Here is a 112453-nt window from a genome sequence, read left to right as displayed (position 1 = left end):
TTACACTTTAATCACTATGAGATGAGAAAAAAACTCACAGTTTAAAAAAATTGATTGCAGATGGCAGCACTACGCATAACAAGAATAACACAGAAACAAACTTCACGGAAGGTTCACAATACGTACACACAGATGCCAACATGTACCAATTCGTTAGAAGTTCCGCAGAGGAATATGGACGAGGTGCATGTCTGGTTAAGTAGTCCAATGCCTGAGCATGTGAAGCATGTGGAAAAACAAAAATTTCTGATTCGCCTCTGCTTTTCTAACACGGGTTTTGGCCGCTGTGGTGGTCGAGTGGGACTCGTATCGCGAGGTCCCGGCTTTCTGATGATAATTAATACTGAGAGTTAGAAAATTTTAAAAACAGCAATACTTTTGAAGTTCTCAATGCTCAAAATATCCAAGTTTAACAGATTATGTCCTCTGAAATTCACTAATAAACTTAAAAGTATCTCATAATTCTAAATACCGCAGTACAGATTTCAGTGTCCAGCTCTCTTTAATGAATTTTTTTCCGTAATTTAATCGTTTTTCTATGTTCAGTTGCTATTTTATCGAAATGGTCTGTGGGCACGCGGAAAAAAGCTCTGAGGGTCACATCTGGCCCGCGGGATATGGGATGCAGGCCTCCGTCCTAAATAATTTCATGAAACTCTTTGAGAAATTGAGACTTTATACCGGGTAAACTGAAAAACAATTTGAATCAGCCTGTATAACTGAGCTCTATAGGCTTTTTAGCGGACGGGGACACACATCTAAAAATCATATCTCTATGGTCACTCTCTTCTTTTTATATGGCTCTGGTTTTGGGGGTAAGCTTGTGTCCTCAAAACAGATTTTCTTTCCTGCATTTGAAAGTAATACTGTTTATCCACGAATAAGGAAAAAAAAATGATTTGAGAACTTCAAATTTTAATACAAATTTAAAGTAATCTCCCGTTTAGAATATACATGCAAAGTTTCTAGAAGATTGCTCAAAAATTGTATCTCTGTATTAGTAGAATTTATAAATATAAATACACAAATACAAACACAAAGGCCCGAACAGACAAAATGCCCAACGAGGTGACGGCGTCTTAATCCAAGCATGGATAGCTTCTCGATTCATCCCACAATGTTTATCGTACTTTCCTTTTTAAACGTGTCAATTGTGTTGATTGTGTCAATCGCGACCCCCGGAAGTAAGCTATTCCATTTATTAACAATCCTATTGGAGGGAAAAACTTCCCGCGACACCACAACCTGCAATTGTCCCTTACTATACGATACTGGTGTTCCCTCGTCGAAGCAGTTGATTGACGGTGTGTTAATAACTTATGGTCCATATTATCCATTCCGTTGAAAATTTCAAACACCTTGATCACACCTGCGCTCTTCCAATGTTAACATATTCGAGAAATCGAGTCTTGCTTCGTAGCTCAAGCTAAGCTTTGTGGGCCGCCAACAAGGACACTCGTAGCTCTTCTCTGCACCCTGTCGACCAAGTCCATGTCCCTCTGTAGGTATAGTCTCCAAAACCTGACGGCGTACTCCAATCCAGGACGAACTAAGTCTCGGAAAAATGGAAGAATCACTTTAGGAGAACGCGAACAGACCTTTTTAAGAATGAAACCGAGCATTCTATTCTATTTTTTGACCCCCGCTGAACAATGCTCAGAACACCTAAGGGTCGTATTCACCGACATGGTTTAAACTGTAGTCACAATTTTTGGATAAGAGATCAACATATGGTTAAACACCTGAATTTAACCAATCCGTCTCGATCTCTTATAAAAAAATTGTGTGACTATAGTTTAAACCATGTCGGTGAATACCGTCCTAAGCCGCTCATCAATTAGAATCCCCAAATCGGTGATCCTATAGATACATCCAGAATAATAACACCATCCAACCTGTGAGTGAAACGTGGGTTGTTCGAACCAAAAATGACCAGAGTGATAGTCAGTGTTACTGTATATATCGTATAAATATGGGGAAAATATCCAAGAATCTCATGCCATACTTTACACGTTTTCGTGACATTAGTTGACGTGTGAAGCAATTATTTTTCTCGCAAAAAAACTTGACAAACAACAACTGGAAAATAAGAAAGCATGAAAATATTTCGTTGGTTGTAAGTTCCCGCTTTTTTCGTTCATGCCGATGCACTCGACGATGGTAAACAGGATAATTTATTTTGGAGCAGGTGCGATACATTTTTAACATACGTACGAGTGGTAAATCGCTGTGGTTCATAGTAATGAAGTCACGACCGATTCTTACACGATAATGAGCGTTTCAGTGTCCTATTCAAAACAATCCACCGACTTACGATAGAGTGATAGAGTGAAGTCACTTGAATGTCTTGGAAAACTTTATGCTTAAATACTTAACACACATCAATGAATTTTTTATGCGTATAAAAGACATGTACGAGTCTCATACATATAGAAAACATGCGCACAGCACAAGTTTCCATCATAGGCGGCTACAGAGGGAGGGGGACAACCCCCTGTTCACCAAAACATTAATTTGTATTATAGGCATGAGGGTGGCCCATTCACTATAGATGCCCTCGCTCGAAGAGACTGAGCCGCTTATGATTTTTCATGCGTATAAAAAGATGTGTACAGCACAAAGTTTTCATGTGTATAAAAAAATGAATACAGCACAAGTTTTCGTGTGCTTAAAAAGATGTGTAGAATTCAACAGATATGTGCAAGTTTTCATGTGCGTAATGAGATATGCACAGTTCAACAGATGGGTACAAGATCTAATGCGTGTAACTTTTACCGTATTTAAGATCCTAATTTTACACACCGTATTTTTTTTTTTTTGAATGAAATAGAAGCACAAGTGATTACACAAATATTTTTCTCTTAAAATACATTTTTGTAAGTTTCGATTTACAGACAGACAGACAGACATGACCGCTGACCGCCCAGAGAGACCATCTTGGGATGGTTTGCGCTCTTTCCGAAAGGGATGGATGGTCTCGGAGAGGCTTCGATTTACAGCAGTCCTTTAATTAATAGAAGGCGAAAGATAGGTACTTATATACGATAGAAACTTATACGGTGAAAGATAGGTACTTATGGGTACTATTACGATTAATAACTCGCAGTCGAGAGAGGCCACAGCAATATTCTACTACAAAACTGGGCTGGAAGAGATCTCGGCAACGGGATAAGTCTGGCGTTCATTCAGCAGCTGTTTATTTTCCCGCCCTTATAAACAATTATCAAAATTTGTCGTAAAAACTGCGTTTTTTTTAAATTTAAAATTAGCGATATCCCGTTATTGGGATCACAATTTCTCGTATATTTCCTTGTTGAGATATGATAATTCTAAATACGAAGTTCTAGTTTTGTATTTGAACCTATGATCAACATCAATTACAACAATTGAATAATTTTTCATATTGTTAGAATTGAATTTCCAAGTTTGTCCGCGTGCCGCCGGTCCGCGGCGTGTGCGGAAAATTCATCGCCAATAATTCACCACGCAATTCACCGACACGACAATTCACCACCACGAAAATTCATCGACAACTCATAGATAAAGTGATATAGTGGGTGAATGGATGAGCAGGTGAGTGATCACACAAGTGAGTAAGCAAATGTGTGAGTGAGCGAGTAAATGACTAGACAGATGACCAATGGGCATATGAGCGAGTGAGTGAGCAGATGAATGAATGAGAAAATGAGCGAGTTACTCACTCATACGGTCACTCACACGGTCATTCATATTGTCACTCACCTACTCAATGAGTGAGTTACTCACTCGATCACTACTTACCCTTGATCACCCACACTGTCACTCATTCAACCGCTCATACACTCGGTAATTAATACGATCACCCACTCGGCCACTTTCTTGGTCATTCATACGGTCACTCATGCGGTTATACTTTCACCTACTTACTCGGTCATTCACTCACTCACTAGCTTTTTCGTAGCTCATTCATCAGCTCATATTCAATCCATCTCTCGCTCAAATATACACTCATTTGCTTAATCAATCGATCATTCACTCATTAGTGATGAGCATTGAATTGATATTTTCAGTGGATTCTACCAGCGGTGAATTTTTTCATCGGCGAATTGTTGTCGATGAATTTTCGGCGGTGAATTTTTCGTAAATCGGTTTGCGTACGGACAGGTAAAGAAACGATGATGTATTTCTGTGTGGTAATTAGCTAGAAGTCCCGTTTTTGTCACAAGGAATTATGGCCAGCAAAGTGCATTTAAAATAGCGAATCGCACAGATCTTTTCCTAAAACCTTTACCTTCAACCAAAAGCCATGAAGGAAAGAGATCGAATGAATTAATGTATATATATGCCAGGGGGGGGCATGGAAATCGAACACATGCCGAGACGAATTGTTTCTGGACCCCCTTATAACAAAACCTTCCGAACCCGTAATTTTTCCATTATCTGATCATTATCTCTAATTAACACCCGATAAGGGTGTGCCCTATTGATTGATTGTCCTGTCAGCGAAAAATATTAGCTCTTTTCACCCAGAAAATTATTCTTTTCCTTAAAATATGTTGATGGGTTTTTAGAGAGGTTTGCGGACGAAAACAACGCACAAAAGAAAGACGTGGGAGGAAATCGACAAGAACTCAATAGTACGGTATGCATATACGCACTTACGTATTTCTTTGTGTTAGGTGTGGTTCCATTTGATTAAATAGTTGTAATAGTGCCAAAATCTCTCTCTCTCTTGCGACCATTTTATTCGACACGACTTCTACGTAATTTGTGCCAACTACTCAGATCAGAAACTTGAATTAATCTTTTGAGTGCATTTTTTATTACAGGTTTCAATATATACGAGGGCCATTCTGAAAGTGTTCAGCAGAACTCTATTACAGTAATTCCCAAAGATTTTGAAGCGTGACCCCCCCCCCTCCGCCCACCCTTGGACAAAAAATTCATCGGCTACCCCCTACATAGGGTGACCATATGTCCCGTTTTTCCAGGGCTTTCATTATTTCTACTGTTAATAAAATCACTTTAATTTCCGTAATTTATAATGAATACAATCAAATTGTTTTTCGATATATTTAGTTGGCGGAACTGTTTTATTATGAGATTTCAAACTACCCAAATGATTTTTAGCTTTGAACAATGAAGACGGTGTCAGCAATAGAGCCGCAAGTTAGGACGGAATGCGTACTTTGCGCATCGTAATGGTCCGCAGAATGGATAACTTGGCAACAAAACTCAGAGTCACCATTGGCATACGCAGGTCCAATGCAAATATATTTTCGATTTACTTTTGAAGAAAAAAAACAATTTTCAGTTGATTTGTTATATTATTTTGAATATTCTCAATATTTGGATAATGGTGGCGCAGCTTTCCTTGCTTTATTATACAAAATTATTTTCCAATCACAGTAGTACCTTCTATTATAGCAAGAGTACCCGGTGTACTCCTCACAATATTTTTGAACCCTCTGTCCTTCTTCCCGATATTTTTAAGCCCTCCCATATCTTTCAATACCCACATCATTCATCAAAAGAGCTTCATAAACGACACACTAGCGTTGATAAATATTAACGCTTAATATATATAAGTTTTCCCTATACATCCCCATATTACTTACATTTTGTTTTTAATTTTCAAAAATATATAAAAATACTATGAAATCGGACGATTCTTTCTAAATCCCCCAGTAAAAATATTGGCTTGTTCATGTTGAATTTGGTACATGCATATTACATATATGCATGGCTCTGACGTTTCGATTTTTGAATTAAATGTGGGGGTACTTGGAACCTGCTCCCCCAAAAAGCTGAGGATTCTCCTCCCACAGCTCCGACGCTACTGCAAAAACTGTTATGGGCATTTTGTACTCAGCTGGTGATCATATGACCAGTAATTCACGTGACATTTTCGTATTTTCATGTATTTTTTGCTGTTCCGACTTCTTTTTTGTAAAAATGTCCGGTTTTGTAATATATTATGGTAATTATGCAAAAATGGAAATGTTCGTCTCGCACATTTGAATCAAATTTTTTTCTGTGAAATACATTTCAACTCACTGCGATTTGCAATAGACATTTATTTTCAGTCCATTGGAAATGTTTTCCAGCTATTTCAGCCATAATTCCATCTTTTGGCTACTTTTATTTTTGGCGGGAATTGGTGATTTTCCGTATTTTTCAACCGTATTTATTATTTCTACTTATCGTATGCGAGATGAAATATGGTCAGCTTATTCTTCACTTATATCCGGGAACGAAATCAAATCTGTATTCATTCTACACGACGTTTCATACGGACTATCCACAGGAGGTTCTAGGAAAAAAAAGCTTTTTTATTTATTTGCAATATTTCTCTTTAATAATGAGGTACCCCCTTAAGGGACCCTTCATTCGAGTAGTAATAATTCTTGATAGTGTTTAAGGTCTCGCCCATTATTTGCTCGCCTAAGACATTCCGAAATTATGGTGGATGCCCATGTTTAATTCAACTCGTCTCGACACACAAATTTGGGTGGAGTCGGAAGTATTGGGGTTGCCATTAAAGTGAAATTATGATGGACACACATTTTTCCACCAAACATGTCGTCACAATAACAATCTGTTTCAGTATAAACAAGGGAAAAAAAATGGAATCACGTGCGTGTTCGAAATATTATGCTGTTCCGTGAATTAGAATATCCAATTACTTGGGGGGGGGGGGGGGAGGTGATCTTATGTCCCGTATTTTTCAAAAATTTCGGCCGTCTCGACAGTCTTTCAAAATGAAAATTTCCTGTTAGATTAGAGATTACTTTTCGGCCGCGTCGTTTTTTTTTTAAGTTAGTCTTCAACGTTTCCTCAGTGCTAGTGATAACATCAGTAGAACAACAAAAACCAAGTTGAATTAAAATTTTCGGTGGTGTATCTGTTACTGCCAAAGTCCGAAATTGGCCAGTACGCGTACTAGCCAATTTCGTTGCATAGTGACCCGGTCAATGTCCGAAATTCGAGCTTTGGCTGGCCAGTTCGCGTGTTGCTGTCGTGGTCGAGTGCGCGAGGATCCGAAACCAACCATGATCCACGTTCTGTCCCCCCCCCCCCATAGGAGATTAACTGATCAACCAGAGGGTTTGGGCCATGGCGGAAGATTGATGTGACGCACGGAGCACTAATCACCAAAAGATCACTAGTGAGCAAAAAGCCACAAAATTGAGGTTAAATTGGGCCATCGCGAAGACCCGGGTTTGAATCCCACCCCCGTCACAGTGGTGGCCGACTGAAGTCGATTTTCTGAGGTTCCCAACTTCGAGCAACAAATGCTGGCTGATCTCCCCGTTAAATTGACTCGCCACAGAGAGGAACAGGCCGATACAATTATTCAATATATATATATATATATATATGATTTGGCTAGGGATATTGTTACTTAAGCCGATCATATTTCCACAAGGAAAAATACGGGAAATTGCTGAATATCGCCAAAAATTCCACTAAAGGTAAGAAAAGCTGCCGACGATTGCTGAAACCACCTAACTATCTCCAGTGGTTGGGGGGGGGGGGGGTGTGGGACTGAAGCACTTACTAAACAGCCTACGCATGTGCGTGTCCGTGTTGTGAACCTGACAAAAAGTTTGTTTCTGTGCAATGCTTGTCAAATTGAAATAAATCAATGGTTAAATGATATTTAAACTAGAGCATAGTTTTTGACCATGTTTAAAGGTATAGGACTTCGTAAATTTAGAAATTAATTGAAGAAGAAATTATCCATTTTTACGATGTATTCGGTTATGGCGAAACGAATAAATAAAATCACAAGACACACAAAGTAAAAGTTTTCGCAAACAAATTCAAAGTGGTTTTACGTGATTGCATTACGCTTATTTCCTCTTCAAACTCTGCCCAAGATACAGAAAAATAGTCCCTTTTTTTCCATTTCCTCGTAAAATTAGTTTCATTGTAAAAGGAATAGTAAAATATTGAATAGAACAGGAAAAGGTGTAAATCAAATTGCACGTGGGCGTCTTTTCTTTGAACGTCTATGTTTATATCCACTTAAGTCAGATCTCTTCAGACTTTACGATGCCTTCTGTTAAGTAAATCGACGTCCCACGTTCTAATTCCGATCTCTACGTTTTATTTATCTACAAACGGACGGTGTCCGGCTCTACTACCAACTACGCAAAGATTGGGACGTCTTTGGGAAGCCCGAATACTTTTGGGGGCCCTTTTAACATCTGCAAAAGTTTCTTTCAGCAGTAAAGAGCGGGAAGTAAAACAAAAAAAAAAACAATTTATAAATATAAATATTTTCGATGATTTGTGGAGACACGGGGCCCAAATATTTGTGAGGGCATCGAAGATTCCAATGTTTTGTCTTATAACCGAGGTGTCGTTACAAACGAGGGTGACGTTTTCAAGACCTTTTTCACGAAAAATATAATCAGGGGCATTCAAATACTTTGCATAAAGTTTTTATTTCTTTAGGATTGGGGTGACCAATTTGATCGAGAAAAATACGGTAAATTGGGGTAATATCAATACGGGATTCTTGCCAAACATGTGTTGCTGAATGTCAACGAAATTACCGAACAATATTTATGAATAACCTTTCGTGAGATAAAAAAAAAAATGATACAGCAAGTCTGCTAAAACGTATTTCACGGATGAAAATAATTAAATTCGCAAATATCTTAAATAAATATCTATAGTAATATTCATTATAATACAATTAATAAATCATGCAAAATACCTTGATTCCTGGTTCTAGTAAAAATTGGAAGCAAACTCCGTAGAAAAAAACGGGATATTTTTTAATAATAGACGGGAAGGGCAAAACACGGGAATGGTTTGTATGTCAATGAGCAGGTCGGTGTGTCAAAGAAGCAATAAATCTTTTTTATCAACGTTAGGTGCAAATAGTACAACAGACGAACATTCCCTGCATGTGAACAGCTCTAGTCTGAAGAATTTTTTGGGGAAATCGTCATTGAAACGGGAACAAAAGTGACGAAAAATTCAACGGTATATCCGTGGTGTTTGCTTTTTATCGACGCTATAAGCAAGGTTCATAAACATTATTTGCTAGTGGAATCGGTCCAGGCCACCAATTATCGAAGTTAAAGTCGACATGTCAATTCAACCGAGATCATCATAACCGTTATAACCGAATTTGACTGTATATGAAAAGTCATAATCAATGAAATTTCTCATGGGTATTTGAGACAACGGGGATCAAATATTTTTGGGGCCCTTTTAACCTTTAACAAATATTCTGGTAGTGAGAAACGGATTCAAAAAATGTGAAAAATCATAATAAAAAATGAAATTATTCAATGATTTGGAGAGCCGTGGCCCCGATATTTTTTGGGCCTCTTTTAAATGAAAATTGTTATTAAAGTGAAATACGAAAAATTCATTGTGTATGAAAATATTCATAGTTAATGGAGACACGGGACCGAAAAATACTTTTGTAGCTCTCTCAAATGTTCTTTTGGTGGTTCTGCTAGATTCTGAAAGTAATCACATTTTCGACAATTTCTCTCTCTCTTTCTCTCACGCACGCACGCACAGTGCAGCACTCCTTAACCGCTTGTCATGGCTCCATTCCCATCTTGATGTACTTAGTGTCCCTTATGCAAGATTGAAAGTGTAGCAAGATGTATGTTCCTTGACTTTTTTGTACACAGCGTGATTAAGAAAAAATCCCTCGATCGATTTCAAAATGATCCTACGCTTGAAATCGACCAGTAACAAAAAATTGTTCACGAAACCTACACACATTTTCCCCCATATATTCACCTATTCTGTGTTCTATCGAATTATCATTCTGCGTTTTTAATTTTTAAGAAATACACAGTTTTGAAATCGGATGATTCTCTCTCCAAGTCACCCTGTAAAAGTATTAACTTGATATCGTCCGCCGCTGCCTGAAGCACGAATATAAAAATTTTCCTTTTTTTTTTATGAGCTGTTTGGATACCTTGCTTCGCTATCTATAAATTGTGCCTGAAACGCGAATGTGCATCCCTATTGAAACACACGTTACAAAACATTTTAGGAAAATAACTTCCACAGAGTAACATGGGTAGAGTAAACATTCAAACATTTCCCACGTTCTTCTTTTTGCAAGCACATTGCACATTCGTGATTTTGGTATGACGTAGCCGATATATTGATTATTGTACAAGTAGAATTTGATAAAATTACATTGAAGATGCATGGTAATTAGCTCAGCTGAATAAAAGTATTCTTTGGTTTTGACATATTTTGCAATAAAAAGGAATTTCTCATTTGGAAAGTTTTTATTGGGGAATCTCTGGTGACCCCCAGTTCATTGACGCGACCCCTCAGGAACCTACGGTTTGGAGGAATATAGGAGGAGTGTATGTGGTTTAGTAGCCGCCAGCGAAATAACTTCATTTTTGTGAGTATTTGGTCGCATTGAGCATATTTTTCATGTTTAAAATGTCTTGGAAAATGTCCACACCGATTGTAGAGTGTAACTGTACATTCATTATTTTAGCATGTAAAGATAACCACACGTTTTTCAACCTTGAAATAAAAATGGTTCATTTGCAAGAATTTATGAGCTCGTTATATAGAAGAGTTTCCCCTATATCGGATAAAATGGAGCAAAAAGACCTGAAATATTCCAAAAAATCATGGCTGATTCTATGTCACTTACCATAAATTTTCAGTAGGAAAATGAAGGGTTGTGATTGCGCAGCTGCGAGGAAAAGACTCTAATGAATCTCTGAAAACGAATGCTTATTATTCGGAGACTCATCATTCATTTCAAACAGGACATTTTAGGTGAAAAAGCTACAGGGATATTCAGTATATAAGCTCATAGTCGAGTGTCTATACAGCAGATCTTTGGATCAACAAGATGGCTTCAATTATGAAGTTCTTGGCTACTTCCATGGTGCTTTTCTTGATTTTTGTCCATATTACTGAAGGTGAGAATGTGATTTTAGTTTCTTTTCCACATTTTATGTAATGGCTGTGAATTCTACACATGCCTGGTTTAACTAAGTTTTACCACTTTTTAGTAAACTGAGAAAAAAATATATACGCAATGGAACTTCGGTTAACGAGCAATTCGCATACCGAGCAAAAATTGGGCTTTTTTTTATTTATTTTCACGGTATCACAACGGAGCTGATGGGTTTTTGCTTTTGCCCACACACGTCTTATGGAATTTAGGGTAATATTATCCCCTACGGTCTCGGTAAGCGTGCCTCAGTTGGAAATTTAACACACGTGCGAGTGTGAATATTTACGATACGAGACTAGGATGCAGCATGGCAGCGATGCGTATGCGCACCTGAAGTGTTCTTTTTAATTCCGCTTGGAAAAAAAACTGTGGATTGATTGCATTATTGAACTAGCATTGGGGCTAGCTCATGAACGAGTGCTACTACTTATTGAAGAGATTTTGTATTTGGGGAAGACCATGGACTGAAGGTGAATGAGGATGTCATTCAGAAACTAGTAGTGAAAAATGTCTAGAAGTTGACGGTAGATGAAGTGATGGATCTCTTTTGCAAGCACCAGCAGGAGTTTATGGACGGTATCTCATCTGAGGAAGAGAGAGACGTCCCTGACATAAAATGAGATTAGAGAGATGTGTAGAATGTGGGAATCTTGCAAAACTCTGTAGAAAAGAAACCACCCAAATAAGGCTGTAGCAATGTGCAAGCAATGAATCTCTCCAACGAATACTGCAATTTACCATTTCCCAGAAATCCTGAAAAAGCGGCAAAAGCAAGTGTTATTGGATAAGGTTCTTTCTGAAAGTCACGCAAAAAGAATAAGTTTGCAAGCAACAGTGAGTCTGTAAATCGTCCTAAACGGTAGTCCTCCTCTCTCTCTTGTCGTTTAGAGTAATTTATTTGTAAACATTATCGTATTAATTTATACAAAAATTGCCACGTTTTCAAGACAAATAAATTCAATTGGTCGACGCGTTTCGGCTCTTCAATGGAGAGCCGTCATCAGGACCTCGTGGTCAGAATTCAAAACGAATCGACCAATTGAATTTATTTGTCTTGAAAACGTGGCAATTTTTGTATAAATTAAAACCAGGCAAAGTTTCTCATTTTTGTGATAATTATCGTATTATATGTTTATTTATGAAGTTATGTATATTATGTAAATATTTTACTGCATTAATTGTATAATTATTATTGCGTTTAATTATTGGTCGGATGTTTTTCTTATTAGACATTTTTTCGTGAATGAATAATCGTGAAACGAATTATATCCGAGTTTCTAGTATTTCCAACGGGGAAGTTCGATTCGAATAACGAGCGCGTTGTTGGAACGAATTAAGCTCGTTAACCGAAGTTCCACTGTATATAGGAAGTTCGGTTTATTATTATACTTACTGGAATTTCTAAATTGGCTACTCAGTTTTCAAATACAGATAGCGGAGTCTGTAGCTGAGCTGCATGACAAAATTCTCGAATAACTCCGACTATGGGTCGAAGGAATTACAAATGTTTCACGATATTTTTGTGAATTTTTAAGGCGGAATTATTGTTTTAAGTGATCTTGCTGTGGCCCCCTGCATAGAGGAGACTGAATATTGACCCGGCCAGTCCGCAAAGTGGTCGGTGATCTCTGGCCAAAGTCCGATAGCAAACGACATGATTCGGAATCATCGTTAAGTTGGCGTATTTTTTCGTGACAATTATGTCCACGTTAGTTATGCCAACCCATGAAACAACAGTCACTATGCGGTAATAAGTTTTTATCTCCAAAATTTGCCAGAAAAAACTATATGTTTATATAATTATTTTTATAATAATTTTTTTAAAATTATTTTTATATATATTTTTTATTTTATATACATAGTTTTTCTCGCAAATTTCACTTCGTCACGCGGAGCTAATCCAATACAGCTGTCATATACAGACATGTATCCCACGTTGGCGATTGAAAAAAGAGATTTGGCTCCTACCGGGCCGTTTTACATCAACACATCGAGCTTTAACCAGGGATCTCCAGCCAGTTCGCGAAATTACCGGCCAAAGTCCAAATCATTTCTGCAGTTCTGACTTTGGCAAAAAACTCTTTGCTGATTCGTGAACTGGCTGGCCCCATCGTGAATCGGCAGCACTTCGTGCTTTGGCAGTAACATATATAAAGAAGGACCATATATATGATCCGTATTACGAGACATTACCGTAATTTTGGCCTTCCAGATATTTAAAAAAATATATTTCTTTTATACAGTTATAGGTTTTATTTTAAAATAATATATTTTTTAATCACTTTACGATCAAGGACGTAATATTGCGTCCAAACGCCAGTGGAATAAATTTAAAGCAGTTCTCTCTGTTTTTTTCCCTCTGTTCTCATCACCGCGAAGCTTTGTTGCAACCTTACGAAAAAAAGTGACGGTGAAAAGAGAGACCTACTTCGTACCTACTCTATTATCTGTAAGTATTACAGATAAGAGAGGTGGGGGAAGATATAATTATCTCTATCTCTCTCTTATATACACTTATATATTATACTGTTTTCCTTTCACATTTGTTTTTTTTTCTTACTTTTCTACTTTTTCTTTCCTTCCTTTTTATAAAAATGAATGCAATAGAGGAGGAATCTTTCAACATGACAAAAAACACGTAAGATGAATATTCACAATTCATAATTAGAATCTTAATCATCGTAATATAATAAATAACTTGGGAAAATAGTTTTAATCCTTGATTTCTCAGTAAAGATGAATAATTCAAGTAGGTGTTACGGAAAACACGGGGAAAAACTGGATATTTTTACAAAAATGTCAGGGTGGACAAAAGTATGAGAAAGTACAACAGTTGGTACAACAACTTTGCTTATCTTGAAAAATGTTTCCAGCGATAATTGGGGATGTACCATATGGATCCAGATTTCCTGCATTGTTATGATGGATGGTAAACATTTTATTACGGATATTTTCTACTTCCCTGTCGTGGGCCGGATGAAATCACTTAGCCGATCGCATTTGACCCGCGGGACGGAGTTTGTGTACCCTTGATCTACAGTAGCAAATAGACAGTTGCCACTATTACAAAACTAAATCATTGTACATGAAGTAAGCAGTTTAAAGACACCTTGAATGTTTTTCATTCATAATTACCTTGAATATAGTTACTCTTTATCTTGATTCTGTACCAAATTTAACGCGTGTGTATTTTGAAACGATGTCATGACTTATTACTGTCGTTGCTTTTTTTTTTAGGGAATGAAGAGATGGTGATGAGAAGGGCCATCAATAAACGTTCGACGGATTCGTCTGAAGAGGAAGAAGGTGAACCCATCGGTCACTTTTCTTCATCTCCAGGACAACCTGGGAAATTCACTCCCGCAAAATAGCTCCAGAAGGAAATGCCGTTGCGGTCCTACTCTTCACGGAAGCAGATCGAAATTATTTTTTAAAGCAATAATTGTAAACAAATATTGTTATTAAACATATATTGTTTGTAATTTGTGTTAATTGCATTTTTAATTGGGTTGCTGTATTTTTGAAACATATGACAACCATATTTTTATGGGCATCTTTTTATCAGCCACCTCGTTGGGCATTTTGCCTGTTGTGGCGTTGTATTTGTATTTGTATTTGTATTTGTATAAGCGAACAATGCTCTCAAAATATTTTAATCTTGAACACGGTAATAAAATGAAAATGCATGTAGACAAAAAAATGATTTCTGGTTTTATTTTTGAGTGAAGGAAATAACAAAAGATGACGGACAAAAACACGACTATCACTTCATTCAACTGGGACAACCTTTCGAGCCCACGGGTCAGAGGATGCGGTATTTCTAAGGAGAGATACGGTGAAGGATTGTTCAGAGCACTAGATGACAGCAGTGTACTATTAGCGAGTGGCCGTCGTCTTGGGTGGCTGCGCGCGCAACTGAGTAGGCGGGCTCGTGCCATTTCCCGCACATATAATGTTTTAATAAAATTCATATATTGTTAATAGTAATATCGTAATTGTTCTTTTATTATCGATGGTTCGTTAATAAGTTGTGAAGTTTTACCTTGAACTAATCCTGAAAGTCACACACAAGATCGTGAACAGGGAGGGTGACCATATAACCTGAATTCTACAGGAAAATCCTGTAATTTCGTCCGTCCCAACTTTCTTATGAGGCTTTTTTGGATCACGTGATATTTCCCTTTTTTTTTTAGGGACATACAAGATAACCAATATGGCGACTTCCTGTGTGCGATTCATGAAAGAAACAAATCTAAATTAAAGAAACATAGAAATGAATTGTTTTTTCTTCTTTTTAATAGGAGTTAGAAATTTCGATTTTTTTTTTAACTTCAAGTTATCGATCTGCCTGTTTTTCCTTCAAAAAATGCTTGATTAAAGCTGCGGAATTTCTTCAATCTAATTTATATGGGCCCGTAATTAATTTCAAAACATCCTGAACTATATAGATTGATGCAACTGGATAATATAAGACAATACGGAGACATTAATTCTCATTTTCCCGCTTGAGAAGATATAGTTAAAAATTTGAAATCAATGTTATTGCATGAATATCCACCTCAAAAGTGGGTCTGGCTCATTATTTTGTATTTAATTTTCTAGGCTTTGTATCTCTAAGCGAGCTCAATATTTCGGAAACCAAAGATTAAATTCAATTTTCAAAATTATTGACGTGGCCCCACTAAATTTCCTCATTTCTACGCTAAAATCGGCAATTTTAACATTGATCTCTATGGGGATCATCCAATGTATGTCCCGCAGGAGTGATGATGATTATGACGTCTATTCGAAAAGCCTCATAAAATGTCCCGTTTTCCCTCTTATTTTCAACAAAGCTTACTTGAATTTTTCAAATCAAGAATCAAGATTAATAATTTTGAAATTGTTTCTTTAATAATTATGAGATTATTTCTTAAATAACTAAGACCAAGTTCCCAGTTCTAAATTATTCCGTCCAAGACAATGAGAACACAGCAATTAAATTAAAATAGGAACAGAATTTGCTTTCAAATTTAGATATCCAGCAGCATTACATAGTTAGCCCCACAACAATAAGTTATTCAATCATTACACTTCACTCATAGTTAGAAAAACTGGTGGCAGATGGCAGCACTACACATAACAAGCATTACACAGAAACAAACTTCACGTAACAAAGTTTCACTACACGTACACGCACATTCCCGCATGCATCGATTCGTTAGAGGTTCCGCCGAGGAATATGGACGAGGTACATGTGTGGTTTAGTAGCAAAAATGAAACTAAACAAACTCGCAATAAATAATTAAAAAATAAAACAGCTGTAAATAATGAACAGCCCTAAATAATAAAATAATCTGAACAAAAAAGTAAAACCCAACAAGAGTAAAGTTCTTCCTAATTTGGGTGTACATGGATATTTTAATCCAATATTCAATTATATACGAACTCGCCAACGACACAATAAGTCGCCAAAACATTTTTATTTTTTTCATCTTCAATATTTCGGTGAATACCGCATGTAGGAAAGGAAATTTTTTAAGTGACTTTTTAGATCATGATTCACGGCAAACCTCCATTCTATAACCATACCACGCATTTTCGACACCATATTGGCGCTTCTTGGCTCGTTTCTTTCCTCTCGCCTTGTTTCAAAAAAAAAAAAAATTTATGGACCAAAGAAAATATTTAACGCTAAACAGGAGGCACGAATTTGTGAAAGAAAATTCACCAAGACAAGAAAAAAAAAGCTCTAAGTGATATAGTTATAACGGAAGAGAGTAACTATGTGATTCACATTTCGCCAATTGTGAATTTTGTGTGACACACAAGGTCAGAATTAAGAGAACTTGAGTTTTCTGATCATTAAATAATGAAAAAGGTGTTTTTTCCCCATGAATTTCCCTTTTCTTTTCACCTGTAGTAAATATTTTTAGTGGTGTGACGGACAAGGCCTTTTGAGGAACGAGATTGTCTTTGATTACGATCTTTCCCGTTGCGCGATGTTCTTCCCACATGTCGTAAGAACTACTCTCTCGGAGACATAACCTACATCTAAAAATGTTTTTATATGTCCCAGAATACTTTATGAAGCCCATCTTTGTGATAGAAATTTGTGTGACATGCATCTTTTACGTCCGCGTGGGAAGAACAAGAATAAATTCTCGCATATGGACTGCTGCGTAAGAGGGGTGTCCAGTAGGTATCCACTCTGATATAATTTCTAAGCAACTATGAGGTATAAACTGAAATTACCTGTGTAAGTCCCAAAAGGCGGATTTATGGTTTTGCCGCCCTTTTTTTCATTCCAATATAATTTCCATGACCACCCATTCCTATATTCGCTGTCCTAGGCTATAGCCAGCTCACTCTTGTAAATATGCCTCGGCGTGTGATTAGTTCACAGCCATTGCAACACTCACAAGACCGCAGGCCATTTGGTAAGAAATTCAAACTGGTGGGCCACTTTGAAGAAAGTCCATTAGCGTGCTGGAATCATAATCATTGACGAAAAAACAATAGGCCATAGCACACGAGTGAACTTTATTTTTCTTTTTACTGTTGGTCAAATTCCACCCCCCCCCCCAGTTAACGTGTTAAAAAGAAGTCTCGAGACCGCACAGTGGTGGTCAACTGAAAATGGTGTTAAAAATTCGAGCCGGCTTTCCCTTAAAACAAAGGAGTCTCAGCATATTGCTCAATTCATCGACAACATAAATATATAGAGCAATGGTTCTTAAAATTTTTTCCATCCCGCTAGTGTCAGTTTTTCAATGAAATATAATATCAGCCATTATAATGTTATTTCGGAATTAGATTGAAAAATAGATGACAAATAAACACCAGATTCGATATTTTAAAATGTTGTTCAATATTAGTAATAGAAAGTACGAATTTTTTTAGCAATTTTTGAAGGGGTTATTCTTCAATTTCTTCATTTTGGATTTCAAGGGGTAGGTGTTGCTTTTGGGTGCTAAGTATAAATGAAATTTTTATGTAAAATATTTTTATTCGGTTTAGGATTAATTAAAATTTGATTTGGTCTTCTGAGACACGGGCGCTCTGTGCCTGCTCCCCCCCCCCCATTTACGCCTCCGCATTCATTATTGTTAGTGATGAAAATAATTCGCAATGTTATCACCGTCCTGCCTTTTCAAACACACAAATTGCTCATAAAGCTTTCCACATTACCGAAATAATCGGTGAAGAAAAAATGGAACACATGTTTCATTCAAATTATGAATAGATTGGAATTAATTCGCAGAAAAAAACTAATTTTGGCCCCCAAGCCGATGAAAAATTTAAAAAAATAACAATAATTCGGTGAGAAATCTCTAAAATATCGAAAGAAAATACCCTTTCTATGCTATATTAACCAATTTCTGACAATTTAAATGCTTTTTGAAGGGTGGTAACTCAAAATTTCTCGGGAGAAAATTCCCTCCCCCCACCACCACCCAATGTTTTTGTGTCCTCTTCAAGGGTCGATTCTGCGTACGTTCCTGAATGAATGAATGTAAGTAGTTCTCCGCTGTTGGAACAAGAATAGCTGGAATAATATGATCACAAATTCGATTTAACACCTTGTAAGTGATTAACTTTAATTTGATAATTTATTTTTGCTTTGCCGGGGGCACTGCGGGTCTCTGCCATAAAGCATGAAGGAGGGGGAGAGAGAGAGCTGGAATTTATTTCTCATATCTACTCTGGGTACAGTAAACTCACCTTCGGGGGAAGAAGTTCAGTTAAATATAAATAAATAAATAAATAATTAAGTTAATGTATAATCAACAGTTTTTTTAGACGCTAAATTAATGATATTTATAATTAATAATTAACCTGTTGGATGAATCTGGAATATTGAAAATCCCTTCAGATCACAAAATGGATACGTGTCAAATGTATGGTTGGTATCGTATTTACCCCTCTCTCTTTTTGATGAGTTTTTACCGGCGGAAACACCAAATATAGTAGTATAATGATTTTAAAACTGTTTATTATTATATTACAATATTTTTGATTAAGTTCTCCTTAACTAATAAATAAAACTTGTGGTAAATATCGCCACATTACGTAAGCAATTTTTTTAGCCATTTTTGACCCCCCTTGTCAGCAAATTTCGTCATCAGCTCTGCCCCTCTGAATCCTAACGCATATTGGTGGGATCAGAGACGTACACAGGGGGGGGGGGAATAGGGGGCTCGTGCCCCCCTAGAAGATCAAGAATTTATTTTTTTAAAGCAAAAAATAATTTTTTTAATTGAAATTTTCGGAAGTTCGAAATTACTTTTATATGTTATTATAATAAATTTCTGTTAATTTCAAAGTTATTTGAAGCCTATGAACTCAAAATTTATCTTTAATAAATTAATTGCGACCCACCCTCTAAGCCATATAATGATGAATCGCATAAAGTCCCTTGGTCCACGGACGAAATATGACCCTGGGGGTTATCTAATGCGGCCTGCCCTCATCAAACCTAATTTTGTAAAAATGAACTAAGCGGCACATTTACAAATCGCTTAAGTGTCCCGTGGTACAATTCCAGAACACTTAAGCGATCCGTGACACATTTAGAGATAGATCCCTTGCGTGACATGTGGCGTAGTTTTAGAGCACTTAAGTGACCCCAGTGCGGTTCTACATCACTTAAGTTACCCGCGGCATGTTCTCAGATTGTTTAAGTGATCCACGGCATGTAATTACGGATCACTTGAGCGATGCGTGGCACAGTTCCAGAGCACTTAAGTAGCCCGGACACATGTCCAGATTATTTGGATCCGCGAAACATTTAGAGATCACTAAAGTGGCTCTGTAGGGCTTACTTCAAGTGCCCACAAAACTATGGAAAGGTTTTTCTCGTTTTTGGCGCACTGAGTGAGACGCCATTAAAAATTTCATATTTTCATAGAGGGTGGTTGTTGACGTAATCATTATCCAAACCCCCCTTCCCCCATCGATACTGACTTAATACTTGAATAGCCCCCTTAGAAAACTGAGAAAGGAGGAGGCCTGTGTGCGCATCCTGTGACGTCACTTATCCTAATTTTCATAACAGAAAGAGAGACAGAGAGGAGAGAGAGAAGAGAAGATGCCGGCCCATTCCTACCAATAAAACCCTCCACAACAATAATTTTTCCGACAAATATTTTCCAGAACTGCCAGGAACAGAAAAAATTCTGGAAATTTCGACAGTTATTGGTGAATGCGTGCGAAAAAAAAAACAACTACAAAACATACTCATATCAATTGAGAATCACCCCGATCATGCCCCTCACCCCATAAATCCGCGTCTAGCAAGGAACATAGAGGTTATGCTGCGCCCAACAATGATTATTAAGCGATATAACACTTGTGGTAGAATTTGCGTTACCAGGTTGCACCATGAGAAGGCCTATCACATTACTACACCCTGCCCCCTAGTCACGACTCACGAGCACACGAGAATGACGACGTTTAGATGGATGGCACATTGGGGGTTTTGGAGGTAGGGCAGTGATGGTAACTTCTTCCAGCGAAATTTCCCTCAAAAAATTCCCTTTAAACTAAATTTTTCCCCCACGCACTCAGAAAAATGTGATGCCATCTAGCGGGGAAAATACATAGTCAAGTATTTTACAGTAGAAAAGTATTAATTTCTTAATTTTTTACAAAAATTCTTTTGTTTGTTGAACTCTCAAAATTTCCCACAAATGCTAAGAAATTTCCCACTTGAGCAAATTTTAGCCAATTTTTCCTAAGAAATGGGAAATTTCCCACGAGTTACCATCACTGGGGTAGGGTAATTACGAGGTTCGAAACCTGAGAAAGGAGGACGTCTGCGTGTACCCCGGGGCTAGAAAGCACTTAATTCTAATTTTTCACAATAGATGACGCCACTGTTCCGACTGACAAACCGGCCACAACAATAATTTTTCCCAACTCTAAAAAATTTCCCACAAAAAAAAGGAAAAAATAATTTCGTAAACCTGAAGAGAGGTGGACAAAAGGGGCGATTTTTCCGAAACGTAGGAGAACGCTTGAAATGACGTCAAAAAAGGACATATTCTCTTTAAGGAGAAAGGTTGGAATCCTCCGAATGCCAAGATGACAATATTTGCTGCCATCTATTTTTGTTTAAAAAATAATAATTGCCATATTTCTTTTAAGGTTCTAAAACACGATAATAGATGACACCACATGCAATCAAGTAATTTTCCCCCTCTGTGTTGCTATTACAGTACAACTTCGGTTAATGAGCGTTTCGGTTAGCGAGCAATTCGCGTAACGAGCAAAAATTTTGGAAAAAAAAATTGATTCGATTTACGAACGATGACGCATCGCGAACAAAAATTGCGCTTTGTTATTTATTTTCACGTTTTCACAGCTAAGCTCACTCTTTCGAGTTCTAAAATCGTTTCTATTTTTGAATCATAAATTCGATAATTGCAATGCAGATTGTAAACCAGAACCTAAGGACTCAGGGTGCTTGGGCCCCCCCCCTCCTCCCCACTAAACTTTGTAAGAGGGCTTAGCCTTATCCCCCCCCTCCAAGAATTAATGGATATACAATGTAATTGTGTAACATTAAATGCATGTACCCCAACCGGACGATCATGAATCTCGTACACGTGGGACGTCCAGTAACAACGCCTAAAGATAAAAAATCCAACAGAAACGCAATTAATAGAAAGTCTCGTCTGTCACATAGTTATTATTTTAAGAGTGCCTATCATAATAAATATGGGTTGGCAGCCTACAAGACCATTATTAATAAGAAAATTATTGTCTAAAAGTGGGAGAGAAAACTCTTATTTGTGATTGGAAAATTCAATATAATTTCTTTAATGTTTGGAAAGCATTCTCGTGCCACTTCTTGTACCATGGCGTTCCACATCATGCGGCCCTTATTCCATGCCTGTTCGAGCCCATGCGTTAAGAGTGAGCCAAGTTTCACCAAAGTCACTTAATTGCTTTGGGCTTTCAAACGTCCTAACCCTTTAATTATCAGGGAAGAGATATCTCGGCCCTGTGTGAAATGGAATAATACATACATTCGAGCTGTCTTTTCATTCCTTCTTGGCAACCCTTGTAAAAGTAAAAATTGCCTTTTTATTTCTTTACCTCATCGCATATTATATTTTTATCTTTTCTCTCTCACTACCGTTTAATGATTAAAATCTAAATCAATAGTACAACCTGTATAAAGAAAGGGTAGAGAAAGTAAAATAATGGAAACCTGCTCTCCTTTTATCTTCTTTTCTTCATTTTACGTGGGAACAATGATACCAGTTTTGAGATTTATCTCTGTTAGTTCAACTACACGTTGTCCACATTTGTTGCCAAAAGCCTGTGGTAGTGGGGTTTTTTTTTCGGATCTGAATATACTGTAGATTTGTTTCAAGATTTTTCTTGAATTTTGGAGCAGGTGTAGGTCTGTTGAACCATAACCCTCCCCCACATTAGAACTGATTTTCATGATAATGGTAATATAACGATTCTGGCATAATATTTGGCGATTTCGCTGATGTCTGGAAAAGTGCTCCATCAACAAATATCGATGCCTGGTAATGATAAGGGTGACTTCTGTAATCTTGAGATCGTCCGTATTTTACGGGACAGAACATTTATTCCCGCATTATCCGGCTTTTCAGAGGGGCGATGCCCCCTCCCCTCTGCGCCTGATTTGCGCATGGGTAGGGTGGCCAAATGTCCCGATATTTGATCAATAAATGTATTGTGCCTTAAGGGGAGTTCGTAAATGTCCGAATTACCAAAAAATTCAAATAAACCAAGTTCTACTGCATTCTGTTCATACTCTGGCTCACAGGACGGTAATCTAAAATTTAGAGTCTAAATAATAAAAATTATGAGAGCAATGGGACCGATTTAGCATATTTATGAATACGAAATGGCGATTACGCATAATAAACGGCAAATGTTACGAATTTAGTGCGATTTATCATGTTCACCTACGACGTGTGGGCATTATAAATAATCACCAGTAAATGTGATAAATTTCGGGACTTACTTACCGAACGGGACTTAAACCAAACTTACCAAAATGGTCGGCGATTATGCATAAAAGCTAGTTATTACACACAACAACCGGATTACCGTGACACAAGCACCGAAAACTGTGTAATTGGTAGAAAATAAGGGTGTCACGACAGTTCCGTGCCGACGATTCAGTGTAGTGATTTTGTATTTCCGTAAATAACAATATTCCCTTCCCACTTCTTTTAGACTTGTATGTACTGCTCTAATTTAATTTCAGTTATTTATTTATTTTTATTATTTATTTATTCAATATTGGTTGGCCGAGGCCCATACAAGGGAATGCGGTGATGAAGTTAGACAGAGATGATTGATGTCACAAAGAAAATCTGAAATTGTTTCACAATCAATAATGTTTGGGGGGAGGTTGTTCCAGTCGGTTATTGTTCGAGGAAAGAAACGAAATTCGAAACAATCTGCGGATGCAAAGATGGGTTTCAATTTTTGTGAATGGTTAATTCTTTTTGAAAAGTATGAAGCCGGAGTTAGAAGGTTCGAGGTGTCGATATGAAAATGACCGCGGAGAATTTTAAAAAGGAAGGATAACCGAGAGATATATTTACGGGTAAAAAGCGGTTTATTGAGTTGGCGCTTGAGCTCAGTGACGGAGGCAGAGAATGACCAACAGTTAAGAATGAAGCGGGCGGCTTTATTTTGAATAGATTCTAATTTTCCTATATTGCAGAGAGTATAGGGGGTCCCAGTTTTCACAGACATATGAGAGTAGAGGAAGGATGTTGGTTTGGAAGCAGAGATGTCTGAGGTGACGGGTGGGGTTTTTGAGGTTCCGTCGTAGAAAAAAGAGTTTTTGGAGACACTTATGAAAGAGGTAATCAACATGGAGATTCCAATGGAGGTCGGCAGAAATAATTACACCCAGATATTTATAACTAGAAATTTCGGTGATCAAGGAGTTATCGATAGTGTAAGAAAAAACGAGGGGTAGTCATTTGCGAGTAATTCTCATAAAAACTGTTTTTGAGGAATGAAGGGGTAATTGCCAGGACGAGCACCCATTGAGAGACAATGTTGAGGTTATTTTGGAGAAATGCTTGGTCAGATTCGTTGTGCACCGTGTGGTAGATGACGCAATCATCTGCAAAGAGTCTAATATGACAATTGATGGAGTTTGGGAGATCGTTAATGTAAATCAAAAACAATAATGGCGAGAGGACCGAACCCTGGGGTTCTTCTCTTTCTGCAGAGCCGTTATCAATTTCCAAACATTGGGATGATGGACTTCAATAGTGCTACTGAACGAATTATGCCTCAATATTATTACTGGATTTTGCGAGGTCGTCAATAGTGGCGTCGAACTGATTCCATAGTTATACAGCAGATTTTGGACCCCTCCTACGATTTCTTCGTGTTATAGCCTTCCGATCCGGGTGTCTTCGAAATAATTTACTATACTCCGGTGTCTTCGAAATTCACAATATTCATTTCTGAGCATCTTAAAAGTACGTATGCTATTCCTAAGTTTGTAAAAAAGTAGGAAGGGAATTGTTATTTACAAAACACAATCACTTGCGATGAATCTTCGGTGTTGAATTGTCATAGATTCGAAAATAAGATTTTCTCCTGAAAAAAACAACACATTGTACACACACACACACGACACTGATTCATTTCTCAAGATGATAATCTTGATAATAATCAAGAGATATGAGGAAGAAAACTTCGTTTTTTAGTTGGGATGATCTATATTGACGTTCTAATTCCGATTTCTTTCTTAAGAGAAAACGATCAATGAAAAATTTTTCCTATCATAAATACGCGGTCGTGGCTCTAGTTCCATCAAGTCACAGCTCATCACCGTAAAAGTCACTCGCCTTCGTCCATTAAATTCTCATCCCAGAGATGACACAAAAACAAGTTTCGATATTGCCAGTGTTACCATTTCCGCTGTATCGGAAGTCATCCTGTAAAGCCATTATATTCCTTTCATGCTACATTAATTCGACACGGTGAGGAAAAATTCGGATACAAAAAATGTAGGATGATTGATGTGTGACCCTTCTGGTGACCCGCTAGTGTGTGTGTGTGTCATAGGCCATGCGCACTAATGTATTACACGACAATACAATAGACATATCTATTACATCACTCTTTATCTCTAGCGTATTATGACCGCTGACTAATAATGCATTTTTAATTCACGTTGTACATCATTAGGAACATGATTATATCACTTATAATACGGTAGAAAGAAAATTAAAAAGCTATTAAATTTCGAGAGAATTGTAGTATTGGAAGATAGAAGAGGAGATAGATGATATTCCCTGACGCAGTTATCGTGTTATCTTCCATACGAGTTTTATCTGATTAATCTAATGAATTATCTTTTATTCCTCCATGGAAATTTCATTTAACTCTGGAGGTTAACTAATAGATTTTTATTAATGCATTATTATTCACTACTCCCATGCTGGGGATTTTGACATGATCTATGTCACAGATTTCTAACTGGTGTTCCGCGGAACCCTGCGTTTCCAAACGAAACTTTCAGAGGTTCCGCGATATAAACATTTTATTTTCATTGGTTTTAAAAGTTTTACACTGTTAAATATTTTGTGCATATCAGTATAAATATATTGGAGATATATTAATGTTTTTGTTTGAGTTCCGTCGAACAATCTCTTAAATCAAGGGTTACGGGGAACAGTCACATAACAATCAAGAATTCTGTGCTAAAATCTCGTAACCATCTAGGATTCCGTGGAACAGTCTCGTAACCATCTAGGATTCCGTGGTACAGTACTACCATGGGTTCTGTTGAACAATCTCATAACCCTCTAGGGTCCCGTGGAACTATATCATCAATGGTTCTGTGGAACAGTCTCTTAACCATCTAGGGTTCCGTGGAGAAGTATCACCAAGGATTCTATGAAAAGGTATCGCCGAGGGTTTCGTAGAACAGTATCACCAAGGGTTCTGTGGAACAGTGTCTTGATCATAAAGTGCTCTGTGGAACTGCCTAGTAACTACCAAGAGTCCCGTGTAACAGTATCACCAAGGATTCCATGAAACAGTATCACAGAGGGTTCTATTGAACAGTCTCATAACCTTCTAGGGTTTTGTGTATTACTAAAAGTTTCGTGGAACAGGATCACCAAGGGTTCTTTGGAAAAGTCTCTTAACCATCTAGTGTACCGTGGAACGGTATCACCAAGGATCCCGTGGAACAGTATCACCAAGGGATCAGTGGAAGAGCATCACCAAGGGGGTTCTGTTGAACAGTCTCGTAACCCTCTAGGGGTCTTGTGGAACAGTATCATCAAGGGTTCTGTGAAACAGTCTCGTAACCATCAAAAGCTCTGGGAAAAAGTATTTTCAACGACTGTGTGGAACAGCACCACCAAGGGTGCCGTGGAACAGTTTGATAACCATAAAGAGTTCCACGCGCGCTGACTAAAACCTTAGAAACCCCTGATCTATGTTATTAATTTTGATGCCGAGATGTACCCAGGCCAGTCCCTTACCAGACACGGGGGCCTGGTGCGAAAATAATTGCGAGGAACCCCGATTTGTTACTTCGGTGAGAGATGGGAAAATTCAGAATAAATGGAAGAAATAATTCCAGAGTTGGCGAAGGCTCAGAATAAAGAAAAAGAAATAATTATAAAATTGATAAAAAGTTTCAGAATAAATGAAATAAATAATTAACTTAAATAAAAAGCAATATCAGCTAAGTAGGAGCTTCAGAACGTCACTTCGCCTACCCACTCCCTAATGATGTTACGACGGCCCTGTAACGAGTGCCATTTTTAAAATGGGCCGATTTTAAAAGTAGTAAAGTGGACATTTTTTAAACGCATGCTTTTGAAATTTTACATACGCCAGGCCGATAGGCTGTGATTTTTGGCGGGCCTTACACCGTGATTTTTTTCGTGTTCCCTCTAAAGTAAGTTTACAGTGTGAGAGAATTAAAAAAAAATAAATAGGACTTATCTGGGCCCTCAGGGCTGAAGCATTGTCAGTCTTCCTTTCCCCACCTTTTGCGGGGGACATGCCATAAATTCATCGCTAAAAATGCTACAATGCATTTAAAGCGACTTAAAAATATCCCTCGTATAAAATGACAGTGAGTGATGAGCCTAATCCACGAATTCGACACCTTAGGCCATTTGTATCGATTTACCCGTGACCTAATCGAACAGCATTTCAAGATTCAATCTCCCTAAAATGATTTTATAGTTCACTTTCGGCCTAACCTCGGGGTTTAAATAAAGGTCAATTGCCCTTCCGAGTTAGTCTACCTCCCGGAAGAGATGCCTAACTCCATCTTGGCCTAGTATATATGTAATAATATATTTCAAGATTTAAATTTAAAGAAACATTTCTTCGTCTTTTGAACGGGAATCGTAAAGTTGGAAGGGCCTAGTTAATTAAGATACCAGGCCAATCACAAAATAATTTCACTTTCAACATCATACCCATAGTAATAAAAAGAATCCGTATATAATAATGCTCATGCCTTTCTTGAAATCGTGTCAAGGAAATTTAGCGCATGTTATTAAGTATTTCAAAATGGCTTCCATACCCACCATTTTTGGTCGATCCAAACTTGGGTCACAGTGGCTTTTGAGATGGGTCGTTCAAATCAAATAACCACCCGGGGATCTTAAGCTATGGGCAGGGCCGTCTCAAGAGCATCATGGGCCCTCGGGCCAAGTGATGTTTTTGAGGCCCTGTCTGGAAAATTCTCGAAAATTTCAACCACTTCTCATTTTTGCGAGGCCCTTCTCCTCTTGGGGCCCCCGGGCCGTGCCCGGGTGGGCCCATGCGTAAAGACGGGACTGGCTATGGGTTCACCACTTCTGATTCATAGGGCTTCTGAGAAGGGTCTTACGAATCTACTTACAACCAAGGGTGTGCAATGGGACACAAGGGTTTTAAAGAGGAATGTGTCACGACCATGCTCCCCCTCCCCCCCCCCCGGATCCTGGAGCAGAGCTACTAGGCTGGGATTTTTGGCGGCCCCCTCAGACAGACTTTTCACGGGTTCTTCTATCAGGGCCGTAACGTACCTTCTTGGAGCCCTGGGGTAGACTCTTTCTTATGGCCCTCTCCCCGAAGGAGTTATTACTATGCAAAATAGTGTACATTTTTTATTTTTTGTGGAGCATAAATTTGGCTCGGGGTTCTCAGGCAGTGTCCCGGCTGCCCAAGCCTAGTTACGGGCATGCCTTCTCTAGTGAATTTATAGCGTAACGTAAAAAAGGGTGGTAATTATCTCAAACCCAAGGGCTGCCAACCCTTGTGTGTGAGGACATTTTTTTTCTTTCAAACCGAGCGTAACTCCGGTCTGTCGCCATGTACAATTTACTACCTAGTGAGTTGTGCCGGGAGGGTAAAAAGTGCAAGTGTGTATACCTAACAGGCTGAGTGTGTACCTAGCGTTGAGTTTCCAGTGCTGCATCTATATTTCAGAAGTGAAGTGAGTGAAGTGTAATGATTGAATATTTGTACCGTTTGTGGGGCTGTTGCTCTCTGTTACGAGACTTTTCAAAGGGGAGGTCGGCTCGAAGTTGGGAACAGCAGAAAACCAACTTCAGCCGACCACCACTGTGGTGACGGGGGAGGGGGGGTTCGAACCCGACGAGTCCGTCACTATGACCACTCTACCACCATGGCGGCACTTTATGGAGCCATGGTTATGACCCATACATGATTCACAGGGGCGTCCGAGGAGCGTCGTAAAAATTCACTTGCGGCCAGGAATTCTTGAGCTATCGGTCACGGGCCAAACCTCTAATCGTTAAGGGCTTTCGAGATGTGTAGTACAAACCCACTTACAGCCAGGGAAATCTTAAGCTGAGCAGGACGACCAAAACATGATTCGCAGAGGCTTCCAACGTGGGTCGTACAAATCCACTTACATCCAGGAAATCTTGAGCTATCGGTCACGGGTCAAACAGGAATTCACGGGTGCTTCTAAGATGGGGTCGTTCAAATCAACTAACATCTAGGGTTTCGGTGGGGAGGGGTGTGTGTGGGCGGGGTGCATGTGTGGTGTGGCGGTGGTGGTGGTAGGGCCTCCAAAAAATGGCTCGGGGATCCATGATGTTCTTAGTTCAGCCACCTCGTTGGGCAATTTGCCTGTTGTGGCGTTGTATTTGTATTTGTATTCAAGTTTCCCAACCTTTTCTGTCACATCGCCCCCTTCTTCAGAAATTTTTTTATAACATCGCCCCCAACGCAATCTAACCCATATAACCCTATGTTGTACCCGTAGCTCCTACCACGTTGGGAATCATTGGTCTAGAGGCTCTTGAGTTATGCATCCCACCCCTTCTGATTCGCTGGGGCTTCCGAGAAGGGTCATACGAATCTCCGAGGATGATGTCACTACTGTCCGCTATCCATGCGAAGGTTTTTTAATAGCTGGCTGAAGCGAAGATATGTTCAGGAAAGAGAGAAATGCAACTGCCTTCTTGCGGGGAATCGAACCCACGTCCTTTCATTTTCCGGGTGAACGCCCCAAGTCGCCATCTGGTGGCGCTCTAAGCCGCCTTCTCGGATAAGTCGATATCCGGCGGCAGTGTCAGCAATTGTGAGCTTTGCCCCGAGTTAGGTCACAATCTCCTACATAACCTATAATGTTATATAGGTCGTGGTCAGGTTCGACCGTCCATGTACGGTCCCGTTCAGTGCACACCAGCTCCAAGGAAAGATTGAGGTATCCGTTGCCTTCGTAAACTAGGGCGTGCACTCGGAAAGTTAAAGGACGTGGGTTCGATTCCACGCAGGGGCACACAGTTGAATTTTTCTCTCTTTCCTATCTTCGCATTAGCCAGCTGTTATAAACCTTCTTACCAATTTACTTAAAACCAGGGGTTTTTGAGCTATTACTATTAAACTGCACATGCACCTCGTCCATATTCCTCTATGGGAAAAAAAGGTTTGAAATTTTTTTGAGCTACGGTCACGACCCAATCCCATACATAAATATATCCCATCCCATAATATTTCAAGATTTAAATGTAAAGTAACATTTCTTCGTCTTTTCATAAATCGGAATCGTAAAGTCGGAAGGGCCTAGTTAATAGAGATTCCCGGCCAAGACACAAAGTTCATTTTCAACACCATACCTATAGCAATAAAAGAGAATCCGTACATAATATACTGATCCCATCCTTGAAATCATGTCAAGGAAATTCAGCGCATGTTACGAGATATTGCAAAATGCCTGCCATACCCATCATTTTGGTTGGGGAAAAGAAATAAAATGAGAAATTGAGTGGGAGGCCCGATTGGGGTGTGAAAGTTAAACGTCCATTTTATGGCAGTGTCATCGCCTCAATCTTGTTGGTCTTGATGACTGACCTCATGACCCATAACTATACTCATCTTGGTGGTTTTTGATGATAATAAAGAGAATCTACAAATATTCATCTTCCCTCTTCCAGCCTAATGCCAATACCTACTGAAACAAATGCCTGCGGTAATCTATATATATAATATGACTTTCTTTTTAACGATCAGGTTCTCAGGTGCTGGTTTCGAAAGAGAAACCAACTTCCCGGAGAGATAAATCATACGTATACGAAACACCACCCGAAGGTATATTTTAGGTTATTATTTTTTTCTCTCGAAAAATTGGGCAATTGTTTTTTCTGTATTATGTATAAGAAAATGACTTACATCATGCTCTGGTAATAATGACTGACATGGCTCTAGGAAAGGGGGGGGGCGGGTTCTTAACCTTTTGCATTCCAACAAGATGACGGCTATGTCTATGAACCAAAATAGAATAATTCAGTATACAGAGTGCCCAAAAAATCTTTACCCACGCAATTTTTAACTAACCATTAGTCTTGGAAAGATACTTTCAATTTGAAAAAATATTTCTATGACGTAAACAATTCTGTGGTGTTTGGTCAGGCCCGCCATTTAGGGGGAGCAGGGGGGGTGAGTGGCAACGGCTTTTGAAAATACACTAAAAATGGTGTATGTATATATATATATATATATATATATATATATATATATATATACACTGCTGGCCACCCAAATTGCAACACCAAGAAAGACAAGAGATATCGCAACAATATTTATTTTGTAGATAACATGTTGACCAAGCATCAAATGATTAAATTTATGTGAAGTGTGGTTCCTGCCAAAATCATTAGCCAGAGTAGCCGCCATTGTTGGAGATCACCGCTGCCACACGCCTCGGCATTGATTCAAAGAGACTTTGGATGTGTTCTTGGGGTACAGCAGACCAAGCAGCTTCCACGCGTTGCCAAAGTTGATCTTGTGTGGCAGCTGGGGATGTAATCTGGGTCAATCGTTGAGCAACCATGGACCACGTGTTTTCTATCGGCGAAAGATCCGGAGAGCGAGCTGGCCAGGGAAGCAATTCAATCTGGCGATTGACGAAGAACCTTTGGACAATGCGTGCCACGTGTGGTCGCGCATTATCCTGTTGAAATATGGCTGTGGGCAAGCCCTGAAGGTAAGGAAGGACAAATGGCTCCAACACCTCGGAGATGTAGCGCTGGCTTTTTAAAGTACCGGCAATGCGTACTAGAGGAGTGCGAGAGTGATATCCAATACCGCCCCATACCATAATACCCGGTGCAGGACCAGTGTGGCGGTGCATAACGCAGCTGTTCAGCATCCTCTCTCCACGGTGTCTCCAGACTCGAATCCGACCATCGTGGTGTTGCAGACAGAAGCGTGACTCGTCAGTAAAGACAGTTTCATTCCATTGTGCCGTCCACATCCTTCTTTCATCGCACCATTGATGGCGGAGACGTCTGTGGTTCTGCGTCAAGGGTAGACGAAGCAATGGACGTCTTGCGGACAGACCACTCTGCTGTAAACGGCGTCGAATGGTACGCGCAGACACTGGATGATGCGGTACAGACTGAATGTGCTGTGGTTCGTGATGTGGCTGAGCGATCCGTCACTGCCATACGCACAATACGCCTGTCATCACGTGAAGTGGTGCACTGAGGTGGATGCGATCGAACACGTCGGTCCGTCGTACCCTCCTGCAACCAACGATCACATATCCGCATTACAGTTGTTTGGTTTCGTCCAACACGACTACCGATTTCCCTGAAAGATAATCCACAATCTCGGTAGGCCACTATCCTTCCTCTGTCGAACTCGGATCAAAAGATGATCGCTGTTTTCTACGAGGCATAATTGATCGTTTTTTTGAAAAAACCACAAGAAAAACACAATTGCCGTACTTCAAATCGTCGAAATCTCCAAGCCTTAAATAGCGCTTTGAAGTGGCGCCACAGGCGCGCGTGATGTGCGTCTGCGCTGAAATTCTAATCATTTGCATATCTCACCTCCGCTAATGCATGTTGTAAATTTCATATTATTTGCATGCTTCCTTCAGGGTGTTGCATTTACGGTGGCCAGCAGTGTACATACATTGAATACATGTGCTTTGCCCCCCACCCCCGGAAAAAGTTGAAATGACGGCCCTGTGTTTGGTCAGAACATGATATCTCCAAAAAGTAGCTTTTTGATTAAAAGTAAGTCTAGCTAATTATAACTAATTGGAAGTGGCATGAATGCACAAATACGTGCGTACGGCTTAACATGCTGATGTATGATATTTTCATTTGTATTTGCGTGTATGCCTTATTTTTGATTTTTAAATGACAATGAAAATGCTTATATATCTTAAAAATGTGATTTTGGAGTTATCATGTTCTGACCAAATACCACAGAATTTAGATATGGCATTTATTTTACAGGGAGTAATGCAATGTATCGAGATACAAATTTTTGTATACGGACCCCCCCCCCCTCCCCATGTCCTCAGACTTCCAATTAAAATATATTTTTTCACCCTCTCTCTACATAGACCAATTAAAAAAATATCCACGTTTGTATGCGCAATATTTGATGAGATACAGCTAACTGAAAGTTGAGGAGATAGAAAATTTTCAAATACTGAGCAAGTATGCTTCTCGTTCTGAACCAGGTATGAGTACCAGTGAGAATAGCTATAAATGCGGAAAACAAGTTTTACCCGCATTTAACGCTGTTCTTTCCCAAATTTTTCTCCCACTTTTCGAATTCGAATATAAATACAAATACAAATACAAATACAACGCCACAACAGGCAAAATGCCCAACGAGGTGGCTGATAAAAAGATGCCCATAAAAATATGGTTGTCATATGTTTCAAAAATACAGCAACCCAATTAAAAATGCAATTAACATGTAATATCTATGAATATTGCACTTAGAAACATGGAAATTTTTTTTTTTTGATGGTATCAGGAGAGACAGGGCAACAACTTTGTAACTGGGTTCTTGAGCACGCTGGGACCGTATAAAAATTTAGATTTTTTTATTTTGTGAAACTCTATTTTCCACTCTGGTTCAAAACTGGTACAGGGTGATTTTTGAGCATTTTATAAACTGGAATCATATCTCTACGACGGACGATTGATGAGATAAGGGCTGCATTAGCACTTACAGGACACCCTGTATAAAATGTAGAACAATATAAAAACGACACGTTACATGTTTTTTTCTCATCCTAGTTGATGCCCCCCCCCCCCGTATTTTCTCCGAAATTTGAAGTTCGTATGTCATTAATTAGCACATTGGCACATACAAAGATGGTCCCTATTTCTAAGTCAGGGTCGTGGCAAGGCCATCTCAATGGTGTCATGAATTTTTCAGATCACATACCATTTTAGATGCCCTCTCTCTCCGTATACTTAGATTTTCAAATAAATTAATAGTAGAAAAATAAAATAATTAAGGCCGATTTCTGGGCCTTTGCCTCTTTTTTTTGTAGGGCTGCGGGCATTCAAAAAAAGTATCGTCGAAGGCCGACAAATGCCTGAGCCAAGCTCAGATAGCACCAATGTATCTGGGACAATAATTTTTTTTGTGGGTGTGCGCTCTTCATTTTTGGTGTAGCATCATGAATACAGAACCCCGAATTCACAGCAATTTTTCCATATTTTTTGGATACTTGGTGCCTAAAGTTACCTTGTACAACACCAATGATGTATGGGCAAGTTAGCACCGTCGTTAGTTACACGGAGGGAAGACCACACGGAATCGGTACTTATGGAGGCCGACAATTATACGAGGCCATGGCCGTATCCTGATACGTTAATGGAATTCTCCGCTTGTCTCTTGTAGAACTCCAGATAAAGATAATGGTGGCACGAGATAATAAATTCTAGTTTTGATTGAGAAATGACGACGAGGATGCAACAAAATTTATTAGTTCTTTTTTCCCTGTTCCTAAAAAAAAACCTCTTGAAACTGCTATTTTTGTTTCTGGTTTTTACACTATTTCTGAGAAGAAACAGTGTTATTTGTAATTTTTCTTTTATTGTGTGATCGGTTTTATTTTTAAGTGTTATAGGAAAAATAGAAACTGTAACATAACACATTTTTCTCTTATCAGAAATTTAAGTGAAAAATAACAATGATGATAATGGTTCCAGACATTATTGTTATCTCGTTCTAGATCTTGTGTTATCTAAGATTCTAAGATGGCATGTTTAACGTCCTATAAAAAAAAATCTATAAATATCATAAATTATGAATATTTATATATTATCTAAATTTTTTAAGAATCTCTTTTGAATCTCAAAAAATTGTTTTCAAAAAATCAACAATGGATTGATGGATGTGGAATGGATTGTCCTCTCGGTCAACAATAGGTTTTAAGGTTTTAACCAATGATTGATCGTCAATGTCTTTTCAATTTTTTTTTTCGATAGTAGTTTTCAGTAATGAAAAAAAAATGTCACCGGATGGACACTAGATGGTGATCATTTTGTGTCATGCACGTGTATGACCGAGACTAGGCCCGGTGCAGAAAGTATAGTGGATCCCGCCTGTAACTAGCGTTCCCACTGAGAATGTTTTTCCGCTTAGCATGACTTCTACATTCGTGATCCCAACCCGTTTTCTCGCTCACAACGTTTCTTACGATTTTTTTTTTTTTTTTTTTGAAAAAGCGGAATCCACTGTAATAGAGTTGCCAAACTCGCAAAATTCACTGTTTTTCTGAGCGAATATCCATTTTGGTACCCCTTCCGTCTAAACACATGAGCTCACCGTAGAAGGCTCTTTTTGCATATAAGAGGGGCCTCTAATAACCTTGCATAGAACTGGACATCTAATGCCAGACTTGTATGGGAGCCCCAGGATGTTGCTCTGCCGGGGGGTCCATGATACGGATAAGATTTCTTTTGAACTTTCATGATTTTGGATACATTGTTGCAAAAAAAACAAAAGTGGCCCACACAAAATACGCTTAAGGTCTGATGAGGCACAACCTTTACCGCTGTGGGACAGTAGAGTAGTATAGACTAACATATTGCCTCCAAAGGAGAAGTTGAAATGTACAAAGTGGTGATAAAATAAGCTGGTCTATTCAGAGCATTCTGCAACGTTAAATAAGGGTTGCAAACATGGGCCCACCCACAAAAATACGCCGGGTTATTGCTCAAAAGTGGGTTTTTGAAAAATATCATTTGTTAGTCCACAAAAATCTCTCATACATTTATCCCTAAAACCCCTTTACCTTTTTTAGCCTTACTATTATTTTTTAAATAAAAATTAATGGTATATAACTAAATGGAATTTATTTGCATGGGAGAATAGATTGTTATCCTAACGTATACAATACTAAAAAAATTGTTTGTCAGCAAACATATCTCTCTTACTTTTTAATCTTTAGAAATAAACTTACATACCTTTCTGGCCTTCGAACAGGGATCTCCAACGTATGGCCCGTGGAAGCCACATTTGGAGCTTTTTCGTGTGGCCCGCTGATCATTTCCAGAAAATAGTTGAAAACATTGAAAAATTCAAGAATTTATTAAAGAAAAAATTCCGGAATTAATGAAAGAAATTATTTTAGAATTGGTGAAAGAAAAATAAAACATAAATTAATGAGAGAAATTATTTCCTAATTTTTCTGTGATAGAAACTATTTCACAATCAATAAAAGCATAATTGCATGATTATTGAAACAAATGATTTCAAGATACTGTATATATACAAAGAAAGTCTTCAGTTATTTTTGTCCCTGTTTAACTCGGGGCTCCTCAATTAAGATGTCGCTAAATTACATGAATTGGTGGCTCGCAGGCGTCGTGGTAAGTATCAATTCGGCCTGTCGTGTATGAAAGGTTGAAGACCTTTGCATCAGAGTTTTTCTTTCTTTTCCAAATAGAAACATATCAGCTGATTACAATTTCTTTGCATGGAAGAATAGAACGTTATCCTAATGTATGGAAGTACAGGCCCACCTACAAAAAGTGAGTCTACGGAAAGTTATTCTCCCAAAAGTGTTAACTATTAAATTTGTTTAGCAAAACAACAAAATCTCTTTAGCCCTTGTTTTATACATACTCTATATGGTTTGTTAGTCAACCCCATATAGAAATTAATATAGTGAAAATCTTATATAAAGCTTTTTGCATAAAGATTAAGACATCATAATAATCATCAGCATCGCTTTGAAGAATTTTATAACATCTCATTACACTTCAATCACTTCACTTCTGAAATATAGATGGCAGTACTCAAAAAAAAAATCAGACACAACACCAGATACGCACTTAGACTGTTAGGGACGCACACTCACATTACTCGGTAGTAAATTGCCCATGGCGATAGACCAGAGTTGTGTTGGAAAAAAGAAAGAAAAGAATGCGCGTCATTTGAAGCAAAAGCACCGGATGACTGACTCAGAAATCAATGTTAAAAAGTGACTATTTGACGGTGGGGGGAAATTTAGAAATCTGGAATTTTTTAGCAACGTCAGTAATTTTAAAAAAGTGAGTTGAATCCATTGATCTCAAAATCTTGAACTCCCTTGGAGAAGCCGCGAAAATTAATTACGAAATTATATGCTGGACCTATTTATAAACTAGATAACCATACAATAACATTCCCACTTCAACTTGCCAGCTTCTTCCTCTTCTTTATTGCCCACAAGTCTTTTCCACATTTCTTTCGGAATCCCAGGCTGCGGTCTCCGGCCCTTATGTGCCACTGGGCGCACGTGCAATTTTTCTCTCTAGTCATTGGATTCAGTCACCCATTTTTGTCAAATGGCTTGTTTGTTGCATTGGTTGATGGCTGTCTTCCTGGGGAGAACGACGCGAGTAATTCGAAACTTGCGAGCACGGGGCAAGGGGAGCCACCACTATAAATCTTTGCTAACTTTTCCGACACAACTCTGCCTCTTTTGAGGGAACGGAAGTAAGGTGCTTTGCATCAGTCCGGGGTTGTGAGCGGTTCTATCTATCTATCATAAAATAACATTAGTTTCAACACATCGCGTAACTACGATTCTTTATCTTTTACCAAGTATGAAAATAAAAGCATATGTTTGTATTTTTTAATATTTAACTATCAATTCATATAGATTTTATACAAATACAAGGCCACAACAGGCAAAGTACTGAGAATTAGAATTAGCACTTGGAAACAGGGATTTTTTTTAAAATTGGTATCAGGAGAGACAGGGCAACAACTTTTCAATTGGGTTTTTGGGTATAGAGTGTCCATATAGAGAGTTTTTATTTTAATTTTATTTTAATAATTATACAACCCCTTGCAGCATGAATGACATAGCTGGAATTCCTGACTTCGCTGATTTTATATCCCACAAGAATGACTTTGATATCTGTCACCGTTTTCTTGCTATCCCGTTTTGAAGACCGTCAGTCGATTGTGGGACACTCTGTACCAGCTGAATACAATTTCTTTGCATGGGAGAAGAGAATGTTATTCACCCCCTAACGCAGTAGTACTTAACCGAGGGTGCGCGTATCCCTAAAGCAGTTTTGGGGGTGCGAGAGGGGGGAAAAAAAACGAAACATGTTGACTGATTATTCATGGAAATTGAAATTTTTCAATTTCTCAAAAAATATGAATCATACCAATATATTGACGTAATTCATCTTTCTTGGCTTCTGCTTGCAGAAATATGTCACGCAAAATTTGCGTCGTAGAAGTTTTTTTTTTTCTCGATTAGAGCGATCGTACTTGTTTTTCATTTTGGTTGAGAAAAAAATACCATTATTTACCTAAACTATTTCTAGTTTGTTTGCATTGGCATCTCTTGTTATTAGAATGTTATGATTAGATTTGATACTGTCGTGAACATGACTCAGGAAAAACGTCAAAAAATTCAGGTCAAGTGTCAAAGAAACATTAATTTCTAGTTTTTGCGGCTGGAATCAATAAGAACTATTCAATGAATTTTTGCTTTTTCAAATCTAAAAAAATGTTTAAAAAAATAGTAACTTCATTTTCAATTTCGTTTTCGAATTAATTTTCAAAAAAAAAAAAAATAATAATAATAATAAATAAAATGAAATAAAGCCAAAATTGAATATTAGAGTAGTAGTGAAATGTGCGTTTCTGGGCCGTATAAGCTTCTATGGGAGACGTCGCATTTTTCTCTACTACTGTCACATTTAACTACTACCACTCTCCCATAGAAGCTTCTATGGCCCAGAAACGCACATATGCGTACGCACATATATAGAAATGCACATACACCGCGAGACAATTACTCGGTTTTCTCTAAAGACCTTTCTTTTATAAAGAAAGAAATGCACATTTCACTACTACTTATTAGCCACAGCCGAAAAGGGCATTAAATAAAAGTGAAAGAATTCATAGATATTAATTAATGGATAGTTAATGTAATTAATTACAGAAAAAAAAATGAATTTGTAACAGATTAAAAACGTATCCAAAGGGGTACGGGAAAGTAAGTCGCATTGCAATGGTGGTGCAGGACGGCAAAAAGGTTAGAACCACTGTTCTAACGTATACAAAGTGCAGGCCCTCTTACAAAAACCCAGAGTTTTTGCTAAAAATCCTTTGTTTGCCGGCAAACCCCACTTATATAGCCTTAAGCAAAACACCACTTCCTTTTTTCAGCCTTCGCGTTTTTTTTAAAATAGAAATTGACTGTATTGTACACTGACGGAATGCAATAGTTCAAGTTGCAAAATACAGAAAAGCCCAGAAACGTTTGAAAGAAATTATGATTAACACATTTTAAAAGTAGCTCAATCTAACTAATACTGATTTCATACTAAATTTTAATTAGCATGATATTAATACAATATTAAATAGCAAGTACGCATCTAACTTTATGTATACAAACAATTTTTATATTGATCACTTAAAATGTAACATTGTAAGCAGCATATTCACAAAACCCGGGTTTTTGCTATAGTCCTGCTTTAAATACTATAATAATTTGATCAATACCGAAATTCATTGTCCAAATATAATACTGCAAAAAATAAAATTAGTTGAAAAATCACCTGTTGGAGGGCGTTTTTATATAATATTCCCCATGCTCTGTTTGTCAATCGGCGGTATCCTTGTGATGGCAATCTCAACATGCAGTATTTGTATACATATAAGTCGCATGTGTTCACTTATTTCCATTTTCACTCTAAGTTTCAGTGAGCAATATTTGCAAATGTCAAAAAGTGATTGCATAAGCCAAACCATGCAAATTTCAATGCACGCCCGTCTTATATATTACACGATATATTTTTATACTATCACAATTTTTCCTCACACCACATCCATGACAGAATGTCTAACACGCCATGATGGATTATTGCGTCAAATATTTGTTGATATTTCAACGGGGAAGAAAACATTAAAAATAGAAAATTGTAATGAATCATTTACGTGGCAAAAGTCAAACTATGGCACCCAACCATTTTTTTCTACTATCAATTACTATTATCCTCTCCAACGCTAGCTTATCCTTAAAAGGAAATATACAAGAAATATACATTTAGTTTCATTTTTTTTCCTCTTAAACAAACGCTTTGTTTCATGCCTTAAAAAATGGATGAATATCGTCCCATTTTTCAAGAAAATAGTAATAAACGATTTTTTTTCTCGGAGAGAAAACGTAAATTTGTTCTTAACCAGTCAGTAGATGCGTGACTCAAATACTTGATAATCGTTAAAATAATAGCTATAAAACAAAACTGAAGTGCAATATCGTGGAAATAGGTGAAAAGGCCAATATTTCCCATCAAACTGGTTATGTCAACATTAAAAACACTTCTTGATATACTTACATTATACTCATCTATACACAGGGTGCGACTATAGTCCGTAAACTTATGAAGATTGAGCAAATTTATGATACGGAAGTGCTTTTTAAACCAAAAGATGTTATACTCTGTCCTTAAAAGATAAACGATTTTATAAATGTGAAATACAATTCAAGTGTAATAATAGTTGAAAAATTGTTATTACTTTTATTGCGGTTGAAATGGGATCCGTGTGAAGATATTTCAAATAAATCAATTTTATAATTATTTCTATGTGATAAATATGCAAAGTATAGAAATATAAGAGTAGTATACATTAAAACTATAAAAATTATAAATATTTAAAATCTAAATATCTAAATATCTAAATACCTAAGAATCTGAAATCCAAATATTTTAAAATCTGAAATCCAATTATTACAATCTTAGGTTTTCTGAACATTGTTCAGCGGTGGTGAAAAAATCGAATAGAATGCTTGGTCTCATTTTCAAAAAGGTCTCTTCGCGTTCTCCTAAAGTCATTCTTCCGCTTTTTCGAGGCTTAGTTCGTCCTGAACTGGAGTATGCTGTAAGGTTTTGGAGACCATGCCTACAGAGGGACATAGACATGGTTGAAGGGGCGCAGAGAAGAGCTACGTGTGTCCTTATTGGCACACGGGGCTTGAGTTAAGACAGACTTCATTTTTTGAATATGTTTACATTGGATGAACGCAGGTGTCGAGGAGATATGATCGAAGTGTTCAAAATTTTCAATGGGATGGATAGGATGGACCATGAACTTTTAGTACACCGCCAATCGACTGCTTTTACAAGGGGACACCAGTATCGATTGGTGAGGGACAATGCAAGGTTATGGTGTCGCAGGGAATTTTTCTCCAATAGGGTTGTTAATAAATGGAATAGCTTACCCCCAGAGGTAATAAATTGTAACACAATTGACACGTTTAAAAAGAAATACGATAAACATGTTGGGATGAATCGAGAAGCTATCCATTCTTAGAATAAGACAACCATAAGTATTCTTTATGGGCATCGTATAATATTTTATCATGTGTATATATTGTTTATATTTTTTTAAAATTGCATTTTTAATTGGGTTGCTGTATTTTTGAAATATATGACATCCATATCTTTATGGGCATCTTTTTCTCAGCCACCTCGTTGGGCATTTTGCCTGTTGTGGCGTTGTATTTGTATATTTGTATATTTGCATTTTAAAATCTGAAATCTAAATATCTTAAAATCTGTAATCGAAATATCTTAAAATCTGGATATTTAATATCTATAGGCCTATACTGTACTTGAAAAAAAATCTAAGTATATAAAAAATTATAAATACCCAAAAAATAAAAGAAACGGAAACAAAAGTAAAGAATAATTTGCCGTTATATCCGATGTTACGACGTTATAAAGTAAGGTTCAATTAACATTATTCTCTATTGGAATCAGTCCCCTGACCGCCAATTATTGACGTTACAGCAGAGGTGCCGTTACGACCAAGGTCGTTATAACCGAATTTTACTGTAATTTTGTTTTCCTTAACCTTACGAGAGTTAAACAGGTATGTCAATTAGTATTCCCGAATATTAAATCTTAAAACTTATTTATAGAAATCCTTTAGCTCTAATTTTTTCTTAAATCCATTTACATGATAGCTTCTTCATGTCTTTACGCCACTGTAGATCACGATCAGCATACTACATTATCGTGCCAATAATCACTATTTGGTCTTAACCTTCATAAAAAGTAATTTGGATGTAAAAAAAAAAGCTTCCTTTAATCGAATTCGTGAATGATATTTTCAGCATACGCCATTGAGTTCAGATAATGATCGATGTACTATTTTTTTTTCTTAACTATTAATTCATCACCTATTAATATTGGGTCACCCGATAGACAAAAGACAAAATTCATTCGAAAAATAATAATTTTCTCGGGGGCTATAGCCTACATTAACCTGTCCACTAATAGCTTCCTCTTCGTGGCATAGCCCTTTGACCCGCCATCTTTCCTCGTATTAGAATGAAAATTTTCGCTTTTCCACCGTATTTTCCATCATGTGCATTTCAAGATTGTGTGCATGTGTTTGCAGTCTATAAATTAATTATGTTTAATTAAAAAAAACTCAATTTTTGTTTTCTTGAGGTGTTATTACCGATTCGTTTCGAAGTTCGATTAACACGAAATACAATGATAAAAAAAGTATTGAGGACGAATTTACTGAGTAAATCCGGGAAATAGAGAGTTTTTAGAATCCTTTCTTTGAGATTTATTTCCTCTTCTTATATATTGCTATTTACGCTATTCGTAAGCCATAATAAAGAAAAATAGTAATTATTTATAGTACTTATTGCGAATGTTGATTTAGTTGTAACAAGACTGAATTATTTCATTGAGGAGATTATTGTTCGATGGCTATTCTAATCATCCTTTGTGATGTTAACTGAAAATTGATTGATGTTGAAGATGTCGGAAGTTCGATCATGCTACAGCTGTAGGTAATCGGAAGTTCTTAGTGAATGGTGATTATGATTACTTAATTTCTTTTAGGAAAGCTTGGGGGAAAAAAAGGATTATGTAAAATTGAGAATCCTCAAAAATTTCAGTTTTTTCAAAATTGTGATATAAATTAATATGATTTTAACTTAAAAGTATATACGGGGGATTAATTAATTCCCGCTTGCCGCATTTTACCATAGACTGTATGATCAACAGTTCGCCTCTTGGACCTAGAGGCATACTTCCACTTGGAAAAATTATCCAATTAACGTGTAAAACTCAGATATACGTCATTCATGTTGATAGGGGTTATATAATTATTAGAATAAAAATATTGACTTTTCATGCGAACATCCCGTCCTCAAAGATCTAATTAGAAAGTTGTTGCCCTGATTTTCCTGAGGCCATCAAAGAAAATTTCGCGTTTCTAAGTGCAACATTAACTGAGATACTTGAATTCGAAAAATTGGGAAAGAACAGCAAAAACTAACGGACAACGCTTCTTATCCTTGTTTATGCGGTTTTTTCCCAACTTTCCTCGGCTTTTTAAATCAAATATCTCGGTGAATATTGAACTTGGGAACGGGGAATTTTCTTTGTTAAAATCCCTAGGTCAAATCTCGATAAGTCGAATGCTGATAAAAAAAATTCGAGTTATCGATAGTTGGACTCCTCGGAAATTCCGATTTCCAGGAGGTGAAAAAAGATTTTTAAATGAGAATATATTGGAGGGCAAAAAACGTGGACATACGTATTACGAGCATAGACTAATACATAATATTTGTATAAATTAAAATTAGGCATAAAGACAAAGCAAGATTGTTCTCTGTAGAAAAATTCAGTAATTTTTGATTGCCTATCGTTTCATTCACGTTTGAGGAGAATTTGGAACGAATTATGTCGCTCTTTTTTTGGTTATTGATACAGTATTCAGAGTATTCATACAGTATTCATATTTCTTAATTTTCAACTTCGAACTTTTTTTAGAGATTCGGATACCTTCCCATTTCATCGATAATTTGTTCTCTTTTGTTCCAAATCTATCGTTTGATCATTTTTGTTGCACCATGGTCATTTTCTGCACAGAGTAACTAATAATTGGGGAACCTATAATTTATTGCCGATTCCGAACGGCAGCGTTCGACAATATTGGTGCGCTAACCCCTCGGTGTGGGGCTCCCTGCGGTGGCAATCTTTTCTTATGGTCATGTTGTCGCCGTTCTTTAAAATCTTAAAGCCTTCTACTTTCATTTCGAAATTTTTTAAAAATCTACGCACAATGAAAAAATTTACTCATATTCGAACACTGAATCAACCGTCAACAGGGCGGAAGCGAAATTTATTTATTTATTTATTTAATTAAAACACAAAGCAACAGGTTGAAACCCAATTACAGCTTACAGTAAAATAATAAAATACACAAAAATTACACCAAGTACAAAAGTTTATACAAAGATATACACAACGCAATCACAACAAATAATCTCCTAAAGTCGGTAACAGACGAATGAAAAATATCTAGATGTCGAGGAAGATCATTATAAAATTCAGAAAATACGTTTACAGCGCAGTATTTACCAATATTAGTATTGAATGACTTGACGGCAACTAAGCAATTATATCTTGTATTGTTGGCATTAAAGGGCCCCTTAATATTAAAACATATTTCGGTTAACAATAGATAAACAATCAATATTGTTATTCAACAGTTTCTTGAAAAAATAATAATAACGAGCAAGAGTAATCTCTGCGTTTTTGTAAACTAATAACATTGAAACTGTTGCGTAGATGAGTAGCAGATAAAATATTGTTACTTTATATGCACCATATTATGTAAATAGCTTAGAAAATTGTTTTGAATAATTTCAAGACTCAAAATATGAGTCTTGAAATGTGAAATGGGTTCCAAATAATCGAGCATATTCCAGTTTAGATCTTATAAGGGCATTAAAAAGGGATATTAAAGTATTAATATCGTTGAGAAATCTCTTATCTTCAGAAAACCAAGTTTTTTATATGATTCAAAACAAAGATTTCTAATATGATCGGTAAAATTAATATTGGTACTACAGCGGAATCCCGTTATAACGAACACCAAGTGACCGGAGAAATCACTTCGTTATAAAGGAATTTCAGTTTTTTTCCATTGTTTCTATGTAAACTTATCTGGGGGATTAGAAACGTGTTCGTTAAAACGAGATTTTTGCTATATCGGTATTCGTTAAAACGGGATTCGACTGTATAAAAATAACACCCAAATCGGTTACAGAGTTTCTTCTAAGCAATTGGCTACTATTAATACCATAGCACTGGATTCTTTTTGTGAGTGAATGAAAGCACAAAACATTTAACAATATTGAGATTAAGTTCCTTAATTAAACACCATTCATGAAGGAAAGACAACTAATTTTGTAGGCTATAACATACATCAATACAAACAATACTTTTAAAAGTCTTGAAATCATCAGTGAAGAGAAGACAACTTTTTAAAAATGTGAAAAGTTCACTGATAAAAATGATAACGGGCCAAGGATAGATCCCTGAGGTACACCAGAACTAGCAACAAAACCTTGGCTTAAATTTGATTTATAGGATACATAAAACACACTCTATTGGATAAGTAGGAAATAAACCAGTTCTCTAAACCAGCGTTAAAACCGATTTTTCTAATTTTGTTAATAAGAATTTCATAATCTACATGATCAAAAGCTTTTGCAAAATCGGTGTAAATGACATCAAGTTGACATTTGTAATGTATGGCGTCTTAATACAGGCATTAAGACTCAGGAGATTAGTGACTGTAGACCATTGGCAAAACCATGTTGATTCGCAGAAATACAGGACTTGATGTGATTGAAAATTCGATTCAAAGATTTTAGCGAACGGAGATAAAATAATAACAGGTCTACAGTTCTCGGCACAAGAAATGGCGATTTCAATGCAACCAGACATGCAACAAAATATTAGCAAGCTCATAAATGACCAAGTTCATTGTCACTGGTGTGTATCAAAAAAAACTGCAGTAGAAGGGGAGGGACAGAAAGAAGCTACTCTATTTATATACGCCGCACCTTTAAATCCTCAATGGGAGGAGTCCCCTTCCCTACGGCTCCAATGGTCATTTGTTCGTATGACTTTGAAAGATACCTCTCATTCTCTCTTAACCTCTTCACACCTGAGCCAAAACTGACCATCAAAAAAAATTTTTTTTAAATTGGTTTTTGTTTATTGATGTCAAATCACCCTTTAAAAAGATTTTTTAATAAATTGATTAATTTAATAATGAATTGATTTTGGTCGATATCTTTACTATCTTTACTAGGATCATTTCAGTTAGGTGTACATGCGTGTACCCCAGCTCTTATCTTGGAAAAAGAAGCATTAAAAACCGTTTTGCAACCGTTAAAAATGAGGTGTGTACCTCTGGAGCGAAGAGAATAAAAGCAGAAGCGCTCTTTTCTCGAAGCAACCATGAAAACAGTGCTTATTCCAGTATGTTCCAAAATTGTAATAATTACATTTGTATGTATAGTATGTTAAATTGTTGTTAAAATTGATGACAAACCTCCAAACCTCCTCGAAACATATGAATTCCCGAAAATGAACATTAAAACTTTTTTTTGAATAATTTTATTTCATAAAACATTATTTCCGGAATATTTTATTCACCATTCGAATGTAGAGTAGGTCGTCGATAACGCCATGTCGAAATATATAGGTGCTATTATTCTTCTCCTGTACCTGCGGGGGGCGAATGGACATCTCGCGTATATCCCTATATCCGCAAAATAATTTTCATCATGTACCTCATGCGCATGGGACGTATAAACATAGTCAAATACGTATACAAAATATTTATTAGCCGCTAATCCAGACAGAATAATAATAAAAAAAGAAGATCAAAATGGCTTTTCATATGTGACGATGAGATTTATTTCGTAATAAAAAAGGGCCCCCACATAATGTAAGGGTTCCGTCGTCTTTTTCGGTTAACACATGGCCAATGTCCAATGGAGAAAGCTTGGACAAGAGTGTGAATAGTTTTCCCCTTTGGCCTCATTGAACAGTTCCCTCTTCCATCATGTTGCCTTTTTTTTTTATTACTATTTCGATTCTCTTCACTTTCTAGATCATGGAAGTATATATAAAAAACCAGTCGAAAGATGGTTTCATGTCTTCCTTTCGAAACTTTCTACGTTTCTTTTCCTTATTTAAAAGAAAGCAAAAGTGAAGAAGAAGAAGATGATGATGATCATAAGATGAGGGACAAGGAAAAGAGGTTGGATGCCTAAATAAAAAGTACAAGTGGTCCAGAGAACACTTGAGTGAGTGCGATTCTTCTCGAGGAGGAGAAAGTGTCTGGTGTTTATTGAAAGTTTGGACATAGTGTGATTTCCTACAGGTAAGGGTACTTTTGATTTGCTTTCCTTTCTATTTCGGCCGACCTTAGCCATACGGGGATCTTTTAGCGAAAATAATATCTGGGTCCCTTCGGAGGTAGAGATTTCTTAACGGGTCCTGGAATTATTAGTCTTCCATCTTCTGAAGTTATTTCTGTTCTCAATTTCCGAATTTCCATTTATTTTGGAAATTCTTTCTTTACAGAAATTTCACCCAATTATAGAAAATATTTTTCTATTAAATTCTCAATTACTTCTTTCACGAGTTCTGAATTCGCATTACCTCTGGAATTATTACTTTAACGTGATCTGAATTCGTGTAAGTTCTGGAATTATTTCTTTCCGTTGTTCTGAATTCATATTAGTTTTAGTAATACTTCTTTCCCGAATTCTGAATTCAAATCAGATCTAGTTCTGGAATTACTGTTGTTTTTTTAAATTTTTCATTACTTTCAAATATTCTTCAATTCAGAATTTTCATCAATTCTTGTGTTAATTTAAATTTTTATTGTGGGAATTACATCTAATTGTGCGTTCATATTTTTGCATAAATATATTTCGGCGTTCCTGTGCACGCTCTTTTTGGATGCCGACCTTCTTACGAAAAATATATACAGTAGAACCTCATTATAATGGACTAATAGGGGATAAAGGCTGTCCGTTCTAATGAAAGTCCGGTTTATACCAAATAATTCTTACAGTGATGTAATGCAAAACAAGATGTTACCATATCAATGAAAGTACAGTAGTTAGCTATATAAAAAAGTGTTTGTTATATATCAAATAAAAGATAGCCTTCAACATAGGTTGAATTGAAAAAGATGTATACACTGCATTAATCTTAATTTTTTTGGTGATGAGTCATATGCAGCGCATTCATGTTTACGTAAGACAAAACAACGATCGATGTTTAATCTCTTGCTTGGAAATGAAAAGCTCATCAGATAAACAAGCAACCTTTCTTATATTAATACAATTTTTTTAACTGTCCATTATAAGCGACGTCTATTATAATGGGTTCCGCTGTGATGAGGTTCTACTGCATCTGGTTTGAAAATAATGAATTGAAATTAAATATAGACAAAACTAAAATTATGCTATTATTTGGTTCATGTACCATTCCTGTTGCCACTTATTTCTTTGTATTATGTACAGGGAGAAAAATCGCTTTATCTTGAAATAATTCATGAACCATTTATCCTAGAAGTATACTTCCAATTGAAAAAAGCATCCAAATAACGTGTAAACTTCAGATACATCATTCGTACTGCATTGAATATTGAAGGACCAGACACACCCTGCTTCCCATCTCAAGGTGATATCGAAGCGTTCCCGAAAGATGGATGCATCCGGAATTTTATTAAATGAGTATATGTATATATATCTATATAAATCTGTATAACAGAATAACAAGTCCGATTACAGCAGTATAAATCAACGAAATAATTATGATGAATCGTGGTCTAAGAATCGAAGTCTAGATTGATATTGTAGCGTATTTGGCATGTCTTGACTCGATAATAACCAAAGTGCCGTTGGTGGCGATCCATCCGCGTGCATTGGATTGGCACAAGTTGTAGTCGTGTAGGCCGTACAACGACCCAATCGATGCCATGTTTGCATCACATGGAGTCCTGGTCCAAGTCAGCCACGGACACCCTGTGTGTTTTAGCTCATTCTCGGCGCACATTTCTGTTCCATAAGTATCCTACATCATAATTCTCCTGGGTGCGAATAGGAGAGAATTTCATTCATCATTCCCGAAGCTACATCGGCTGACTAGCTTGATTATGGGTGACATTGATTCACCACGTTTACATGTTAAGTGTTTATTGTTTCTCCAATAAAAGTTCGCCATATCAGTTTCGCGAATTTCCAGTACCTCTACGTGGCCGCAAGTTGTAGACTCTCCCTGGTATCAGCTTTACTGGTCTGGAAGGCTGAAACTCAGTAGTCCCCCCCCCCTTTTCTTATCGTGCAGAAAATATAGGTTACTGAAATTATAAATACAAATGCAAGACCACAACAGGCAAAATGCCCAACGAGGTGGCTGCGAAAAAGATGCCCATAACAAGTGTAGATGTCATATATTACTAAAATGCAGCAACCCAATTAAAAATGCAATCACAAAAACTACAAACAATATATATAATATATATACAATTTACATAAAATGTATTTCTTGGTTGTCTTATTCTAAGTATGGATAGCCTCTCGATTTACCCCAACATGTTTCTCGCATTTCTTCTTAAATTGAAATTGAATTCGTATTGCAAGTGGTTGTGTATAGTTATTTAAATAAATAAAATAACTTTTAATTTGGCCGCTCTGTCCGAAGAAACTGAATCTGTGCGAAAGTTGTCGCCTTGCCTTTCCTGAGCGCAACGAAAGGAAAAACTCCACGCTTTAAAGTGCAATATTCTCTGAGTTAATTGAATTCAAAATGTACTGAAAATGAGGGGAAACAACAGCATATGAAGCGTAGATTAAGTTTGTCTGTCAGTTCATGCCGTTCTTTCCTTCATTTCAGCGATTTTTTTGAATTCAAATATCTCAGCGAATAAGGCACTTAAAACCCTGGAATTTCTTCTATTGGGCTCAAACAGGGCAACAACTTTTAACGTTTGGTTGTTTTAGGACAGAGTCACCAAACAAAACGTTATTTTTTTTATTTTATTTTACTTATTTATTTTTACAATCCCTTGCAATATGAATGACGTATCTGAGGTCTACACGTTATTTGGTTTCCAGGATCAACATTTTGAGAGTTATTTTAGAGGAAAGAGGGACTTTCCTATGCACTCGGTATACAGTCAAACCTCGTTAGTGCGTCACCCGGTAAAAACGTCACTCCGCTTAACGGGTCACTTTTTGGAAGTCTCAATTGTCCTCAGGCAGGAACTGGCACAGCTATGGCTTACCCCGTTTAACGAGTCTCACCCCGCTTACTAAATCATATTTTTGCTCTGCCAAGAGTGACTCATTAACGAGGTTTGACTGTATATAGATTTTTTTAATTATTAATTTGTACTAACGTACATATAAATATTTTTTTTTTGGGGGGGGGGGCGGACTCACATGCAGTTTAGTCCCAAAATATTTTGTATTTGTGTTTTAATTAAGTGTGTTACAGGACCGAAACTAGAGGGGGGGGGGAAGGACAATTGCCCGGACGGCAACATTTAGGGTGTGGAAGTTTTAGGTGGGAAAAAAGAACCCGCGTTATAAAATTATCGAATTTTAAAGTTGTTAGGGCGGCAAAAATTCTAGTTACGGTCTTGGTGTGTTTTCTTTTATTCCTAATAATACTCTAACACGCGGATTTACTGAGTTTTTTTTAAACATTTAACTGGCTCCTTACGAGTGGCCTCTCTATGTAGTAATCTCTGTTTAAAATACAATAATTACATATATTAATGTAATTATGTGATAATTATCATAGTTAATTATAGTCGTATGAAAATATTTGTCACGCATTTATCAAACATCTGTGGGTTTTTTTAATTTTGTTTTTGGATGAATAACATTTATACCCATTGATACTTGCTTTAGCCCTCCATTTCCCATCTTTGGAAATTTTTCAGCAATTTCAGCGATAGTTGGCAAATATACTTGCTTTTGACTTTTTTTTTTTTTTTTTTTTTGCTGTAATTTGCAACTTTACTTGTGTTTGACACCTTTTTTTTCCGGCTTTAACTGGCAACATTACTTGCCATCGATAATTTTTTTGGCATTAATTGACAATTTTATTTGCATTTGAAAATTTTTTGAGTGGTAATTGGCAACGTCCCGTATGGATCTCGATTTCCCGTATTTTTATAATGGAAATTATAGGTATTTATATAGGTTACTTTTCTACCGGAACACTTTTCAGATAAAATCCCTTGCAGAGCCGCATTTGGCCGGAGACCCTGATCTACACGCGAGTTGGGAGAAATTCTCATATATTCGTATATAATTAATGTAGATTTTTGTGCATAACCTGAAAATAAGCGCTAATTCTTCTTTTGTAGCAAAAAATTAATGTAACATCGGGCATTAATTGGTGAAGGTTATAATGCATAATATGGGAGAAACTCTTCGGGAGAAACATAGGCGTGTTCAGAATATTCTATTTTATGCTATAAATTTCGTCGTATATTTCATCGTATGTTTCGAAAAAAAAATCCAAATAATTTGTATCATAGCGTAATCCTCTTATACCCGATTCATAAGTGTAACAACCGATGGTTATAACGATGTCTATGTTAATTATGATTATTATCATAAGCAACAATAACTGACGAGCAGATAATTATTTTTAGACCTTTAAAACCATTGTCTCTATTTTGTTTTTGGGGTCAAACGCGAGAGTTTTATTGAGAGATGCCCAAAAAGATCTTGTACGTACCTAGAGAAAATTACATTCTACTTAGGCTTTTCTTTATTCGAAAGTGGTTAATTTTGGTATATCTTTACCTCTATTTATATACATATTCCCCTTTTAACTCTCCGCAAAGAACCATTCCTTCCTGTATTTAAACAGGGAATAATTTATTTTATTTATTTATTTTGTACAGCTTCCGTAGTCTGATAATAATAATGATAAGAAAAAAAAAAGGGACTGACCAGTAATATAATGGAGAAGACCAGTTCGGGACAAGCAAATAATAGTAAATGACTCATATATGCGCGTAATAAAAAAAAAAAAGAAGTCATATACGTTCGAAAATAGTGATGGGCCTATAGACCTGTTAGATAAAAAAAAAAGAGTTTAAAGACGTGACTAACTAACTAGGACCAGTTGATGATTGAGAGACGAGCGGAAAAATGGCTTCTGGTTCTTTGTATGGTCCCGTCCTTTTTTTTTTTATTGCGGGTTTAATTGTGTATTTATGTCACGTACTTTCTTTTCTACTTTGTGGATTGCAGATGATTTGACGCGATACCAGAAATTACATCCGACGTCTTCATCTCAGCACGACCCATCCAACGTGGCGTTGGTTCCTATTTAGGGTGCATTGTCATCCTGTCACGAAATTTCTGACATTTGCAATAACGCATACACGTTTGTATATTGTATATATGTATAGAAAGAAGAGCGGAAATAGAGTGCCTCGAATGCATGGGTTACGACTACCGAGACTGGAATTATAGCTAAAGGGTGGGTTTTCGATGGTTTCAGACCATATCTTTTTTTTTTTAAATGCTTTTGTATCAGGATGCTGGTCTATAACACGGGTCGTTCATACATGATCAGCCCATGGCCCACGGGTACTCAAGCAGCTACCTGCGGCATAAAACTGTTCCACATAACTAAAGTTACCCGTGGCACAGTTCCATATTACTCAAGTGGTCCGCTGTACATTTACAGATCACTTAAATAACCCGCGGTGTGGTCCGCATCACTTAAATGGCTGACAGCGCATCCCTAAATCACTTATGTGACCTACGGCATACTGACAGATCACTTGAGTGACCCGCCATACAAGTTCCAAAGCTTTAAGTGTCCTGAGGTGAAGTTCCTGATCACTCAAGAAACCTGCGGCACACTTCTTTCATATCACTCGAGTGACCCTGCGGTACATTTACAGACCACTCAAGCGACCAGCTGCATATTTACAGATCACTAAAGTGGCATGCGACACAGTTAAGTGGCGCACGGCTGATTTTCACATGATTGAAGTGGCCCGTTGCACATTCCCTGATCGCTTAAAAGACGCGGCATATTTAAAAAGTCACATGATTGGCCCACTTCACATTTCCAGAGAACTTTCGCACCACGCAGCACAGATCACTTAAGTGGTCCGCGAGACGTTTTCAAACCAATAAAATGGTCCGCTCCTTCCTAAAGGTTGAGAACAAATGGTTTAGAGTCGGAGTCAGTTTTATTTGTTTTAAGACTTTTTAGAAATAAAAGATGAATAAAAAAAATAAGCAATCGGCATGGAAAGGTACGGTTTGCGTTAAAATACAGTCCACGCTGCTTAATGTGATCACATCGGGACTCCGAGTTTCTGATAACAATAACCGAATGACATTTATATTCGAGAAAATACTGTTTGCAAGTACGGTGACCATGCAACCCGTTTAGTCGTATGGGACATATGGTAAACGGGTATTGGTAAAACGGGACAACTCAGTTTTTCTTTTCTTTATTATTTTATTCTAAAACGGGACTTTTTCCCCCTTCAAGCTAAAAAATCCTGTATTTTTTTTTTTTATTCAGCTATTGTGAGGCGTTGGAATGGAACTGTAAAATGGATTAGGGTATTATGGATTACCCTTTTTTTTAAATGTACAATCAGTTTCATATAACGTATTCCTTGAGGAAGTCTCTCGGAAAAATGAATTTGAATCTGGTCAGCTGAAAAAAAAACTGGTCAATAACTGGAAACACACAATTTTCCTCCACTATAGGAATGCCATGGATACATGGACCACCGCGTATATTACGTACCGATTGCGACATTGGTACGAAAATGTTTGTTAACAATGGTGAAAGAACACCTTCTTAGCCTCTTACATGAGGATGCATCCGGATAAAGGTAATTTGCAGAGAGAAAAAATAAGTTTGGTTAAACCTTAGCTTCAAAATGCGCAGGAAAAAAAGGAAACATTATCCGATGTATTGGTCCATTCCGTTCTTTGCAGAAGTGATAATAATACCTAAATGATAACATTATCCGTGATTCTAAAAAAAGTGGCGTCGACTGTACTTATCACGACCTAGGATTTTTTTTTTTTTGATAAATTAAAAAAGTTCAAATTTTACTCACAGGTGGTGCTGCAAAACGAAAAACTCGACACAATACACAAAATGCAACACAAACAGTGTATAAAACATGTTTGTGACAATTTGCGTTACATAAAACTACCGTATTTCAACATGAGTACCCCTTTTCACCCGTTCAGATATAACCCGAGTAAAAAAGGGCGCTAATATTGAAATGTGCTGTTTTACGTAACGCGAATTGGCATGAACATTAATTACGCACTGTTTGTGTTGCATTTTATGTGTTATGGTGAGTTTATCGTTCTACGGCGTAAGTGAAATTTAAACATTTTTTTAAAATTTATCAAAATAACTCTAAGACAGTATTTCTCCAAATCTTCGTGGTGAAGGTGAATGCACCGCGGACTCCCTTCAGTAAATATCAATGCTCCGCGGATCCCCTCAGAAGTTCAATTTCGACGACACCCTCCCATAAAATGTAAAATACACTGTTGCATATCATAAAAAAAAATTGAATGAATTACAATATTTCACAGCACCCTACCAACGGGGATCCGCGGACCACAGGTCGAAATACACTGTTCTAGGCCATGATAACTATTTTAGACATGTGTGTGTTATAGAGTAAGCGCTCGACAATTAAAAGAGATACAAAAACCCTAAAAACCCTAAAAATCTCTCACGGTTACGGCCATGCAAAAAGTATTTCGCAGAATTCAAAAATAGCAACATCCACTTCCATTACAAGGTGATCAACTAGCACCTCCTAGAGATAGAAGGCCTCTGCAGTGTTTGCCATAAACGTCATTCAGACTATCTAGCAAGTACGCCACATTTTGAAACACAGCATCCTATTTCGTCTCTGCTTATTTTGGCGTAGAATCTTCCCGATTGGCTCATAAATACTGATTAGTGATTGGTTGTGGGGCATAGAAATCGCCAATTCTTAGCCCGATCATTTCTTCCCCTCACAATGATGATACTGGCACGAGCACGGAATTTTTTCCCCCCGAATATTGTGAGGGAAAATGGACTACTTATTGACGTCACAAGCAGACTGCGGAGGCCCTCAAGAGCATCACGGGCCCTCGGGCCGAATGATATTTCTGAGGCCCTACTTGGCAAATTATTCGAAATTTAAACCGAGTCTCATTTTTGTGAGGCCCCTTTTCGCTTGAGGCTCCCGGGCCCATGCCTTAAGACGGGACTGGTTGAGACCGTAACCACGAGAGAGATAGGGTTTTGTTTTCGTATTCATTCTCGAGCGGATATTTTCAGATGGGCCCGGGAGCCTCAAGAGAAAGGGGGCCTCACAAAAATGAGACTTGGTTTAAATTTTGAAGAATTTGCCAAGTAGGGCCTCAGAAATATCATTCGGCCCGAGGGCCCGTGATACTCTTGAGGGCTGCTTGTGACGTCAATAAGTAGTCCATTTTCCCTCACAATATTCGGGGGAAAAAAATTCACTGCTCGTGCCAGTATCATCGTTGCGAGGGGAAGAAATGATCGGGCTAAGAATTGGCGATTTCTATGCCCCACAACCAATCCGTTGTAACACCTGCATCTCTTTAATTTGATTTTTGCTGCCGCTAGGGGGCTCGTACATCGCCATTATGTCCACAATTTATGTGGTTCTCCGTTTATGTATGTTCTTAGTTTTGTGTCTTATTTATTTTTTTATCCGTTTCAGTGCTTTTTTCAGAGATGGCAAGACCTGGTGATGCTATTCAGGGACTTATGTACAGTAAGTGAAATTATTGCACAATGATATATGTCACACACACAATGAAATATTACAATAATATTCGTATCAGTCGATTAATGTACTGTAAATGCTACATTTTTCGAATCATGATATTTTCATTTTGTTTTAAGTTCATTGAAAAATTTATGATTGCACGAATTAAAAGTTAAAATTTCATGCGATTTTTTTTAAAATTTAAAAAGAAAGCGAACAATTAAATATCGGAATGAATTTTTTTGCAGTTTTCATCGCCATCTCTTTAATGATTGAAAGTACGTCATCGGCACCAAAGGTGAGAAAATTTCTTCGAACATTTAAATGATTAAATTTAGATTGTTTTATCAAAATGATGCTGTACAACAAAAATGCTTTGACAAAAATTCAGCATCCTTTAAAGCGGGTAATATCATTTCAGGAAGGGGCGTGCTTGAAAGGACCAGGATAATGGTAGAAGACACTAGGTACTATGTTGTGAGACTTCTCTTAAAGCTGGGTCCAGACCTCCCGGCTTTATGATACGGGGGATAGATCCGGGGTCACTGTTGGTCTGGCTACACGATGACGGCAAAATCAATACACTAAAAATCACTTAAGCCACAACTCAGAAACAAGTTGTGGTTGTGGTTTCAGAAAGAAAGGGGACGCACCACCATGCGGATCTCGATAGGAAATTGCTCCGGCAACCCTAGTGCGAAAGGGAGAATCTCCACCACCCCCCTCCCTTTGCGTGGGTGGCGTCAGAGAGAGGTGAAAACCTCACTGAAAACGTAGGAAAAAAAAAGATTCATGAATAAGAATAAATTGTCAATTATTTCCGTAGTAAGTGATTTAATTCAAAGGAAAGAAAAGGATTAGTTACTCAACAATGTATATTCCATGTTGAATTGAAGATCCCGACTAGAACACAAGGCAATATCTTTAGATCTCTCAGCGCTTCTCTCAGCGGCGTAGCGCTGCAGGTTTCTTACCCTCAATCGGCTTACAGGAAAGATATTTAGAGAAAGAAGGTATGAACTCCTTTAAACTCGGTTACAACGACACCAAAGATTCCATGAAAGGTGAAAGGTTGTCGTTATAACCGAGGTGTCGTTACAACCGAGGTTGAAGTCATCAAGACCTTTTCTGATGAAAAATATTCAGACACAATCAGAAACTATGCATGAAATTGTTATTTTATTATGATTACAGTGATCATATATATTGGATCGATAAAATTGCGAGAAATAAGGATCACACGCACATGTGGGCATCACCAATTCTCGCGATAAATGACGCCAAATGTCGGCAGGATCACCAAATATTGCATATTGATGACCTCTCGTGAGAAATACAGAGCTACACCTGGTTTGCAGTGGTTTAAAATACAGTTCACGAAAAGAAAAAAAAAATTAACGTTCACAAGAAACGTTTGTACACATAACACAAAATCACATAAACGTGATCAATATTTATAATTACAGTCATGTTCATTATAACACCAATTACAAATCATTTTCATTTCCAATGATAGAAAAAAATTGCGAATTAAAGTAAGATGAAAAAATGGGACATTTTTATTTTAAGAAAAACAGTTGGTGAGGGCAAAATTACAGGAAAGAAATACGGAAATGTCCCGTATACGGGGCATGTTAATGAGCAAGTCAGATCGTCAAACATGTAATAAATATTTTCTTCAACATTAAGGCATCAACAGACAAACAATGTTTCAATATGAATAGCTTTAATTCTTGGAATTTCTAAGTAAACCAAAATAAAAATGGAAGCAAAATCGTCCACAAAGTACCGTTGTATCCGAGATTGTGTTTTTTAACGACAGTGTAATCAAGGCTCATTAACATCATTCTTTATGAGAATCAGTCGGGGCCACAAATTATTGATCTTGCAATCAATTTTTCGTTAGAAACGAGTCGTTATAAACGAGTTTGATAACATATCCCTAAAAACAGGGTGCAGTTTTTGTACTCTATTCATATTCTAGAGAGAGGGATATGGCTCTATGGGGATAAAAATTTGGTTATGTGTCACATGTTGTGCCAGGTGCTGAATAGAATTTTTTCTTTACAGGTTCCCCGTGCGTGGAATACCGGAAGAGTTAGTGGCGTCACAAGAACGAATTCAGTCTCGTCCGGTGGACAGTCAAGAAAAACCACGTTCACGTCCAGTGAAGTAACCGAACAACGAGCGTTCAGTCCCGATTTTCCTGCTCAAGGTTCGAATCAAGCCAGCGGGTCAAGGTCGACAGGGATCAGCAACCAACCGGCGATTCAAGACCAACGAAACACAGGTATCCAGTCTTTCGAACAGCAGAAAGACTATGATTATTCGAATGAAGAGAATATATTTGGTATCCTGCCACTAGATGACGATAGTTCGGGCACAACCGCTGACGAAGGAGTCGGAAACATATTCCCGGTGCTTCCACCAACTGACAGTGGCGGGACCTTCGGTAACAACAACAACAATTTACCAGGTACGCAACCTATCTCCAACACGGGGAGTATCAGTGCAACGAATAGAGGTGCTGGAAGCGCGTTCGATCAGCCTCAGGTCGTACGAGGAACAGCAGCTAGGCAGTCGCCGCCTTCGAGGGACATCGGTACGCCCGTACTCGTATCCAGGACCCAAGGAGACCAATTCGGTTCACAAGATGAAGGCACGGGGGACCGAACTTTCGTGACGGATTTGAAACCTAACGGTGAGGATGACCAACAGATCAGAGATCCTATTGAAATGCTGAAGAAATCTGTTCCGGGTGAACCTGGAGCGGACTATCCAATCTTATATCAAGTCCCGGAAACTTCATTCGACTGCAAGCAACAAGATTTTCCAGCTGGGATATATGGTGACGTTGATGCTGAATGCCAGGTAATGACAAGTTTAGAAAAATTCATGAATTAACATCCCCTACAGTATATTGGAATACCACAAACTTTTAGTTATTATTTTATTTATTATTATTATATTCACATGTTGATCGTGTTAAATTTATTTTTCCCTAAAAACAACACGGCATTAGATCTTCATTACATACATCGACCCCGAGTGACTCTTTTCATACACAATTCATCCAATAATACTGGAAGAACTAGAGAAACCGCGAGACACCCAGGCTCTGTCGCAAGAAGCAACGATCCAATAATACTGACAAAAACCTGCAAACCGATATCCTATACCCAGATTTTGACAGGATACCAAGCATTTGACAGATTGCCCCATCATAAACTTCTACCCAAACTCCAGAACCTTGGCCTACGGGTTAAATTGCTTAAATGTGTGGAATCCTTCCTTAGTTACAGCAGCCGGTTTGTCTGTGTCAAGGGCCAAAATTCTTCATTCATTCAGGTTACGTCTGGCGCACCTCAGGGTTCAGTCCTCTCCCCTTCTATTATTCTTAATTTATATTAAGGGGTATACTTAAGTCCAACAATATCGCATATATTGTTTAAAAATATTGCATATGTTGTTTAAATAAATAATTTCCATTGCAGGCATTCCACATCTGTCAAGCTGGCCGTGATTATAAGTTCCTGTGTCCAAACGGCACCCTGTTCAACCAGATGTACTTCGTGTGTGACTGGTGGTACAACTATAACTGTACCGACACACCTCTGTACTACTCCCTGAATGTCAATATCTATCAAGACGTAGACGATTCCGTGGCGAACAGGATCATGACCGGCGTCATCAGCAACGACCGTCGACAATTTCCAGCTCCGGCCGGGAACTTCCCTCAGCAAATGGCCCCTAGGGGTGTCTCTTCGAATGCTGGATCACCTTCTGGGGCTTTTCCTGCAGTCGCGACGTCATCGGGAGATAACGGACGATCTTCATTCAATTCGGTCGCTCCAGAGAACGATAACTATGACAACGGTCAAAGTTTTTTCGCCGGGAGTGTTTCAACGAGTCAGGGATCGCAAGGCCAACCATCCCAAGAAAAAATCCCAAACATCAATGATCAAGGAATTCCACCTTCATCTGGTTTCAATTTGTTCACTGATGCACCTGACATCAGTAATCAAAGACCTTCGGCGATGTCTGGAATCAGAGGGCCAAGTTCGGTTCCTGAATCAGGTAGGACCATCGTTAGAAATCAATTCTCTCAGACACAGGATTCGTTTGAGCAATCTTTTCTCAGTGAACAGAGCGAAGACTCTAATTTAGGCACTAATCAACAATCGCAATCAACCAATTTCGATCAGCAATACCCGAGCGTAAATCCCACTTCTGCTGCAGCTGGTGAAAGTGATACAACAAAATTTAACTCTGATTTTTCAGCACAAACCTCTCCTAATCGTGGTAATTTCAACATCCAACAGCAGCATGTCACCAATGAGTTTCCGAACCGAAATCCCACCGCTTCGAACACATTCCCACAAGATTCTGGACGAGATTCCGGTACCGATTCGTTTTTCGTCACCACCGGGACTTCGACGAATGTCGAGGATTCACAAATAGCTGGCTTTGAACAACAAGTCAAGGATTCACAAATAGCTGGCTTTCAACAACAAGTCAAGGATGTCGACTCGTTTTCGGGGGCGATTACTGGTCATAGCAGCCGTGTAACAGATGGCTTCGTCAACATTTTAACTACACCTATGAGTTCTAGTACGGTGTCACCTTTCGCTAATCGATCTCCATCATCCGCCAGAGTGGTCACGAATTCCCCAAGCGTTTTTATGAGCACCAAGCCTTCAAGACATCAAGTTTCTCGAATAACCCAAGCACACACGGATGTCAGAAGTTTCTTCGACGACCAGCAGACGGGAAATCAAAATTCAAGAGTCAACACCGTGACAACATCTCCTCCAACAATCAACACTATAGCCAGCAACAGACCCAACAGGGTTCCTACACGTACTATCGGAGTTAAGAACAATAATCAGGGTTTTAATACTGTTAATCGCGTAAAAGGAAACAGAAACACACCCTCAGTTCCCCAAAGGACTATAGTTCCAGGAAATCAAGCCTCAAACACCGGATTTCTTTCGAATCAGAGAGATACCACAGGTCTCAATAGCAACAGCAGCAGCAGTAGAGTAATCGGTGTCCAAAGAGTTTCCAAACCGAATGTTGATTCTACTGCGGGTGAGGGTGTTGGTGGTCGAATCAAAGGAGGAAATAGAGTTGCTAGCAGTCATCCAGGAACCATTAATAATCGTAACAGAGGTCTGAATACTGGTCCGAATGTTGACAGGGCTCGACTCAAAAGTACCAGTGCTTTTCAAGGAAGTGACATCGATAATAATGCAGCAACAGGCAATTGGGGAACACCATCCAATACAGAAAATAGCAATAAGAGAATTCCTAACGATGGGTCCGGATATCGAGTGAAAGGCAATCCCGCAACTACCAGAAACCAAAATTTCGGTGGTACTCTCGCACCAGAAAACAACTCTCAGAATTTCGGTAGCAATCAGGGTAGCGCAGGGCTCGCTGGCATTCAGAAAAATCCGAATAATGGCAGGACGAAGGGTAACAAGGCTAGTACCGGCACTGGGATCGCGAACCCATTCGATTCTGGAGTTACCAGCTCACCAATATCATTCGGTAACCAACAGACATCTATCCCGGTAAGACAAACTCCCGCGCATTCTAACTTCAATACTAGCCCTGTCTCACCAAGACCGAACTTCGGGAAAAGAAATCCTGGGAACACGGTTAATCAAGTGTTTAATACGAATGGATTCCAGCCTTCTTTTGTAGGGGATTCGGAAGGGTCCAGAAGAACTCCGAATCCACCTAGTTTCGAAAACTCACGGAATCCAGGGAATAACCCGCAACCCAATACGTTGCCTGACAGGAATCAAGGTAATGCAGCTTCATTTGCAGGTCAAAGTTTTCCGATAAATAACGATCAAGTTCGTCCTCAAGGACCACTTCGGCATGACGCAAATTTCGGGTTCGATCAACAACAGCAGCAGCAGCACATTATCGGAGACGACAATTTCGAAAATGCTTTGCCACAAATCAATCCTTTCAACCAGGACCAGAATTTCGTTCCTAACGGGTACCCCGTGCCCCAAAACCCCGCTGTCCCACCACAACACCAAAATAATTTCCAAGGGCAGGGACCTTGGCAACAAAGTGACCAAGTAGCACCTAGACCAGTGCAGCAACCTTCAGCGATTCCCACGGATCCAGTTCAGCAACCTCTTGAACATTTCGAAGGGAATCTGCAGAACCATGTGCCACAAAACCCCGCTGTCCCACCACAACACCAAAATAATTTCCAAGGGCAGGGACCTTGGCAACAAAGTGACCAAGTAGCACCGAGACCAGTGCAGCAATCTCCAGCGATTCCCACGGATCCAGTTCAGCAACCTCTTGAACATTTCGAAGGGAATCAGCAGAACCATATGCCACAAAACCCCGCTGTCCCACCACAACACCAAAATAATTTCCAAGGGCAGGGACCTTGGCAACAAAGTGACCAAGTAGCACCGAGACCAGTGCAGCAACCTCCAGCGATTCCCACGGATCCAGTTCAGCAACCTCTTGAACATTTCGAAGGGAATCAGCAGAACCATGTAAACAATCAACAATTTAGAGGAAATGATCAGCAGACCAGATTCGAGCAGAGACCGATCAATAATTTCCGACCAATCATTAACAACCCACCGGCCGATCCGAATTTCATCTCGCAGAACGCGGTACCTAATAATTTCCACAATGGACCCCAGAACAATAATGGACGTAGGCCATTCCATGGGAATCAGTTTCCACACGGAAATAACATGCAAGGTCAAGATTTCGATGTAAACGATGGACGTTGGAATGAAAGACCAAACTTTGCACCACCAACCGGTGGTAGTTTCAACGGCGATCGACCTCATTTTACGATCGACAATCCCAACGGACAACCATTTAACCAAGGTCAATCAGGTGATTTCCGACCCGATCATAGTATCAGACCCTTCAACGACCAAACTTCTCCACCCAATGGACACGACCGTAACATAGCTCAGTTCAATATCAACGTGGAAGACGGCGAATCACGCTATTTTCAGCAGCCACAGGCCATCCTCCATGACTTGGATTTTTTGTCTCAAGGGTCCGAACCAAATAGTCAAGAAGTTCAGAGTCAAGGAGAAGAACTCGAGTCCAACGACCAATTAACGACAGAATCTCAGATGCCGTCGTGGTTGGGTTCTAACTCATGGAAGCCGATATTCTCCAACTCTCAGCGCCAGAAGACGTGATCGACGCGATTTCTATCCTACCAGATATATAGATAGATACAGTCAAACTCGGTTATAACGACCTCGGTTGCAACGAAACTATAACGTTGATAATTGGTGGCCTGGATCTCCACAGAGAACAATGTTAAATGAACCTTGCTTATAACGTCGATGAAAATACCACGAACTCGGATATAACGACACAATTTTTGTCATTGCATATGGCGTTTTTAATACCTAACAAAAGGGGAAATTATTTTTGAGAAGTTTGGTGCTGCTAATTAACATGGCCGTATACGGAACATTACTTATTTCCCCCCCCCCCGTAATTTCGCCCATTCCGACTTTTCCCATTACAACAATGTTCTGTTTTTCTTTAGAATCAGAGATGAAGAGGTATTTTTCACAACCTGTATAAAAATGAATTTTGCCATGTTAATCCTCACCTCCCCCCCCCCCCGTGAAATACATTTTAAATCACTGCATATTTCCTAGTATTGTACTTCTCACCTATAGTAATTCGTTATCCATATTTGGTGATTTCTCTCGCGGTTAGTAATATTTCTGGTGAGAAGTGGCGATATCTCGTATTCATGATCCCGCCCCAATTTATCATTTTCTCTCGATGAAATATGGTCACCTCCCAATGATAATGAAATGTCAGCTTCTTGTGCATAGCATTTAATTGCATCTGGTTAAATTTTTCGTCGAAAAAGGTCCTGAAAACGGCAATCTCCGTTTCAACAACACCGCGGTTATAACGAGATCGTCGATGTCGTTATAACCGAGCTTGATTGTATATAGCTATTCCAAGGACGATATTGGTAAATGTGACAGATGTATTATTTCGTCATAGTTCCTTTTCTAGTGTGTAATTCTCAAAGTCTTGTAAATCAGGGCTCGTGTATGTATAGTGAAGTGTAAATAAACTTTCATTGTTTGAAAAGAAAAAAACAGAAAAGAAATAGTCATGTTTTTTCTTCATCACGAAATCATCACCTAAATGACCTAGAAATCTCACCACGGACTTTGCGAGACATCTCTCGAGGTCTGAACTTAATCAAAACTACCATACACGGGGGGTGCTTAAATATCAATGTTTTTTTTCTAATGGTTAAATGAAATTGTTATGAATACATGGCTAGAGCAAGCAAATTTCCCTAATAGGTGGTTGATAAAAATTTACAGGGTGTCCCAGAGATCTCTACTATGATGACACAGACGAGTGACACTATACATCAAGAGAAAAAATTTATTCAATGGAACTCAGAGTCTTATTCCTTCGAGGGATGCATGCTTTATTCTACTTCAGGGAAGTCGCAAAACTCTGGCAACCTTGCTCACAACATTGGGGAGTGCCCATCAAAACCTGATGGTCATAACCATCATTTTACTAACAAAAATATTGCCAGAATTCTTCAATTCAAGTATTCCTTGGGGGAAATAATAAACCTTTAAAATTAATTACTATATTGGTTTAGAGCAGAGATCGACCAATAGATAGCGAGCCCTATTTTGGTTGATCGCGGAATAATTTTTTCTGGAGATCCTTCTTTGAAAATCCTTATTAAAATAAAAATTCATGGAAGCATGAATTCCGAAGACATTTGCAGTTTTACTTATCCAACCTAATAAAAGATAAAACTAAATTTTTCAGTAGAATTTTGGTTAATAATAAGTAGTAAATTAAATAGCAGAAGGACTCGCACCATAAAGCGAAGACGATCTTTGATAAGCGAAAAAATCAAGAAATAGATCGACAGGTAAATTTGGGGTATCGACCCCTGGTTTGGAGGTACTGTACTTCAGAAAAAATCCATAAGGTATGGTGAAATGATGAGGTGACAAGGGCTGTAATAATAAATTAAATAATAAATAAATAACACACCACAAAATCCGAATGTGGTGTGTTTCGCACCGAAGCAGTAAAAGCAACGTTACGTATGCATTACTACAGCATGGTTTCACGCGTTCGGATAGGAAAATTTTTGAGAAGAGGCAACTCGAATAGCGTGGTCGTTCAGTTCACTTTCGTAACTTCATGTTCACTATCTTCTTCGATGACTGAAAATCGTAGTTGGAGTCACCATCATCCAGCCAGGCGTGTTGTGAACATTACAACGTTTTAGCCACTCCCTCGAGGGCAAACGTTCTGGACTGTGGAGCGCGATACTGACAATAACGTCTACATTTGTCCCGGTAAACAGTTAATATTTTAGTTAAAATTCACTGGGAAGAAAACTCGAACATGCATCTACAAGTCCGAACTTGTCGATCTGTAACTCTCACTTGTTTCGTTCCCTGCAAAACTGCATCTTAGTTTAGCCTTGGACGTTGAGGTGAAGGACATTGCACTTGTAACCTGAGGAGAGAAAATAATATCGGCTCGCGAAACAATGAGGTCTCTGACTTCAGGTCCAATGTAGTTGCTCATAACTGGCTGGCACATACAGTCGGTCCCTCTTAATCGGGACAACGGATAATCTCTGACGCCACGATTATACTGATAAAATTCTTTAGAAACAAAATTTCTCCCATGGAGACAAAGTTCAAGTTCCCCTATTAATGAGTTAATTTTAACCCCCCCCCCCCCCTCCGCTTAATCGAATATTGGAATTCACACGGCAACTGTAAATACACATCAACCACTATACACATAATACTTTTATTAAATGAAGCATGCAAAAATGAAGTAAAATAAATGAACACAGTTAAAATTTATGAAAAATCCAGAATTGGTGCCCTGTAATATCAAAATTATCTTCAGTACATTTAATTATTTAATTTAATTTTTGTTCCTCATTTATCCGACCATAGAGGACGCTAACTTTTCAAGTAAAAGGAAAAATCTGCTCAAAAGACATGGTTTCGTGCCATGTTTTGAAAAAAAAATTACGCGAAAATAAAGAATTTCTGTTCATTACAAAAAATTTGGGTGAAATTGAAGAAGAAACGGAAGTTTGATCAGAAAACAGAAGAGAAAATCTAATTTCGACTTTGTCCACTAACTTCTATTGCAATCGTTTTATGCTGAGAAGCCAAAAATATATCAATTAGCCTCGTCGTGATTAGGCAAAACACAGGAAATTGCCAAAGATTTTGAAAACTCCGAAAACATAAAAACGTACGATATGTTAATTATAATTTCAATTTAAAATTTCATTTCCGTTGATTTTATTTCCGCAGCATTGGGGTAATTTTCTTTTTTTGAATTCATTTCGTCCTATATAGGCCTATACCACACTATATATTCTAGCTGCGCCTTCGGACAATAATAATATATTTCATAGCCAGGGACCCTTTCATTTGACGAACCAAGGCTGCGCATTATTAAGCAACATTTATGTAATTCTAGCTGACATATAATCAAATACTTAATTCAACTTCAGAAAATGAATCAAGATTACATTTCTAAAGGCGTGGCTATTAAATTACAACGAGTTCAAAACTTATTTTTAGCAATTTCCATCATGAAGCAAAGAAACTGATATCCGCACAATTCAACGGGTGTTCAAGGAAAACTAGACTTCCCTTTCATGTTGAAATTTTAAAACTGTATTAGAATTCATACGGGCAATGAACGTATCAAAGCCTCACCTTATAAAATTGAACGGAGTTATATTCCAATCATTATTATTTTGCAAATATTCAAATCAGAAAAATGCAGCCTGGATTAAACAAGATACGTATGGCCTACACCCACTATTTATATATTTATAGTATTCGTGTATAAAAGCTTCAGCGGTTATTGCACTTCGAAACAAAAACTTTTTCTTTTATACCTAAAAAGCAACACGTAAATATATTACCTGTATATATAGCTATTAAAATATTCAGGTCTTGACCTTGCGAAAGCGTTTGAGACCTTTAAGATGAAGAAAAAAAGGTCGTTCTCATCCCAATCTGGACTTGTCTGGCGAGCTTCTAACTTACTCTTACTAGAAAAAGCCGCGTTATAAAGTAGAATATAGTCTACGAGGGCAGGCAATGGCCAGCAGCTACTTGTGGTCATTCATTTTTTTCAAAGAAAAGAAATTAAATGGCTTTAAGAGGAAGAGAAAAATTTGTTTTTATTGTTTAGGGTCATCATGGACGATGGTTTTTCTTGTGTTTTTTGGGGAGAAAAAAACGTGTTTGTACAAAGTATTGTTGTTAGTTTTTTAATTTGGAGTATTTCCTTTGTGGGGGAACCTGTTTCAATGAAGTGTTTTTTCTGTAATTTTAACTGTGGATCGTGCGATTATCTATTTTTATACTAAAATTAAACGTTATCTGATTTGATTTAGATTTTGATTTAAATGTTATTTTTTTGAAAGATTATACTATGTAGAAAAAGAAACAAAAACACTTTTCTTTGTTCTTGGGTAGAAGTTGTCATTTCTATGTCTGCTCAGCCCGAATAATTATGAAAATGATGATTATTCTCTTTAAACTCTCTCTTTTTGCTTCATTGGTAAAGGGATCAATATATTTGTGAATTGGTCGTTTACTGTTGCCTGATTGGAATATTTGAACCGACAAATAGGGAACGTTTTGCATTGATAATCATTTTAAAAACTGCAAATAACTTTCAGAACATAAGCCACGCGTCTAGACATTTCACAAAAAATAAAAGTAGCGTTGAATTGAAATTTTAAATTCAAAAAATGATGGGATTTTTTTCCATCTTTATTCTCCTACATCCTTGATTATGTCACGTTTTAGGCCAGGATTGCACTAAGTATGATGAAAGTATTTTTAAATAAACTTGAAAAATGATGCAACCAATACATATCGGTTACATTCGAGCGAATGAAACCAATAGACTTATTAGTTATCTTTTTTTTTTTAAGTTTTATAGAAGATCTTTTTATCAAACTTTTACAGTGTATTCCCGCCCTTAGCTCCCAAAAGTAATCTCCGTGATATTTTCGATGTTCTCTCTCTGACATAAGTAGATGAGCTCTAGTCGAGAATTCTTTGGTGAAGATGCTCTTTTGAGTAAGCACTTATGTGCTTAGGGTTTTTATACCCATTTACACCTATTTTTATGGGCATTGTATAATATTATATCATGTATATATATATATAGTTTTCATAATTGCATTTTCAATTATGGGCTGTATTTTGGAAATAAATGCATTCCTATTTGTTATGGGCATCTTTTTCTGAGCTACTTCGTTGGACATTTTTCCTGTTGTGTCTTGTATTTTTATCAGTTCTGAAATTATTTGTATCAGTTCTGAAATTATTTGTATCAGTTCTGAAATTATTTGTATCAGTTCTGAAATTATTTGTATTAATTCAGAAATTAGTTCGTTCTTAGTCCTGAAATTAGTTCCTTCATTAGTTCTGAAATTAGTTCCTTCATTAGTTCTGAAATTAGTTCCTTCATTAGTTCTGAAATTAGTTCCTTCATTAGTTCTGAAATTAGTTCCTTCAGTAATTATCAAATTAGTTCTGAAATTAGTTCCTTCAGTAATTATCAAATTAGTTCTGAAATTAGTTCCTTCAGTAATTATCAAATTAGTTCTGAAATTAGTTCCTTCAGTAATTATCAAATTAGTTCTGAAATTAGTTCCTTCAGTAATTATCAAATTAGTTCTGAAATTAGTTCCTTCAGTAATTATCAAATTAGTTCTGAAATTAGTTCCTTCAGTAATTATCAAATTAGTTCTGAAATTAGTTCCTTCAGTAATTATCAAATTAGTTCTGAAATTAGTTCCTTCAGTAATTATCAAATTAGTTCTGTCATTCGTTCTGATATGTTTGCATGAAGTTATTTTGAAATTACTCCTTTCAACAATTCTAGAATGAATCTCCTCGTGCGTTGAAGACCCCATGGGTAGTCATATATGTATACTGTATATGCAGTGAAACCTCGATGTAAGGATATTCTGCTGACCCCAGAAAAATATTGTTGTAGAGGGATCATCATTATATCGAGGGGCGTCATCCTCACCGTGCCGCAATTATGGTGCTACAGGCCATAATTGTTTTTTTCCCCTTTATTTTCCTGCAAAAATTTCATGTTTGCCATAAGGTTCGACAGGCGTTGGCAGAATTGACTCTTGGGGGAAAGGTTTCATTTCTTTCTACTTTAGTTTTTTTTTAATGTCGACTCAACGAGCCCCCGCCCCCGTTGCGTATGCCAGTGGCGATAGCAATAGTTAAAATTACTTTGAACGGAAAAACATAACATGGCAATTGAAATTTCAATCACTAAAATTAGAGAAAAATATGTATCGTATCCGTATACCTATAACATTTGAAAATACTTATAGAGAAACTTTTATATTGTCGTTATACAAAAGTTACAACTTTAAATTATTACCCAGCGTTTCATGTCATATTGCAGAAGCACTAGATTTCATTATTATAAATTGAATCACTAGATTTCATTATTATAAATTGAATCACTAGATTTCATTATTATAAATTGAATCACTAGATTTCATTATTATAAATTGAATCACTAGATTTCATTATTATAAATTGAATCACTAGATTTCATTATTATAAATTGAATCACTATTACTGAATTTTAGGATTAGGGTGCCTGGAGAAAAAAAAAAGAGAGACCAAAAAGTATGTGTCTGAAGTCTAGACAGTCGACAGGTCCTCAAAAAGGGGACACGGTGGTTGTCAGAAAACCCACATTTAACCGGGGGCGGATCGGGGCGATGTGTTGAGAGGGACCGAATGTGTAAGTTCGTTGGATCGTCCCGTATTTTACGGGAGACACAAATTTTTCCTTATTATTCTGCTCTTGGGAGGACAGATATAAACGATCTCCCCTCCTCACCCCTGGATCCGTGCCTGAACGAAAAGGCAGGCGTTTTTAGTCACGAATGAAGCCGAGGCAGATATGTTCAGCTGCGAATGGATTAGAGCAGTGTTTCCTTTTCCAGACTATGCCCCACCAAAGCATATCAGAATTCCAGATGTCCCCTGTAATTTTTCTGAGGGTAGGCCCCCCCCAACATCGCCGATGAAACTTCATAGTTTCATAACAAATATTTTTACTTTGCCTCCTTATATTTTAAAACTAGGGATCTTCACCCCCCCCCCCCCCCATTTCTGTCTACTTTTACTTAGTCAAATGCAGTGATTCTCTCGCGCTCTTTCTCTCTCTTGATCAGGGTTCCTCGCACAGGAGGTCCGTGGACCTTATCCTACTGGCACAAATTTTTCGAGGAACACGAAGCATTAAGAACCGTTAATCAAACCCCTTCCACTTAAAGAGAGAAACGAAAAGAAGAAAGAAGTCATGAAAAAATTGTTTCAAAATTTGAACTGATATAAAAAATGAAGGGAGTTCAGAAGGTTCCACGTCTTACAGAAAAACTCAAATCGCCCCTCTGTAGGGCGTGGGCCCGACGTTGGGAAACAGGGGATTAGAGGCAGACATCTTCAGCGGCGAGAGCACACGAAGTAGATATCTTCAGCTGTGAATGGAGTGCTGTGGGCAGGCATATTATTATCATAATATAATTAATGAGTTGGGACTCCTCGATCTTAGCGAGGAAATGAAACTCACGTTGGCTGAGAGTGCAGGGGAAAAAACGGGCATTAAAAAAAAAAACAGGGATGGCGAAAAATACAGGGAAGTTGTGGGTCATGCGATCACCCTGCTGTTAAAAAAAAATATTGAAATTTTCAGTGATGGGGGGGGGGGCGGCAGAATAAGGTTTCCCTCCTTCGACAAAAATCCTAGCTACGGCCTTACTGACACAGAAACTTGCTAAGAAATTATTTTTTACGTCTGGGTTTTAAACTTTCTCTTATAGTAAATTTGACAGCACTGATGGAACAACTGTATAAATCCTTTATATCTAAAGTCAGAAATTTAATTTTATCTGGTGGTACCTGTACCTCAGAGACCTCCACAGGTACCTCCACCATCAAGAATACAGGTACCTCAACAGAGGTACAGGTTATTCACAACCTTCGTGTTGTGCGACAGGTACAGTCGCACCGTGCCCTGCGCTTTCTGGGGCCCCCGCTCACGATGAATTATTGACGGCTTCCCCCTGAAATAATTTTTTGCATTAATTCTGAATTTTCATCAATTCTGGTTTTTTTCAACCATAAATTCTGAATTTTCATCAATTCTGGATTTTTTTCAACCATAAATTATGAATTTTCATCAATTCCGGAATTATTTCTTTCAATTATTTTTAATTCGCCAAAGATTTTCATAATTTCGGGACTTTTTTCTCTCATTAATTTTGTATTACCTTCAGTGCTGAATCTTCATCAATTTTTGTGTTCATTAACATTTAATTGAATGGTCAAAATGTTCTGTACGGTAATTTCTGAGCATTCCTGTATATTCTGAAATAATAGATGCCCGATATCCCCCCCTCCCTCCCTCACGAAATATATACAAGTAAAATCGGGCAAAGGAGGGGAGACGCACCTGGCTCCACTATTATTTTCGCTCAGGGCCCCCGCGTCTGGCGGCCCTGCATTACAAGAATGAAGCGGAAGAAGTTGTAAACGGCCTAAGAACGAGGGACGCATACTGAATTCGATATTGAATAATATTTACAAGGAGTACATATATACGTGTCTTGTTCCACTGTATATCGATTCCGAAAAAATACATTTTTTTTCCTATAATAGCAAACACACGAAATCTTATTTATGAATATTTTATGCCTTTCAATAACATCAAGAATACAGATTAAGAACTAACGTGCGTAAGTGAACAGGATTATAAGAGTGGAGAAATAAGGAAGGGAATGCGGAACGAAAATAGTATCCTATGTCAAGTTGTTCCACAGAGAGAGATTCTTTTGCTGAGATAGTTCTGCACGGATTGCGGCGAAAACCGACTTGGGATGGTCACGCTTCTCGTTGGGCCTGACGGTCCACTTCCGGTAGACGATGTTGGTTCCGTACCAAGATATTGTTCCGTTTCGCTTCCTCGTGGAACGTCATGTCTTTCAGCTCATACCTAATATTGAAAATAAAAGTAATAAATTACTGCAAAAAGGTGTGACGTATGAATTCGCTGTAGTTACTGTATTCCCCCGCATCAGCCGGCATGCCGTGAAATTCGAGTCAGAGGCTGCAAGGTACGCCTATTTACCTCGGCTTGATTTAAATCACTTGATATTTTTTTTAATCATCTAGTTAAATCACGAAATTTAAATTTTATTTTTCCTTTACATAACCTTAATGATATTGAAGTAAAAGTAACCTTGTATGGTACACATGATATTGAAGAAGGTAAGGTCTCAATTAAAAGAAACGTAGAAGATCTGGTAAATATAGACTTGAAACTAACCCTAGATAAGTGCAGTGCAGAAAGATAGCTACTTTATTTCTAAATTTCGTGCATGGAGAAAAAAACTGCAGAAAAATATAGGGAGCTAAACTTAGATATAACTGCACTAAGTATTTTCAATGCATTACAATGGGTGCAATAGGGTTCCCCTGGCAAAAAAAAAAACAAAAAAAAACAGAGAAATTAATTTTTGCATGAAGCTTTGAATTCTTCATGCCCTAATTGCTGATTTAAAATAAAAATTAAAATAACAATTTATGTTGCATTAACATGATTGTTGTTCTTGAAAATTATAATACGAAAATGATAAAAGTTCTTTTATAAAAAATAACACCAATAAGCACATCGGTTACATTCGAGCGAATATAACCAACAAGCTTATTGGTTGTTTTTTTTTTTCAAGTTTTGTAATCTTATATATGAATTCCTTTCATCTTATACCATATCAATAAAAGTACCGTAGTTAGCTATACAAAAAAGTGTTTATTATATATCAAATAAAAAAATAGACTTCAAAATATAGGTTGAATTGAAAAAAAGATGTATATACTGCATTAATCTTAATTTTTCTGGAGATATGCATGAGTCATATGCATGTCATAAATGTTTACGTAAAACAAAACAAAGATCGATGTTTAATCTGTTGCTTGGAGATGAAAAGCTCATCAGATAAAAATAAGCAACCTTTCTTATTAATACAATTGACTCCGCCCAACGGCAGCAGATTGACAGGACGGGTCTATGGGAAAACATGTTATCAGAAGAAGATAACTTTACAACGGTATCTGGGCTCATCAATGCCGAAATGAGAGGGTTTTAAGAACCCAAGACATTTCAAAATTTCCAAAATAAAGAGGATCAAGTTAGACGAGATATTTTGGGATTGCCGCGCTGTAAGGGTTAATATTTGAATAAGCGGAGCAAACAATTTAAGAATTGCACTGCAAAACATGATATTGCAAAATTTGCTTTTGTTTGTGTTGCGTTGTACATGCTGTTCCAAATTCTTTGCACAGCGGATATCTTGCAACCGTTGACTTTAGAAATATACTTCAATCACAAAAAGTTTTTAAATGACGTACAGTTACTTATAAATGTCAAAATTTGTTTGAAGGGGCGTATACATAAAAAATAAAGAAATTGACTTATACTCGTAGAGTCTCTCTGTGCAAAAATTCCAGTTATTAAAATGTAGATCCCGCTCTAAAAAGTCATTCGTAAAAAATTTCACATTATTAAATGCAAAAAATACCTATCGAGATATTAAATTTATGAAATCATTATATTTTGGCAACTGATCACTGTGTTGGCACGTTCTCATTGACCCAAAAGTTGCTACTTTTAGGGACTGATACAGGTATAATGAGCTCAACCATTTTACTGTCTTTTTTTTGTTGCCAATAAATAACAATTACATTTTTAGCGATAATTTTTGAGAAATTATAGAATTTTTACAATTCTGAATTCAAAATTTACTTTTTTTAATTCGTAAACTACACCCTCAATCCTTGGCGGAAAATTCTGGAAAACTTCAAAGTCAAATACCTCCGTTGATATTGCATTTAAAAACACGAATTTTTTTTGCAAATGACTTCTCAGGACAGCAATTACATTTCAATGATAGCAAGTTTTGGAACACAGGGTCTAAATAAAAAGTAAATCTTTCTATTCTTTTATGTGTACGACCCGTTGGAAAATTCAACATATTTTGATTTACTGACCAACTGGACTTACCATTTCTTGATCGGTGGTCTGAAGCGTTGATATTCTAGTCTTCTGATATGGTTCCTGATCCTCATTTCTTCCATTTTCAATAATTCCATTCTCAACCTCTCTACCCTGGATCGAAAGATCGATGGCAGCGTCACTTTTTCCAAGACGTCCCCGTATGGGGTGTCGTCAACAGAGTCTTCGGGAATTTTCCTCGTGGGGAGGTCTCGCCAAGACGAAAACGAGTGAGATTTCGAGTCCATACCATTCTTGAGAGAATCCGCGATCAAACAGTTGTTGAAGAAGTTCACTTTCGCCGGCACCACTATCTTCCTATGGTACTTGGAGCTCGTAACTCCGCCGTTCGATTCTCTATCGGGACTTATTGAGGGCAATAGAGGTTCTGCGGCTTCTGCAATCTCAGTGTTGTTGCGGCCGCTGCTGACAGAGCTTCTGGATCTGAGATATTCCCTAGACTTCATACGAACGGAAGCCACGAAGTCTTCAGTGGTTTTCGCGGCCAAGCCGTACGTACAAGGCAGCAAATGTCCGAGAGTAACGGGACAAACTGTCCTTATGCAATACTCTTCATAAGGATCGATCTTCCAACTTTTTACGCCATAAAATCGACCGTCATTCAGATTCTTCGGAATACCACTTGAATTTCGTGGACGAATCAGCGAAGAGCGTGGGGTAATCGAGTTACTCTGGCCTGAAGATATACGTCCCGAGGATTTTTCTGGAACATGCTGATTTAATAGTGAAGGAGGCATTATATGTACGCTCAAATACATAAATCTATACTCAATCCATCTTAATATTCAGTCTTATGCTAAAAATCATATTTATGCCGCCATTGTATATCCTTCCACAAAGGATATCAAGACTCAATTGCTATGAAATATTCGAATTAATAATAATTTTAAGTATCTATATCTTCATTCATAAATCACAAATATTTACGGGAGGAGTGAATCCGGATTATCGATCAGTTAACGATCATACGAATTCCGTGTACCCTTGAAATATCCCACAACGATCGGATATCCAGGAAGTACTTAAAATGTCTTTTCGATACCTTAAGAATTTCGATACAGTTTCCATCAGATACACAGAATGCAGTTGCTACGCGACTGTGTTTTTGTATATATAAAACAAAATATACTTCAAGGTTAGTATAGCCTTTTGTTTTTCAAATGATACATCTCTCTCTGTACATACACGTGAAACCTTGAACCAGATAATTGAGTATAGGTTTCGGAACAGAGAAAACAATGTCAATAGAAAAGAAATCCGTCACAGAAAAAGTTGGTTTAGGACTTATTGACCCGTGTTTGTGAAAAGAATGATTTTGGATGTGATTGAATTTGGATAATATGAATTTTATTGCAGTCGGCTCCTCTTAATCGGATTATCAACGATTCCAGAGCATACAATATCCGATTAAGCGGGGTATCCGGTTACGTAGAGAACAATTCAATTGCCATTTTACAACGTCAGTATAGTTTGTATATTGAAAACTTATGAAGGATCAATATTAATGAAGTTTCTCTAATAAATCAAACACCAAAAAAAGAAATAAAAATTATATTTAATTTTTATAACAATGATCACAATAACTACGATTTATTTTCATTAGGGAAGTTAGCGCTCTCTATTGGCTCAACAGGGCACAAAAGAAACTAATTAAATGTACATATTGAAGACAACTTTGAATACTTGGAGGCGAGTACATACTCTCAAATGCATATTCTTTTTAATCTTAACATGTAACATATTTTCGATTAATTCTAAATGTTTCATTCAATAAAAACACTATGTGTATAGTGGTTTGATGCGTATAAACAGTTGGCGTGTGAAAAGTAATATTCGATTAAGCGGGGAAGTCGTTGAAATTATAATATTAAGCGGGAAACTTTAACATTGTCTCTATGGGAGAAATTGTGCTGGGACATTTTATCCTTCAAACCAGGGTATCCGATTAAGTAGAGCCGGCTGTATTACTACAGTCGACTCTCGTTATAATGACCCCATCGTTCCACCGAAAACAGACGTTATATTTTTAGGATTTTATAACGAAAGTCTGAAAAAAAGCTAGGCTTCTTAAGCGAAATCCATATTGGGACGAAATAAAAAATACGTTTGTTAAAAAAAAAAAGCTTATTATACGATGTTATTCATTTTCTCGTCATTTAACCTCCTTCACGTACAGACTTTTGGCAACAAATTTGGACAAGATTTGGACAAAGACTGGTTTCCTTGTTCGTATGTAATAAAAGCAAGAGGAAAGGAGAGTGTAGTAGAGATTTCTCTTTTTCTCACCCTTTTTCCATATATATTCTGTTTCCTCTTTTTACATATATATACCCAGGGTGGTCATAGAATAACTTCGCCGATAAACAAACCCCTAGCGGCCGCACAAATCCAAATGAAATTCCAGGTATAGCTATTTCAAAGTATGTGCTCGAGAATGGAAAGAGAAACAAAAACCTAGCTCTCACCGTTACGGTTACTGCAACGAAATTTCGAAAAATTCAATAGGATATACTCATTTCCATGCATTGCAAAGTGATCGGCTCAGTGAAAAACCGTGAACGATATTAAAACGGCATCAGTAGCACCATAAACACCCTGCGCAGAGCTCGGACCGAGGCAGATCTAACTAAGGAGTTGGTACGCTAATCGTTCTGAGGGGCACTTCTGGTGGCAGTGATCTTCATTGATTGTTTCCGCGTGTTTATTTGTTTGCGTTTAGCCCCGGCATTTATGGTACTACAGGCAGGCGCCGTCACTTTTGACAATGTATAAAAGTGAGTGTTGCCATTTGGATTTTTCGAAATTTTGCCGCTGCAACGGCAATCACGAGTGCTAAGTTTTTTTTTTCTCTCTCTCTCTCTCATTCTCACGCTTGGAATGAATTTCTTCCATTTGCTTAGAACTTTCATTTGCATATTCTCTGAGGTTTCAAAATCGTTATGAAAGGACCTCTGAGGATTCAAAATGCCGATTTTTCAAAAATGATTTTAAAAATACATTTCATTTAATTGCAAATCAAATGTAAAAAATTTCGTGTTAATCGTTGGTTGGGTTTTTCAAAGTGAGAAGTAATGAGTGGCACTATAAAAGTGCTCGAGAAACAAACTTTGTATGAAAGTATTTTTCTCAAATTGAAGGGAGGCTGGTGCCACCAGACTTATACAAATGGCCGCTAGAGCATTACTTTGCATTGGGACCCATGATATCAGACCACACCAGCATCAGATATCCCCCCCCCATACCCAGCCCAGAGGGCTGATTGTGGGAATAAAGACGGACCAGGTTGACCTATGAAGAAGGCAAAAGAAGACTATTTTGTGTGTCAGGATGTGTGTGCATGTTGTGTAGTGCTTGAGAAAGTAAAATTTATGTTCAGTCCTGGCTTATATTCATGGCCATGGCCTTCCAAAGTTTTAGCCTGAGTAATTGTATTGTTCATAAATTCCTGGACATAGCAGCAATTAGCTACTTTAAAAAAATATATATATATATTTTGAGGAAGGTCATTGGGGCTGATGAGGATGCTGTCGAATGTTAAGCAGGCGGAAGTCATCAGCAGAAGAACTTTTTTTTTTTGCTATCAAAGCGGAATGGAAATAGAAGCTGCCGAAAAGTTAAAAGTTGTTTAAAAAACACAATTTCTGGGTGACAAATAGTAATCCCTGAAAATGCCGAAATAAGATAAGCTATAAGCTGCACCGGTTCTGCCATCGAAATCAAGGCGCGTTATAAAAGATTTCAGAACTATTTTATTGTTCGATGAAATCATATCAAAGGATATGGAAAAAAAACAGATATGAAAACATTGTAATTAATGATAATACATATAATTGGAATGTATTATATCACATAGATGTCATATCACACACTCTTCTACATAGAAAATTGCTTAATTAAAATATGATCCTAGAAATTTTTTTGCGAAGCTAAAATGTTCGCACAAAAAAGTATTTCTTCCAGAACCGGTTTGTGCACCTTTCTACTAACTGATTAATGTCTATTCATCATCTATTTCGCTTCTCCAACTTATTCAGGAAATGTCGGATACTGTTGATGTCGTTGCAGTCCGGGATGAGGATCCCGCCATAATGAATGCACGATTCGGCGCAACGTTGTCCCTCGAAGAAGACACCGAAAGTCCTCTTGCACTGAGCGCAGTTGTTCAAGCAGGTGCTTATGACGTTACGACCGTATACTGGAAATGCGACCAAAATCAGGAGCAGAAATACATGGGAGTAACGACTGTATGAGAGTGATGCCATCTGCAATTATTGGTTGAAAACAAAATGTGTTACACACTGAATCTAATAAGAATGACATTTAAATCAATTTTAAATACACTGGTACCAAATGCACTGCAACAAAACGTTTGAAACCCTGCCCCTCCCCCTATACTTTTCTCCACGCATATTTACATGCGTTGATAAATCGTTATAGCCCTCTGTAACGAATTGATAGCATGAAAAGACAACTAATGATAATCGTTTCGGGCCCCCGGGCTGGGGCCAGGACCATCTTAAGAGCACCATGGGCTCCCGGGTCAAGTGATTTTTCTGAGGCCCTACTAGACAAACTTACGAAAATTTCAACTATATCTTTTTTTTGTGAGGCCTCCCAGACCATGCCCGAGTGAGCCCATACGTTAAGACGGCTCTGCTGGAGCTCTGTCAGCCTCACCCATATTAGGGGCCATGTTAGTCTCCCTCTGAATTCACAGCAAACGGAGCAACCCAAAGGTACCTCCAAGTACAGGACAGGTACTATTCTATTCACGGTCCCGCGTGCTCCTTAACACTGGTAGCAGAGAAGGAGACAGTCTGAAAATATCTCTTATATAAGAGAAAACAACAACATTCGTATTGAGAATACCATTCTTTGTTTAGCAACAGCTAATACCACTTGGAGGAAGCCATCCAGAGCTTTTCAACAGCATCAGGAGCCCTCTGCAAAAAAAATATTGTTAGTGCCCCCGTTTACCTGGCTGATATCAACATACAATACACATACTTTCAAAATTATTGTGAAGAGAGCACTACGTCTTACTGTATTGTTATCTCCATGGAAAAGTACACCCCCTCCCTCATTCAAATAGGTGAACCCATACGTTAAGACGGCCCTGAGGTTACCTTTTCCATTCAGAAATAAGCAAAACTGGTGGAAACCACACTCTATTCCTGCGATCACCTAATAAATAACCTCTGTCAAAAGCTCCGCGTGAAAAAAAAACAAAAACATTTTTTAAAAAACCGTTCTATTTGGATTGGAAAAAAATTTATGTCCTTCGATGGTATAGTGGTACCATCTCTTGCGAACATATATATAAGTTTGTGAAGAGTTGGCGCGCATGCTCCCACATTGGTAAGGTTCAGAGTAGTAACCCTAATTTAATATCTGAAAATGATATCACGCTCCGCTAGGAAGGTTTCAACAGCTGGCAGATGCGAAGATAAATCCGGGAAAGAAAATTCAACTGGCCTTGCGGGGAATCGAACCTACTTCCTCTCACTTACCGGGTAAGCTGCGTAGCAGTCAGAGGACGTGGTTTCGATTCCCCGCAAGGCCAGTTGAATTTTCTTTCCCGTATTTATCTTTGCATCGGCCAGCTGTCGTAACCTTCATCGTTCAATGTAGCTTGAAAATAAGTAAAAGTGCTGCCATCTAATGTTCAGTCTGGTAGGGAATGAGCTTAATATTACTGGAACGAAAAATTCTTATGAATGATATCAGCTCACATTTTTCATCTTGAGTAACAAAGCTACAAGTTAATCTTATCAACCAAAGTTATGCAGTTAGTGGGATCAAAACACCGAACAAATCTTTAATAAATTAGTAAAGTAAATTAATACAAATAAAACATTAAACAATAATCAATTATAATTTCTTTGAATGCTTTAATTTTAATATGTAGTGCGCATTACATGCTCTACTATGTTTCCCCATAAGTTAAACCATTGCCGTCTTAGCGCATGGGTCCGCCCGGGGGCCTCGCAAGAATGAGATATGGTTGAAATTTTTCAGGAGTATGCATGTAAATTTGTCTTGTAGAGGGCCTCACGGCGGTGTTCTTGTCTTGACAGACCTGAGTAAGACCTAGTCTTTTATTAATATTTTCTCCGAAAGATGCATTAGGGCATACTTCCAGTTATGTCCTCTTTTTCCGATGTACAAATATCTACATTAATTGTCTACAAATATCTACGAATTTTTGTTCGAAAATTTTACGACTTCATTTAATGAGAATTATCGACTTTTATCTAATTATGCCCCCATCAAGAGAGCCCTCCTGAAATGGTTATTTCTTGTCTACGGAGCCTGTTTCCTAACTCATTGGCAATACCGCTGTTACTGATTTGATCCCTGGATAGGCCCACATGCATTAAAGATGGCCCTGCTCTCAATAGCTTGTTTAATATTCCTACAATATCACGAACCTCCGGATAAGCAGTCATTCTAGGGTGAATACTTACTCATCCCGTGACACTTGGATGAAAATCCAAATGTCACGGTCTAAATAATATATTAAGTATGAAATATATTGAAAGACATTATAATTACTGCATCCACATTTTTCAAATACAGTATGTAAAATTTTATTCGGTCAATCAAATATGCTCGGAATATAGACGAAGAATATTAAATTAATTTCTCTATATGGATCATAAAATATTTTTTTAATATTCTTAATATTCTCAAATGTGGTCACCCCTCATTTCTGCATTATTTTGCAAAATCAGGAATGTTTACTAAACCCAGAGTAAAAATTAGTCTTACTCATTCTTTGGAGTTCACAATAGTTCGTATCCTTCTTTTATTTTTCAACTATAATACGCCACTTTTAACTATAAAGTTTGAAAAAATAATTAAGTGGAATTAAATCCTGAATAGGAAAAATTACTGCCCATAGTCCTTCTCGAGAAAAGATGATAAGTGGGGCTCGGATTTTTATCACCTGAAATACATGAAAACATAACCTTATATGATCTTCCCATTGTTTCATCTCTTCTTTTTCAGTAATTACTTATCTTATTAAGTTTAAAAACTAACATAAAATACATCATTTTACCATTTTAATTGAAATTCTCTCACAAGATTCAAATGAAAACCACGCCTGCCAATAACAGCACAATAACTGCTTTTCGGTTTCAGTTTCATGTGTTCAAAAAAGCAACTACTGTTGTGTTTAGTGTCTTCTAACAAATATTTAAGGAAACTATTTTGCAAAGATGTTTTGTTTCTTTTTGAAAATTCGATAAAAATTATCAGATTAAATGATACAGTAAAACTCCTCTTAACGGGCACCTCTCAGATACGGTCACCCCTCATTTACGAACTTAATTCAAGGGGTAATAAAATAATTACCCCTTGTATAATAAAAGTACGCATTTCAAACCCCTACTACTACTAAACCAGACATGCACCTCATCCATATTCGTCTGCGGAACCTCTAACGAATTGGTACATGTTGGAAGGTGGGCGTATGTATAGTGAACCTTCCGTGAAGTTTGTTTCTGTGTAATGCTCGTTATGTGTAGTGCTACCATCTGCAATTAATTTTTTAAACTGTGAGTTTTTTCCTCAACTCATAGAGCGTGAAGCGTAATGAATGAATAATTTCAACATTGTAGGCCTGTTGCTCTCTGTGGCAAGACTCACTACTCCGGTCTATCGCATGGGCAATTTACTATCAATCGAGTTATGCCAGAAGTGTGAGTTTGTGTACCTACAAAATGTTGCATTACAAATTCTGAATTAAGTATGATGCCCGAATATTTGTACCGCGAGACTTTCTAACGGGGAGATCGGCTCGCATTCGCGCCTCGAAGTTGGGAACCGATTAAAAATTATGTTTCACCAAGCTTGGCACCTTATTTATACACCAAAAGCTGCCAAATATTAGAATGATAATTTTTTAGTAATTTTTTTGTTCCCTTGTGCATCTAAAATTTCATTGAAAAACACCAATTTTTTTTTTATTTTGCTCTGTAGGCATATATCAATGAATTGTAACATGAATTTTGTATTATAAAAAACCATTAAGGAATTAGAAATTATAAACCTGTTTTTATGGCACAAATTTGCAAACTTTTCATCATTTTCAACTTTTTTGGCCAAAATTATCATGAAAATAAAATCACACAGTAAAATGCTTCAATTCGTTAATATGTGCCTACACAGAAAAATAAAAAAAATTGAAACTTTACAATGAAATTTCAGATGCAGGGGGGGCAAAAAAAAAATGACCGCATCAATTTGGTGTCTTTTGGTGTATAAGAAGCCAAGCTCTTGTGGTAACACATAATTTTTAAACTAAGAGACCTGAAATTGTTATCATATTGATACTGAAATGTCATTAAAGTACTTTTAGCAAGAAATATATTTTTCTATGCAATATAATTTTTATATGAAAAAATCAAATTTTCATTTGAACGTTGCGTATCCCCTCCCTTAAAGGGTTAAAATGGCAACAAAGTGAGAAGGGAATACTTCTCCCAGCATACTCCCTGGACTGGAGTATGCTGTAAGGTTTTGGAGACCATACCTACAGAGGGACATAGACTTGGTTGAAGGGGTGCAGAGAAGAGCTACGCGTGTCCTTATTGGCACACAGGGCTTGAGTTATGAAGAAAGACTTCATTTTTTGAATATGTTTACATTGGATGAACGCAGGTGTCGAGGAGATATGATCGAAGTGTTCAAAATTTTCAATGGGATGGATAGGATGGACCATGAACTTTTAGTACACCGCCAATCGACTGCTTTTACAAGGGGACACCAGTATCGATTGGTGAGGGACAATGCAAGGTTATGGTGTCGCAGGGAATTTTTCTCCAATAGGGTTGTTAATAAATGGAATAGCTTACCCCCGGAGGTAGTAAATTGTAACACAATTGACACGTTTAAAAAGAAATACGATAAACATGTTGGGGTAAATCGAGAAGCTATCCATTCTTAGAATAAGACAACCATAAGTAATCTTTATGGGCATTGTATAATATTTTATCATGTGTATATATTGTTTGTAATTTGTGTTAATTGCATTTTTAATTGGGTTGCTGTATTTTTGAAACATATGACATCCATATTTTTATGGGCATCTTTTTATCAGCCACCTCGTTGGGCATTTTGCCTGTTGTGGCGTTGTATTTGTATTTGAATAAGAAATAAAATTCAAAATAGCAACTTAGCTAAGCAAGATCTCACCTGTTTATAGACAACAGAACAATAAAAGAAAACTATATTTCACCCTCAATTTTTTAGCAAAAAAAAAAAGAGAAAATATCACAATAAAAATTAAAATAAAATTATATACTCTAAAAATTAAATTGCTGTGTTCATTGGCGTACGCAAAGGGAGGGTTCTAACACCCCACAAGCCGAGATTATAGTGTTATTTTGCAGGAAAAACGTAAACCTCCCTTGAGAAGAAAAAAAAAAAATGTATACCACCCCCCGAGAAAATTCTGCGTATTCCTATGGCTGTGTTAATTTATCGTTTCAATTAAAAACATGCTAACAGACATCCAACACATTTAACCACTACCACCTAAACCAGTTTCCCAACCTTGTGTGTCCCATCGCCCCCTTCTTCAGAAATTTTTTCTCCCATCGCAATCTCACTCATAGGATCCTGTTATACCCGTAGCTTCTACCGCTCCCCTGGAACATTCTATCGCCCCCAAGGGGGCCCACGTTGGGAATCACTGATTTAAACCATCAACAAATTTAAATCCGTATTTGAAAAGAAAACTTTTATTCAATATATTTTTATTGGGGTGAACCGTAGAGTGTTAAACACATCTATTTTATATCTATTAAATATTCTTAAATATTTAATAATTTAATTAAATATTTAATAATCTTAAAATATTTAAGAGCAGTATACTATGTTTGACTGAAGATTACTCACATTTCAGTGAAAGATGAGATGCTCTCTGTCGGAACGTGTTTTCTCGACGGTTCCTAGTGAAATTGTGAGCCTTTTGTTTCCGGAAAACAAAATATCTCAATCTGATCCTAGTGGGAGGTCCACGACCGGCTTGAGCGAAAACAATTGTTTACTCCCCTCCCTCCTCCCGTTTTCCAGTCTCATAATAACCATTCATCGTACATTAAACCTACGAGGCACTTTGCCCAGAGCAATCGCAATACTGTCGGTCAAAAAATAGCCATAAAAATTTATGTACATTTTTCCCATTAGACCTCGCGAAAACACACGCAACTGGATGAGTTGTTAAGAAGTGGATAAGAAATAAAATGGTCATTTAGTGTGCGATTTTAGTTCGGTGAATTACCAAATATTTTGCTGCACGTACATATTCAACACAATGTATAATTTTTGTGTACAGTATTTTGAAAAACATAATTTTATAAGTATTTTTTTATTTGGCGAAATAATTTCATCTTGTACAGCGGAAAAAAAAAATAGTCCTAAGATTGTGAAAACTTTACTTGCGAAATTCGATTTCACATTATCATCTTAATATGGCTACCTTAATGAACTCACCCAAGCACCTCTGAAGACCTCGCATAGCATTTTAATCAATGCTGTTACCCTTGTTGGAACCCTCAATGATCGGACACGCGAGGCCCATAATACTGTTGATGTCTTAAAAGTGGTATAGAAGCCTTCTATAAGGTCAAGATATATGTTTCTCACACCCACAAACTTTTTCTATAATTTATACGGTAAGCATATTCCTGTTCTACCCCGAAGGCGAAGAAAAAGAAAATCGTATTTCTTCTGTCATCAAACTTTGAAGAAAAGCACACACCGTCCATTGGCAGTTGATCTGACAGGTTGGGGATTGAAAGCATGTTTGACTGAAAAACACACACATCGCAGTATCTGGGCTCGTCGTTGCCGAAATAAGAGGGCTTTAAGGAGGCGAGATATTTCGTGATTACCGAAATAAAAAAATACATCAAGTTAGACGAGATATCTCGTCAACGTGAGAGATAAGAGTAAATGAATAGATGAAAACTTTTTGAAGCTTCTTAAAAAGATCTCATACCTTTTTTGGTACAGAAACATCATTTTTGTCAAAGAGTTTCACCATCAAACGACATTAATAAGAATGATACATATAACAATTTATTGGTACAAAAATAATCAAGCAAGAATCTAAAAATAATAATTTTTCATCAACAGTCATAAATAATCTATGCAGCGCAAACAACAACAGATAATTCAACGGTACTGCGCGAAATTTAGAGCAATGTTTCTGAATCGAAATACTCTCAATTACAGCACAGTGTGCTTAAAGCTCTTTTTCATAGAGAAAAATAGCTTAAAGCGATGCAGTTTGTTTTCAAACTACATCGTGATTGAAATAAGTTACAATAATTTAATTCATAATTGATCAAAGCATTCTGAGGAAAGGAAATATAATTCTGTGGACTATCTTTGACTTCAATTTTTCTTTTTTCTTTTCACTAGAATCATCTGGAGCATTACTAGGTATGACATGAAGTATACCTTCCGGAGATTCTGTAAAAATGAAAAAAAAGGCAAGTAAATTTTACTATAGATCAGATCAATTAATACTGTATATATGAGTTAATTATCAATAAGAACACTCTCATGCAACATCACATAGCACTCATGCAGCATCACTTTTAAATGCATTATATTACTGAAATTGATATGTTTTGGGACTTTTGCAAACTATAACTAAAAAAAAAGTTGTGATACATTAAGTTATTTTCATGTACACTTTAGTTTCAATTGTGAAAGTTCCATCTATCAATATTTGATGTAATAAATGCTTTCTTTACACTAACACAGTATTTAATTTCAAAAAAAGCAGAACCTCCCATATCAGGGCAACTGAAATAAAACCATTATTATGTTATTCCAGTGTCATATAAAAATCAAAATAGCACTTTATATGGTATTCTTTACGTGAAATGTAAAAAATAGTGAAGCTCCGAGCTTCAAATGTTACTGTATGATGAAACCCTTTAACAAAAGAATTCTTCAGCTTCATAGAACCTTATTTTTGCCCTTTAACAGCGAGTTCTACGGTAACATTCACTCATATCCAAAATTAGTTCTGTTCTTTTATTTTGCCAATATATGGGAGGCTATACTGTATCTATAATTGCTACACTGTATGGTTTGAAATACCTTCTAATTATTTTAAATATGTGAGATGATTTAAAGACAGAGTCTGACTCTAATGAAAAAAGCTCCATAATTTATTGACTATATCTAAGTAATCCAATATTAAAGTAACGAGCAGTTCACTGTAGAATAACTGCTTGCTGTATCAAACAGGTTCAAATTTAAACAGAAGTTTCTTCGAGAGTTTCAAGTCTGATACAGCTGCAAAATATTTACTGTAAAATAAAAATACCACACTACTTAACAGAATTAACATGCAGAACAAAAAAAAAATCACTGATGGCCATTGTTTTTTTTCCCCCTTCTCTTTAGCAATTAGATTCCTTAAAAGATTAATACTGTAATAAACATGTGGTGCATTATTGCCTGCAATGTTACATTATACAATACATGTACAATAATATTAGAGCCAGGTATCATTTGGATGTATACCTGAAAAAAAAGAAAGAAAATTGTATGTTACATGTGTAAATGAACCAAAACCAAATTATGTATAACTTTTACACTAAGTATCGTGATACAACTGTAGAGGCCCTCAGATCAGCATATTTCATTTCATTCCACCTCGTTTATAATTGTAAAAATTTAACACTGCAGTAACATAATACGGTGTATCCCGACCATATCACGCCAACAGATATTTCATTCCGAAAAAAAATTCCTAGTCGAAATTCAAACTGAAATAAGGTCAACAAAGCAGGGCTTGACAAATATAGAACACATTTAGATGCCAACCAAATTTATTAAGAGCCAAACATGGTTTTTGTTCAAGAAAAATGGTTCCTGAATAATGTGCCATTCAAACTTCATTTGGACTAAATTTCTTTCCCCATTATGAGCCATACTGTAATTAAATTAGAAAAATTTATGTCAGCCCCAGACTCAAATTTAGCAATCACTTATTGAAAATTTTAGACACCAATACCGATTTTCTAGCCGCAATGTCGACCTGGCCCCTGGGATTTGCCAAGCCCTAAAATTGTCATCTTGTATATATTGTGAAATTATATATATATATTGTCTTTGTTTCTGACAAGCACATTATAGCAAAGAGGCAGATTAAAATATGAAGACGTTTGGGTTGGTGGTTTCCTTTCCCTCAATGACCACTAAATTAAGAATGAAACTTTGTCACAGGAAGATAGAACATCATAATCACATTCACATAGTCATAAAACTTTTCAGTAAAAAAAATATTCAAAATGTGATTACTATAATCACATACATGCATAAACAAAAAAATCCTGATCGAAACACTATCATGATGCAGTGAAGAATAATATTAGGAAGAAATAATCATCAAGCAAATAAACTATGCATGTATCACAACAAGGCATATCCTGAAGATAAAGTAACCATGATAGTATGACACAATAAAAAACATCTCTCTGTAGGGAAGGAAAAAACCAATCCAGTGAAGGGCGAAAAATTAACCATCTTTACTTCCAAATATGGAAGCTGGATGGCAGCACCAGCAAGAACTTGAAACAAGCACAACTTTGACAACATATGCCAGCATGCACCGATTCGGTAGAAATTCAATGCATGTTTCTAGGAATGGAAGCATTTTTAGTCTTGGGAAAGCAGCTTTAAAGCAAATGTTTTTGAAAACCAGTGAGGTTTCATGCTAATAAATGATACTCAATACTGATTTGAAATTGTTATGCTAACACATAGCGATACAGACCAATGAAATTATATTCACATAATATACAAAACATGAAAAAAATAAAATTTCATGAATTCAATCACAATCACAAATGAAACAAAACATCACAATCACAAACGAAACAAAACATCACAATCACAAACGAAACAAAACATCACAATCACAAACGAAACAAAACATCACAATCACAAACGAAACAAAACATCACAATCACAAACGAAACAAAACATCACAATCACAAACGAAACAAAACATCACAATCACAAACGAAACAAAACATCACAATCACAAACGAAACAAAACATCACAATCACAAACGAAACAAAACATCACAATCACAAACGAAACAAAACATCACAATCACAAACATTGCACAAAATTTGATAACGATCATGCAAATCAGTAACTTAACATATCACTTATTCAGCTTTAGTAAAAAAAATGAGGTTTTTAAAGTTTCAAAATCTTGACATGGTATGTATTTCACAATGCACTTTTGGAAAACTTTTTTTTGTTATTGCATGTTAAGCTATGATTCTGTAAACAAGGTTAACACCAAATTCGAGAGTCCCCCCCCCACCCCATCACCAACCCCTTAGCGCTTTGATTCTTTCAAAATTTTTTATTGGCAACAAGAATGTTTTTGGTGCAACTTTTTTTGTATTTTCGGATTATTATGTTAAATTTAGTGTTGTTTACTTGGGGGTGGGGTATCGGGGTAATTGTACAATCAATTACTTCAAGCAACACAAACAAATTTGGTCGGCATGAATTGATTTTTGGTGTTATATTTTTGTATTCTCGGATATTCTGTTCATTTTGGGTATTTGAATGTTGTTGAATATTTTTGTGAGCCATCTTCAATTTTTTATGATACTGAAGATGTTTGGCGAACAAAAAAAATTTATTTCCAAGGGCCTAGAACCTTGGCGCAATCATGAATCACCAATTTGTGAGCAACCTCACTTATGGATTTGGCTATGATTCCATAACTGAAGTTGTAGCTAAATTCACAGGTTTTTCCCCCATTGTCAATACCTCAATGTTTTTGCTTTCTTAAAATTTTTTATATCTGTGAACAGAATGTTTTTCACCCCAATGTACTATTATTATTATTATTTAATGTCATTTTCAATTCTATTTTTGTCATCAGTGCCTTAGCTATTTAGCATTATCGTTACTTAGATGCACATTCCTTGGCTTGTTAATTTCTCTATTTTTTCATGGATGAGTATATTACATTCTGATGAAAAAAACACTTTAGTTATCAACAGAAGTCTATTTCATTCCAGCAAGGCTTAGTTTCTTGCCCAAAATGACCTTATAAAATGGTTTCAAACAGCGATCCACACAAAGAATTTGGTTGGCATTGATTGATAGTTGGTGTTACATTTTTTTTGTATTTTGAGATATCATGTTTAATGTAGGTATTTGAATGTTGTTCAATTTATATATTTTTTTTGGGGGGGGGGAGCATTTTTGATTTATAAAATTTTGAAGATGTTCGATAAGCAAAATAATTTTTGGTCGCCAAGGGCTCTGAACCTTGGAAAAATCAAAAATTGCCAATTTCGCGGAAACATTAGCATACTTATACACACAGCAATCACAAAACAAATCAATGCAAGCCATGCATAGAGGGTTGTAAACTTCACTAGAAACACTTATACAAATACAAATACAAATACAACGCCACAACAGGCAAAATGCCCAACGAGGCGGCTGCATTATATTATATGCACATTAATAATAATTTTCACAACACCAAAACAAAAGTATATATAATTTTATAAGTTTATTTTATATTAAAATTATCTACTTAATCAATTGCTGATTGGTGTGTATCACAACAAGGCATGTCCTGAAGATAAGGTAACCATAGTAGTATAACACAATAAAAAAACGTAACTCTCTGTAGATAGGAAAATAAAATCATCTAGTGAAGGGACAAGCATTAAACATCTTCACTTTGAAATATGGAAGACAGATGGCAACACCAGCAAGAACTCAAAACAAGCATAACACTGACAACATAAATGTGTTAAGTGCCTCACATACACTCAGGACACATATTCCAGCATGCCCAGATTCGTTAGAAATTCCACACTGACAACATAAACGAGGACACACGCAAATTAGCAAAACCCATAGAATCAATACACTGATGTGTGAACGATTTTTGGGGTATCAGGGTATTTGGGAAAATTTAATTACTTTGATTGACACAAAGAATTTGGTTGGCGTTGATTGATGCTTGGCATCATTTTTGATTTTGGATTATTGTGTTTAGTTTGGGTGCATTTGAAGGTTGTGCAATAATTTTTTTTGGGGGGAAATCTTCGATTTTCATAATGCTGAAAATATTTGTCGAACAAAAAGTTTTGGGTCCCCACGGGGGCAAGAACCTTGGCACAATCGAAAATCACCAATTTGGTGACAATATCATTCATAATCTTAGCTCCATGTTACCTCAAAAATGCAACGAAATATTAACACACTTAATACACACATAGCAATCGCGAAACAAATCAACACAACATGTTGAAAACCTCGCTTATAAAAACACTTGACTGTATCTTTTAGTCTACATTTATAATAATTTTTACAACATTTAAACAAATTAATATATATAATTTTATACGTATAGAGAGTTTAAAATTTCAATTCATATAAAAAAACCATCCACTTAATCAATCACGGAGAGCACACACACACACACAAATTAGCGAAACCCACAGAATCAAAACACTGAGGTCAGAACGGCTTTGACCTCGACGTGATAGAGTGTAAACAAAACGTGAAATTTGTGACGGCACGAGTGAAATCATTCTAACTGATGATCTATTACAAATATGCCGAATAGAATATCATTAATTTTAGATTTTGAGAATTAATTGAGCATGATTGTACATATTTTTATTTTTGATATTCATGTTGTGTTTTTATTCGAGGGTCCTTCCTCCCATGTGAACGGAATCGAACCGTGATTTCAAACCGTGTGCCGGCAGGGATCGGACTTCCTTTGTTTTTTATTTGTTGTGGCGACTAATTTATGACTTGAGCTTGATACAGTAGCAGTTGATGATGCCCGATCCTGAACATTTCGATGGCATGTTGCTCGCCATGGCGCAGCAACATGAGGGAGGTGTGCCAGAGGTGAGGGATCATGTTTCTTACATGTTGATACGTCTTTAGACGAAATTAGGGTTAATAGATGGCATTCTAATTTCAACATGTCTAGTTCGTATTTTTCACGTTTTTTTTAGTTCCACTTTACAAACTAATAAATGGGAATTAATTACCCTTGCATGAAATTGAACATTTTAACCTCGATATAAAACAATGTAAATGAATAATCATTATTACATGGTCGTGGGATTACTTCTAGTTTGAAGGCAGCTACCGTGTCTCTTCCCCCCCCCCCCCCCACATCCTGCAGTAGGGTCTCTAGGCTGGGATATATGATGAAGGCGGCCCCCCAGGTATGGGCTCACAGGCCCGTGTATATTTGATTTTAATGTAAATAAATGGTAGGAATCGACCTTGGCAACTCTCCAGACTAGGGAATGCAAGCTGATCTCGCATTAAAAAGTCTCGCCACAGAGAGCAACAGTCCTACAATGATACAAATATTTGATTGTTACACTTACTCTTAACCCTTTTAGTGGCAATCCCGATATAGGAACGAGGATATCTTGTCAAATGTGATCACTTTATTTCGGTCACTTAACATAATTTTATTTTTCATGTGCAGTTATAATGTGGATCAGGGACATTTTAAAAACCGCTTAAAGGTTTAATGTTCAATTACATTAGGCGAGTAAACTGACTTCAACTAAAGAAACACATTAAGATATTTAATAGTTAACTGAATTTTAAGTTACCTAGAGCTTCAGAATGTATGCAGATGTTGAGGGCCATTTACACAGGCTCAGTTTAGTCCCCAAAGCAGAATGTTTAGGACTGTTCTGTGACAAGCGCTCAGCTGACTGGAAATGTTTAGCGGTAGAAATCCCCATACATGTAATCGTTTTTTTTTTTTGCACTTTTTCGTAAAATTCTCCCAAATTGTTCTGCGGTAGCGGTAGTTGTTCTGTGACGTACGTCGCATATTTGGGTATATTCTGCTTTGGGGAGTTTAGTAAATGGTTAAGTGATAAATAGAAAGTGGAATAGAATTTGTTTTACTTTTTCCGTTAGGTAGGTTTATGCGCATGCGACAGTGGGCATGGCTTGCCGTTCTTGGAGTGTTCTTTTTGCTCTCTCCAGGAGTATCTTAAGCGTGAACCTGTTTATGTGCCATTGTCTCTTCCGTTAGCTAGAATTCCTCTGAAATATAGAATGGTGAAGTAGCCGGAGGACACAACCTTCAAGTTTGTTTCAGAATATCTTTGCCGCGAATATTGAACTGTTCAAATGAAAACTTCTGCAACAAACAAGCTAAAAATCAATAAATGTTGGAAATAGTGGAAGCTATGGAGTATTCTGCCAACGTGCTCTCAGGAGATGAAAAAAAAAATTAAGATTCAAAAACAATTGGCCGTTAGTATGGAGGATTTATTATTCTTACGAAACAAATTTGCTGCCATCTGTTGGTAAAAATGTATAATCAAGTATTTAACATTAATTTTGGTATTTTAAGTGCTTATTTTTGCATTATTAAATGCATATTTTTAGAGCATATTTTACCACTTTTTTATTGCATATAATCTGGGCTCTAGTTATTACACAGAGCAAAAATCACATCGTTAAACAATGTATGTTGTTTAAAATACTAACTTTGGATTATGCAACAAAAGTAAGTGTTCTTGTTTTTGAAACACCAGGTATGTTGCTTCATCGATAAGCTTTATGTAGTATTAAAGTTTTTTTTAATTGATTGTTTTCAGTGATATTATTAATTGAATGAACGTATATCTTAACTAGAGATTATTGTTTCAGTTGCTGGAGACAATATTTAGCTTCTTAGCTCGTAAGACTGATTTCTTCACTGGTGGTGGTCCTGGAGCTGCTAAAAAAGTAAGCATTTTTATTTTCAATTTTGTTCATATAATCTGAATTACACAGTTTAACCCCCCTTCCTCCCGCCTCTCAAAAACATGCTTTTGTCAACAAATTAGAATTCATTTAAAGTATCAGTGATAAATCTTCAAAAACGGGGTTCTTTGTTCCCATTACAAATAGAAGGGGGGGGGGGAGAAAGAGCAGGCAGTTAGCCTGCAATAGATTTCTCTTTGGCCTTCACCTTCCCCTATGTGTTTTATTTCTCTCTTATACATAAGGCAAATGCACCAGTAGTGGGCCACTTAAGAACATATGATTCGTTATATTCAACCCTTAACTCTTTAATGTCCCGATAGAAGACCTGGGAGGTTCTTGAAAATACCAAGTTTTTTGTGTTCGAAGTGGACTCGTCCAAATTTCAGCCACTCTTTCCCTCTCCCCACCCTTTCTCCATGAGTTTCTATTCATTCTACCCTTTGCATTGACGTTCACCCTTTCATTGCAATGGATTTTCGGAGATAATTTGTCTACTGAAAACACCCCTTCCCTCACAGTATTATCTGTTTGTAAAATGCATTGAGTACCCTAAGGAACATTCTAGTACATCAGCTTTTAAAATCCCATTGATAGGGCGTTGCAGATGTCTTTTCCGTTCCCGCCTCTGACAAGAGCTTTCATCTTCTTTCCCGTTGGTGACAAAAGCCCACCGAAACATACCCATACCCCCTATCTGGGCCGACTTGAGGCGGTTATGGGCATTAACCTACTCGGCCAGCTTCTGCCGATCTGGGCGCTATAGAGTTAATTGGCATTGTGAAAAATCTGCTCGTAAATGGCATCGTGATGCCATTTTGGTTCCCGCAAGTCATAATTAGTGTTGTGTGTTTGACATTAAAAACCGATTTTTGACATGACAAGCAGCAAAAATTGGTTTAAGCCATGAAAAACCTAAACGAATGTTTTTGAATAATATTTTGATCACAATATGTTGATAACATGATGAAAAACTGATTTTTTTTTGTACATTATATTTTATTTTGAAACACTAATTAAGACAAAATATTACTTATAATTTGCAATTTTGAATTTTTTGGCATACAAAGATTCTACTGGAACAGATATATAATTTTATGGTCCATTTTATCTAAACTACTGATTACCTGTGTTCAGTTTACTAAGCGAAATAGAGCTATTTATTCAAAATATGTGTGATAGGAGATGACAGGATTAGGTTTTTGACTTCAAAAACTTACTCAGTAACAGTCGAAAACATGTCCTTAGAATGAGTTATAGGAGCTTTTCTTAAGCATTGTATGCAATCAGCACTGCTAAATTAAAGGACATTTCAGTCCAATTTAGTATTTTTATTGCCAGCTACATTCTAATGTTATGCACAATAAGGGTATAATTTTAAGTATCTGTGATTATTTAGAAAATTCAACAGAAATCAACTGTACATAAATATAGTGTAAAATTTTTTTTAACACTTTATCTATTATGAAAAGAGTACAACATATGGTTTATATCAATACACATATACTTTATGAGCAGTAGAAGAAATTTTGGGAGGTTGAGAATCATGTTAAATTGAAGAATATCAAATAGTTCCATAATTTTTCCTTCACCTTTTATGTTATGCTCTGTTCAAATTGTATATTTCAAATGAAAAAAAATGCACATATATTGTCAAAAATAATTCTGTAGGGATCATAAAATTATTTTACAATCATATTAATTATATATTCTTTGTATAATATAGTGCCGCTGTGGTGGTTGAGTGGTTATAGTGACGGACTCGCGATGCGAGGATCCGTGTTCGAACCCCACAGTGGTAGTCGGCCGAAGTTGGTTTTCTGTGGTTCCCAACTTCAAGGCGCGAATGCAAGCTGATCTCCCTGTTAAAAAGTCTCGCCACAGAGAGCAACAGGCCTACAACGTTACAAATAATCAACCACTTCACTCACAATTTGAAGTATAGATGGCAGCACTGAAATATCATACACAACACTAGCTACACACTCAGACTGTTAGGTGCACTCACTTTGTTCCAGACTCTGCCACGAAGCTGGGCTGGAAGAGATCTCGGCAACGGGATAAGTCTGGTGGTAGAGACCCTGGCGTTCATTCATTCATGTATAAAATAGTGAAAAACATTGCATGCAATAGAATTGTGTATTTTGAATGGAAATTTTTATATTGAAAAGCAATATTTAAGGTTTTTGACATGACAGTTTAAACCATAAAAAACCTGCCAATCCTGGTTTCAGTGTCTACTAACAGGGAAATATATTACCAAAATGTCGGCAGGGATATGATTTTGAACTTTTTTTTGCCAAAAGAAATGCTTGGCTCTTAGTTTTATTTATTTATTACCATTTTTATTTATTTGTCAAGCCCTGATGTAGGTATTACAAACAAGATTAGTCAAAGAGTATGAATTCATATACAGAACTCTCTTCTGAATTGAAAGAAAAATATGTTTGAAATACTTCTAACCATTTTTCCCCTTGGTTATGATAGCTCATCATGGAAAAGTTCAGCAAGTATGAGAGCCAGGCAGTAGCAGAACAGAAAAAGAAAGAGGGAGAACGAGAACTTGCAGAGAAAAGAAGACAAGAGAAACTCGCTCGCAAGATGAAGGAAGAGAAGCGAGAGCAGCAGCGAGTCAAGGATAATGATTCTACGGAATCCAGAGTTACGGAGCTGACGGATGCTGAAGCAGAAGAACTCAGGAAAGAAATCGAAGAGAAGGTAAAATGAGTTTTATGTATGACTGAGAATCGTCTAAAAATTAAAACCTAGTTTCGTATTTATTTTGGCCATATATGATGTACATTTAATTGCAAACTACAGTGAAACTTACCAACAACAGCCACTAACAGAACTGAGGAATGTGGCTGTTATTGGTATGCTAAAATTGTTAAAAGGTTCAGTAGTCCTGAAAAAAATTAAAAATTTTGAATGTTTGTAAAATTGTAACAATCCGTACTACAGTCAACACCACTTCATGTGATTGCATCTGGACTCGGCATTTTTGATAACAATAACTGATTGATGCTATCTGAAAAATATAAATATATATATCCGAAAAAGTCCTGGTTGCAAGTATGATGACCATACGTCAAACCAGATGGTTTGTTTTCTCCTCCTGTTACAATTCAGTTCTATGGTCTTTTTTTTAAATAAATTATTACATGTTATTCTTCATCATATATCAATATCATAAATATTAGTAACTGGCTAATATCTACAATCTAACATTTGAGTATATTTCATCAAACCAGTTTAGAATAAATTTATCACCATGAATTTCATTCTTAATAGAGGAAACATAGCGATGTTTCCTCAGCTTTGAAACTGGACTAAACAATAAAAATCTGAAAAAAGTAAACTTTGAAGAAAAAAATTAACATTTATTGTTAAGTAAACATCAACAATTAAACACTTCACAATATTCATTATATATTTTATAATTTATATACATGCACTTGAGAATGCACTTCATAATTTACATACATTCCACATACAGACAGACAGAGACATGACCGCTGACCGCCCAGAGAGACCATCTTGGGACGGTTTGCGCTCTTTCTGAAAGGGATGGGCGGTCTCAGAGAGGATTCCACATACATGTGTATTTGTGAAGCAAAAGATCAATTAAAAAACTTATCTAGCTCTGCTTGTGTGTCAACCCTGTCGCTGCATTTCAGTGACTCGTTTTCTGTAATTTAGCATATTGTTCCAAAATATGTTGTTTTTTTTCCGTAGGCTAAGAGCATGTCTATTTTTTGGTTGAGTGAAGAGAACTTTTTAATGGGATTATACAATACTTTTTTAAATATGTGTACATACCATAGATCCCTTAACACTAGAACGGCCGGAGCAGTAATTTTGATTTTGAAAATGTTAGAATCTCGGCAGTATTTAACATACATGTTCTATTTTTGGTGGCTTTTCATTATTTCTGTACTTCTCTCTGTGTATAAAAATTTGATACCATTGAAGGTTTTGTTCAGGAGATATTGACGTTTATACCTAAAACGGCCAGGAGCAGTCAAATTATTGCTTTTAGGTTTTTCCCTATCATTTCCTGATGACACACATAACATATATTCAGGAGTAGCATATCAATAAGAAAAAGTAAATGAAATAATGCTATTTGTTTTGCATTGTGTTACTGGGCAATCTAAAGAGTCTATTGACAGGGCTAGTATCTATCCACAATCAAAACCCTATATCTTATTGAGTAATAGCCTCTGCTATCAAAGTTGAGGAAACTTTTTTTTCTGATCGTTCACCTGGCAAGTTCAGTTTTTGTTTTAGTTTGACATTTCATTACTCTTCATACTACCATCTGCTTTGAAAGATTCGTAGGAAAATAGGTTTATTCACAGCATGTAGAAATGGCTCTTAGAAAAAGGATGTATTAGAGCAATAATTTTATCAGTGCTAAATGATGTTTTGGACAATAAAGCTGAGGCTGAGGAGGAATTTATGAGGGAAAAGAAGTTGATAACAAACTGAAATCCTGATAACTATAGACAAGTTTTGTACAATAAAGCTGAGGCTGAGGAGGAATTTATGAGGGAAAAGAAGTTGATAACAAACTGAAATCCTGATAACTATAGACAAATTTTTTCCCATGCTATATAGTATTAGTCCATTCTGTTCCTTGTGAAAGTGATAATAATACCCTAATGATATAACATTGTCCATGATTTTAATAAGTGGCATTGACTATATGACTAATTAGAAGAAGCTGTTTTTGTTGCACATGGCATTTTCTTTGCATTAAAAAAAGCTGTAAATTTTGCATGGAAATCTTCAATTCATGATTGGACACTTTTTCTATTGATTCCATTCAAACAACAGTTTATTATGAATCACAACAGTTTTTGTCAAAAAACATGATGTGGTGAAGAAAAATGTGCAGTATGGTGTTGTAATCCTTGGACATTAGTCCGCTCTAGACTATTGTCTAGAGCGGACTTTGGAGGGTTTTTTGATTAACCCGAGCACCCTTGGTCAAACAGCATGAAAACCAGATTCTGTTGGCTATGACATAGCCACTTAATATATTCTAGCCTTACTTTTGGCTATATTTTATTTTTTGGGAAATGTGTCCAGTGCACCCATTAGCTTGTAATCCCAGGGGTCACAAACCACATTTTGAAGACCACTAATAAAGGAAAGAACATATACTTGATTTTATGTTTGGAGGGTTCAAGGAAGGAAAATACTACAAAACAAATCTTGAGGGCTATCTTATGATATGCATCATTTTCATGTTTAGAAATCCTTGTTTGGAGGTTGACCTTAATGCTAATCCAATGTGTTTTGTTCCAAGACAAGGGGACCCATTGTTCAGAGTTTTCACTGTATATTATTTTTGTTTTTATTTAAAGAGTAGACTCTATTGTCCTCCTACTGCACTGGTGTGCAAAATTAAAGGATATAAGATAAGATTCTGTGTATCTGAGAAAAGTATAGCTATATATCTGATCTATAATAAAAGAACAGCTTATGGCTGATAAGATATAACTTGTGTTCCTTATAGTTTTTGTTCAATTGAATTTTATTTTTAGTAATTTTTACTCAGAGTTTAATGCTTGTGCGTTTAAAGTTATCACTGGGCATATTATGTCCTCCAGATTATAAGACAATTTTGATTTTCAGACATACCCCTGGCCAAGTGAGTGTCTTGCATCATTGGGAGTTTGCTGAATGGCTTATTTAGAATTCTGTGGTCAGATGGCAGAATGTCAAAAGCCACTTTTCCCAAAAAATTAAGTTCATATTCTGGTGTTTCGTTTGTCAAAATTTTCGAAGGTGACAATTTTGTCCATCTCTTTCGGTCTATGAGGAACCAACGGAGGCAAATTGCAATAAGTCAAAAAGCCACAGTATGACATTTTTGTAAAATATTGTCTACAAATTTGCCCTAATGAAATTTTGAAAAAGTGACTTGTATTACATTTTGCTATCTGAGCACAGAATTTATAATTGAAAGTTTTTCACCATACAATTTGTTTTGACCATAATTTCTTTCTTTTTAATTTTAAAGTTGTGAGTTTTATTCTTTTGCGATAATTCAATAGTTTATATTAGAAATTAAAAATGAAATTCTGTAGTGGCTTTCCATAGCCTCTATAATCTGTAACGCAGTCAGCACAGTGCTTTAAAAATGCTATTTCTAAGTACCAAAAATTTGAGATTTCTTGCATCTCTCCTTTCTCACACCTGCATTATTGAAATGAAAAAATAAAGAAGGCGCATGAAACTAGTAATTTTGTACAGGAAAACATTTTTATTGAATCTTTTACTGATTTACTTTCTCAAGAATTAATGATAAGCCTCATGCCAATGAAATTAGAGGATGTACATGTAAAAAAATAGCAAAAAAATTCCTGCATACAATAATAGTCTGTATGAAAAATATTCTCCAGTCTGAGCTCACTTCCCATACATTACATTGAATTTCATGGTTTTTTTAAAACTGTTTTGCTGGCTACATAAAGTATGGAATGGTTAGATTAAATTACCTGCCAGAGTTTTTACATCTGTGTTGTAAACTGTCATTCTTAATTGTAGTTAATGTTTTTCACAATAAAGCTGTAGTCCATGATTGATACATATTTATTTGTTAATTATTATTATTTTCATTTTCTAGGAAGCACGAAAAAAAGCTGCTAGCAATTCTTCACAGAATCATGATAACGAGGAAGCCTCTGGTGATAAAAAAGATGAGAAAATGGATGAAGATAAGAAGGTTCTTTTTGATTTTGTAGATTTTGATTTAATGTTAGCTTGAAATTTATGTGCAATTGCATTATTCCCAGCAGCCTTTAATTTTAGGGAAAAATGTGGAATATTTTTATCAAGTCAGATAAATATGCAAATATTATAAAAGTTGGGGGGAAAATTCTATGAAGACAAAAAAACAACCCAAACTCTTTTTGGGTTTTTTCTATTCCCTCAAATGTTTTCATTATATTTCCCTCTTCAGGAGTTTTGGTTTACAAATCTTTTTAATCATATTTGCAAACTTTAGTGGTTCTTTATAATTGAAGTGGTTCTTTTATAAGTGAAAATATCTAATAAATTATTCTTAGTGCAGATGAGCCATGAATTACACAAGGAAGTCACAGTTGTCAAAAGTCTGAGAAACATTGAGAACCACTGCCTTAAACTTATAACTTAGGTCACAAATTTTTCGGAACTATGAAGCCTTGAGTGAGAAAATGTAAAAATTATCTTCTTTTTAATATGAACGGTCATAATTCCATTTTGGAAATTTTTGTTTGTGTTACCACAAGGTTCTAAATATAATTGAAGGTACTAGTTTTTTTTTCAAAATTCTTTCTCAAAACTTCAACCTTAATATTTCCATTTTTGCCAAGAACATGTTTTCTTTCATTTGTCCTCTTAATGGCAGTAATTTTAGTTTGAAGAGGTACTAAAGGGGGGGGGGGGGAGGGGGTTTGATCTCCGTACAAGGGATTTGTTGTGGGCTCAGAATTTTTCACGGGCCCCACTATAATAAATTTACTGAGAAAAAAATTATATTTTCATATCTGTTCCCCAGTGGTTGAGCTCTTGACAGCCCTAATGTTTAATTAACCATGTCATTGAATCAAGAACAAAAAAAGAGTTGAGTTGCACTAATGCAAAAATATTTAGTGTAAATACATATAGGTCCAACAAAAACAAGTTACAACAATGATATTGCATTAAATGAGAATGCGTTCCACTCTCAACATTACTCTCAATTGAATCATTTAGTTTAAGAAGAGAATAAAGACTAAAAATGGCAAAACTACTTTTTGTACTTTAAACTATCTCCAAGCTTCACTTTACAAGTTAGTGGTAATAACAAAAAACCAGTCAGGGAGGCAGATATAGGAAACTATCTATACCTATCTATAAAATCCTACCTTAAGAAAAAAAGTACAGGTTTTGAGAAGGTAATAAATACTGAACTTATTTCCTTCAACCTTATGAGTGTGAAGAGAAAGAAGTTGAAGGTATTGTGTTCTAATTTAGGGAATGGCAAAACTTTTCCATTCCCCAAATTTCCTGTGCAGGAAATGTTTTTCCTCAGAAAGTTGTGGCTCTACGTATTTTGCATCCATGACATGAAAACTGATGTAGTTGAATTTTACACATATCACAAAGGCCTTGTGCAAAGTGAGGACCTGGTGAAGTTTGAAGTCTTTTGTGGATAAAAATTCAACAAATGAGTTGAATCTACTATGAAAGAGCTACATGTCTCCAGCGATGCATGTGGCGGCCTAAATTTGAATAATACTTTGGCTCATTTTCTGCTAGCTTTAACATCAACTGTTCACTTTCAGAAAATACACCAATACTTCCCTGTTGTAACAGGAACTTTGGGACACAGAAAAAAGGGGAGAAGGGGGACAGAATATACCCACCTGAGGAATAATGAGATGATCAGAACAGCCAAAATGTTAGTGACTGTGACAAACATTTTGCTCAAAAATATGTTAGGCAATTATAAAGAATTGGTGGCCTAAGTATTTTAAAAAGTGCACAAACTCTGTTTATAAGACTGAGACATTTTTTGTTTTGAAATACAGACATCTACAGTATGCTTCTTCAAGGGCAAGTTATGTTACTGCTTGCAAGTTTACTGATGACCGTGTCAAAAAAGTTTCCTTCTCCAAATACCAAGAGCTGCTGTAATATTCCCTACCGATCAAACTTATATTGCCAAACTACCAATAAATTGCAAAAAAGTTGGAGGTCTCAAAAATTCGTTCATTACATTCTAGACATTAAGCCATTTTGCAGCATCATGGTGGTTTTACCGTGATAAAGATCAGTCAGTGGATGCATGACTTTATTGATTGTCAGTTTCATTCTCTTTTGAAATTGTGTCTTAGTCATTTCATTTTGTGTGTGTGCACGCGTGTGTGAACTGAACAAAATATTTTTTCAATTTGTCAAAAATTTGATTTTTGGACTTATTCCCTTCTTATAAACTGGATGATTCAGTTTATATGCCTGTGTCTTTATGTAAGTAAATGACACTTCACAAGTGGAAGAATGACTGAACCAGCCCAGTGTGACCTTATTTTTCTTAATTTTTTCTACTAGACACAGTACACTTAGCACAAAATACAGGTAGGTTGCCCTTCCCTTGGAAGAAATTTTATATATATATCTTTTTTTTGGATTAATCCAAACTGTCAGTAGTCTGAGGTGGTCTCAGTCCTGCTCACCTTGGATTATTGAGATGCTACTGTACATCCTGGATTCGATTGCACATGTTAGTGTCTATATTTTTCCTCTTTTTTTTAATAATAGGGTGACTCCGACGAAGAGAATGAAGAAGACAAAGGCAAAATCAAGCCAAATGCTGGAAATGGATGTGACTTGCCTAACTACAGGTGGACTCAGACACTCTCAGAAATTGAAGTAAATGCTATTAAGTTTTCTTTGAAATTATAATCCATTTTTTATTATTTATTTATATTTATCTTTTAAAAGTATAATCCAGAAACAATAATTCCATTCACAGCTTATACTTGCCACGTCACTTGACCTTTTCAGAATATTTGGAAATTCACTTAGAATTTCATTAATAATCATCGAAAATAATATAGAACTCTAGACAAGTCCTAAAATGCAGAGGTTAACTTTACAGTGTGGAGAAATGAAAGAAAAGTACTTTTCCGTGAAGCTGACTTTCTAAGCAATCACATTTATTAAATACCTTAGTGGATATCAGAAGGGGTAAGAATAGAGGGTGGTACAAAAAAGGAAGAAAATGGCCGATGTAATAGAAAAAGGAAATCTGAAATGGAATTTGGGTAAAGGAAAAAACATGAACACAAGTCCCGATTGAGAAAAAAAATTCTGTGCAGAAGTGTTCTAGATTAAAATGGTTCTACTGTATATTGTATTCTGTTCTATGTTTTTGTGTTGATGTATATCAATAAAATGTCTGTTAAAGTTATTTTAAATTCAATGAATGTCACTATTTTTCTTATTATTGAAATGAACTAAGTGTAAAATATTATATTCTGTTCATTTTTGCAGCTCAAAGTTCCTGTACCTGCAAATTTCAAAGTGAAAGCTAGAGATGTTGTAGTGGATATAACAAAAAAAGTTAGTTATTGCGTTTTATTTATTTGAATTTTCTCCCGTTTATTGGTTTTATTATGTCACTGAACATATATTTCTTGTGGAACCAACATATGAAATTAACATATTTTGATATACTACTTTGAGTTGCTTTTACTTATCTCTCAACAATATTTAAAAGTGTAAAAATTCTGCACTATTATTTTCATTTCCAATTTAGAAAATAGGTCACAGCACTTCATATAATAACACTATTACCTCAAGCATAATAAATGTGTTATTATGCCTACACGCATATACATCCAGCATACACTGATTTCTTACACATTCCTAAGAGGAATGTATGTTTATGCTTTTGTGTTTTAATCATTAGATTTTTACATACTTGTTATGATTTAGTTTTTTTGTACAAAATGTCAGTGATTTTTAGATCCATAATTATCAAGTATGGTGAAATTAAAAGGTTATGTGAGGACTAGAGAAAAAATAAAATGCAACATATATTTCACAAAAGCTGAGTGTTGTGTCTTGCACTCTATGATATGAGAAATTTTTTATGCATTACATGAGCATTAATGTCAGAAAGAGGAGTCCCCAATTGTTAAGCAGCATTAAAGCAGGTTTGTTATCCACTCTCACAACTCTAGCTTGGTCAGCTATTCTATGACCAAGAACTGTTACTGATCTTTCTTGAACATTAAGCTACTGTCAATAGTCAGGAATGTTAAGTGCAGTGCTTTGTTTTTGCGCAATAAGGAATACTCAATGCATCCTAGCAATCAACTAGTCTCTTTGCTAAATTTTTCAAACACACTAACTCAGTCTACCTCTGTTGCTCTAGTTATTTCTAACAGATTCATGTATTTTATCATGCATCAGAGACTCTCGTCATCAATGAAATAAATGAGAATTGATCAACAATTGATCAATTCTCATAATTACTATCTGCTCTCATTCATTAAAACATCACTATTAAACAATTTTTATATTAAATAATGTAATCAAGATATGAACTTGAGTGCATTGTTTCAAAAATTTTTATGAATGCTCACCATTTTAACCGCTGTTTTTATTTCTTCTTTCAATGGTTAAATGTGTTATTTATTAACTGTACATTTCCTTTAGTCATGACTAGGGCTAGACAAATCTGAGGTGTTAGGTCGCCCTAGTGGTGCCATGGTAAGATGCTCGTCTTCCACTATGAAGGTTACCATCAAGGTCCATGGGTTGGAATGCGGGCATAGAACGTTAGAAGCAAGTTCTTTGCCTACTGAGCCTGGCGTGACCACCGATTGATGGAGCCTTCATTTCCCACCTAACTTCTCTGGTCGGAAATTGCTGTATGGCATTATATGACCAGAGTTGGTGTGCAGTAAAATAGGTCACCATGGTGACTAAAAAGTTGCCATTGGCACCTAATTTTTTTATGTATGCCGACCTGCAACTTTCTGGATTTCGCTATTTTTATAGGGCTTCTGGAATTTGAATTCATATTTCCAGATTTCAAGTATTTCCATCAACATGAAAAGAATAGAAAATTTGAAAAAGTGGAGAAAAGAAACATTGAGCTGGCTTTTTTGTCGCTGCCACTTTTTATTTTCTTTATAAAGTGACCCTCCACTGCTCATTTATATGAGAAAAAACATTGTGACATTGCATCGCCTTAACTCTAAGCATGGTGCCCTGTATGAACGTTAGTCAAAGCTTTCCAAACATATGAACGTAAACATGGCAGCCCATTCACATTGAAAGTATTTTTATATGTGTTTGATCGTAAGATAATTCAATAAGTATTTTCATAATGGCAACTATATTTCATGGCGAAAATTATGGAAAATCAGGATTTATTCACTGGAAAATACGGGACATCCATTGTAGGTAGAATTTCTAATTTATAGCTGAAATTGTTGATAGGAGGGAAATTAAGTGCTTCTGTAAATCTTGGTTAGTTAGAATGAATTTCATGAAAAAAAATGTTCATTGTAACGAAAATGTCCTGTAAATATCAAAAATTCAAGGAAGCATCATTGAAAATAAAAAATGGACATTTCTTTTGTATAGTTGGACAGCAAATGATGATGAAAACTATGTCCTGTAAAATACGGATAATATGGTTACCTTATGTATTATTTCTTATGTCGGTTCCTATCATGGCCATAAAAAAATTTGGAAGGCCTACAAAAGTATGTTTGCCAGATTCTTTCAAGATTTTTGCGAGAAAGTTGTAAGATTTTTACCTTCTGAAGGTTGGCAGGTCTGTATGTGATAACCGAATTGCAGTCCAATTGTGCAGTCAATTGCTGGAAAGTCAGCATGGAAAGTTCCCTAACTCCTACAAATATTAATGGTTGTATTATTTTGTCAGAGAAAAAAATGCTTGGCACTTAAATTTTTTGGATTTGTCAAACCCTGGTCATGACTTTCATGTTCAGTTGCTCTGAAGTTGACAGCTTAACTTAAATCTTACTTTAGCACTTGAAGATTGGTTTGAAGTTCCATCCTCCAATTATTGATGCTGATTTCCCGCACGAGGTGAAAGTAGAAGAATGTTGCTGGGTTATGGAAGATAGCAAAACAATTGCTGTCACAATGGAAAAAGTAAGTTGTACTTTTTAAATGGCATTGAATTTTGACATATAGTTAGTTCTGTTATGTGCAGATCTATATTACCTGTGTGTTCATATTATACCTAAGTTAACTATATCTTCATAGATGATAATTTATTAGAACATCTTAAATTATTATTTTTTTTTTGCAGGTCAATAAAATGGAGTGGTGGGGTAAACTTGTAGTCACGGATCCAGATATAAATACGAGGAAAATCAATCCTGAACCATCAAAGGTATATTTTAATAAAAGTTGGCTTTTCTCTCAAATAACGGTTGAATCTTTTTATTTAAGTTTCATTTAAAAAAAAATGTAGTTGTGATCATTGATTTAGCGCAGCATGACAAGAATGGTCCTTGTACCACAAAAATGAAATTCCAATCCTAAAAATATGTAACAGGAAAGTTGCAAACTACTGCAATCTCCTGCATATAATCTACACATTTAAATTTCTCTATTATGAAGGGAGGAGAGAAAATATCATCCTATAATCCTTAGTGGCATATAGTCTGCATACACAATCTTTTGGTTGTTACCTTTACTTGAAGAATTGAGGCAAAGGCTGTTGGTCTGTGTTTTTTTAAATGAAAAAAGTCAATTTTTTCCACTGGCGTAGATGCCAATAGAATATAGTTTATCTATTATACATGAAGCAAATTATATTTATGAATTTTTTTTATTTCATCCCAAAGAAAAAAAAAAACTTCAGATATTATTCAGTATAGTTTTACCTGCACTTTGAAATTTAGATTATTTTCAAATATCTACCCCATGGCAGTAAAATATAGTAAAAGTCCTAACAGTCTTTTTGCTTGCAGAAAATCATCATACACACCACAGGAATACATGGTGACACCTCGTTTTGTTGTCATATTATGAAGAGAAAGATGCATACAGTACAAAAGAATTTTCTTTCGGGAACTTCATTTTCATCCCCGCTTGGTATCCAAACTTTCATACTTTGTATGAACAGTGGGAAACAACATTGTTTCTCTCAGAAAGTCACAAGTACACGAGGGAAGAAAAAGAAATTCATTTCCTTACACATTAATGCACACAATAGAATCTTAAATTTGGGTTTGACCAAGGCCGTGTGAAATTTTTGTGTAAACTCATCTCTCTCTCTAAAAAAACATGAGTTTGTACTAATTAGGAAAAGTTCATTTATATATAACCTATAATTGTAAAATGCATGATGAATCAGCTGTTATGCATGGATTAACTAATTAACAGTGTGGCAACTTGTTCATATTCATCTTATGCCTGAACTGTCTAGAACAGGAGTGATGAAATGTGTATCGAATTTGTGTGAATTCTGAAATTTTACTCATTATAAATTATGGAATGTCTCATTTTGATTTAGATATCTTTTTTTACAAGTTAAAATTGTAAGAATGACAATTTCATAAGTGGCTTTGTTCAAATTGTTAGCTCTTTAATCATACTATTTTGATTATTTCCGTAGCTTTCTGATCTGGATGGCGAAACACGAGGCATGGTGGAAAAGATGATGTATGATCAAAGACAGAAAGAACTTGGTCTGCCAACCTCCGAGGAGCAGAAGAAGCAAGATGTCCTCAAGAAGTATGTGTCTTGTAATTTCATCTTGTGATAATGCATAAAACAAAAGGTGTTTCAATCAATTTTTTCATGCAAAATGATATGAAAAAAAGTTTATTTTTATTTCATAGAGTTGGATTTATTATACTCTTAACTTGAATTGTTGATTTGTTTAACAAACTAGATTTTAATAATGTAATCAGTACTATACTAGAAGCATACAGTAAAATCTCCCAAAGAGGGGGGTGAGGGTACCCTTCATTTCTCTAAAAATTGGCCCCTTTCTAGAGGTTCGTCTGGAAAAAAATGTTTCAGTTAATAAAAATGCATAGAAATTAACGAATTCTCTTGCGATATCTATGCAGCAAGGCTTGATAAATCCCAGGTTACCTTTGTGACCATAAAACATTAGTGTCGGTGCCTAAAATTTGCATGTGTGATTACTAAATTGTAGTATGAAAAAAATATAAAATTTTGCAGAATTAACCAACATGGAGAGCAAAAAACATCATTTTGGACTATGCTTCTTGAAAAAAAAAATGAATACACTTAGCTCCCCTGAGAAAATTGACTGGTGGCAAATTTTTTCCCTTTGATTTGTCAAGTTCTACTATATAGTATTAGAAAAGTAACCAGTGAGATGTTCATTGACTACTAGAATTGGGAAAGAATGGCTTGAATCAGATTGAACACATAACATAGAATAAAGATTTCACAAAGTTATAAACCATACATTCACCACTTGTCCTACTTTTTGTGCTTTTTGGTAAAATGTCCCACTTTCTGAGTTTAGTCCTACTTTTCTTTTTTAACCAAATACTGTCAGCAAACTCATTCTTAACTGCTTTTAAATGAAAAGGGAATCATCAATATATTGCCAAATAATACAAATGTGGTAGATTACAATTTATCGATTTTGCCAAGAAATTGTATCATTTTTCAGGTTACGTGAACTATATTTGGCTTATTAATTTTTCTTTTGCTTGGTTTGAAGGTTCAAAAATTCATTTTGTGTCCATGTTTTGAAAACTTCTGCCTGGATGGAAAAAATTTTACATTTACTGCTTCATGGTCTTGGACTATTCATTGTATAGTAACTAGCATTCATCATTCAAAATTATGGTGCACACACATTTTGTGTATAGGTGAAACAACAGTTTGCATAACAAAGCAGTTGGATACATAGACCTATTCTAAGTTTTGTGATTCTATACTACCCAATAGCATTCGATTATCTTCTGTGTTCTTAGGACACGCACGCAAAGGCATAAACAATATCTAGAAATGAAAATGCTTCATTTCTAAAAAATAATGATTGAAAATATAAACAAATTCCTTTAAAAAAAAATATGAACAGTGCGGTATTGGACCTTGTAATTTACACATTTTGCACTGTGCTTTTGAAAGTAGTTTCGAATGGCCGTGATTCTAATAATACACCCCTCCCATACAATATACATTGTTGTCCAGTGAGATCATAGAACTGGCAAGGCCAAGTAAGTGGAGGACTCAAAAGCACCTATGTTGGTCCACCTTAACAGGCATTGTGGTGCCATTTTGACCCCAACAAGCATTAATGCATTTGAAAAATCAACAGCTTTCATAAAAGCAGTGAGTTTTTTACATGACTTCATTCATTTGTCGATTAAGTCATAAAACAATTTTTCAATTTTTAAAAAATATTTTTCCCAAAATGATCTTTTTACTAAAACACACATTCAAATTAAATGGGGAGTTTTTTAATCAATTTTTTATGATTAGAAAAAGGAACAGATATGTTTGAAATGTACCCAAAAAATGAAATTTGTAAATGGAAATGCTATTTACCGTATTTTCACAAGCACTAAAGGTAGTCTTATTCAAAGTCGGAAACACAGTTGTTGCAAACAAACTATGACATACAATGGTTTTTAACCACTGGCTGATGTGAAGATATATTTTTGGATCAGCCAGCTGTTAAATAGCTTTGTATGGATAGCGGGGAGTGACGTCATCCTTGGTAACTATGACATGTTCATCACACAGATCTTACGTATGATTCACTAACAGAACTGTCCTTATGCTCACTCACAGATATCCAGTTTTGCACAATTTATTCAAAATTGTTATTAACATAACATGCTTATAGAAGTATCACTGGCATAGAAAGTGATGTGCTGATATTTAAATTCAAGTAGTGACTTGTCCATAGATAGTGTATATCTGACTCACGAAAGCTACTTAAATTCCAGAGAATGGCTAAATATAAAGTTTATTAATTCGAAGAAACACACAGTACATTACATATATAAAAAGAAATGAGAATACACTGACACATAAAAAATGACATCTGGACTCTGCAAGAAACGAAAGTCTTCTCTCTCGAACAGCGAAAGAGAGGTAAAGAAACAGCACTCTCACAAAAACGATGTGTTGGCAGATTTATGATATTGAAATGCCAACACCTACGCACTCTATCCGACAGCACCACCACATGCTCTTCCGAAACGCCAATCCTATCTGAACATTATGATCATCAGATGAAAAATGCTTTATGCAAGCGGTGTGGTATGGTCATTTTGTACTGTACAGAAACTTTGACAAATGATATAAAGGAAGGAAAAAAAATATAAGAATGTCATAAATTTATCAAACACATGTAAACAACCAACTTGAAAGGTACTGATAACAGGATGATCCAGATGCATTTCTTTCTCAAAGGGGTGGCAAAATGAGCAATGTGGGAGTACACAATGACCCCACCATGCCAGATAAGGGTTAAATTGGTTGTGTATCTCTTACATTAATGTTCAAGTTCTACTGTAAATTAAGTGTCAGTGTTTGCTAATTATGGTCTGTTGTGTCGATTTCTTTCCCACAGAACCTGTTCAACCACAGTGGACAAGCAATATGTCCCCAGACACATTTTCTTTCCTTTCACATTTTTCACTTAATTTATATGAGCAATGAAGCACGCAAATAGTGTTACCTCTTCTCTTATAATGTTTCATTAAAATGAGTGGATTCACAAGATACAAGGTGTGGTATCCTAGGGCACTGATGACCAATTTTGTGTAAGGTTTTGAGGTTTTTGTAATGCTTTTTTTAAATTATGTCATGATTTTTCCTCTATTTTCTTTCTTCAGATTCATGGAATCGCATCCTGAAATGGATTTTTCAAAATGTAAATTTGCATGACAGCCTTGACTCTCAGTTATGTTTGAATTTTCTGACAGAAGAAAAAAAAATTTTTTTTTTTTTTTGAAGAGAACATATAGTAATTATTATGAAATCTTGGGCAAAAGACTGGATCATTGCCTCACTTTATCATGTACAGAGATGTTCATTCCATAAAGATTTTTTCTTCTATGTTTTGCCACTTATGCTGTTGCTTGAGCACCTTTGTCTGTGCATGACAGCTGAATTGAATGTAACTGTTTTTTGTTCTTTAAAAAAAGCAATAAAGTTATTTGAATTACCGTGCAAATCAGTTACGTTTCTTGTGTTGCAATGTCTGATTTTATGCATAATATATTTGTTAATGGATGAGCGATCTGCTTGTCAGATAAGTTGTTGAACTGCATTTACTGGAATTCAGATATATTAACTCTCTATAGGGTTCTGCTGAAATGAACCAGGGATGACTTCAGTAGCTATGGAAAGAGGCTCTTAAACCTTTGACTCTCATGCATTGGTGATCATACCTCTGTTGCCCTTATGGAGAAAAATTATTGTATAAATTGTGTAAACTCTCTCTAGCTCCTTTTAAGCTCTGAATAAGTGCACATTAATATCCTTAGCTCTTCATTGCATCTGTGATGAATTGTTAGTTTATCTAAGCACAGGGGCCATCGTTGATTGATTCATTTTCTTGACATTGTTTTCTAAATTCAATCTTTCAAACTGAGCACAACTGGTCTATCGCTGTGGGCAATTTGCTATGAAATGAGTTCTGCTCGAGGTGTGCATATGTACCTAACAGTCTGAGTGCATAAACAGTTTTATTGATATTTTATACTTTTCAAACTATGAAGTATAACAATTGAATATTTGTGCCATTGTAGGTTAGCTGCTCTCGCTGGTTGTACTTTTTAATGGGAGACTGGTTCACATTCACAACTCAAGGTTGGGAGACACAACTATTCCTCCAGTGGAGTTAAAATCTTCGATACTGGCTAACTTTCCATATTTCGCTAGTTTACGAAAACTTTGCCCCTAGCACTTTTCATCCCCGGTGCATTTTGCCCCTGGCATTTCTCCTGCCCTGACTGTATGAGCAACAAAGTGAGTGATAGTCATATACTTGACAATGGATGAGTAAATGACCATATATCATTTATATTGTCATTTACTGAACCATGCAGTCAGTCACAATCACTTACTCATATGGTCACTCATTCAATTATTCTCTTGATTATTCATGCAGTCATTTACTCGAAAGTTTTAACAACTGGCTGTTGCGAAGATATCTTTTGGAAAGAGAGAAAATTCAGTGGTCCCTGCGGGGAATCGATCCCACGTCCTTTCACTTTCTGGGTGAACGCCCTAGACCACTAGACTATAAAGGCACCGAATCTCTCAATCTTTCCTTGGAGCTCGTATACACTGAAAGGGGCCGTATGGAGCTTGGCCTGAGTCTGGTCCGGCCGTCCATGTACGGTCCCTTTCAGTGTACACGAGCTCCAAGGAAAGATTGAAAGATTCTGTGCCTCTGTAGTCTAGTGGTCTAGGGCGTTCACCCGGAAAGTGAAAGGACGTGGGTTCGCTTCCCCGCAGGGGCCGCTGAATTTTCTCTCTTTCCAAAATATATCTTTGCAACAGCCAGTTGTTAAAACCTTCGTATGGTAGCCGAGAGTGACGTCATCCTTGTATAAGTCATTTACTCAACCTCATGTACTCATGCAAGCGCTCGCTTGATAATACTTGTGGTCACCCAAACAGTCAGTCTAGTCATATGTGCTTATCATATTTAATTGAGTTAAAACTTTCTCGATAAGTGCATTGTTATACAGAAAATACTTTAATTACAATGAAATTTCAATATTTATGAACATGTACTATGTAGGCTTAATGTATCAGCTATTTTAACCAGGGCGCCTAATTTATAAAACTGCCAGAGAATGAAAAATTCTCAAGCAATGTGAAGAATAATTGTGAAATCTTCCTTGGTGAAAATTACTCATTGTAATTAACTGCTATGCTATCACGAATGAAATATTTCGTCTAAATGCCCGTATAATAAATTCATTATTTCACAGTTCTCTGTTTTATTTCCTCCCTCACCATCGAAGCTTTATTGCAACCCTTTGAATAAAAAGTTTTCCCCCTCCATTTTTTATGCTGTTTGGGGATTCCCCTCCACCTGCATATAATTTATCTATCTCCTATTTTCATGTAAGGGGTCATTCAAGTATTACGTCAGCATCGGGGGGGGGGGGTTTCAGATTTGCTGACTTTTGATGACGGGGGGGGGGGGGGGTTAAGGTTGCTTACGTCATCAACCACCCTTTTTGAAGATATGAAATATTCTAAGCTGCTGACGGGAGGGGGGGGGGGGGTGTCAAAAATGGCTAAAACTCTGCTTACGTAATGCTTGAATGGCCCCTAAGAGCGAAAGAGAACTGTATATACTCTTTTCTATCTATTATATCTATATATGCATTATTATTTTTATACTTATCTACTTTTTATACTGCATATCTTACTTCGGGGTTTTTCCCTTCCCCCCCCCCCTCCCTCCTTTTTATAAGGTGAGGTTAGTTGAGAACAAGGTTATCAGATTAATCGCCGATTCGTGGAATATAGAGTAT

At 36.6% G+C, this 112453-nt stretch overlaps 2 protein-coding genes and 2 long non-coding RNA genes across 4 annotated transcripts; 3 read left to right on the top strand and 1 right to left on the bottom strand.

Moving 5' to 3' along the window:
• Positions 1-10833: 10833 nt before the first annotated feature.
• On the top strand, positions 10834-14411 carry LOC149064707 (uncharacterized). The gene is made up of 2 exons (XR_016195727.1): positions 10834-10916; positions 14192-14411. It is a non-coding gene; the product is annotated as an uncharacterized LOC149064707 (long non-coding RNA).
• A 32439-nt stretch (positions 14412-46850) lies between these two features.
• Positions 46851-63513, top strand: LOC149064706 (uncharacterized). The gene is made up of 5 exons (XM_089255224.1): positions 46851-46936; positions 55340-55393; positions 55636-55685; positions 57458-58258; positions 58882-63513. Exons 2-5 carry the CDS (start codon positions 55354-55356, stop codon positions 62590-62592), a joined length of 4602 nt encoding a protein of 1533 aa, XP_089111350.1. The 5' UTR covers positions 46851-46936; positions 55340-55353; the 3' UTR covers positions 62593-63513.
• Positions 63514-84660: 21147 nt separating this feature from the next.
• On the bottom strand, positions 84661-90100 carry LOC149064705 (uncharacterized). Its single transcript, XR_016195724.1, has 2 exons — positions 90025-90100; positions 84661-85078 (listed from the first exon to the last, which is right to left on the bottom strand). It is a non-coding gene; the product is annotated as an uncharacterized LOC149064705 (long non-coding RNA).
• A 249-nt stretch (positions 90101-90349) lies between these two features.
• On the top strand, positions 90350-110130 carry nudC (nuclear distribution C, dynein complex regulator). The gene is made up of 10 exons (XM_089254824.1): positions 90350-90539; positions 92325-92402; positions 94908-95138; positions 99058-99156; positions 101718-101828; positions 102453-102521; positions 104970-105095; positions 105256-105339; positions 106570-106688; positions 109790-110130. The coding sequence occupies exons 1-10, from the start codon at positions 90465-90467 to the stop codon at positions 109839-109841; spliced, it is 1044 nt and encodes a 347-aa protein (XP_089110950.1). The 5' UTR covers positions 90350-90464; the 3' UTR covers positions 109842-110130.
• Positions 110131-112453: the final 2323 nt, after the last annotated feature.

The sequence above is a fragment of the Pholcus phalangioides genome, unplaced genomic scaffold, assembly GCF_987345545.1.
Source record: "Pholcus phalangioides strain wild (caught in Gottingen) unplaced genomic scaffold, Ppha-v1.0 ptg000042l_1, whole genome shotgun sequence".
Taxonomy (NCBI): domain Eukaryota; kingdom Metazoa; phylum Arthropoda; class Arachnida; order Araneae; family Pholcidae; genus Pholcus; species Pholcus phalangioides.
The sequence above is the reverse complement of the archived record's forward strand: the minus strand, read 5'-3'. Positions and strand labels throughout refer to the sequence as shown.

Coding starts and splice junctions, on each gene's coding strand:
- LOC149064706 (XM_089255224.1), top strand. CDS start 55,354: ATGGCAAGACCTGGTGATGCTATTCAGGGACTTATGTACA. Junction 55,394..55,635: donor TATTCAGGGACTTATGTACA/GTAAGTGAAATT, acceptor ATTTTTTTGCAG/TTTTCATCGCCATCTCTTTA. Junction 58,259..58,881: donor ACGTTGATGCTGAATGCCAG/GTAATGACAAGT, acceptor TTTCCATTGCAG/GCATTCCACATCTGTCAAGC.
- nudC (XM_089254824.1), top strand. CDS start 90,465: ATGATGCCCGATCCTGAACATTTCGATGGCATGTTGCTCGCCATGGCG. Junction 90,540..92,324: donor ATGAGGGAGGTGTGCCAGAG/GTGAGGGATCAT, acceptor TTATTGTTTCAG/TTGCTGGAGACAATATTTAG. Junction 102,522..104,969: donor TAGTGGATATAACAAAAAAA/GTTAGTTATTGC, acceptor ATCTTACTTTAG/CACTTGAAGATTGGTTTGAA.